Below are 144,179 nucleotides of genomic sequence, written 5' to 3' on the forward strand. Positions count from 1 at the left end.
AGATCTCCTCTAGAGCAGTGATGTTTTGGGGCTGTCGCTGGGCAACATGGACTTTCAACTCCCTCCAAAGATTTTCTATGGGGTTGAGATCTGGAGACTGGCTAGGCCACTCCAGGACCTTGAAATGCTTCTTACGAAGCCACTCCTTCGTTGCCCGGGCGGTGTGTTTGGGATCATTGTCATGCTGAAAGACCCAGCCACGTTTCATCTTCAATGCCCTTGCTGATGGAAGGAGGTTTTCACTCAAAATCTCACGATACATGGCCCCATTCATTCTTTCCTTTACACGGATTAGTCGTCCTGGTCCCGTTGCAGAAAAACAGCCCCAAAGCATGATGTTTCCACCCCCATGCTTCACAGTTGTATGGTGTTCTTTGGATGCAACTCAGCATTCTTTGTCCTCCAAACACGACAAGTTGAGTTTGGTTTCATCTGACCATATGACATTCTCCCAATCCTCTTCTGGATCATCCAAATGCACTCTAGCAAACTTCAGACGGGCCTGGACATGTACTGGCTTAAGCAGGGGGACACGTCTTGCATTGCAGGATTTGAGTCCCTGGCGGCGTAGTGTGTTACTGATGGTAGGCTTTGTTACTTTGGTCCCAGCTCTCTGCAGGTCATTCACTAGGTCCCCCCGTGTGGTTCTGGGATTTTTGCTCACCGTTCTTGTGATCATTTTGACCCCACGGGGTGAGATCTTGCGTGGAGCCCCAGATCGAAGGAGATTATCAGTGGACTTGTATGTCTTCCATTTCCTAATAATTGCTCCCACAGTTGATTTCTTCAAACCAAGCTGCTTACCTATTGCAGATTCAGTCTTCCCAGCCTGGTGCAGGTCTACAATTTTGTTTCTGGTGTCCTTTGACAGCTCTTTGGTCTTGGCCATAGTGGAGTTTGGAGTGTGACTGTTTGAGGTTGTGGACAGGTGTCTTTTATACTGATAACAAGTTCAAACAGGTGCCATTAATACAGGTAACGAGTGGAGGACAGAGGAGCCTCTTAAAGAAGAAGTTACAGGTCTGTGAGAGCCAGAAATCTTGCTTGTTTGTAGGTGACCAAATACTTATTTTCCACCATAATTTGCAAATAAATTCATTAAAAATCCTACAATGTGATTTTCTGGATTTTTTTTCTTCTCAATTTTTCTGTCATAGTTGACGTGTACCTATGATGAAAATTACAGGCCTCTCTCATCTTTTTAAGTGGGAGAACTTGCACAATTGGTGGCTGACTAAATACTTTTTTCCCCCACTGTATATGATATGAAGGGCTGCTCATAGCCTATATATGATATGAAGGGCTGCTCATAGCCTATATATGAAGGGCTGCTTATAGCCTATATATGAAGTGCTGCTCATAGCCCATATATGAAGTGCTGCTCTTAGCCTATATATGAAGGGCTGCTCATAGCCTATATATGAAGGGCTGCTCATAGCCTATATATGAAGGGCTGCTCATAGCCTATATATGAAGGGCTGCTCATAGCCTATATATGAAGGGCTGCTCATAGCCTATATATGAAGGGCTGCTCATAGCCTATATATGAAGGGCTGCTCATAGCCTATATATGAAGGTCTGCTCATAGCCTATATATGAAGGGCTGCTCATAGCCTATATATGAAGGGCCTACATGTATCGACTTCCACAGTGAATGCTTTTTTTTATACGTTATGTGCAAATGAATTGAACATCACCAAATGCATCATAAAAATGTTGCCTATTTAATGCAACCCTTGCTGTTAATGGATCACAAAGCAGCACACAACTGAGCTAAACGTTTGGAACAAGTTCACTTCCTCATCCACAGCCTAAAAACCCATATCAAGTGCAAGTGCACTGTTTAGCTCACATCTGAAGGCTTGGGGGGGCATTTAGGACGTCTTCTACTGCAGCTCGCTAAAATGTCCCAATGATTATGATCACACTTCCTCAATTCAAATATTATGGCGACAGATCCCAAAGATGGTTTAGATTAACTTTGGAACCGATCTCGAGTTATAAGTGTAGCCCTGTTATCGCCTGGACTTGTTGAAATATCTTCACACCTAGAAAAAAAAACTCCAGGCTTCCGTCATAACAGTCCATTTATATTAATAAAAGGAAATTACAGGGGGCAGTTTTGAAAAAAACGTATCCCGTCCGAATCGTCCTCTGGAATAACGGACATTCTGGGGTAATAAATACATACCCAACTAGTCCCGTGGGAATAGGGCCTTAATGAAAACTCCTGCAGAATTAAGACTTTCTTGCAGTAAAATGATGCACCAAATCTAGGCAACATTTGGACTTGGGAACAGGAGTGGAGAAATATGATTTCTTTCTGCATCTTGAGAGAATGAAATGCTCAGTTAGATATGATCTGTAGAGGTGCTGTCTTCATCATAAAAGCATCATAAAAGCTGATAGTATTTCAACCACATAAAATATGTATCGAAGCTGAACTGAAATCTTATCAGAAACACGTTGGGTCGTTTTCACAGCTTTCTTTTTCCTTACAACCCGGTCAAACTGATGTCATTTGGACATTTTACACAGAAAATCATTCCTGTTTTTTTTTGCTTTATTGTATTCCCTAAAGTATTTGCTCTGCGAAAGATGACAGAGAAAACTTTACCGATGTCAACTAATTTAGATGTAAGCATTCATTCTATCAATCTATGACATTACTCTGTTGAGCAAGGGCTTATTTAGTATTCTGGGGCAACATGTAATGACCAGAAGCTACACATATCGAATTGTAGACAAGTTGACTAACCAACATTTCGGAAACAAAATCCTGCACCCCCTGTCAAAAAATTGTTCTGCAGTTTTTGACTGTAGCCTATAGCACATTTTCTATATTTGAGGGTTAGGGTTGGGTCCGGGCCTCAGATTTTCACTTTATCACATATAGTCGGGCAGTTGCGGATGGGTTATTAGCAATTGCAGGCGGGTGCAGGTGAACAAACAGCTGACCCGCGCACCACTACTACAGGCATCTCAACACTGCCCTTTCCAACCTGGACAAAAGGAACACCTACGTGAGAATGCTGTTCGTTGACTACAGCTCAGCGTTCAACACCATAGTTCCCTCAAAGCTCATCACTAAGCTAAGGACCCTGGGACTAAACACCTCCCTCTGCAACTGGATCCTGACGGGCTGCCCTCAGGTGGTAAGGATAGGCAACAACACATCTGCCACGCTGATCCTCAACACTGGCGCCCCTCAGGGGTGCGTGCTTAGTCCCCTCCTGTTTACCCACGACTGCGTGGCCAAGCATGACTCCAACACCATCAATAACTTTGCCGACGACACAACAGTGGTAGGCCTGATCACCGACAATGATGAGACAGCCTATAAGGAGGTGGTCCGAGACCTGGCAGTGTGGTGCCAGGAAAACAACCACTCCCTCAACTTGAGCAAGAAAAAGGAGCTGATCGTGGATTACAGGAAAAGGAGGGCCGAGCAAGCCCCCATTCACATCAACGGGGCTGTAGTGGAGCGGGTCGAGAGCTTCAAGTTCCTTGGCGTCTACATCACTAAGAAACTATCATGGGCCAAACACACCAAGACAGTCATGAAGAGGGCATGACAATGCCTATTCCTCCCCAGGAGACTAAAAATATTTGGCATGGTTCCTCAGATCCTCAAAAAGTTATACAGCTGCACTATCAAGAGCATCCTGACTGGTTGCATCACAGCTTGGTATGGCAACTGCTCGGCATCCAACCGCAAGGCACTACAGAGGGGGTAGTGCGTACAGCCCAGTACATCACTGGGGCCAAGCTTCCTGCCATCCAGGACCTCTATACCAGGCGGTGTCAGAGGAAGGCCCTAAAAATGGTAAAAGACTCTAGCCACCCAAGTCATAGACTGTTCTCTCTGCTACCGCACGGCAAGCGGTACCGGAGCGCCAAGTTTAGGTCCAAAAGGCTCCTTAACAGCTTCTACCCTCAAGCCATAAGACTGTTGAACATTTAATCAAATAGCTTCCCGGACTATTTGCATTAACCCCCTTTTTTACGCTTCTGCTACTCGCTGTTTATTATCTATGTATAGTCACTTTACCCCTACCTACATGTACATATTACCTCAATTACTTCGACTAACCTGGGCCCCCGCACATTGACTCGGTACCCCCTGTATATAGCCTCGTTATTGTTATTTTATTGTGTTACTTTGTATTAATTGTTGGTTAAGGGCTTGTAAGTAAGCATTTCACGTTAAGGTCTACACCTGTTGTATTCGGCGCATGTGACAAATACAATTCGATTTGAAGAGACATACAGTATACAGATAGCAACAGACAGGAGGTACCAGACAGCAACAGACAGGGAGGTACCAGATAGCAACAGACAGGGAGGTACCAGACAGCAACAGACAGGGAGGTACCAGACAGCAACAGACAGGAGGTACCAGACAGCAACAGACAGGGAGGTACCAGACAGCAACAGACAGGGCGGTATTAGACAGCAACAGACAGGGAGGTATTAGACAGCAACAGACAGGGAGGTACCAGACAGCAACAGACAGGGAGGTATTAGACAGCAACAGACAGTAGGTACCAGACAGCAACAGACAGGAGGTACCAGACAGCAACAGACAGGAGGTACCAGACAGCAACAGACAGGAGGTACCAGACAGCAACAGACAGGAGGTACCAGACAGCAACAGACAGGAGGTACCAGACAGCAACAGACAGGGAGGTACCAGACAGCAACAGACAGGAGGTACCAGACAGCAACAGACAGGAGGTACCAGACAGCAACAGACAGGAGGTACCAGACAGCAACAGACAGGAGGTACCAGACAGCAACAGACAGGAGGTACCAGACAGCAACAGACAGGAGGTACCAGACAGCAACAGACAGGGAGGTACCAGACAGCAACAGACAGGAGGTACCAGACAGCAACAGACAGGAGGTACCAGAGAGCAACAGACAGTAGGTACCAGACAGCAACAGACAGGAGGTACCAGACAGCAACAGACAGGAGGTACCAGACAGCAACAGACAGGGAGGTATTAGACAGCAACAGACAGGAGGTACCAGAGAGCAACAGACAGGGAGGTATTAGACAGCAACAGACAGGGAGGTACCAGACAGCAACAGACAGGGAGGTATTAGACAGCAACAGACAGGGAGGTACCAGACAGCAACAGACAGGGAGGTACCAGACAGCAACAGACAGGGAGGTACCAGACAGCAACAGACAGGAGGTACCAGACAGCAACAGACAGGGAGGTATTAGACAGCAACAGACAGGGAGGTACCAGACAGCAACAGACAGGGAGGTACCAGACAGCAACAGACAGGAGGTACCAGACAGCAACAGACAGGGAGGTACCAGACAGCAACCGACAGGGAGGTACCAGACAGCAACAGACAGGGAGGTAACAGAGAGCAACAGACAGGGAGGTACCAGACAGCAACAGACAGGAGGTACCAGAGAGCAACAGACAGGGAGGTATTAGACAGCAACAGACAGGGAGGTACCAGACAGCAACAGACAGGGAGGTATTAGACAGCAACAGACAGGAGGTACCAGACAGCAACAGACAGGAGGTACCAGACAGCAACCGACAGGGAGGTACCAGACAGCAACAGACAGGGAGGTACCAGACAGCAACAGACAGGAGGTACCAGACAGCAACAGACAGGGAGGTACCAGACAGCAACAGACAGGAGGTACCAGACAGCAACAGACAGGAGGTACCAGACAGCAACAGACATGGAGGTACCAGACAGCAACAGACATGGAGGTACCAGACAGCAACAGACAGGAGGTACCAGACAGCAACAGACAGGAGGTACCAGACAGCAACAGACATGGAGGTACCAGACAGCAACAGACAGGAGGTACCAGACAGCAACAGACAGGATGTACCAGACAGCAACAGACAGGAGGTACCAGACAGCAACAGACAGGAGGTACCAGACAGCAACAGACATGGAGGTACCAGACAGCAACAGACAGGAGGTACCAGACAGCAACAGACAGGAGGTACCAGACAGCAACAGACAGGAGGTACCAGACAGCAACAGACATGGAGGTACCAGACAGCAACAGACAGGAGGTACCAGACAGCAACAGACATGGAGGTACCAGACAGCAACAGACAGGAGGTACCAGACAGCAACAGACAGGAGGTACCAGACAGCAACAGACAGGGAGGTACCAGACAGCAACAGACAGGAGGTACCAGACAGCAACAGACAGGAGGTACCAGACAGCAACAGACAGGAGGTACCAGACAGCAACAGACAGGAGGTACCAGACAGCAACAGACAGGAGGTACCAGACAGCAACAGACAGGAGGTACCAGACAGCAACAGACAGGAGGTACCAGACAGCAACAGACAGGAGGTACCAGACAGCAACAGACAGGAGGTACCAGACAGCAACAGACAGGGAGGTATTAGACAGCAACAGACAGTAGGTACCAGAGAGCAACAGACAGGGAGGTACCAGACAGCATCAGACAGGGAGGTACCAGACAGCAACAGACAGGGAGGTATTAGACAGCAACAGACAGGAGGTACCAGACAGTAACAGACAGGAGGCACCAGACAGCAACAGACAGGAGGTACCAGACAGCAACAGACAGGAGGTACCAGACAGCAACAGACAGGGAGGTACCAGACAGCAACAGACAGGGAGGTACCAGACAGCAACAGACAGGAGGTACCAGACAGCAACAGACAGGAGGTACCAGACAGCAACAGGGTTGAATACAAAGGCATGAAAAGACAGAAGCAGACTATACTCTTACAAAAAAGGTCTAGTTACTTTAGACAGAAACAAAGTAGGGAGGTTGGTCAGGGAGGATGGGTGGGCATAATCTGCGACCGTCTAGCAATCCAAAGGTTGCGCGTTCGAGTCACGTAGGGGACAACTGTAGCATTTTAGTTAACCCTTCCCCTAATCCTTATTCTAAACCTAATTCACCTAACCTGCTACGTTTGGTTCCAGGTAGAACCCTTTGGTTGTGAAAAAGGCTAGATATTCTTTTACTTTTTAAAACTACATTATGAGTTAAGACCTCTTCTTTTAAACCCAAAGTTGTAGTTGTAAATTGTAATACTGTTTGTGCTTCATTTAGATAACTCTCACTGCTTTTCTGAAAGTAAAACTCGCGTGGGACATCTAAAAGTTGAGGATATAATTATGAATATTAGATTTGAAATATCAAAATGCATAATTGCACATTCACAGATTTAACAAAACACTCATGAATGAAATTAAATGAATACATTTGTATTTTTGTGTCAAATCGCCAGTTGGCAACCCATCCCTTATGGGATTAATTGACACAAACAAACATGACAATAATTCACTGTGATAATTCAGTGATAATTCTTCTTCCGGTGTTCTCTGCACTGCGCATCATAATTGGTAGGTGTATCCTGCACATTTTAGGAATATTTCAATCCACATCACATATCATATCCCACTTTACTGTTAGCCCAGAGAGATGCAGCCCTATCATTACGAAGGATACCAATCATCTGTCAAAATTCAGCAAACACTAATTGACGTATCAAAATAAATGTTGATGAATGGTCAAAATGCTGTCGTACAGTTACTCTGAGCACCTGAATATCAACTGGATGTGCTGTAAACTGCAGGAGTAATTGGACCCTGTAGTAATTGGACCCTGTAGTAATTGGACCCTGTAGTAATTGGACCCTGTAGTAATTGGTAGTAAATTGGACCCTGTAGTAATTGGACCCTGTAGTAATTGGACCCTGTAGTAATTGGACCCTGTAGTAATTGGTAGTAAATTGGACCCTGTAGTAATTGGACCTTGAAGTAATTGGACCCTGTAGTAATTGGACCCTGTAGTAATTGGTAGTAAATTGGACCCTGTAGTAATTGGACCCATAGATGGAAAATGTTGTTTTTTTACAGCCAGTGGCATAAAACAGGATGATTGACATCTAAAGCACAGCCAGCCTCTGCAATAATCTCACTGTAATAAGAATTCATGAGGCCTGTTCGGTTGATTTCCTCCTCTCTCTCTCCCGCCGTGTGTGTGTATGTGTGTGTGTGTGTGTGTGTGTGTGTGTGTGTGTGTGTGTGTGTGTGTGTGTGTGTGTGTGTGTGTATGTGTGTGTGTATGTGTGTGTGTCTGTGTGATAGAGTGAGAAAGACTGCAGAACCACACAGTCTATCTTATTTACACTCACCACCTAAGAAAGAAATGGAGTGAAAAACGGAAAGGGCCTCTTAACTCATGAGCCCACAGATAGCAGGCCTTGTGTGACGGGGAACTAATGACGCAGATGAGAAACGCTTCTAGCCACTCTCATTAGCTTTACTAATAATGAACTTTGAGACCTTTCACACAGCAATCCACTATCCCTTTAGCTTGGGAGCTAAGGGGCCTTTTTGCTATGCATAATGCTAATTATGGGAGTGCCATCCCTGTAAACATTGTAAGCATTTCACTCTCTGGTGTAAGGAATCCTGGATTATTTGCTATTGCCTTACTAAACCAATACAACCACAGATGCAAGTGTATTGAATAGTGTTGAATAACCCTGCTCACATATTAATATTTTAAAAAGAGTGCCAAATCAATGCAGCTAGCCAATGCATAACACTGCCAGTGCCTGTCTTAATGGTCCCAGCAGGAATGGCTGTGGACTTGGTTATGGGTGAACTGCAGGTCTGACAATAATGTAAAGACTCTCTTTAACAATATATCTCCTCCCCAGAGAGACATAGGGAGGCTTTCTCTCTCAATATTGTCAGATATCCACACTTATTAAACTGACAAATCTCTTTCATTAAACGATGTCTGGGGCAGATAGGATCATGATGTAATCTCCAGCCTCATCCTCCTCCGATGGGGCCGAATACTTTCTTGATCATTCATCTTGCCTGACATCAAAAAGCGGCCGCTCCCTCCCGCCATTGGTCCCGCTTTTATTGTGCCACCGTCTAGGGCTGACAAGGAGATAAACATCAACATTTGCCTTTCTATATTGCAATATCGCAGCTGGATTCGCCTCGTGGCGGGCCTGTTTATTTTCTTGCAACATTATCTTGGCCCATAACGTCTTGTTTTATTTAAATTAAAATCCACAGGAAGAAGAGAGGGAGGTTGGAGAAGGACGGAGGAGCAATTTGTTGGCGGGATAGGAAATGAGGGACTTGAGCCTTCCTGCTTTTTATTGTTCTGCCGGACTGATCACATGACACTGGCTGTGGCATCTTGGGAAGAGGATGTTACAGTTATATCTTTCACATAAACCCTAGCCCTCTGGAAGTTTCATCAGATGGAACTCTCACAAGCACGCACACAAGCATACACACACACACACACACACTTCCAGTTACCGTATCCTCCGGGGAGGCGTCTTGGGAGAATGAAGGTTAGAGCGATCTTCTCTCAGACCGGCCTGAGGCGAACCAGCATATTAAATCTGCACTCACAATCCTTGGAGGGGTTCACCTTTTAATGGACTCACTCACCATTTACATAGGCGCTAGCACCACTCACATGCTACAGCCTGCCTGGGCCTAACACTGCCCACAGCGCTATTGTAGCATACCACACTCAGCCTTGGCAAGGTGGTTATTTGAGGGCACATTGGTTCCAGGAAGACTGACGAGTATTGACCTTTAGTTAGAGATGCTAATAACTGAGTTTCTTGAGATTTCAAAAAAGGCCTTGTGGGTTTGTAAAGAGGAAATGGAGTTGTTGCAACGAGGGCGGTTGTTGTGGCCTCGTCTCACACCGAAATGACACACAGCAGGGAGGGAGAGAAAGGGAAGCTGGGGTTTCGGAGTAGCTTCCAACAATGTTGAGGGTTGAGAGAGAGAGAGAGAGAGAGAGAGAGAGAGAGAGAGAGAGAGAGAGAGAGAGAGAGAGAGAGAGAGAGAGAGAGAGAGAGAGAGAGAGAGAGAGACAGAGAGAGAGACAGAGACAGATAGAGAGACAGACAGAGACAGAGACAGAGACAGAGAGAGAGAGGGGGGTTGGACGAGAGAAGGGGGTTGGATGACAGAAGGCTGCAGCCTGGAGACTAAGATGAAGTTAGTAGAGCTGGGTGTATTGTGGTCAGGGTGAGTCCATAGGAGTGGGTCTCTGACGCTTGGCTGTGGTCAGGTTGTGAAAGACCGATACGCCGGGCCAACAGTCGACACACTCTCACACACACTACTCATGTGAAAGCAAGAGCAGAGGGCACAAGTTTAGCAAGCACACACATTTTTTCAAGTTCCTCTTATTAACTCTCCAAGATAAAAGGGGTTATAATAATAATATTGTCTATAAAGAACTTTTCATACATCTATCTTAAAGCCTTACCCAAAAACAACATTCTGATTTTCTCTGTTGAAATGTAAACCTTGGTTATCGGAAACCAGTGAACCATATCATTACTCGTGTTACACTGTTGCATGAGAGATTGGGTTGAACATCTAAGCCAACTCCATCAATCCAATTTATGCAGCCCGGGTTTACATGTCACATGACAGCCTTTTGTCATGGGGGTTTTCACCCAAAACCTTCAACTATTAGACAGATGTTACACAACATGGTGTTGCTCCCGAGAGAACGCCTTACAGCGGCTAAACCAGCCCGATACTACAGTACAGCTCAACAACTTGACAGCAACACGAAACCCTCCAAACCACATCCAACTTAATTACATCCTTGCTGGTGGGGTGTGATGTTTGCATCTGTGAATTTTAACACATATTTCCGTTTTCCCACCGCAGGGCTGGGGGGGGGTTTTGGAGGGGCCTCGAGCACCCATTCCGAACACTCCTCCCACCCTGTGGAAGTTCCCCCTGAAACAAGGCCCGGAGCCCCCCTACCATGCAGGACCACTTCTGCAGCCTACTATAAATCCTTAATGACAAACTCTATAAACCTCTTTGGGCTTGAATATTTATGGATGCCTGTGGTTCCCCAGAGTACTGTTTTCTGTCTGCGGCTCGACGCTCCGCAAAAACTCCTCTGGAGCAGCTCCAAGGCCTGTTATCTACAGCTCTCATGGTGAAGGGAGTACTTCCATACAGGCCTGGTGGTCTGCTGGGCTGGGCTCTAGTCGGTTCTGGCCTGAAACAAAATGGCCGCCCACGGAAAAGAGAAACATGGCAGAGATGGCGACACAAATACTTAGAAGAACGACATTGTGACCTTGCAGCTGCTCTCTGGTTAGACCAGCATGGACGGTGCCGGACCTAAGCTTTCTCATTCCTACCGGGCTCCAGAATCTTCTTATTCAAAGAATTTTAAACAAATAAAACGTCAACAGAAAATAAAATCCCTTCTGGCCACATCCTCATCATCTGTTCTTAATGGGATGCCCTTAAGGATACAAGAGGCTTTGGATGACTTCCAGAACAATTGCAGGAAGTACAAGTGCCTAGCGGCAGTCAATGTCAAAACCAGGCAATGTGGATACCAGAACTGTATAGCACTCTGTGTAGTGAGTATAAAGGTACATTAACACATCTAGTCCAGCATAGAGAGACATTAATACATCTAGTCCAGTATAGATGGACATTAACACATCTAGTCCAATATAGACAGACATTAATACATCTAGTCCAGTATAGATGGACATTAACACGTCTAGTCCAGTATAGAAGGATATTAACACATCTAGTCCAGTATAGACTGACATTAACACGTCTAGTCCAGTATAGAAGGACATTAACACATCTAGTCCAGTATAGACGGACATTAACACATCTAGTCCAGTATAGACGGACATTAACACATCTAGTCCAGTATAGATGGACATTAACACATCTAGTCCAGTATAGATGGACATTAACACATCGACTGACAGTAGATTAAGTGGTACTAGCAGTGCTACTGTCCAAGACTGGTAGATTGCCGAGCTGTTAAAGAGCTGTGACCCAGATGAAATGCTGGAACATTCAACAGTAGGCCTTTATAAAAGTCTCTCACCGCCTCCCCAGTCTAGTAATTACTCACATTTACCATTTTTAATATCGGCATTTCCCCTTTTTCTGTGATTCATGGGTAAAAGCCCTCTGGGGGAAAACACCAGTCATGGAAGTCTGCCAAAAAGAAAGAGTTGAAGTAATTTCCCCCTGGAGTTTGTAGATGTATTATACTAGTCTGACTAGGCGGGAGCCCTGGGTTTATTTGCTTTGGATTGGAGGAGGGGGGGCGCGATTCCGCCGATGTGATGATCCTATTGGTTTGTTCAAGCTAATCACAGACTGCAGTGTTAGGAATGCCCTGTCAATCTGAAACTGGATACACAAAATTCGTGAAAATATAATCATTTCAGATTCACACCCAATTTCCTCAACTGGATGTTGATATTTCTAACGGCTATATCGAGTCTGACAAATTCGAGGTGAGGAATAGAATCATCTTTTCCATGGAGTCCATTTTGAGGAGTTTGTGGTCAAAGCCGGTTGAGAAAGCACAGATAGCAGAGTGCTGAGTGCATCAACAAGCAGTTTGCTAATAACGGTTGGGCAATTATAAAGAACTGCTTGGCTAAGCATGTGGTTTTTCCACCAATGAATCAATCCACAGCCGCAGAGTTGTGCCATCTTTCAGCTCTTGCCCAAAGTGCCAATTATGCCATCAAAGTTCATAGAGCATGCAGCATTTTATTACCCATCGCAAGCTCTGTGGCACAGCGATCTGGGATCTGGCAGTGCTGAAAATGATCCATGACTCAAATCACAAGTAGCAACAATTTAAAGAAGTAGAGCCGTGACGGTGAGAAATATCAAGCCTTTAGAAAATCCATGAAGCATCCAAGCTAGAAAAAACACCAAGCAAAAATGATCAGGCCTTTGGAAATCTTTGATGCTTCCTAGCGAGAGAATGAAATAAAAGAAAAATTGGGCCTCCCGAGTGGTGCAGCGTTCTAAGGTACTGCATCACAGTGCTAGAGGCGTTACTACAGACCCGGGTTCATTGCCGGGCTGTGCCACAACCGGCCGTGGCCGGGAGTCCCATAGGACGGCACCCAGCGTCGTCCGGGTTAGGGCATGGTTTGGCCGGGGGGTAGGGGGGCATTACTTGGCTCATCGCGCTCTAGCGACTCCTTGTGGCTGGACGGATGCCTGCAGGCTGACCCCGGTCGCCAGTTGAACTGTGTTTCCTCCGACACATTGGTGTGGCTGGCTTCCGGGTTAAGCTGGCGGGTGTTAAGTAGCGCGGTTAGGCGGGTCATGTTTCGGAGGACGCATGACTCCACCTTCGCCTCTCCCGAGCCCGTTGGGGAGTTGCAGCGATGAGACAAGATCGAAATTGGGGAGAAAAAGGGGGGTACATAAAAAAAAAAAAGATGAATAAAACATTTTAAGTAGAAGACAAATCCCAAAAGGAAGTTGCCAATTTCTGAAACTCAAATACTCAGGTCAAACAATGACCCAGGTTGATCCTACACTCGTACATCTGCCATGTCAGGTGGAGACTGGATCTACGAGGCAGCGGGGAACGTAAAGTTCAGCTTATACAATTGTTTCCTTCACATTCATTTGCCTCGGACCTCTGAAGTCTGCGAGTGGCGGCGGTGAGATGAGATGGCTGCCAAGGTTGTTAACCTCGAGGCATTTGTAATGTTGCACCAGGGCTCCTTTATTGCTCGAGTGAAATAATCTCTATCAAAGTGGTTGGGATGACGATGGGCCAGATTTATGATCTCTGTAGAACAGCTAGATTAACAACTGCTCCTGCAACCATCATGAAAAGGAATAAGTTGTGGGTGGGAGAAACGCTGCCAATTGCACTAATTCATGCATATTTGAATCTATGAACAGCTGCCAGCCCTAATAATGTATGTCCTACTTCCAGCAGAAGGGGGGGGTTAAATATATTTTTTCCTCCCATCAAGGGTGAGTCCCTTTTGCCCCCACCCCCACCACAGAACTGTACGCATTAGCTAGTGAAGTAGGCATCTCCTCCACCACAGAACTCTATCCATTAGCTAGTGAAGTAGGCATCTCCTCCACCACAGAACTCTATCCATTAGCTAGTGAAGTAGGCATCTCCTCCACCACAGAACTGTACCCATTAGCTAGTGAAGTAGGCATCTCCTCCACCACATAACTGTACCCATTAGCTAGTGAAGCAGGCATCTCCTCCACCACAGAACTCTATCCATTAGCTAGTGAAGTAGGCATCTCCTCCACCACAGAACTCTATCCATTAGCTGGTGAAGTAGGCATCTCCTCCACCACAGAACTCTATCCATTAGCTAGTGAAGTAGGCATCTCCTCCACCACAGAACTCTATCCATTAGCTAGTGAAGCAGGCATCTCCTCCACCACATAACTGTACCCATTAGCTAGTGAAGTAGGCATCTCCTCCACCACAGAACTCTATCCATTAGCTAGTGAAGTAGGCATCTCCTCCACCACATAACTGTACCCATTAGCTAGTGAAGTAGGCATCTCCTCCACCACATAACTCTATCCATTAGCTAGTGAAGTAGGCATCTCCTCCACCACAGAACTGTACGCATTAGCTAGTGAAGTAGGCATCTCCTCCACCACATAACTGTACCCATTAGCTAGTGAAGTAGGCATCTCCTCCACCACAGAACTCTATCCATTAGCTAGTGAAGTAGGCATCTCCTCCACCACATAACTGTACCCATTAGCTAGTGAAGTAGGCATCTCCTCCACCACATAACTGTACCCATTAGCTAGTGAAGTAGGCATCTCCTCCACCACAGAACTCTATCCATTAGCTGGTGAAGTAGGCATCTCCTCCACCACAGAACTCTATCCATTAGCTAGTGAAGTAGGCATCTCCTCCACCACAGAACTCTATCCATTAGCTAGTGAAGTAGGCATCTCCTCCACCACATAACTGTACCCATTAGCTAGTGAAGTAGGCATTTCCTCCACCACAGAACTCTATCCATTAGCTAGTGAAGTAGGCATCTCCTCCACCACAGAACTCTATCCATTAGCTAGTGAAGTAGGCATCTCCTCCACCACATAATTGTATCCATTAGCTAATGAAGTAGGCATCTCCTCCACCACATAACTGTACCCATTAGCTAGTGAAGTAGGCATCTCCTCCACCACATAACTCTATCCATTAGCTAGTGAAGTAGGCATCTCCTCCACCACAGAATTGTATCCATTAGATAATGAAGTAGGCATCTCCTCCACCACAGACTTGTATCCATTAGCTAGTGAAGTAGGCATCTCCTCCACCACAGAACTCTATCCATTAGCTAGTGAAGTAGGCATCTCCTCCACCACAGAACTCTATCCATTAGCTAGTGAAGTAGGCATCTCCTCCACCACAGAACTCTATCCATTAGCTAGTGAAGTAGGCATCTCCTCCACCACAGAACTCTATCCATTAGCTAGTGAAGTAGGCATCTCCTCCACCACAGAACTGTATCCATTAGCTAGTGAAGTAGGCATCTCCTCCACCACAGAACTCTATCCATTAGCTAGTGAAGTAGGCATCTCCTCCACCACAGAACTCTATCCATTAGCTAGTGAAGCAGGCATCTCCTCCACCACAGAACTCTATCCATTAGCTAGTGAAGCAGGCATCTCATCCGCCACAGAACTCTATCCATTAGCTAGTGAAGTAGGCATCTCCTCCACCACAGAACTCTATCCATTAGCTAGTGAAGCAGGCATCTCCTCCACCACAGAACTCTATCCATTAGCTGGTGAAGTAGGCATCTCCTCCACCACAGACTTGTATCCATTAGCTAGTGAAGTAGGCGTCTCCTCCACCACAGAACTCTATCCATTAGCTGGTGAAGTAGGCATCTCCTCCACCACAGAACTGTACCCGTTGGCAATGAAGCAGATAGGCTTCCTCAACACAGACCACATTACCTGGAAAGTCCCAGAACGCCTCTCCACCAATGTAAACACAAAGGGCTTGATCAATCTGTAGCGAGGAAGATCTCCCACTGGGCACAGACGTCAATCTATTACACGTTGGTTTAATGTAATTTAGTTGAAATGACGTTGAAATGGCGTTGATTCAACCAGTGGGCTGTGGTGTAGCACGATTGACATTTAAAGGCAACGTTACCGCATTTGCAGAGACTGCGTTCACAGTAAACGCTGCATATGTCGGCTCAATCGGAAGTTACCTTTAAAATGTCAACCGCGCTACAATGCAGATCTTCTGCACTACGGATTGAATCGAGCCCTAGCTCGCTCTATTGCCCCAATTTTGACAAAGTCCAAATATGATGACCGCAAATGATATGCCCAACCCAGCCCAAGTCAACCAAGCCTGTCTGTACCATTCACCAACCCAACCCAAGTCAACCAAGCCTGTCTGTACCATTCACCAACCCAGCCCAAGTCAACCAAGCCTGTCTGTACCATACACCAACCCAGCCCAAGTCAACCATGCCTGTCTGTACCATTCACCAACCCAGCCTGTCTAGCTACCATACAGCTCCATTGACCTTCCTTCACTTTCCAAAACTGTGATGTCTGGAGCGCAGGTAAGTTTGTTAGACATTGATAAACAGACATGAAAGGAATGTTATTTGAAACACGTCTCAATCAGCCCTGCTGTTGCAGCACCAAGGTATCAATCAGTCCTGCTGTTGCCGCACCAAGGTATCAATCAGTCCTGCTGTTGCAGCACCAAGGTATCAATCAGTCCTGCTGTTGCAGCAAAAAGGTATCAATCAGTCCTGCTGTTGCAGCACCAAGGTATCAATCAGTCCTGCTGTTGCAGCACCAAGGTATCAATCAGTCCTGCTGTTGCAGCACCAAGGTATCAATCAGTCCTGCTGTTGCAGAACCAAGGTATCAATCAGTCCTGCTGTTGCCGCACCAAGGTATCAATCAGCCCTGCTGTTGCAGCACCAAGGTATCAATCAGTCCTGCTGTTGCAGCACCAAGGTATCAATCAGTCCTGCTGTTGCAGCACCAAGGTATCAATCAGTCCTGCTGTTGCAGCACCAAGGTATCAATCAGTCCTGCTGTTGCAGCAAAAAGGTATCAATCAGTCCTGCTGTTGCAGCACCAAGGTATCAGTCAGTCCTGCTGTTGCAGCACCAAGGTATCAATCAGTCCTGCTGTTGCAGCTCCAAGGTATCAATCAGTCCTACTGTTGCAGCACCAAGGTATCAATCAGTCCTGCTGTTGCCGCACCAAGGTATCAATCAGTCCTGCTGTTGCAGCACCAAGGTATCAATCAGTCCTGCTGTTGCAGCACCAAGGTATCAATCAGTCCTGCTGTTGCCGCACCAATGTATCAATCAGCCCTGCTGTTGCAGCACCAAGGTATCAATCAGTCCTGCTGTTGCAGCACCAAGGTATCAATCAGTCCTGCTGTTGCAGCACCAAGGTATCAATCAGTCCTGCTGTTGCAGCACCAAGGTATCAATCAGTCCTGCTGTTGCAGCAAAAAGGTATCAATCAGTCCTGCTGTTGCAGCACCAAGGTATCAATCAGTCCTTCTGTTGCAGCACCAAGGTATCAATCAGTCCTGCTGTTGCAGCACCAAGGTATCAATCAGCCCTGCTGTTGCAGCACCAAGGTATCAATCAGTCCTGCTGTTGCCGCACCAAGGTATCAATCAGTCCTGCTGTTGCAGCACCAAGGTATCAATCAGTCCTGCTGTTGCAGCACCAAGGTATCAATCAGTCCTGCTGTTGCAGCACCAAGGTATCAATCAGTCCTGCTGTTGCAGCACCAAGGTATCAATCAGTCCTGCTGTTGCAGCACCAAGGTATCAATCAGTCCTGCTGTTGCAGCACCAAGGTATCAATCAGTCCTGCTGTTGCCGCACCAAGGTATCAATCAGTCCTGCTGTTGCAGCACCAAGGTATCAATCAGTCCTGCTGTTGCCGCACCAAGGTATCAATCAGTCCTGCTGTTGCAGCACCAAGGTATCAATCAGTCCTGCTGTTGCAGCACCAAGGTATCAATCAGTCCTGCTGTTGCAGCACCAAGGTATCAATCAGTCCTGCTGTTGCAGCACCAAGGTATCAATCAGTCCTGCTGTTGCAGCACCAAGGTATCAATCAGTCCTGCTGTTGCAGCACCAAGGTATCAATCAGTCCTGCTGTTGCAGCACCAAGGTATCAATCAGTCCTGCTGTTGCCGCACCAAGGTATCAATCAGTCCTGCTGTTGCAGCACCAAGGTATCAATCAGACCTGCTGTTGCCGCACCAAGGTATCAATCAGTCCTGCTGTTGCAGCACCAAGGTATCAATCAGTCCTGCTGTTGCAGCACCAAGGTATCAATCAGTCCTGCTGTTGCAGCACCAAGGTATCAATCAGTCCTGCTGTTGCAGCACCAAGGTATCAATCAGTCCTGCTGTTGCAGCACCAAGGTATCAATCAGTCCCGCTGTTGCCGCACCAAGGTATAAATCAGTCCTGCTGTTGCAGCACCAAGGTATCAATCAGTCCTACTGTTGCAGCACCAAGGTATCAATCAGTCCTGCTGTTGCAGCACCAAGGTATCAATCAGTCCTGCTGTTGCAGCACCAAGGTATCAATCAGTCCTGCTGTTGCAGCACCAAGGTATCAATCAGTCCTGCTGTTGCAGCACCAAGGTATCAATCAGTCCTGCTGTTGCAGCACCAAGGTACAGCAGCAGATATTATTAACATTCACGGCGTCTTCACTAACAGCCCCATGGATAAATCATTTATAGCCTTTACCTCATTACTGAATCACCACGAAGAAGAAAGCCCAGACTAATATTTTCATGGTACTGCAGAAAATAAACTACAGAGAAGAGCTGCCTATAGGCAGGTGGTGAGTTTATGTTGTAACAACACACAGTGCAGGAAGGGAACAAGCTTGTATCCCGTGTCTGTAATTCACAGAGCAGTTGTTTTGCTAGACTGATCCTGTGCCATTATAGTCAGTTATCACACAGGCCATGGTGTGGGGCCTCAACGCAATACGATTCTGAGCTCCGATTGGCTTTCTACCTCTCATCCCCACTCAATTGAGTTTGATTGTTTCCCCCATTTTGTGGCCAAAACATCAGAACTAATTTACAGTCAAAGTAAGGAATTAGCTACATTTAGGTTTTAGATTAAAGTTAGGGCTGGGGAAATACATAAAAATTGCTGATCATTTTGAGGTCTAAAATCACAGCCGGTGTTATGTCTTGTAATATTTTGTGTGTTGGGAGTGATGGCATCTCCGTTCCAAGGGCACCTCCACACAGAACCGCCATAATCACACAAACACTGTTTACTTCCATCATGGCTGACATCTGGGTGCTCAGATCCACCAGGCTCAGTGCCGAGGATTTTCCGCAATCAGCTGAGCAGATGTTGTGAGGCAGGCGGCTGATCAAATATTCCTAAAGGCCCTACTGAGTGATTTTACCACCTTCAATTTTCCTATTGCCTGCGCTGACATCATGCCAGACTGGCCAACCATCAGACACCTGCGAGCCAGGCAGCCAATCAAAGCCGAGCACTAAATCCCGCAAATATTTGATCATATTCCCTTTCTTCAGAGTCAACAGTTGAACGGAGCCAATGTTTTCATGGCTGGGTTTCCAGTAGCTCATCTTGCACTATAGCAACACATGAAGAGGACTAAGTTGGATAATGCCTTTAACTTTTTTCCTATGTCCTTATATAAAAGTATAGGTCCAACCAGTTCAGTGAAGTGCAATGTGATTAACTAACATCAATCCAACTCCAGTCTAGTTATTACAAAGACAGAGTTTTGAGTTTATTGTGCCCCATGAAGAAGTTAAGTAGCTGGGTAGAGGCAGAGAGCAGGAGGGAGGGGGGATTGAGAGACAGCAAGAGAAAGAGATAATTTAATCGCGATGACATTCAATCACTCAATTATTCTCACATATGGGGAAACATTGGCAGAATAATTCCTTAATCATAACACCACCTTTAATTGCTCCCTAAGATGGGAGGCTGACATCTGGCTGAGCCCCTTGTGTGTGTGTGTGTGTGTGAGTGAGTGAGTGAGAGAGAGAGAGAGAGAGAGAGAGAGAGAGAGAGAGAGAGAGAGAGAGAGAGAGAGAGAGACAGAGAGACAGAGACAGAGACAGAGACAGAGACAGACAGAGAGAGACAGAGAGAGAGACAGAGAGAGAGAGAGAGAGAGAGAGAGAGAGAGAGAGACAGAGAGAGAGAGACAGAGAGAGAGACAGAGACAGAGACAGAGACAGAGACAGAGAGACAGAGAGAGAGAGAGACAGAGAGAGAGACAGAGACACAGAGAGAGACAGAGAGAGACAGAGAGACAGAGAGACAGAGAGACAGAGAGAGAGACAGAGAGAGAGAGAGAGAGAGAGAGAGAGACAGAGACAGAGACAAAGACAAAGACAAAGACAAAGACAAATACAAAGACAAAGACAGAGACAGAGACAGAGACAGAGACAGAGACAGAGACAGAGAGAGACAGAGACAGAGACAGAGACAGAGACAGAGAGAGAGAGAGAGAGAGAGAGAGACACACGGTCCAGGTGTTAGGGAGCGTTTGCAACAATAAGCCGGGGAAGACGAGTTAGTTTGATGATGAGTGTGTTCTCACTGAGCCTTGACTCTGTTTACAGGAGTAAAACACCATGCAGAACACATGGAGCTGCAGCATGGTTTATCCATCTAAGCTGCCTCGCACTGTGGAAGAACCATTGGGTAAAAGGAGGTCAACACTTCTCTCTCCCATCTCTCTCATGTGACATGCTTGGCCAAACCCAAGAGGTCACAGGGGTCAGTAAATTAGGTCACTCCTCACTGGTTTAATGCCAAAAACTTCCTCCCTCGTCTCTACCCTTGTTGACTCCTTGACACAGATCTGAAAAGCTTGGATGGGTCTAGCTTACCCTCTGATTTCCCAGTAGAGCTGCTGCCACAATGCTTGACCCTCTCCAGGCCTTTTAGATTTGTGACAGACAGGCAGTCAACAAGGGTAGAGGGAAAGGAGGACTTATTTGGATTGGAATGGAGCCCTGAAGACAAACTGGACTAAAGGGAGCAGCAGCATGCTGTCTCTCCTCCAGACCTTGTTATTGGGCTGCCTAACCACTTCCTCATGCTGAGGTACAGGAGGTCGGAGGTCAGAGGTCAGACAGGCCCACTGACAGCCTGAGCTGGCTGGAACAACAAGGCTAGTGTGAGAGGGAACGCTGCAAAACTGCCGACTCACTCACCTCTATTACTCTCTTTCCTGCTCAAATGGTGAACTCAATACGGGATATTTTTAGGGGTGTATCTGTCCGACAATAAGGCCTGCAGACCGTCTGAAGATAGGCCTGCAGACCGTCTGAAGATAGCCCTGTCAATCATATCATGTGTCATGGTCTTGTGAGGCTGTGTTTGGGCAATATGTACAAAAAAAACAAAGCAGAAATACTTGAAAACATTGTTCATAAAAACAATCAGTGTTGTGGGTTATGCAACAATGACAGAATGAGTGAAAGCCCGGATTCTGGGGCCTAAAGCAGCACTGTCAGACTAGCGCTGTTTCCCCTCGACTTTCACCACCCCCATCACAAAACACTCTCCTCTCTGTGGGGAGTTGTACCAGCACTTTGCCGTCTGTGTTTCTTCAGTGCAGTTGCTTGTCAAACCCAAACCTCCCAGCTACAGAGACTGGCAAGCCATAGGTGATACAAGTCTGCCCTCTGGAGGATGGGGGTGGAACTGCAGCCACACTGCATGAACTATTCCTTTATTTTTATTTTATTTTTTATTTAGCAGGCGCTCTTATCCAGAGCGACTTACAGTTAGTGAGTGCATACATTTTTCATATTCAGAAAAAACTAACGTTTCCCTTCTCTCCCTTCTCTCATGGGGGCATACACACACACAAATAACCTTTAACATATCCAATAGGCAAGTCAGACTAGTTTAGACAGTGTAGCCCCAGGCAGTAATTCAGCGTTGTGTCTGTAGCTGCTTAGAGTTTAGGCCTATACTACTGGCATATCTTAAACACTTAGATTGTAGGCCTTTACTACTGGCATATCTTAAACACTTAGATTGCAAAAGCTAATGAGGCATCACATGGTGAATATGTAATGGGGTGTGCTGCTATGGTAATTACCTTGGGGTGGCTAGGAAGGAAGCAGCAGGGTTAGCGATATTAAGACCTGTGCATTTTAGTCATTTACTGCACTGCTGAAGAGGAACGCTGGGTATAACATCTATAGTGAGTGATGCCATGCTGTCCCAGCCTCACAAAAAAAGGGAAGGAAAATCTGAACCAACCCGATGAAATGAAACACAGTGACAATGAAACTGGAGAGGAATGGCCGGTACTGAACTAAGAAGTTCCTTCCAACTGATTCCATCATAGGGAAACTTGCATTTCAAGTCCTAAATCTTTACATTAAATACCAACTGAGTTAGGAATTATGAATCATGTGAATAATATGGGATTACTGTTAAAAATGTGTTGATGATCTACAATTCAGGAAATGATATTTGAGAGAGCCAGTCATAGCCAAAACCTCCAAAGCAAGATCCAATCCACTGGGAGATGAGGTGCATTTCCACATCAGTCACTAGAGAGTCAATCTACTGGCCCTGACACCCTAGGCCAGATCCAATATTTGTTGTGCAGATGATTTATAAATATTTCCCTTTGGTCTGGCAGATAGCAAGGTATGAAAGGTCTAAACCAGCCCTCTGAAGTGGAGACATGAAAGCCAGAGTCTCTAGCCCAATACACACACACTCTCTTAGAAGCTCTCTCGCACGCGCGCACACACGTCTGCAGCTCATCAAGACAAACCAATTAGATTAGGTGAGCGGGGTTGACTTCCCACGCGAACATTTCCCACAGGATTAGTATTTATTTCTTCCCCCGGCGCGGGAGGCAGTCAGCGGGAAAGCGCTCATCAGAGGAGAATTTACATGGAAATTCAAGACACAAAAGGTGCAATCACAGACCGACAGGCCCGAGATCAGAGCGACGCAAACGCCTGGAAAAGGTGGAGATGAAAGGGGACATTTTGGACAGTTTTAAGGCAACATTAGGTTTTAACGCCGAGCCTTGGCTAATGAGGTAATTTAATTAGGATTCTACACAGGCATCCGAGAGGCCCCTTCTACACATCGAAAGGCACAGCTCTGGATTAAAGCAGGATGCTATTTATTTACAAACCTCAATAGGTGCAATTAGAGAATATCTCACTGCGTTCTAATGCTCACGTTTTAGACACTAATTATAGGACATTAGCTAGACTGACATACCGTATGTTAGCGCCTACTGTGTATGCAGCGATGCATTGTTTCTGATAAGCATAATTTGAGGGAATTTCATATGGTACGTTTAATGATGGGAGGGACAGTGTTAATTGAAGATTAGCTACCTGGCAGAAAGAGTTTCAACCCTTGCCATCATAAAGGTGGCAAGAGTTCCGGCTGGCACAAGCCAACGCTCGCCAAGACTACTTACTTTACAACACGAAGGTGAGTGTCTTGTTTTGTACGCTTTGTACAAAATTATAAAATGCAGGACGACAGGATATTTATAAACGTAGCTCTTTATTAACTAGCTATAACGTGCATGTCCATGTGTCTCTGGCCATGATCATCTTAGAATGACCTCACCACCTGGGTGGTCTTAACCAATCATTGCACAGTATGATGCATCCAATTACAATTCAGTATGGTTACACATATGAATATTACATCCCCCTTCTTTTAAAAAAAAGAAAAAATATGTAGAACAATAAAGCGTTTCTTTTGACTATATGCTCTGCAGTTTGAACTCGAGGTAAGTAACCATTTAAACTGCACCAACTGCATCAACATAACAGACAAACAATGATTCAGCATACTGTTATTTTTAGAACAAATATTTCTCAGCAACTCAGCTTTTCACTGTAGCAATGACATCTCAACATATCAAACAAATACAATACCAAAGCATTTCAAGTTAACTTTCAATAACAAGTTTACAGTCTGGAAACTCTTTTAGGGCAGCGATCCGCCTACACCCTTTGACATTTCACAGGTCTAGGACAGCTCTAGGCTTGACCTCTCTTCCTGACCTTGTGTGATATGAAGCTGAGCATGCTTCTGTGTCAGTCAACAGTTCTTGTGGTGTTGCAGGTAAGTATGGTGTATGTTGTGTTGTGTCTGTGTTTAGTCCATCCCGTTCTCTTTCAGGGGAACAGTTCATCTCGTCAGTGTGTTGTTCTTTTGTGTTCAGTAGGTGACGACGATTGCGGCGGTACACCGCTCCTTCTGCGGTGCGAACGTGATATGAACGTTCAGTGTCAGCTGGTTGGATGACGACTGCTGGCTTCCAGTAGCCATGCTCCTGGATTCTAACTGACTCTCCGTCGTTCAGTGGTGGCAGTGGTCTGGCTGACCTGTCGTAGTATCGCTTTTGCTGTTGCTGTCTCTGTGCACGTTTTGCATGCACTTCCTTGTAGCTGACGACCTCAGGTTGCAGCTGCTGGTTGGTGCTGGGGAGGATTGAGCGAAGTCTGCGGCTCATCAACAGCTGGGCTGGTGATTTGAAGTTGTCAACTGGAGTGTTGCGGTATTCAAGGAGACTGAGGTAGGGGTCTCTCTTGTCTGCTTTTGCTTTGTCCATGAGTGATTTAGCGATCTGCACAGATTTTTCAGCAAGGCCATTACTTTGAGGGTAATGTGGGCTTGTGGTGACGTGTGTGAACTCCCATGCTTTTGTGAAGGATTCAAACTCATTTGATTTGTAACAGGGCCCATTGTCAGATATTAAAGTCTCTACAATGCCATGCCTGGCAAAGGCTGCTTTCAGCTTGTGTATCACAGCTGCAGATGTGGTGCTGTGAAGCTTGTCGAGTTCGAAGTATCTGCTGTAGTAGTCCACTGTTATAATGTAGTCCTCGTTGTTCCACGTGAACAGATCGGTTGCCACGACTTGCCAGGGCCGGTCTGGGATACGGTGAGGTAACATTGGCTCTTTGGTGTTTGAGGGGCGTCGTTCAAGACAGGTGGGGCATTTACCAACCATGTCCTCTATTTGTTTGCACATTCCGGGCCAAAACAAAATGTCCCGTGCTCTCTGTTTGCACTTTTCCATGCCCATGTGTCCAGCATGGATCTTTGTCAAAATCTCTTCTCTGAGACTGGTAGGAATGATGATTTTCTCTCCTTTGAAAATGATTCCGTTGATCTGTGATAGTTCGTCACGATGGTTCCAGAACTCTGAGACGCTCTGAGGGCATTTTCTCCTCTCCTCAGGCCATCCTGACTGTATGACTTTCCTCAGCTGTGTGAGTTGTGTGTCTTTTTCTGTTTCTGCTCGGATCTCCTTCAGTTTTGTGTCACTAACTGGTAAGTTGCTGTACACAGTGTGCACCTGCATGTCCATGCCTTCACTGAGGCTGCTGTCCTTGTAGGTAAGAAACTTCCTGGAGAGTGTGTCTGCGACAGGGATGTCTTTGCCTGGACGGTGAGTGATTGTGAAGTCGTATTTTTGTAGTTGAAGGATCATTCTCTGTAGCCTTGGCGGGGCTGCGGCTAACGGTTTCCTCATGATTGACTCGAGGGGCTTGTGGTCTGATTCCACAATGACTTGTCGTCCATAGACATACTGATGGAAACGCTTACATCCGAACAGAATGGCGTACAGCTCCTTTTCGATTTGAGCGTAGTTGATTTCACAGTCTGTGAGAGATTTGGAAGCGTAGCCGATGGGTTTTCCTTCTTGCAGTAGCACTGCCCCTAGTCCATACTTCGACGCGTCCACCTGGAGTCTGAGCTCTTTGTTGGGGTCGTAGTAGGCAAGGATTGGTCCTGGTTCTCTCGTGATCAAGTCTTTCACTTTCTGGAAAGCGATGTCGTGTTGGTTGTCCCAGAGGAACTCACTGGACTGCTTTAGCAGCTGACCGCAGGGGTGCATTAGCATTGGAGAGGCTGGGTGCGAACTTGGCTAAGTAGTTGACCATGCCAAGCACTGTTTCCAGCTCTGCGCGGTTCTTTGGTGGCTCCATTTCCTTTATGGCTGAGATCTTCGGCGGATCTGGCTTGATTCCATTCGCTGTGAGAAGATGCCCGAAGTAGCTGACCTCTGTAGCGCCGACTGTGCTCTTCTCGGGGTTGAGCCGGACTCCTCTCTCGCGGGACCTTTGCAGCATCGCGTTGAGGTTTCTGTCGTGTTCCTCTTTGGTTCGACCATAGACAAGGATGTCGTCCCACATTGCCACGACTCCGTCGAGGCCTTCGTACACCTCGTCGATCTTTCGCTGAAACTCGTCTTGGGCTGAGATAATCCCGAAAGGCAGGCGACGGAACCTGTAGCGTCCAAACGGTGTGTTGAACGTTGTGAGCTTAGATGACTCTTCTGTGAGCTTGATAGCCCAGTAGCCTGATCTGGCGTCCATGACACTGAAGTAGCGTGCGCCCGCTAGCTTGTGTGTGATGCCATCTAGCGTCGGTAAAGGGGTAATGGGGGCGTTTGATAGCCTTGTTCAAGTCTCTTGGGTCGAGACATACTCTGAGCTTGCCTGTGCGTGGTTTCTCCACCACCACTAACGCGTTGACCCAATCCGTCGGTTCTGTAACCTTGGTGACGATGTCAGATTGCTCCATGCTCTCCAACTCTTTCTTCAGACGGGCGCGGAGAGCAAGTGGAATCTTTCTCGGTGGGTAGACCACAGGGGTTGCGTCTGGGTCAAGGTGAATGGTACATTCTCCTGGGAATAGTCCTATTCCTGTAAAAACATCAGCAAACTCCTCCATGACATTCTCTATCTCTACTGGTGCTGTCACTGATAAAACTAGCTTGATAAGGTCCATGTCTAAACATGCTTTAAGACCTAGCACTGCAGGTGCTCGAGTGTCAACAACGTAAAAGTCCAACATCATGTCCCTTTCCTTGTATTTGCATTTGAGAGTGCATGTGCCTTTTACTGGGAGCTGTTCACCACCATAACCAGTCAGTCTGCGCGTGGTGGGCTGTAGCTCACACTCAGATGTCAAGCTTCTGTACTTACTCAGAGGAATAATGTTTACTTGTGCACCAGTGTCTAGTTTGAATTTTAGCTCTGTGCCTTGTCTTCCTATCTCAATGTCAGCAAAGGCTTGCTCTGTCTCTGATATCTGACTTTTCTGTGTCACTGAATCAATAAACAGTTCATCAGCATTTGACTCTTTGATTGACATTTCATCTTCACTCACTGTATGTACTGTTTTTCCACGGTAAACTCTGCACACTTTTGCAAAGTGATTCCATTTTCCACATTTAGTACACTGTTTGCCTTTAGCTGGGCAATTCCCCTGTTCGCCATGCACTTTGTATCCACAATATCCACATGTTTTGGGGGCGTTTGGAGTCTGTGTCGCTCTGTTTTGGAGTTCTGTCTGTCTCCGTTCTGAAACATGCTCTCTGGGCACTGGAGGTGTGCTTTGATGTCTGCCTGACTGCGTGCACTGCTTGTTCACGTGATGCGCTCGTGCTGCCGCCTGAAATGGTTTTCATCTGAACCTGTGCTAGCTCGTGAGATCTGGTTATGTCGATAGCTTTGTCCAGTGTTAACTCTGATCCAACATTCAAAAGTTTCTCTCTCACTCGCGGTGATTGTATTCCAAATACAATACGGTCCCTGACCATCTCATCCTTGTTTGCATAATCACAGTCTTTCACAAGCAGACGCAGCTCAGTGACAAACTGTTCAAACGATTCACTAGCGCCTTGTACTTTCTCATGGAATTTGTACCTAGCGAAAATTGTATTGGTCTTTGGCAAAACATATGCTTCAAAACGATCGTAGTATGTTTTCAGTACCTTTGATTCAGCCTCGGTAAGTGTCCATGTGTTGTAAATGTCTCTCCCTTTTTCACCGATCCAGAGGAGCAGGTAGCTGCACTTTTCCTCTTCTCCTCTTTCCTTCAGAGGACCCGTGAACATCAGCTCCACATGCTGTTTGAACTTACGCCATGCATCGGGTAGATTTGTAGACCCCCAATCCATTCGAGGTGAAGGAACTCCAGCAAAATCCATCTTTTAGTCCTTTTACTCTGACACCATGTCTTGTTTTGTACGCTTTGTACAAAATTATAAAATGCAGGACGACAGGATATTTATAAACGTAGCTCTTTATTAACTAGCTATAACGTGCATGTCCATGTGTCTCTGGCCATGATCATCTTAGAATGACCTCACCACCTGGGTGGTCTTAACCAATCATTGCACAGTATGATGCATCCAATTACAATTCAGTATGGTTACACATATGAATATTACAGTGAGCAACGAAGATCTTTATGATAACGCATATCAGGCAAAATATCAGTTAATCCAAGAGTAATTTTCCACTGAAAGCGGACAGCATAATTGTTCCAACTTGCATGATAAGCCTACACCGTATGTAACACGATAGGATGAGAAGAGTAAGTGTGCATGCTTATTGGGGAGGGAGGGAAATCAAGTTACGTAAACCAAAACTCAATCTCGTTTTAAATAGGGAGGCAATTTGTTTTCAGCACTTCTTTATTGCCATGACTGGTCAAAACAAATGTTCTCATGTCTCTCTGCAGCAGATGTATGGGGCGCAATATGTTTGGAACATCGAATCACAATACAATCAGTATCGAATTGCAATACGAATCGCAATACATATCATATTGGCACGTAAGTATTGTGAAAACATCGTATGATGAGGTCCCTGGCAATTCCCAGGCCTAATGCTTAGGCTAACACGTCACATTCATGTACATGCGAACAGAAAGCGTCACATGCAACACACAGAGCATTTTGTCATCCCAAAACGACTCCTTTCCAACATTGAAAGCAGATGGGTAGAGCATTCATGTTGCGCTTTTTTCCCTAAAGTGCTCTTGATTATTTGAAGGTGTTAGCTAAAGCTTACCAAATGTGGCTGTCTTTCAAGGTAGAGAAACGAACACAGATGTAGTTTTCCATTTTACAGCCTGTTTATGTCTTCCTGCCCAAGAGGAGAGTTTGCTTTCATGTGTTTAATTGGATTGTGTGACTACAGCCTTGTATAACAAATGTATTTTTTCCAATACTAATAGCCAACAGTCCCTTTTTAAAGTGGTAAGGAGTCGTCTACCTGTCCAGAAGCGACTTCACCATTCCGGTTCACTCAAACATTGTTTTAAGCTTTGTTTTACTATTGGCAGTTGCAGCTGATTTCGGGATTGTATATCGATTTCGCTCTCCTTAAATATAAGTAATCTGATTTATTCGTTTCAGTCTCTGGATTGTTTAATCAAACTTTTCACCGCCAGCTCCTGATATCAGGGCATAAAAACTACAATCTGTGTCCTGAATTAGCCTAGTGCACCCAGCTATATCGTGTCCTGATGAACTATGCTAGTTTTCCTGATTGCCAAACTTCATACATACTGCACCCTCAACTTCAAAACTTGTTTGCTAACTATACAAACATGTAGCTAAGAGAAATTATTTGTGTTGAATAGTCATGACTCGTTCAAGCTATCTGTAGTGTCTAGGGTTCGCAAAATTCCAGGAACTTTCAATAAATTCCCTGCTTTTCCAGACGTCCTTGTTGGAGGATTCCACTTTTCCTGTTTATGCCCTCCTGATTGCGGGAATCCTCCAACCTGGATATTGGGAAAACCTGGGAATTTACTGAAATGTTCTCGGAATTTTGCAACCTTAGTTGTGCCGTAAGACAACGGTGGCAAAGGATGTTATTGCTACTTAACACAGATCCAAATTCAGTTTTGAGATCCACCGGCGTCATTGGTATAGGGTTAGCTGGATGTTTCTGACTGGAACTTGGCTCCATGATATATGTAGTGATTTTGCCAACACAGCCAGAAATGTACACAGTCTTGCACCCTTAACTTTTTTAAACTGACTACCGTCTTTGTTGATTAAATCAGACCTTATTAGTATGAGTAATCCAGGAATGTCACAAGTTAAATGACACGAGAACGCAAGAAAATACCAACTCTACAGATCGCAATCGACTACAATGAATGGCTAAATGACTTCTGGACACGAAGGGTCCACGGAGCTGCTCTGCCTCACCACTCTATGCTCTGAGTGGACCTTGGAACCTAGGCTGAACGCCAACTGGACAATAAGTCAAGCACACTACCCTCCAATTTACTCCAAAGGGGAATGGGTCCAGGGGTTTGACCTCTTGTTCACTCCAATGTGAAGTCCAGATGGCTCCTCAGAGAAATCATTAGCAGGAAGTGGACAGAGCGCAAAAAGGTTCTCATCATATATCTGACCAATAGCGGAGAGTCCTCTTGTTCATCTTTGTTCTGCCCAGCAACAGATTGCTTGTTAACGCAAATGACAGACTTGGGGTAGATTTGAGGACACCACTAAGGAACAGGCAGGCAGGCATGCACACGCACTAGGTAATTCAAGGTTCATAACATGTCCCTTGAGAAATTGCATACTGCATGGTAAACTGTGTAGCATGTCAACTTCAATGCTGAGCTAAAACATTGATAACACTAAGTGCAAACAAGGTAGAGAGAAGTGAGGTTATGGAGAAGCAAGGCTACAAGCAAACACAGAGAGAGTAGTAAAAGCTATTTCTTTTTATTACACAACTCATTATAGGTTATTTACAAAACAAGCCATTTCATTGTGCCATGTAATTTCTCGAGTGCCTGCCAGAGTTGAAATGTTTGTTGTCCTGATGTGAACTGTGTGTGACTAATTAGCCCCTAATTAGGGTTTATGAGGAGCATAATAATCACACCATATGGTGCAACTTTCCTGCGTCAGCAACAATAGTAATGAACTTGCATAGAAACACATTGAATATCGTTCATACGTGGCAAAACAGATAGTCCAAAAATAAATCAAAAGGAAGTGTCTGTCCTATTTCTGAGAGGTATTAGAATGTTTGTTGTTTTTTTTACCCATATTTGGGGCACAAAACTATTTCCATACCTCCATTAATTTTAACAGGTGCCGGGTTACCGTTAGACGAGTCTTGTAAAGCTTGTGGGCAGTCAGAGCAAAACCATATTGTTTTTGTCTCAGCTTTCCATAGTATTATATTACACTGAACAAAAAATATAAACACAACATGTAAAGTGTTGGTTTCATGCGCTGAATTAAAAGATCCCAGAAATCTTCCATACGCACAAAAAGCTTCTTTCGTTTGTTTCCATCCCTGTCAGTGAGCATTTCTCCTTTGCCAAGATAATCCATCCACCTGAAAGGTGTGGCATATCAAGAAGCTGTTTAAACAGCATGATCATTACACAGGTGCACCTTGTGCTGGGGACATTAAAAGGCCATTCTAAAATGTGCAGTTTTGTCACACAACACAATGCCACAGATGTCTCAAGTTTTGAGGGAGCATGCGATTGGCATGCTGACTGAGGAATGTCCACCAGAGCTGTTGCCAGAAAATTGAATGTACATTTCTCTACCATAAACACTTGTAGTTTTAGAGAATTTGTCAGTATGTCCAACCGGCCTCACAACCACAGACCACGTGTAACCACACCAGCCCAGGACCTCCACATCCGGCTTCGTCACCTGCAGGATCGTCTGAGACCAGCCACCCAATGAAACTGTGGGTTCTCACAACCGAAGGATCTCTGCACAAACTGTCAGAAACCGGCTCAGGGAAGCTCATCTGCGTGCTCGTCATCCTCACCAGGGTCTTGACCTGACTGCAATTCAGCATCGTAACTGACTTCAGTGGGCAAATGCTCACCTTCGATGGCCACTGGCACGCTGGAGAAATTGATGATTTCAGACAGCGTGTATGGTGTCGTGTGGGCGAGCGGTTTGCTGATGTCAACGTTGTGAACAGAGTGCCCCATGGTGGAGGTGGGGTTATGGTATGGGCAGGCATAAGCTACGGACAACGAACAATTGCATTTTATCGATGGCAATTTGAATGCACAGATATACTGGGATGAGATCCTGAGGCCCATTGTCGTTCCATTCATCCGTTGCCATCACCTCATGCTTCAGCATGATAATGCACAGCCCCATGTCGCAAGGATCTGTACACAATTCCTGGAAGCTGAAAATGTCCCAGTTCTTCCATAGCCTGCGTACTCACCAGACATGTCATCTATTGAGCATGTTTGGGATGCTCTGGATAGACGTGTACAACAGCGTGTTCCAGTTCCCTCCAATATCCAGCAACTTTGCACAGCCATAGAAGAGGAGTGGGACAACATTCAACAGGCCACAATCAACAGCCTGATCATTTCAATGAGAAGGAGATGTCACGCTGCATGAGGCAAATGGTCACACCAGATACTGACTGGCCTTTTCCAACCACGTTAACAAGCCTATGGTGACGGACTCCCCCCCTCCCCTCCCCTCAGCCCCAAGCCTATAGCCCCATGTCTTTTAGGACTGTGAAGAAAGCCCAGCCTATTTCCCCATGTCTTTTAGGACTGTGAAGAAAGCCCAGCCTATTTCCCCATGTCTTTTAGGACTGTGAAGAAAGCCCAGCCTATATCCCCATGTCTTTTAGGACTGTGAAGAAAGCCCAGCGCTACTCTTAGCCTCTCAGCCATGTTTCCAAACACCAGCCCAAGCGGCCAACCAACCAGCCAGCCAGCTAGCCAGCATCGGTCTTATCCCTGTTAAACCACATACACAGCCTCATGTGTCGAGGGCCCGAGCAGACGTGAAAATGGGGCCGATTTTCTGTTTGAGAGCCGGGATTATTAAGTCGTCGGTTAGAAGAGTGGCGGGGAGGGAAGTGAAGGGAGGGCAGGGTTCATCTGTTTCTGAGTAAGGTTCTGAGGGGGAAAAAGTGGAGTGGATACACCAAGCATTAGCTAGCGGTTAACCAAGAGCTAATGAGGGAAAAAACAAAAAAAACATTGAGCTCAGATGAAACTGTTTAGCATACGGACGTATACTGTGTCCTCATTGAGTTTCAAGGAAAGATGACTATGGCTTGTGTTAACCCCCATGTGTAATTACCAAAGGGGGGGTGGTGGTGGGGGGGGGCTGTTTCTGATCAGTGTGTGTGTGCGTGAGTGCGTACGTTTCTGCCTTTGTAAATGGACTCCACTTTAAAAGTGAGGCCTGGATGTCTGTTCTTAAGCATGTATTCGCAACATGCCCATCCACACCTTTGATGCAGCACATTTTTCTGGGACACTCAATTGAACCCAGCCTTTAGTTTTAGTTTTGGCACGTAAATAAAAATGTATCCTCCTGCCAAGGTTTGGGGCTGGGACTCCTCTGATCCCCTCCATCCCTCTCCCACCCCCTCTATCCCTCCCCCAGCATACCTACCCGCTCCCCCGCCCCAGCCCTGGTGTAAATCCTGTGAAATGAGAGGCCTCCTGTCCCCTCTCTGGTGCACACTCCCTGGTGTGTAAATCCTGGGTCAACACAGGATCAGAGTCGTACCGCAGGAAGAGAGAGAACGTAAGAATTAAGAAAGGGAGAGAGTGGGAACGAGGGCCGTGGCGAAGCGCCTTCCAAGTCAAATCAGCACCATGTGTCCCTCCAGAGCCATATTATCCCAGAAATGGACTTTATTGAGGCAACAAAGTGTTTTGGAACTCTGCAAAAACATTAGAGGGCTTGGCGGAGGGCTGGGAGGAGGGGAGTGCAGGGGCCTCTCGGGGGATCAATGAGAAGAGGGGGGGGCAGGGGCCCCTGGGTCTGTGTACAGTGGCCCCCACTGCAGCCTGGCAGGCTAATGGCCTATTACTGACAGAGATGTGGTCGGCAATCCCAGAGAGGAAGCAGAGATGGCAGCAGCAACCTCTAGACTGACCTGACCACAGGGGTTAGGGAGGGTAGGAGGGAGGAAGAGGGGAGGGGAGGGTAGGAGAGAGGAAGAAGGGAATAAGGAGGGTGGGAGATGGAGTGATAGGTAGATTGATAGAGAGAGGTGGAGGTTGGATGAGAGAGAGAGGAAGAGAGAGACCAGGGCAGAGGGAGTGGAGCGAAAGCGATGGAGAGTGAGTGGAAGGGGCAGACGGTGGGTGTAATAGTAGAGTGGAGGTGAATGGTGGGAGAAGGGAGGGAGAGTTAGTGGGGTGGCAACTACTGAGTGAGGTAACAAACCACAGGAAAGCCCAATGGAGGGGGTGTATGCATGTCAGACTCCCTTTACAAGTGTTCAGTTTGAACAAGGGACAGGCGGGGAGGAGAAGGGGAAGGGGTGGAGGTGAAGGGGGGGTTAAACGACATCACAGCACTGTGATCCTTATGGGATGATGAATGTTTGAAGGGGGAAAGGAGGGTGTGTTTGGGGGGCAGCTGGTTCTGGTTAGGACCCTGGAAATGAGATTAAAGGGAAATCTCCAAACAGATTGAATTGTATTTGCCATAATTGCTGAGAACAGCTCATTCAGAGCAGACCGCAAATAATAGAGCAATAAAACCATGGGGAAAAGGTCTGCCATGTGAAACCAGTCTGTCTCCTGCAGCAATCAAGCCTCAAGTCTTGTATCAGTTAAAAGGTGCGTGTGAGTGGGGTGGGGTAAGGATGCATCTACTCTACATTCTAACACATTCTACAGTGTGTACTGTACTGCTAGAAGACCATCTCCTACTGAAGCCGTTTGATCTCATTATATTCAGACGTACCATTTCTAAACCACCTCAACCATATTGTACTGGACGAACCTGAGGCTTACAATCAGAACCCCAGATAACCTAGACTTCCAACCATAACCTGTACATCATTCCAAATAGGAATGTTACCCTCTAGGGAGATGTTCTGGATCTCTTTGCAACTCCCAACTTTAGAGCTTTGAAGAAAAACGAAACGTTGGAAAGAAGAGAACAAATCCGTCCAGGGCTACAAGATAAAAGTGAGCGCTGTATGAGGCTCTCTCCCTCTCATTCCAGGGTTGATTGTGTTTAAATTGAAACCACATGAACTGTACTGCTCCCCACAGAGAGAGAGAGAGAGAGAGAGAGAGAGAGAGAGAGAGAGAGAGAGAGAGAGAGAGAGAGAGAGAGAGAGAGAGAGAGAGAGAGAGAGAGAGAGAGAGAGAGAGAGAGAGAGAGAGAGAGAGAGAGAGAGACTTGCAGTACCAGAGGAAACCAGGCAGACAGGACAGCATTACCATACTGGCTATAACATGGTGAAACTCAACACTCATCTGTTACCCAAACCGTACTGAGCTGGTTGATTCCCACTATAGGGCCGACCCCAACCGTACTGTGCTGGTTGATTCCCACTATAGGGCCGACCCCAACCTTAATGTGCTGGTTGATTCCCACTATAGGGCCGACCCCAACCGTAATGTGCTGGCTGATTCCCACTATAGGGCCGACCCAAACCGTACTGTGCTGGTTGATTCCCACTATAGGGCCGACCCCAACCACACAGCTGGCTGATTCCCACTATAGGACCGACCCCAACCACACAGCTGGCTGATTCCCACTATAGGACCGACCCCAACCACACAGCTGGCTGATTCCCACTATAGGACCGACCCCAACCACACAGCTGGCTGATTCCCACTATAGGCCGACCCCAACCCGACATAGCTGGCTGATTCCCACTATAGGCCGACCCCAACCGCAAGCTGGCTGATTCCCACTATAGGGCCGACCCCAAACCGCACGAGCTGGCTGATTCCCACTATAGGGCCGACCCCAACCGCAAGGCTGGCTGATTCCCACTATAGGGCCGACCCCAACCACTGTGCTGGTTGATTCCCACTATAGGGCCGACCCAAACCACGTGCTGGTTGATTCCCACTATAGGTCGACCCCAACCGTAAGTGCTGGCTGATTCCCACTATAGGGCCGACCCCAACCGTACTGAGCTGGCTGATTCCCACTATAGGGCCGACCCCAACCACACATCTGGCTGATTCCCACTATAGGGCCGACCCCAACCGTAATGTGCTGGCTGATTCCCACTATAGGGCCGACCCCAACCACACAGCTGGCTGATTCCCACTATAGGGCCGACCCCAACCGTAATGTGCTGGCTGATTCCCACTATAGGGCCGACCCCAACCGGAATGTGCTGGTTGATTCCCACTATAGGACCGACCCCAACCACACAGCTGGCTGATTCCCACTATAGAGCCGACCCCAACCACACATCTGGCTGATTCCCACTATAGGGCCGACCCCAACCGTAATGTGCTGGCTGATTCCCACTATAGGGCCGACCCCAAACCGTAATGTGCTGGTTGATTCCCACTATAGGGCCGACCCCAACCGTAATGTGCTGGCTGATTCCCACTATAGGGCCGACCCCAACCGGAATGTGCTGGCTCGAAATCATTACATTACCATCACCAGGTATATTGAAGCATCGTATTCTCAGTCTTCATTTTGTGTGGAGTAAGGAAATCAACAACACAGTTCTCTAAGTTAAGCACTTTTATTTACGTTTTTTAACACTAATTCACAAACAAAAATACATCCTTGCAAGAAAAAAATAAAACAACCCATTTCAACAGATTGGTCTAGATTTTAAATAACTGGATTTAACTTGTAAATTCTATTATTGGAGAGAGATATTTATTTCATGATCCTCAAATAAAAAATCAAATTTCCAATGAATCTGTTTATGTTAATTTCAAAATGAAATTTCAGAAATCACATTTTAGTAACTTGATCATTGTTGTATAGCAGTAGTATATAGAGGATTTAGTATGAAACGGCTGAATTATACATTTCAATATGCTTGGCAAAGCATGTTAGGCAAAAGACAAAAAGCATCACTGAGCTTCTTCATACTGTTCCGCTAAGCCTTGTGTGTCCGAAACCGCACCCTTTTCCCTACAACTTAGTGCACTACTGTAGACCTCCTGGTCAAAACAGTACACTGTGTAGTGAATAGTGTGCCATTTCAGACGCAACCTTAGACTTCTCAATCCATATAAATAGAGGGATTCATAGTATCCCTACAAAATGGCATCCTAACTGTTACCCTAAAGAAGGGCGTTTCTACCTTTCTACTCCAGACCTGCTGAATTTCATTGTTACACCTACGTTGTTTATTAATCAAAGTAGTACAAAGCCATGAAAAAATATTATCAGTGTAAAGGCACAGGAGACTTGCTTGACTCTCACGGACACCACTCAAAATGAACCACGACAAGTCCCAAAAAAATAGCTAGTCAAATGAATACATCAGCCAACTTGGCCTGCCAAGTCTTGCCACTAGAGGGCACTCTTGCTCCAGCAACAGGAGATGCTGCACTGCAAACACTAGGACACACAGCCAAGGCCCGGTCTAGAACCCGTCCACAACTCCCAGCTTCTACCCCTCTGTGTTTTTGCAGATCTGAACGGGGACTGGATAGGTGTAAAACAATATGCATATTGCTCCAAGTCATCTACGTGTAGGCTGCCCTGATAGTCACTGTCTTACACCTATCCTGTTCCTTCAGATCTGTGACCACCATAATGATAGGGGCTAAGGTTCGTCTTAGGATTGGGCTACAGTGTTGTTCGCAAACAGTCCTTGACTCAAATCCAGCATTGCCCCTTGCAGAGCCCCACATACACCTTGCTGTGTGGGGTCTATGACTTAAAGAGAGACTGCTTGAGGAGTGTACAATTCAGTGAAAAGCATCAAGACGTTAGTTTGGACCTTTAGGGAAACAGTCGCTGTGCCCAATGCCCCAAGATGGGGGAGTCCAGCTCCCAAACTGAATGAATGGGTAACTTTAGGGGTTTCTGGTTTGAAATGACCAGGGCGTGGTTCTAGAATTCACCACAGAACCTGAAAAGATGAAGACGAAAGACGTGAGGGAGTCGATCGCCACGGGGGAATGTGAGTTAACAGCGGTCTTTTGCTGCTTGTGTTTTCAGATCCATTTCACTGCTGCGACGTCAGGAGGATAATCTAACCGGTGGCCCGATCACCCCACCACAACTCCCACATAACACCCTATATTATGCTAAACTCATATAGTCCGAGAGGAGATTTGCATTCATTCCATATAAGAAGAGTTTTCTTACTGAGACTTGCCAGCTAGGCATTGAATATCCTGTTTCATGGAGCCTTAAAGTAGAGTCGGGAAGAGACAGGCCTGCATAGGTAGTTCATCATGCTAATGTTTTCAAAGGACATTAGTACATTCTACTGGTCAGCAGCTACAGTATCCCACCATGAATCAAAGAGCTTAAGCCAGATACTGAGTTATCACCTATGCTGAGGTTTATCCACCTAGCTAAAGGACAACACAGCATCTACCCTTACCCTCCATCTACTGTATATCTACCCTTACCCTCCATCTACTGTATATCTACCCTCCATCTACTGTATATCTACCCTTACCCTCCATCTACTGTATATCTCCCCTTACCCTCCATCTACTGTATATCTCCCCTTACCCTCCATCTACTGTATATCTACCCTTACCCTCCATCTACTGTATATCTACCCTTACCCTCCATCTACTGTATATCTACCCTCCATCTACTGTATATCTACCCTTACCCTCCATCTACTGTATATCTCCCCTTACCCTCCATCTACTGTATATCTACCCTTACCCTCCATCTACTGTATATCTACCCTTACCCTCCATCTACTGTATATCTACCCTTACCCTCCATCTACTGTATATCTACCCTCCATCTACTGTATATCTACCCTCCATCTACTGTATATCTACCCTTACCCTCCATCTACTGTATATCTACCCTTACCCTCCATCTACTGTATATCTACCCTTACCCTCCATCTACTGTATATCTATGTCCACCCACAACACTTGGTCTTAGTTCTGTTGAAACACACAAAACAAATCTAGGCATATAGGGAGGATTATGTATGAATACTAAGATGGATCTCTTCCCACACCCAACACACACAATCTGAACACACACGGGCACACACTCGCCAGGCGCCCACAGGGGCCACAGCGGGGGTGCTCCGTAGCTAGGGCTGTGTGAATGGTGGATTTGAGTCAGCGGATAGTGTTTTGTTGTTGCTGAATGGACTTTTAGCAGACAAACTCCTGTCTCATGCGGATGATCTGCAGCAGGGCGGCCTGGACGTCCTCATCCATGTGACCCTGGGAGAAACAACAATAACAATGGGCTTGAGATGATCCACTTGTCCCGTATTTCACAGTTATGGCAGCAGTGTGGGCTAAGGGCCAGTCCAGTCTTACTGCTGTCGTCAGCAGTGTGGGCTATGGGCCAGTCTTACTGGTGTCGTCAGCAGTGTGGGCTATGGGCCAGTCTTACTGGTGTCGTCAGCAGTGTGGGCTATGGGCCAGTCTTACTGGTGTCGTCAGCAGTGTGGGCTATGGGCCAGTCTTACTGGTGTCGTCAGCAGTGTGGGCTATGGGCCAGATGTCAGCAGTGTGGGCTATGGGCCAGTCTTACTGGTGTCGTCAGCAGTGTGGGCTATGGGCCAGTCTTACTGGTGTCGTCAGCAGTGTGGGCTATGGGCCAGTCTTACTGGTGTCGTCAGCAGTGTGGGCTATGGGCCAGTCTTACTGGTGTCGTCAGCAGTGTGGGCTATGGGCCAGTCTTACTGGTGTCGTCAGCAGTGTGGGCTATGGGCCAGTCTTACTGGTGTCGTCAGCCTCAGCCATTTAGGACACTATCGTATCAACAATCACATTTATTTTCATATATAAACACACACACACACACACATACATATATATATATGCACATATATACATATATATATACACATATATACATATATATATATATATATATATATATATATATATATATATATATATATATATTTTTTTTTTGTCTTCAGGAAGTTCCTGGGCAACAAAAGTGCAAGAGATGCCAGGGGGGCCTGTGTGTTATATTTTACTTTAACTAGAAAGAAATCACACACACTGACATATCCACACAAACTGACCTATACACATATATATATATATATATATATATACACACACTGACATATCCACACAAACGGACCTGTGCTGCACTGAGGAGATGAGTTCTATAGATTGAAACCACCTCTCTGTGTTGACTCTCAGCATCCTGTGAGAAGAGAGGGAAAGAGAGAGAGACGTGATGAGTACAGGCCCACTTTGTGCTGACCTGGCTCCACCTTATCACGCACCTCAGAAATACGCCCGTTTCTTACAGCAAAATAGATGGCATCCATATTTTCCTGAAGTTTTGCCAACCTCGAACGAAAGAGCCAAGAGCGCGAGCTCCAAATCAACATGTGGACCTGGCCGTGGGTTCCATTCAGAGCATGAGTAATGACGTTTTCAGGATTCTAAGATGCGTCTCGGCCTCTGGATCTCATTTTCTTTTCGTCTGGGTTCTGGCTAGCCGCTACACCAGTTCATTCTCTGCCTCCATCATTTTAAAAGGCTCAAAGTGAAGACAGAGAAGAAGACGGATGCCGTCGTTGAAAATCAGGTGCACAGACGTTTGTTTTGTTCAGCCTCGCATAGTTTCCAGCTCAGGGGCAAATCGGCTGTAATACCACACCGAGAGTGTTACTGTAATTATACGACTGACTAATAGTATTTTGTATGCACTGTAAGAGCGTTGACACAGATGTTCTGACGTACTGATATAGCCACAGGGAATGGGTTCATTTCCAATAATGTGGGAGGAGGATCAATCATGTCTGGACCAAACCTCTATGTTATCAAGGTAATTAACAAATGATGATGACATCCCATAATCGGTAACTAACGGTGGACTGAAAAAAGCTTTCGTCCCTACTAAAGAGACCCATTATGTTTAGATGCAGAGAGTACTGAGTGAATGATTATGGCGTTAGGGCAGCATATTGACATGACACCATGAGTATAAATGGCAATACAATTAAGTATGAATGTCACTATGTAGGCAAGTAAACTGTTACAGCTTCCCACACTAAGGGACCACAACAGAAATAAGTCATTGACTTTGTGTCGTCCCTGACGAGTTTTCAAATGTACAGGTATGTTCTGTGTGTATGTATTTTTTAAACTGTCAAATAAAGGGCAATGTCACAGAAACGCTAGGTTAGCTCCAACTGGCTACCAACCACTACATCTGCAGTGTGTGTGTGTGTACAGTGAGGGGAACAAAGTATTTGATCCCCTGCTGATTTTGTACGTTTGCCCACTGACAAAGAAATGATCAGTCTATAATTTTAATGGTAGGTTTATTTGAACAGTGAGAGACAGAATAACAACAAAAAAAATCCGGAAAACGCATGTCAAAAATGTTATAAATTGATTTGCATTTTAATGAGGGAAATAAGTATTTGACCCCTCTGCAAAACATGACTTAGTACTTGGTGGCAAAACCCTTGTTGGCAATGACAGAGGTCAGACGTTTCTTGTAGTTGGCCACCAGGTTTTCACACATCTCAGGAGGGATTTTGTCCCACTCCTCTTTGCAGATCTTCTCCAAGTCATTAAGGTTTCGAGCCAGACGTTTGGCAACTCGAACCTTCAGCCCCCTCCACAGATATTCTATGGGATGAAGGTCTGGAGACTGGCTAGGCCACTCCAGGACCTTAATGTGATTCTTCTTGAGCCACTCCTTTGTTGCCTTAGCCGTGTGTTTTGGGTCATTGTCATGCACAACTAATTTTCAATGCCCTGGCTGAGGGAAGGAGGTTCTCACCCAAGATTTGACGGTACATGGCCCCGTCCATCGTCCCTTTGATGCGGTGAAGTTGTCATGTCCCCTTAGCAGAAAAACACCCCCAAAGCATAATGTTTCCACCTCCATGTTTGACGGTGGGGATGGTGTTCTTGGGGTCATAGGCAGCATTCCTCCTCCTCCAAACACGGCGAGTTGAGTTGATACCAAAGAGCTCGATTTTGGTCTCATCTGACCACAACACTTTCACCCAGTTCTCCTCTGAATCATTCAGATGTTCATTGGCAAACTTCAGACGGGCCTGTATATGTGCTTTCTTGAGCAGGGGGACCTTGCGAGCGCTGCAAGATTTCAGTCTTTCACGGCATAGTGTGTTACTAATTATTTTCTTGGTGACTATGGACCCAGCTGCCTTGAGATCATTGACAAGATCCTCCCGTGTAGTTCTGGGCTGATTCCTCACCGTTCTCATGATCATTGCAACTCTTGCAAGATCTTGCATGGAGCCCCAGGCCGAGGGAGATTGACAGTTATTTTGTGTTTCTTCCATTTGCGAATAAACGCACCAACTGTTGTCACCTTCTCACCAAGCTGCTTGGCGATGGTCTTGTAGCCCATTCCAGCCTTGTGTAGGTCTACAATCTTGTCCCTGACATCCTTGGAGAGCTCTTTGGTCTTGGCCATGGTGGACAGTTTGGAATCTGATTGATTGATTGCTTCTGTGGACAGGTGTCTTTTATACAGGTAACAAGCTGAGATTAGGAGCACTCCCTTTAAGAGTGTGCTCCTAATCTCAGCTCGTTACCTGTATAAAAGACACCTGGGAGCCAGAAATCTTTTGATTGATTGAGAGGGGGTCAAATACTTATTTCCCTCATTAAAATGCAAATCAATTTATAACATTTCTGACATGCGTTTTTCTGGATTTTTCTGTTGTTATTCTGTCTCTCACTGTTCAAATAAAACTACCATTAAAATTATAGACTGATCATTTCTTTGTCAGTGGGCAAACATACAAAATCAGCAGGGGATCAAATACTTTTTTCCCTCACTGTATATGTGTGTGTGTGTGAGAGAGAGTGAGTGTGTACACTCACAGCCAGCTGCTGCTGCAGGCTCTTGATCTGGGCCTGGAGTGTGTCGACGTGCTGCATCTGTCTCTTATTGGGCGCGGCGTTGCTGGCGTATGCCAGCTGGGACAGACCATTCAGGGCCTGCTTCAGTCTCTCCACGTCCGTCAACAGCTCGGTGATCTGAAACACACACAAAGCTGTTAGCACCAGAATATACATAACCATCTACATATTTAGAAAACCTCATATCAAAGTACCAAAGTATTGCCAGAAAAACTAAAAACGGAGAAATTGAGATCTTACCAAATGTAATTACTACCGTACTTTTACCACATACATTTAGGTTGATTTTATTTATATTAAATGGCCAACAATTCAATGCTGAATATTTCTCCTACCTTCTTGTCTTTGACCTCAGTCTGCTCCGCCGACATCTGGATCCTCCTCTGGAACTCCCCGATGGTGCTGAGCGACTCCTCATACCTCTCCTTCAGCTCCCGGATCTCCCTATCCATGGCGTCGCTCTTCTCCTGCAGGGCCTCAGTTTCCACCCTGGCCCCGGCCTTGTCCTCCCTGGCCTGGGCCACCTCACGGTGGAGCACCTCGCACTGCTCCGCCAGCGCAGATAACCTCTCGCCCAGCGCCACCGTCTCTTCCTCCAGACGTTGCTTCTCGGCATTCAGCTGGCTCAACTGGTCCTCTCTTCCTCCGAGTTCCTCCAGGGCCTGGGTGGCCTGGAGCAGTTCCAACTGCAGGGCTGCCACGTTCTTGGCCCTCTGGGCGCTGGTCTCCTGCTCCTGGCGAAGGGAAGCGAGTAGCTGCGCCACCTGCCCCTCCAGGGCCTCCTTGGCCTGGGCATGCTGCTGCAGGAGGACGGCCTGGTCCCCGGAGCATCCCTGGAGCTCCTTCTCCAAGGCGCAGGCCCTCTGGGCCTCTCCACGCTGGGCCTCCCTGGCTTTCTGGCACTGGTCCTGGGCTTGGTGGATGGTGCCCCTCAGGGCTCGGTGCTCGGCCTCGTAGTGTTCCAGCCGGGCCGACTCGGATTCCAGGCGCTGCTGCAGGCTCTGGATGTCAGTGTTACACAGGGCGTTCTGCTCCTCTAGTTCTGCCCTCTGCACAGTCACATCTTTGTACTGCTGCTCCAGGTCCACCAACCTCAGACTCAGCTCCTCCATTTTACCCCTATATTCATCTTCCACCTCCTTGTGCTTTTCACTGGCGACAAAGCCGGTCTCCATTCTCTGCTGCACAGACTCCATCTGCACTTTCAGTTTCTCTTTCTCCTGCTTGTGACGTTCCCCCTCAGACTTCTCCTGGTTGTACTTCTCTTGCATCTCCGAGAGCTTTCCTGTCAAGTCTTTTAGCTTGGTGTTGTAGGAGTTCTCTCTCTCCTCTATGGCGGTCAACGGGACAAACTTGGACTGGATAGCTTCCTGGATGGTGTCTAGTTCTTTCTTCTGCGCCTCCATTTCTTGGTGAAGCTTTACTGTCTCATCTTGGGCAGACTGGTAGCTTGCCAACGCCTCTTTTGCCCGACACTCCACCTCAACAACAGCATTGCTCAACTTAACCCTTATAGCTTCATGGTCTATAAGGCACACATAGTCATTTTCTATCATCACCTGAACATTCTCCAGCTTCTCTTTCAACTCTGCACTGCCCTCTTTCACCTTCTGCAACTCTTCCTCACTTTCTCTGCCCTCCTTCTCCAGTTTGGAGAGCTCAGCCTTGGCCTTCTCCAAAGCATTACTCAGCTCCGTATTCACTTGCTCGTGTTTCTCTCTGGACACATACTCTCCATTTAGGCTCTGTTTCAGAGACTGGTTCTTGGCGGTGACCTGGCCCAGCTCCTTCTCTCGCTCTTCAAACCTCTTCTGGAGCACTTCCAGTTCCTTCACCAGTTCAGCGTTGCGAGCATTCAGGGCTCCCACTTCGCTCTGGAACTTCTCGGAGGGCACGGTAGCGCTCTGCAGGCTGGTGACGCTCTCACACAGGGTGACCCTCTCCGTTTGCAGCCTCTGGATCTGCACCTCGGCCTGGCCGTTCCTCTCTGCGGCCTCCACCAGCCTCTCCTCCAGTTCCTCCACAGCTCTCTCCAGGGCGCTCTTGGCCTCTTCGTGGTCCTTGAGGGGGATGAAGTTGGCCTCCACCCTGCTGTTGAGCTCCTCCAGCTGCTCCTGGAGCGTCTCCCGCTCCTCCTCGCTCTCCTCTACCTGGCGGATCAGCGCCTGGCTCTTGGCAGTTACGTCCGCCAGCCTCCTCTTCAGGGAGGAACTCTGTTCCTCCAGGGTCGTCCTCATCCTCTCATGCTCCTGCAGGGGGATCGCTCCTGTCCCGGCCTGGGCTGGCTGGTTGTCCATTTCCCTGTGTAGCTCAGCCACCTCCTCCAGCACGCGGTCGTAGTCCTCCCGCAGCTCTGCCAGCTGACGCTCCTTCTCATCCACTGCATTGCTCAGCAGATTCTTCATGTTGTCGAACTTCTCTGCCGGCACAACCTTCTGTGCCTGGGTCTCCTTGATGAGGGCCTCCATGTCCAGCAGAGCCCCTGCCAGCTCGTCCCTCTCCTCCCGCAGGGCTTTCAGCTCCTGGCCCAGCCGCTCTGCTTCCACTGCCAGCTGGCCCTCGCTGCTCTTGTACTCCTCCAGGGCCTTCTCACTCTGCTTCAGGTGGTTACGCACGCGCCCCACCTCGGCCGAGGCGCCCTCGTACTTGGCCTTGACATCGTGGAGCTGGGCGCGGAGCTCGTCGGCCGCCTGGCCTCCTAGGTGCTCCTTGACCGCCACCACGTGGGCCTGGAGCTGCTTGACCTTGGCTTCAGAGTCCAGCATCCTCTTCTGAACGTCCCCCAGGGCCTCCTCCAGCTCCTGGACCTGCCGGTCCGCCTGCCGCTGGATAGTCTCCCGGCTCTGGGCCAGCTCTTGGCACTCCTGGCTCTTGCGTGCCAGCGCCGCCTGCAGGCGGAGGGCCTCCTCCTCGGCAGTCTGCTGCCGCCTCCTCACAGTCTCCAACTCGCGCCGCAGGGCCTCCACCTCCTCGACTGGGTCCCAGGTCACGCCAGGACGCCCCGCAAGCTCCAGGGGACGGGACAGTGAGTGCGACAGACCGGACTGCAGCACCTACAGCAGGAAGAAAAGTTTCACGTGTGTGGAATGATTTGTTCAATTTACACACACACACACACACACACACACACTTCACACACCCATTTCTCACAGCAGTGTCAGTTCAATATTGGTTTTGCAGTCAGAGCTGACTTGAAAAAAAGTCAGTTCCACTATAGCGACACGAGAGAGAATACTGAGAGGATGTGAAGGCTACAATATGAGAAAAAAATATCAATTTCAAAGTTGAGCCCAAACTGTAAAAAAAAAAGACCTGCAGCGGTTTAAGAGAATAAATCATAGATCTTTCATTTGCTGAGGGGCAGACAGCTGACCGTACGAAATGAGAATTAAATCGCTTATTTGGCTGTCAGAGCGCTGATAAGCTCATGGTGGCTGACTGGACTAGAATATACAGCAGATATGGTCTGTGAGTTTAATACTGTATGACGGTTTTCTTGTCATTGCGGACCATAATGCTCCAGAAAAAAACGAGGAAGTCTGGTTTACCTGCGCTGAATCCAGGCTGTGAGATTGTTTGACGAGGAAGTTGTCTTTTCCTGCCAGAACAAATAGAGATGATTCAGAAGATGTCTTTTTTATTTCCAAGTCCTCCAATTGTATGTCCTGTTCTTTGATATCTCAAAATTAAAGAGAGCTCACTCACCTTTGATAACCGACTGGCCAGAGTAGTCCCCCTGAAAACACATAACATACGGTATGTTCACATAACCTTAGACAACCTAAGAGGAACTCTTATTATTATTATTATGATGATGATGTAAAACCCCATGATGAGTTCATATGCTGTAACAGGGTTGGCATTTGGCAGTGGTCCCTCACCATGTGGCTCCTGAGCTGAACCTTGACAGTCTCCGGGGCCCGAGCCCCCTCCTCCCGGTCTTTGGCACTCAGTAAGAGCTTCAGCTGTTCCCTCTGACGCAGCACAAACACAACGTGGCGCTTTAGAGCAGATCAACAGCTTTGCAACTTTAGTTGCATTTGAGGACAATAACTTTGCAGATGAATAGAGCCATGGCACGGTATCCAATCGACTAGTTCGACATTCACACTGCACTCAAAACACCCACAAACAAACAGGCATGCTAATTCATCTCTCTATATCTATAGGTGAAACCTTCCATCTTTTCTTCCCACCCCAAGCAATGGAGTTCTGGCTGTCCTTACCTCTTTATGGATGCTTTCCACAGTATGCTTTTCCTGCGGGGGAGATATAGAGAATTACAAAGTTAGGTATCAGAGAGTTTGATAAACAACTCATTACCATATAGAGTACCTGTCACCGGCCAAGTCCTTATGTTTTTCTTGAAGCACAAACTGTTTGATTCCCTTCTCAGTGACCTTCCGTGTTAGTCTAGAAGTTGTCTACACTACTTTCTCTCTGTGTGTGTGAGTGTGTGTGTGTGTGTGTGTGTGTGTGTGTGTGTGTGTGTGTGTGTGTGTGTGTGTGTGTGTGTGTGTGTGTGTGTGTGTGTGTGTGTGTGGTACCTGACTGAGCTGCTGCTGCAGTAGGTTAACCTTGTCCATCAGAGCCCTCTGCTCCAGGTGAAACTTCCTCAGAGTCTCCTGCTGGCTCTCATTCTGTCTCTCCAGGTCCTGACAAACGTCACACCATTAGAAGTCACAATCCAGTCAAATCACACAAATCTAAGTAAGCCTTCTCCGAGCCAGAACAGCCCATAGGGCAGGATCCTACCAAATGTTTCTGTAGCATGAGGTAGCTTGAAGTACAAGTATACCCCCTGGGCAGGATGCTAGTCTGTCCCATGGTCTTAAGGCGTGAGCATGCTTCAGTTCGGCCGAACTCGGCTACCCGAACCGAACGAGTGTGCTCGGACACTCCCTTAAAAAAGACCTTCGGTGGCCTCCCGAGTAGTGCAGCGGTCTAAGGCACTGCATCGGGATGTCCATGTCCAATCGCGCTCTAGCGACTCCTTGTGGCAGGCCGGGCGCCTGCAAGCTGACTTTGGTCGCCAGTTGTACTGTGTTTCCTCCGACACATTGGTGCGGCTGGCTTCCGGGTTAAGCGAGCAGTGTGTCAAGAAGCAGTGCGGCTTGGCAGGTTTGTGTTTCGGAGGACGCATGACTCTCGAACTTCACCTCTCCAGAGTCCATACAGGAGTTGCAGCGATGGGACAAGACTGTAACTACCAATTGGATATCACGAGATTGGGGAGAAAAATTGGTAAAAGTACAAAAAATAAAATACCTTTACATCGAACTAAGATGTTTGGTGCAGTATTTCAGTATTTCTCAATGAAAACGAGTCGTCTCTCGTTGAATGACAAAAACTTTATTGAAGAATCCCTACTGTTGACCAATCACCGACGAAGGAGCGTAGATTTAGTCTCCGAACTTCGGCTTGCCTCTAGAAAACAATTAGTGTGCCCGAACAGTTGGAAAAACCCTTACCGAATTTCAAAACTAACAAACGTCATAAAATGTCATCATAATATATGCACAAACTCTTCCGAACTGGGAAGCATGCGGACGCCTTTACCCCAATCCATCTCCTTAATGTTGAGTGCCAAGCAGAGCGGCATCATGTCCCATTTTTAGAGTCTTTGGTATGACTTGACCGGGGATCGAACCCCCAACCTTCCAATCTCAGGTGGACAGTAACCGCTGAGTTGGAAACACACATCTATAGATCTGTTTAAATAGATCCAACATAAATTCACTAGTACCTTCACTTATCCTGGACATTGTAGAATCATGTCACGCTGATGCTCAGCCCAGCCTATAGATTCCCCTACATACTGCTGGGTATATCTCGCTTTAATAATTATAATAATATGCCATTTAGCAGACGCTTTTATCCAAAGCGACTTACAGTCATGTGCGAATCATTTTTTTAAACGTATGTATCCTCACATTCAGACCAGGTAATTACATCCCTGTCCATCACAAAGCACTATGAGGTCAAACTCAATGTAGAAAATAGCACTCACCCTCATGTTGGCTTCAGCCTGTTCAGTCATCTCTACTGAGTGCTGTGGAGACACAGGTTATCATTTAGCCATGACTGACCAGGGGGGGGGGGGGGTGTTACTTGATGGCTAGTGGTAGCAGAGAGGAAGAGGTGTCCTTATATGCAGTTTCTCTGGCGGTAGTGACATTATGAAATGAACTGCGATTATCCATCGTCACTAGGTGGCAGTAATGTCCAACTGAATGTCGGAGCGTGAGTCACTTGGCCTCCATAGGAAACAGTGCAAAACATGACAACTCACTGTTTACCGTATGATAACACCCAATTAAGCAAACACCTTCAACACAACAGTGATTTTGATCTCTATTCAATATTAAATCAATGGAGTGGCGAATGTGGTCAGATTCAATAGAGCAGAAACTGAACTTTAGTGACATTTTGGTATCGGCTCGTTCAGAAGTCACAGATGCCCTCTATCGCTCCATGTTTACAGAACACATGACCCAGGAAGTGCCTTGATGGGGAAGTGTTAACAGAATCAATAAAAAAAAAAACATCCTATTTGCTTGATGGAGGTCACGTCAAACCTTTGGTAAGCCTATCAGGTAAGCCTATGAGCCGGCTCACCTTTTCAACAATGGATTCACCCAGAGGAAATAAGAGTTGAAATGTCAAGCCATTACCATGCATCTGATGGTCTTAACCCCCGCTCAATAACAACTACAGGCTAATCAACAGCTCAAACAGGGAGGCATTACCCTAGGAGATCTTTTCTTTGGAGATATGTGTGGTTTATATTGGATAGTTAATATCCGTGCACAAAAATCAGTATGAAGGTTGGCAATTAAAGTGAGTGCTGCGTTGTTACCTGTCGCTTTTTCTGCTCCATCTTGGCAGCTTCTTTTGCTGTAGATACAATGAGAGAAACGACTACAGGGTCAGTTTACACACGTCAGAGCAGCACGTCACTCATATCGTTTTGGATTTCATCTATACAGTATGCGTTCTCATAACCAAGTCATTCAGGAGACTGAGTCAGTCTAAGGCACTGCATCGCAGTGCTAGCTGTGCCACTAGAGATCCTGGTTCGAATCCAAGCTCTGTCGTAGCCGGCCGCGACCGGGAGACCCATGGGGCGGCGCATAATTGGCCCTGCGTCGTCCAGTGTAGGGGAGGGAATGGCCGGCAGGGATGTAGCTCAGTTGGTAGAGCATGGCGTTTGCAACGCCAGGGTTGTGGGTTCAATTCCCACGGGGGGCCAGTATGAAAAATAAAATAATGTATTCACTCACTAACTGTAAGTCGCTCTGGATAAGAGCGTCTGCTAAATGATGTAAATGTAAATGTAAGTGATACAAGGACAGTACTTTCACACTCAGGCACAAAGATTTTATGAAGAAAAAAAAAAGAAAAAATTATACCACAGTAATGATGATTTAAAGGCTTGATGAGAAACCAATCTCAAATCAGCACTGAGCATGAAAACAAACAGGTGTTGGTGGGAGAATTCCGAAGAAGCCATCTAAAGCCGCTTCCCAGAAACCAAGGACATCAATTTGCCACAACAAGATAATTGTTAAGAAGGGTACAAATGGGTGATAGTGCACCAGATACTAGGAGAACAGACAATTCTAGTTTCTGAGAAATGTAGACTAAAGTACTATAGAATGGAATTTGATTAGGTGCAATTTACCTAGTGTTCTAGTTTAGTGGGCCCTTTACCTAGTGTTCTAGTTTAGTGGGCCCTTTACCTAGTGTTCTAGTTTAGTGGGCCCTTTACCTAGTGTTCTAGTTTAGTGGGCCCTTTACCTAGTGTTCTAGTTTAGTGGGCCCTTTACCTAGTGTTCTAGTTTAGTGGGCCCTTTGATAAAAGCATGGCTCTATACACAAAGTACATTTGAAGGAGATGTGTTGGGACATTTTATTCGCTCTATTTCACATAGCCTTGATAAAAACCCACATTAAAACACTGCCATCACGCTGCAAAGCCGCACTCCACGCTGAATGAACAACCTTACTTTCCCTCTACAAGAAGAAAGCTGACACACTTGAACTCAGGTTACCTTCCCTAAAAGCACAATCCTACATTTAGCCTTTGCTGCACATTTTTCCCAGTCCATTTCATTCTGTGTATAACTGTACTTTCTCTACGGCATGACTTTTTAACCCGGTGCTTTTCAATAGACATGTTATTTTTTTACTTATTCCTTGCTCTCTTTTTGATCTTCTGGTTGAATGGGTGTTTTTCGGCAGTCTCCTGTGGTTTCTGTATTTCCGAGGCACCGGCTGGGATACAGCCTACACAGCAGATAGAAACATCTCAGAACCTCTTCATTCTGGGCAAGCTGTTCCTGTCTCCCCCCTAGTGAGGCTAAGAAAACATCATTTGAAGGATAGAGAAAAACACGAAAGCCATCTCTCCCTACCTGGCATGGGACGGTGATTATAGTATTTGAAGTCGATTAACAGCGTTTCACAGTTTTGAACATTGCTGACAGTTAAATGTGGCCTCAGTTGTCCACAGGGCAGCCCTCACAGTGGGCGACAAGCATCTATTACTCATAATACTTGCAGCGTTTTTTTTTATTCCGAATTTCTAAATTTGTACAATGTACATTGCTGAAGAAAGTGGGGCCGGGTATTAATGGCTTAAAAAATGTGCTGAAATTCAAATCTCTCTATAACCTTCCTAACCCCTACTCCACTGAGCCATCAGAAGGCAAGTTGAAGCAATTACCATACTGCTTAAATCAGCCCGACCCTTTCAGATCTACAGGAGTGCCTAGGGCAAAGGTCCTAGGGGTCTATTCGGGACACAGCCATGCTCTGACCTTTGGTGACGTTGTCGAGGTATGTCTTGACAAGGCTGACCAACTCCTGGTTCTTGCTGTGGCGGGCGTAGTGGAAGCTGTCGTGACCAAAGCCGTCCACGGCTGTCACGTCAGCGCCGCTCTTCAGAAGGACCTCCACCGCGTCCTTACACGCATACTCACAGCCCAGGATCACAGCAGTCCTGGACACACACCACACCACAACACACACACACAGAGAGAGACAGACATGAATAATTGAATTGCATCCATAATGAAATGTATTGAAGAGTAGGCTACAAGGCACAGGAAGTGTACGGAGGCCAGACAGATGCATCACTGACACATCAATACATACTGTAACTGAATAACAAGTGAAGCTTTGAATACATTTAATTTAGTAGCTAGGTGTGATGCTTTGTGGACCGGCTTACTTGTTCTGTTTGTCACGGATGGCGATGTCGGCCCCTCGCTCCAGCAGCAGCTGGCAGATGTGTGGATGGCACATCTGGGTTGCCAGCACCAGAGGAGTCCGCCCATCCTGCAGTGTGTACACACACACACACACACACACACACACACACACACACACACACACACACACAGAACAGAGCTAGTGATTCACGGCTCTGATGATTAGCTCATTGCTACAGTAGTCTGGTAAGGATAAACGTGCTGCAGCAGCTGCAACCTATATGTGATTAATAATTACAATGTATTGGAGTTGTTGTTGTTGTAAAGCGTTACAAAGGACAGAATGTATGTGTGACTGCATGTTCATATTTGCTCACCACAATGGTATTCTCCTCACAAAACCCAACACTCGCATTGAACGTTTATTTTTATCCCAATCAAGACAGTGAGAGATTTTCTGTTGAATTACTGCGCAATTCATTTTACTAAATAAAATGTAGACCTGTCTACAGCATCGACATATAGGTGGGAATGAATTGGACGTCAATACTCACAAAATCACTTGCGTTTACAGAGGCCCCGCTGTCACACAGTAGTTTGACGCTAGAGGAGCAGCCTGCCATCACTGGGACACACAAAGATAAAACATCATTATTTCACACCATCAAGCAGACGGACAGCCTGAAGAATTCCAGGTCCTTGCCATCAAAATGATGAGCATAGAGCTCAGTATCAGACTGGTATATAGTAATGAGCATAGAGCTCAGTATCAGACTGGTATAGTAATGAGCATAGAGCTCAGTATCAGACTGGTATAGTAATGAGCATAGAGCTCAGTATCAGACTGGTATACTAATGAGCATAGAGCTCAGTATCAGACTGGTATACTAATGAGCATAGAGCTCAGTATCAGACTGGTATACTAATGAGCATAGAGCTCAGTATCAGACTGGTATATAGTAATGAGCATAGAGCTCAGTATCAGACTGGTATACTAATGAGCATAGAGCTCAGTATCAGACTGGTATAGTAATGAGCATAGAGCTCAGTATCAGACTGGTATAGTAATGAGCATAGAGCTCAGTATCAGACTGGTATATAGTAATGAGCATAGAGCTCAGTATCAGACTGGTATAGTAATGAGCATAGAGCTCAGTATCAGACTGGTATAGTAATGAGCATAGAGCTCAGTTTCAGACTGGTATAGTAATGAGCATAGAGCTCAGTATCAGACTGGTATACTAATGAGCATAGAGCTCAGTTTCAGACTGGTATAGTAATGAGCATAGAGCTCAGTATCAGACTGGTATACTAATGAGCATAGAGCTCAGTATCAGACTGGTATAGTAATGAGCATAGAGCTCAGTATCAGACTGGTATAGTAATGAGCATAGAGCTCAGTATCAGACTGGTATAGTAATGAGCATAGAGCTCAGTTTCAGACTGGTATAGTAATGAGCATAGAGCTCAGTATCAGACTGGTATACTAATGAGCATAGAGCTCAGTATCAGACTGGTATAGTAATGAGCATAGAGCTCAGTATCAGACTGGTATACTAATGAGCATAGAGCTCAGTATCAGACTGGTATAGTAATGAGCATAGAGCTCAGTATCAGACTGGTATACTAATGAGCATAGAGCTCAGTATCAGACTGGTATACTAATGAGCATAGAGCTCAGTATCAGACTGGTATACTAATGAGCATAGAGCTCAGTATCAGACTGGTATACTAATGAGCATAGAGCTCAGTATCAGACTGGTATACTAATGAGCATAGAGCTCAGTATCAGACTGGTATACTAATGAGCATAGAGCTCAGTATCAGACTGGTATACTAATGAGCATAGAGCTCAGTATCAGACTGGTATAGTAATGAGCATAGAGCTCAGTATCAGACTGGTATACTAATGAGCATAGAGCTCAGTATCAGACTGGTATAGTAATGAGCATAGAGCTCAGTATCAGACTGGTATAGTAATGAGCATAGAGCTCAGTATCAGACTGGTATAGTAATGAGCATAGAGCTCAGTATCAGACTGGTATAGTAATGAGCATAGAGCTCAGTATCAGACTGGTATAGTAATGAGCATAGAGCTCAGTATCAGACTGGTATAGTAATGAGCATAGAGCTCAGTATCAGACTGGTATAGTAATGAGCATAGAGCTCAGTATCAGACTGGTATAGTAATGAGCATAGAGCTCAGTATCAGACTGGTATAGTAATGAGAAATCGATCCTGTGCAGCACGCGTTCACCCCGGCACGTTTACATCTCACTTGCAGAGCTACGGTAAGGACAAACGTGTGTGCAACAGATGAATCTATATGTGATCACACTGTATTGGAGTTGTTGTTGTTGTAGTAAAGCACTACAAAGACAGATAATGTGGTGATGTGCGTGTTCATATTTGCCTTTGCTCACTCCGTATTGGGCTCATGTAGTATTGATAGGCCACTTCTATCATAGATTACATCATCTCTTCAAGCATAGTAAGTGGAGCACATTCAGGAAAATAAAATGGTATTCCTCAGTAGCAGACGTGTCTTAAAAGGGGGACATACTGTAGATCAGCATTAATTAGCGTTTTAGGCTATTAAATGTTCTGCGCCTCAACCAAGCCCCCCGATGGAAATGTTTGTGCGAGTGAAAATCAACCTTGGCACAACCTATGCTGTCAAATTCCACTGTCCATTACATGTTCCTATCAATCTATCAGGAACCCATCATGTTCCTATCAACAACCTATCATGTTCCTATCAATCTATCAGGATCCCATCATGTTCCTATTATATTCCTATCAGGAACCTATCATGTTCCTATCAGGCACCTATCATGTTCCTATCAAGAACCTATCATGGTCCTATCAATCTATCAGGAACCCATCAGGAACCTATCATGTTCCTATCAATCGATCATGTTCCTATCAATCTATCAGGAACCCATCATGTTCCTATCAGAAACCTATCATGTTCCTATCAATATATCAGAAACCTATCATGTTCCTATCAATATATCAGAAACCTATCATGTTCCTATCAATATATCAGAAACCTATCATGTTCCTATCAATATATCAGAAACCTATCATGTTCCTATCAATATATCAGAAACCTATCATGTTCCTATCAATATATCAGAAACATATCATGTTCCTATCAATATATCAGAAACCTATCATGTTCCTATCAATATATCAGAAACCTATCATGTTCCTATCAATATATCAGAAACCTATCATGTTCCTATCAATATATCAGAAACCTATCATGTTCCTATCAATATATCAGAAACCTATCATGTTCCTATGTGAAGTAAGTGTCATACAGTGTAACACTGCATTGGGTCGTCAATCGTCTATTCAAAGCACATCTCTGTACTGACTCTGGTGTGTACATCTGTCTGCCAGTGTTCATTAGGATCTCTTGGGTAGCTCATTACACCAAATTAGAGAAAGCAGAAAAGTAAAAGGCATCTACTGTAATGACAGAGGAGAGGAGATGAGATGAGGGTAGGGGAGAAATTCAAACTGTTTCTCACCAGCGTCATGTAGAGCTGTCCTCCCCTGCAAGTCCACATTCCCCACAGGACAGTTGTGCTGCAAAACCACACAAATCATCTTTAAAATGTCATACGCCTCTTAAAAACCTATGAACCACTCACCCTGACAAAACTCTTCTTACATTTCCACCTGCATTCCTCAAAATAACTCTCTGGGGGCACAATCACTTCGGTCTATTTCTATACAACGGGATGGCAGCATTCAGGGGAGAAATGATTTGGTATAGCTTAGCTATACAACGAGACGGAAGCATCGTCCTTTCACAATGTGGCACTTGTTTCAATCCCGTCTGAGGCCTGACTTTGAGGATGCGTCAAAGTGACAGAATCTTCCCGGCGTCTGCGTCTCCAATCGGAGAAGTCTCTGAATCTTCCCGGCGTCTGCGTCTCCAATCGGAGAAGTCTCTGAATCTTCCCGGCGTCTGCGTCTCCAATCGGAGAAGTCTCTGAATCTTCCCGGCGTCTGCGTCTCCAATCGGAGAAGTCTCTGAATCTTCCCGGCGTCTCGCGTCTCCAATCGGAGAAGTCTCTGAATCTTCCCGGCGTCTCGTCTCCAATCGGAGAAGTCTCTGAATCTTCCCGAGCGTCTGCGTCTCCAATCGGAGAAGTCTCAGAATCTTCCCGGCGGCGCTCGTCTCCAATCGGAGAAGTCTCTGAATCTTCCCGGCGTCTGCGTCTCCAATCGGAGAAGTCTCTGAATCTTCCCGGCGTCTGCGTCTCCAATCGGAGAAGTCTCTGAATCTTCCCGGCGTCTGCGTCTCCAATCGGAGAAGTCTCTGAATCTTCCCGGCGTCTGCGTCTCCAATCGGAGAAGTCTCAGAATCTTCCCGGCGTCTGCGTCTCCAATCGGAGAAGTCTCTGAATCTTCCCGGCGTCTGCGTCTCCAATCGGAGAAGTCTCTGAATCTTCCCGGCGTCTGCGTCTCCAATCGGAGAAGTCTCTGCAGCAGAGACACGTAAAGCTATCAACGTAGTGTTCACTGTGATATCATCTCACACAGACAGAGACAGTCAGTCAGTCAGTCGCTGACAATACTGCTGTAGCATTGATAGCTATGAGAGCTGTTTTCAAGGCTCAATGCCAACAGCAGGCCTTTAAGGTCTACTAGCTCAGACCTTCTCAGGGGCCAATAGAAAAACCCTGCTCTCTCTAGCAACAAGGTCCCAAAACGAGTAGCCAGGTCAGATAACAGCTAAGGAGGGGTTGGGGGGCAGGGAATCCTATACCTCTAGTGGGGGTCAGGAGCCAAGTAGGATTTTCCCCTCGGCCCGGGCGTTGGGTTGCTATGTCGAGCGCGATGACGGCAGAAAAAAATGGACGGCATGGTTTGCGAGAGGGCAGCCTTGTCAACACGACCAACACCCCCGCTGGTAAGCTGCCATTCCTTTCAGGGGGGCTACACGCTAGCGGCACTTCATGTGGCCGGTGGCTGGTTTGAACACAGGGCCTTATTGTAAAAACACAGAAATTAATTTGGGCCATTGCAACTCAACAGGCTGCTACGGTTGCCTTATCAGGGGCTACTGTTTGGTGTTTTAAGAGAGGCAGATTAAAAATAAGCGGGTAGTGCGATGCCAAACAAAAACCGCGTTCTCAAACAACCATACACCCTACAATGGCACAATGTAGTCTTACTGTAAACAGATGAAATATATTTCAAACACGTTTCAATATCACTGCAGCTGTTGTCTGGCGAGTAAAGCAACAAAATGTAATTCCTCAAAGAACTGAGAGAAAAGTATTGGTAATACACCTTGAACATTATGGACCGGTTTCCAAGACATGTACACTACATGGCCAAAAGTATGTGGACGCCTGCTTGTCAAACATCTCACTCCAAAATCATGGGCATTAATATGGAGTTGGTCCCTCCTTTGCTGCTATAACAGCCTCCACTCTTCTGGGAAGGCTTTCCACTAGATGTTGGAACATTGCTGTGGGCACTTGCTTCCATTCAGCCACAAGAACATTAGTGAGGTCGGGCACTGAAAGTTGGCATCCTATGACGGTGCCACATTGAATGTCACCGAGCTCTTCAGTACGGGAAATTCTACTGCCAATGTTTGTCTATGGAGATTGCATGGCTGTGCGCTCTATTTTATACACCTGTCAGCAACGGGTGTGGCTGAAATTGCTGAATCCACTAATTTGGAAGGGTGTCCACATACTTTTAGTCATGTAGTGTATCGTAATTAATCGTAACAGATCTTAACTTCCAATGGTGAATGTCCATTGTGTATGCTTTTTAGTCCAGGACTAGGCTTAATCTGTGTCCCCAAAACCACCTCTGACACCTGGCAACTAAGCCTCGAAGTACATGTTGCAGCACATTTAGTTCAGATATACATTTCATAATGCACAGATCACGCAGGTAAGTTAATGCGAACGGAGGCAGTTGTTTTAAGGGACTGTACCTGCAATAGCTTCTGCACACAAAGCGACTGGCCATTTCTGGAAGCTAGATGAAGGGCATTTTTACCTGTAAGAAAAAGTCTCAAGAGGTCAGAGGTCAGCTCATGCACAAACTCAATATCTTCCATAATATACACTGAACAAAAATATAAAAGTGGCTAAATTGCAGCATGTTAAAGGGATACTTTGGGATTTTGGCATTTATCTACTTCCCCAGAGTCAGATGAACTATTGGATACAATGTTTACGTCTGTGTCCATTATGAAGGATGTTAAGAGGTAGTTTTGCAAGACTCCTAACTAGCGTTAGCGCAATGCTGACAGAGAAATAAACATGGTATCCACAAGTTCATCTGACTCTGGGTAAGTACACTGAACTAAAATATAAACGCAACATGTAAAGTGTTGGTCCCATGTTTCATGAGCTGAAATAAAAAGATCCCAGAAATGTTCCATACACACAAAAAGCTTATTTCTGTCAATTTTGGGGTACAAATGTGTTTACATCCCTGTTAGTGAGCATTTATCCTTTGCCAAAATAATCCATCCACCTGACAGGTATGACATATCAAGAAGCTGATTAAAGAGCATGATCATTACACAGGTGCACCTTGTGCTGGGAACAGTAAAAGGCCACTAAAATGTACAGTTTTGTCACATAACACAGATGTCTGAAGTTGAGGGAGCGTGCAATTGGCACGCTGACTGCAGGAATGTCCACCAGAGCTGTTGCCAGAGAACTTAATGTTAATTTTCTCTAAGCCGCTTCCAACATCATTTTAGAGAAATTGGCAGTACGTTCTACCGGTCTCACAACCACAGACCACGCATATGGCGTTGTGTGGGCGAGCAGTTTGCAGATGTCAATGTTGTGAACAGAGTGCCCCATGGTGGCGGTGGAGTTATGGTATGGGCAGGCATAAGTTACAGGCAACGGACACAACTGCATTTTATCGATGGCAATTTGAATGCACAAAAATACAGTGACGAGATCCTGAGGCCCATTTTTTAAGGTATCGGTGACCAACAGATGCATATCTGTATTCTCAGTCATGTGAAATCCAACGATTAGGGCCTAATATACTAATTTCGATTGACTGATTTCCTCATATGAACTGTAACTCAGTAAAAATCAATGAAATTGTTTGAAACTTTCATATCCCACAGGATGCTTGCATAATGTGGTTCTTTTAAAAACATCCAACACATATTTTTTTTAAAAATTAAATCCTACAAAAAAAAGTATATAATCTATTCAACATGTCCATGGTTAATTCAGTTCACTCTAGTTCATTATTCACAGCTAATAGGAGGCTGTTGCTGCATGCGTCATCCAATTATCCTTTCCATAATTAATAAATGCATCTCCTTCAGTGAAATGATTAAGAACAATTCTCTGTATTTCATATGGTGAGACTTCCTCTCCACCTCACCCTAGCATTGGTCCTAGCAGTGTGGACCAATACTAAAACCATCCCTTAGAAAGATTTCACCAAAGATGGGCTTGGTGGAAACAATCAGGCTATTGATTTAATGCTCTCCTATGGACTGTTCTGTACCACACCATGCATAGGTGCTTGCAACACCAGGGTTGTGGGTTCGATTCCTACGGGGGATCAGCACGAAAATGTGTGCACTCACTACTGCAAGTGGCTCTGGATAAGAGCGTCTGCTAAAATGACTAACATGTAAATGTTATAACCATGAACCACATCTGACTTTCTCTCACCGGTGGCATCGGTGGCTGTGAGGTCAACGCTGTGGCCCAGGATGAGATTGAGACAGTCCAGGTGGCCCCTGGTCGCGGAGAGGTGGAACCTGCGGTGAGAGATGACGAGAGCGTGAGAAGGGAGGGAAAGCCAAGTAGGTCGGAGTACGAGCAGGTTTGGAGAGGCTTTGAGAAGGGCGAAGTGAAAGAGTGATAGGGTAAGGGGAGGTGAAATATGGAGCCAGAGAAAATAACTCTGTAAATTGATGCTGGCTAACCCTATCAGTTAGATCAGCATTCTGGGGGCAGAAACCTTAGCCACCCGTAACAACCCTGAGGCAGCAGGACTACAAGCTCTTCAACAGCATTTTCACATTAGACACAAGATGGGATCCAACGACCCATAAGGGCTGTTAATGCAGCAAAGCTATCAAACACCAGTCATGATAATCATGAGAAATATATCTACACTACTGCAAACATGACCAACACTACCATTTAACCCTCTTTCTCCCGTTTACCCCCCCTTCCTTTAGTTTACTGTCTCTTAATTCTTCAACAAATATGTCCCTTAACGAACATCCCTGGGTTTGTTTAAACAACCTAAACCCTGGATTAGTTGGCCACTTGATAGCCACAACTCCCCTAGCTGTAAAACATTCATATACATTACTCTAACACTTATTTGACATTGTCCCTGTTCCTGACCCACATCTGGCAGCGTTCCTGGCCATGCCCCGGCCCCTCACATACGGGCAAAACGTCTGTTTGTAAACCAATAAGGATCACGGCCCGCAACTTGTTTATGCATTAACCCTGAAAGATCTTCCAAGGATACAGGAAGCCTGACACCTGGTTTCAGGCGCTGTTATTAAAAGCTGTGTTGATGGTGCTTGAGAAGCTCAGAGTCTGCAGCCGGAGACCTTGACCCCGGGGAATGTTGACCATATGACTGCAGAACTGTGGATAACCGGTGACACGCCAACTAAGTACAACATTAGTCTTGATGGACAAAGGGATTCAGGAATCCGTTTCAAGAACTAAACTGTTGCCATGTTACAACAATGCTATTGGGATCTAGAAGTGATGATTTGGGAGGGCGGTGTTTTGGTCTTTGAGAATCAGAGGTGTCAGTATGTACTGTATGGTGAGAAGAGGTTTCAGTATGTACTGTACAGTGAGAATCAGAGATTTCAGTATGTACTGTACGGTGAGAATCAGAGGTTTCAGTATGTACTGTACGGTGAGAATCAGAGGTTTCAGTATGTACTGTACGGTGAGAATCAGAGGTTTCAGTATGTACTGTACGGTGAGAATCAGAGGTTTCAGTATGTACTGTACGGTGAGAATCAGAGGTTTCAGTATGTACTGTATGGTGAGAATCAGATGTTTCAGTATGTATTGTACGGTGAGAATCAAAGGTTTCAGTATGTACTGTACGGTGAGAATCAGAGGTTTCAGTATGTACTGTATGGTGGTTTTGCATTAGGTGGACGTGATGATAAATGATGCCAAAAATAACTTTATACGTTTAAACTAGCAAAAGTAGATCATATAATGGCTATGTAACACAGTTCCACATGGGCATAGCCTCTATTGCCTACTGTATACACTTTATGCATGATCACTGTTTGTGTAACTGGCCTTCTAGAACTCTCCTCTGAGTGTTGCTCAATTGTATCAATCCTCCTCACATTAAGCAGTGTGCATAATTACAGTGCCTTGCAAAAGTATTCATCCCCCTTGGCATTTTTCCTATTTTGTTGCATTACAACCTGTAATTTAAATGGATTTTTATTTGGATTTCATATAATGGACATACACAAAATAGTCAAAATTGGTGAAGTGAAATTTAAAAAATAACTTGTTTAAAAAAATAACGGAAAAGTGGTGCGTGCATATGTATTCAACCCCCTTTGGTATGAAGCCCCTAAATAAGATCTGGTGCAACCAATTACCTTCAGAAGTCACATAATTAGTTAAATAAAGTACACCTGTGTGCAATCTTGTGTCACATGATCTGTCACATGATCTCAGTATATATATATATATACACACACCTGTTCTGAAAGGCCCCAGAGTCTGCAACACCACTAAGCAAGGGGCACCACCACCAAGCAAGCGGCACCATGAAGACCAATGAGCTCTCCAAACAGGTCAGGGACAAAATTGTGGAGAAGTACAGATCAGGATTGAGTTTTTTAAAAAATATCCCAAACTTTGAACATCCCACGGAGCACCATTAAATCCATTATTAAAAAATGGAAAGAATATGGCACCACAACAAACCTGCCAAGAGAGGGCCGCCCACCAAAACTCATGGACCAGGCAAGGAGGGCATTAATCAGAGAGGCAACAAAGAGACCAAAGATAACCCTGAAGGAGCTGCAAAGCTCCACAGCGGAGATTGGAGTATCTGTCCATAGGATCACTTTAAGCCGTACACTCCACAGAGCTGGGCATTACAGAAGAGTGGCCAGAAAAAAGCCATTGCTTAAAGAAAAAAATAAGCAAACACGTTTGGTGTTCGCCAAAAGCCATGTGGGAGACTCCCCAAACATATGGAAGAAGGTATTCTGTTCAGATGAGACTAAAATTGAGCTTTTTGGTCATCAAGGAAAACGCTATGTCTGGCGCAAACCCAACACCTCTCATCACCCCGAGAACACCATCCCCACAGTGAAGCATGGTGGTGGCAGCATCATGCTGTGGGGATGTTTTTCCATCGGCAGGGACTGGGAAACTGGTCAGAATTGAAGGAATGATGGATGGCGCTAAATACAGGGAAATTCTTAAGGGAAACCTGTTTCAGTCTTCCAGAGATTTGAGACCGGGACGAAGGTTCACCTTCCAGCAGGACAATGACCCTAAACATACTGCTAAAGCAACACTCAAGTGGTTTAAGGGGAAACATTTAAATGTCTTGGAATGGCCTAGTCAAAGCCCAGACTTCAATTAAATCGAGAATCTGTGGTATGACTTAAAGATTATTGTACACCAGCGGAACCCATCGAACTTGAAGGAGCTGGAGCAGTTTTGCCTTGAAGATTGGGCATAAATCCCAGTGGCTAGATGTGCCAAGCTTATAGAGACATACCCCAAGTGATTTGCAGCTGTAATTGCTGCAAAAGGTGTCTCTACAAAGTATTGACTTTGGGGGGGTGAATAGTTATGCACGCTCAAGTTCTGTTTTTTGTCTTATTTCTTGTTTGTTTCACAAGTAAAAAATATTTTGCATCTTCAAAGTGGTAGGCATGTTGTGTAAATCAAATAATACAAACCCCCAAAACAATCCATTTTAATTCCAGGTTGTGAGGCAACAAAATAGGAAAAATGCCAAGGGGGGTGAATATTTTCGCAAGTCACTGTACCTATTCAAACCCATCCGTGATTCTGTGATTGGTCAGAATATAACTGACAGGCTGACATCTTCTGTAATTATGTGGACTGGAGAATGAAGGTGAAGGGGGTCAACATAACTGCAGACTTAACAAACATAATGACATGAAAGGTGCCAAGTGTCAAACCAGTCTAACGGGAGAAATGGCACCGGAAGTCAAATAATAGAACCTCACAAATGCGCAGAAGAAGAAGGTGTAATTCTAAGGGAGGCTCACCTTTAATTTGACCTGCAGTGGAAATGTGACTGCTTTTTGTTTAGATTGATATAATGATAGGTCTCGCTCTTTTCCTACGTCTCCTTGTTGCTCTCTGTCCCTCCCTCTCTCTCTTTCTTTGTCCAGCGTAATTACATGGATTTAGATTTGATCGAGAGAAAACGTCTCGTCTGTGTGTGTGTGTGGCCAGGGGGGACATTAACTGAGTGCGAGACACTAGACACTGGGTCATTAACGAGAGCACAGACATGTCATTTAACCTTGGCACCAGACAGCTCCTTGAGTGGCTTTCAGCTCTGCCCGTCCAGCCTACACAGGATACGGAGGCTATATTTAGAGTAGAGAGAGTAGAGGATCATGTTGGGGTGGTATAGGAGCTGTTTCTCAATCCATTCCTGCACATTTTGGTTTTAGCCCAGCTGATTCATTGAGGCCTAATGAAGGTCTTGGTGATTAGGTGACTAGTGGAATCAGGTGTGTTAGTGCTGGGCTAGAATAAACATGCACACCATGAGCCCCTCCAGGAATGGATTGAGAAACACTGCCCAATGGTATATACAGTTGAAGTCGGAAGTTTACATACACTTAGGTTGTAAACGTCTGACCCCGCTGGGAATGTGATGAAAGAAATAAAAAGCTTAAATAAATCACTCTCTACTATTATTCTGACATGTCACATTCTTAAAATAAAGTGGTGATCCTAACTGACCTAAAACTAGGATTAAATGTTAGGAATTGTGAAAAACTGAGTTTAAATGTATTTGGCTAAGGTGTATGTAAACTTCCGACTTCAACTGTAAAACTACGTGAATCAATATCCCACCTCCATACAATCAAGGAACCACAGAACTCCAGCTGGAGTTGATGCACTTTCCGGTGCGCCAATACTTAAATCAGCTATCTCAAGTGCAAATGAGCGGGGGCAGTAGTTAAGGCAAGCCCGCCTCATCAGCGTGTGCAATGTGGAGATACAGCCACACTGTTTGTTCAGCTGGGGATCTCTGCACACTCGTTAGAGGTGATATCATTACATCAACACTGGGGAGCTTAATCCAGGAAACTAAATTACACATCAGGGATTATAAAAACACACTAAATTAAAGATTAGGGATTATACCTAGTAATTAAACCTCCCCATAGGGCCGAACAGGCAGAACATGATTACTACTACTAATAATAATAATAATATGCCATTTAGCAGACACTTTTATCCAAAGCGACTTACAGTCATGTGTGCATACATTTTTACGTATGGGTGGTCCCAGGGATCGAACCCACTACCCTGGCGTTACAATCGCTGTGCTCTACCAGCTGAGCTACAGAGGACCACAACTACTGTCCATCATCGTCCTCCAGTGGGTTTTCGGTCACACGAGGATGGTATGTTATGTGTGGCCCAGGTTATATATTAGGATGTTATTAGGGTTAAGAGCATTGGGCCAGTAACCGAAAGGTTGCTGGTTTGAACCCCCGAGCCGACTAGGTGAAAAATCAAGGCACTTAACCCTAACTGCTCCTGTAAATTGCTATGGATAAGAGTGTCTGCTAAATGACTCAAATGTAAAATGTTATGTATGGCCCAGGTTATATATTAGGATGTTATGTATGGCCCAGGTGCACAACTGAGCAAGAGAACAAACACATTAGAGTGTCTAGTTTGAGAAACAGACGCCTCACAGGTCCTCAACTGGAAGCTTCATTAAATAGTACCCGCAAAACACCAGTCTCAACGTCAACAGTGAAGAGGCGACTCCGGTAAGCTGACCTTCTAGGCAGAGTTGCAAAGAAAAAGCCATATCTCAGACTGGCCAATAAAAAGAAAAAAGATTAAGATGGGCAAAAGAACATAGACACTGAACTTTTTCTTTGCAACTCTGCCTAGAAGGTCAGCTTACCGGAGTCGCCTCTTCACTGTTGACGTTGAGACTGGTGTTTTGCGGGTACTATTTAATGAAGCTGCCAGTTGAGGAACTGTGAGGCGTCTACTCCTCAAACTAAACACTAATGTATTTGTTCTCTTGCTCAGTTGTGCACCGGGGCCTCCCACTCCTCTTTCTATTCTGGTTAGAGCCAGTTTGCACTGTTCTGTGAAGGGAGTAGTGCACAGCGCTGTACGAGATCTTCAGTTTCTTGGCAATTTCTCGCATGCAATAGCCTTCATTTCTCAGAACAAGAATAGACTGATGAGTTTTTCAGAAGAAAGATCTTTGTTTCTGGCCATTTTGAGCCTGTAATTGAACCCACAATTGCTGATGCTCCAGATACTCAACTAGTCTCAAGAAGGCCAGTTTTATTGCTTCTTTAAATCAGCACAACAGTTTTCAGCTGTGCTAACATAATTGCAAAAGGGTTTTCTAATGATCAATTAGCCTTTTAAAATGATAAACTTGGATTAGCAAACACAACGTGCCATTGGAACACAGGACTGATGGTTGCTGATAATGGGCCTCTGTACGCCTATGTAGATATTCCATTTTAAAAAATCAGCCGTTTCCAGCTACAATAGCAATTTTCCACATTAACAATGTCTCCACTGTATTTCTGATCAATTAGATGTTATTTTAATGGACAAAGAAATTGCTTTTCTTTCGAAAACAAGGACATTTCTAAGTGACCCCAAACTTTTGAACGGCAGTGTATATTAGGATGTTATGTATGGCCCAGGTTATATATTAGGATGTTATGTCTGGCCCAGGTTATATATTAGGATGTTATGTATGGCCCAGGTTATATATTAGGATGTTATAATAATAATAATAATAATAATAATAATATGCCATTTAGCAGACGCTTTTATCCAAAGCGACTTACAGTCATGCGTGCATACATTGTTTTTGGTGTATGGGTGGTCCCGGGGATCGAACCCACTACCTTGGCGTTACAAGCGCCGTGCTCTACCAGCTGAGCTACAGGTTATATATTAGGATGTTATGTATGGCCCAGGTTATATATTAGGATGTTATGTATGGCCCAGGTTATATATTAGGATGTTATGTATGGCCCAGGTTATATATTAGGATGTTATGTATGGCCCAGGTTATATATTAGGATGTTATGTATGGCCCAGGTTATATATTAGGATGTTATGTATGGCCCAGGTTATATATTAGGATGTTATGTATGGCCCAGGTTATATATTAGAACTAAAGCTGAATCAACAGATGATGGTTGTGACCTTCTGCTCCAGTTTACGTGATGGACGCAGTTTGACACAGAACTGGTTCTGTTCTCGCCGCGGTTGTCTTGAAGCCAACAACACTGAAGGTGTAGGCCTCCTGTGTGGCTCAGTTGGTAGAGCAAGGCACTTGCAACGCCAGGGTTGTGGGTTCGATTCCCACGGGGGGCCAGTATGAAAAATGTATGCACTCACTAACTGTAAGTCGCTCTGGATAAGAGCGTCTGCTAAATGACTAAAATGTAAAAACGTAAGGTGACCAGTGAGCATCGTGTGTCAGGACAGTGCTTAGTACAACAAGATCCAGTTCCTCGCTGTAACGCAGGGTGGCGTCTTCCACGGCAGCCAGACGCACTTGATTTAGCCCTGAGAAATTCCGGCACCTTATTATGAGACAAGTCCTTCTCTCCTTGGGGGTGTGTGTGTGTGTGTGTGTATATATATATATATAGTGTGTGTGTGTGCAGGTGAGTGTGTGTGTGTGTGTGTGTGAGAGTGTGTGCAAGTTTGTGCAAGTGTGTCACAGACACTGTTGTGGGAGAATTTCATACACTGCTGAAAATACTCAGCCCCACAGCTCCTGGAATCTCCTGTTCTCTCCATCGAGGTTGCAACAAAGCCAGGAGGTCAAAATTAACCTGAAGCATGGATCAGAGACAGGCGACTACTTCACATAGCTGGAATTAAGCCTAGGGGGACTAGCTACCTAAAACACTAGCGTTGGAATCTGGTTACATTTACGTCAGGCAGGAAAACAAGTCTGACTTAACAACTTTTCTATAGGCCTTCCAGTGGTGGATGGGTGACATTCTTGGAGGATACATAACGTATCCAATAAGTGGTGAGCCATCCAAAGACAACAATCCTAAAAAAAGCCCAAACTGTTTTAAATCCTAAAATACCGGCCATCCCGAGTTCATCCGCCCAACATTCTAGATAAAATACTAGTTTACTCTTGACAACCTGACCCTTGAATTACAGCATGTTCCCCAACTGTCATTTTATATCATAAACATCAACTGTGGCTCAAATCTGTTTGCTCTGAGCCACTTCCTGGCTAGAGTGACAGCCGCTCCAGGCCACTATGATCAAGCAGTTTACCACAGAGTTACTGCCATACTCATCTCTGTCCTGGCACAGCCGAGCGTGTGTGGCCGTGTGTAGCTAGCTATACAGAGGGGGGACTTTGTGTTTGAATGTGGGTTCACAAGCCTCCCCAACATGGGGACTGGCATGCAGGATAACTTACATCTATGATCTCATAACAGGGTGGGAGAGAGAGAGGTGAGGAGAGAGGAGCAAGGTCAGAGAGTAGAGGAGAGAGGAGAGGAGAAAGAGAGGAGAAAGGAGAGGAGAGAGGTCAGAGGAGAGAGGTCAGAGAGGAGAGAAATCAGAGAGGAGAGAGATCAGAGAGGAGAGAGATCAGAGAGGAGAGAGATCAGAGAGGAGAGAGATCAGAGAGGAGAGGGGAGAAGAGAAAGGTCAGAGGAGAGAGGAGAGAGGGGAGAGGAAAGAGGAGAGAGGTCAGCATCTGATCATATGTTGAATAACATTATCTTGTACTACAACAATTCTCAGCTCTGTTTTCAACTGATAGAACTAGATAATTGAACCAGACAAGTATGTTGGAATTCCTGGCAGTTTGAAAGTGACTAGTACTATTGACTACGCTTGGAATGAGAGACAGTTTGCATTGCCAGACTTTTCATGCTATTGGTTGAGAAATAATTGTGCGGGATAGTGTAGTGCTTACTGCTCAATATGTTCTTGTGGGAGTGGGACTGTGTGTGTGTCTCTGTGTGTCTGTAGAGTTCTGTATACCACGTGTATGGATGTGTTCATGTCTGTGGGCACACGTTACTCACGCGGATCGTCCCTCCACATCCAGCTTTGTGGGGATGATGCCCTTCTTGCTGAGCACGGCCGCCACCTTGTCCACCTCACCCCGCTCCACCGCCTTCATCAGCCGGTCGTCATACTTGTTCCAGTCTGTGTTCTGGGAGAGAGGGAACAACGTCAACACACACACACAGATACCTCACCTTCACAACATACGGCTCAGGGAAACATTCCCACCAGTCATCACTTTGTTATCATTCAAGGAGTCTGGACAGATCATCAACATTTCAAACATAACTTTTTTCTCAGGAGGGACTATAGATTGGATTGAGGTTAGCCTCAATGATTTATGCCAAGATATGCGGTTTCAATCTGAAGCAAAGCATTTCTGGGAGTGCCTGGACACAAAGCATGGGAACAGCAAGTTATTCTGCGAGAAAGGACCTCTCTTGGAAAGAACACTGGAGTAAAGCTCTGGCTATAGCCTGCATAGAGACGGAGAAAGGACAATTATCTGCCTGTTCCTGGATACAACACGTAAACACACGTCACAACGGAATTTGTGAAAATAATAATATATATATATTCCACATTGATGACAGGCCTATTTTGCATGCAGTTTGTCTCCCTCCAACACTATGCCTCAACATGTACCTAATACACATTAGTATTATCAGAATGCAAGTTCAAAACTGACAAAATGTAAAGAATCGAACATGATAACGAGTTAAAACAGGCAACTGCCTCTAGGGACAATCAGTTGGTGAAGGAATTCTCCTGGGGAATGCAGGGCAGATTCACAGAGTTCCTTCAGGTTAGTGAGGGAAGAAGAAGCTGTAAGTCACAACTCACTCCTTCCTGCTGTTTCTACCTCCAACACCATGATTAAATCAGTATTCAGGAACCACAGTAGCTAGCTCCTAACCCTAACCCAACCACAGTAGCTAGGTCCTAACCCTAACCCAACCACAGTAGCTAGTTCCTAACCCTAACCCAACCACAGTAGTTAGTTCCTAACCCAACCACAGTAGTTAGTTCCTAACCCAACCACAGTAGTTAGTTCCTAACCCAACCACAGTAGCTAGTTCCTAACCCTAACCCAACCACAGTAGCTAGTTCCTAACCCTAACCCAACCACAGTAGCTAGGTCCTAACCCTAACCCAACCACAGTAGCTAGTTCCTAACCCTAACCCAACCACAGTAGCTAGTTCCTAACCCTAACCCAACCACAGTAGCTAGGTCCTAACCCTAACCCAACCGCAGTAGCTAGTTCCTAACCCAACCACAGTAGTTAGTTCCTAACCCTAACCCAACCACAGTAGCTAGTTCCTAACCCTAACCCAACCACAGTAGCTAGTTCCTAACCCTAACCCAACCACAGTAGCTAGGTCCTAACCCTAACCCAACCACAGTAGCTAGTTCCTAACCCAACCAGAGTAGTTAGTTCCTAACCCTAACCCAACCACAGTAGCTAGTTCCTAACCCCTAACCCAACCACAGTAGCTAGTTCCTATCCCTAACCCAACCACAGTAGCTAGGTCCTAACCCTAACCCAACCACAGTAGCTAGGTCCTAACCCAACCACAGTAGCTAGTTCCTAACCCTAACCCAACCACAGTAGCTAGTTCCTAACCCTAACCCAACCACAGTAGCTAGGTCCTAACCCTAACCCAACCACAGTAGTTAGTTCCTAACCCAACCACAGTAGTTAGTTCCTAACCCTAACCCAACCACAGTAGCTAGGTCCTAACCCAACCACAGTAGCTAGTTCCTAACCCTAACCCAACCACAGTAGCTAGTTCCTAACCCTAACCCAACCACAGTAGCTAGTTCCTAACCCTAACCCAACCACAGTAGCTAGGTCCTAACCCTAACCCAACCACAGTAGCTAGTTCCTAACCCTAACCCAACCACAGTAGCTAGGTCCTAACCCAACCACAGTAGCTAGTTCCTAACCCTAACCCAACCACAGTAGCTAGGTCCTAACCCTAACCCAACCACAGTAGCTAGGTCCTACCCTAACCCAACCACAGTAGCTAGTTCCTAACCCTAACCCAACCACAGTAGCTAGTTCCTAACCCTAACCCAACCACAGTAGCTAGGTCCTAACCCTAACCCAACCACAGTAGCTAGTTCCTAACCCTAACCCAACCACAGTAGCTAGTTCCTAACCCTAACCCAACCACAGTAGCTAGTTCCTAACCCTAACCCAACCACAGTAGCTAGGTCCTAACCCTAACCCAACCACAGTAGCTAGTTCCTAACCCTAACCCAACCACAGTAGCTAGGTCCTAACCCTAACCCAACCACAGTAGTTAGTTCCTAACCCAACCACAGTAGTTAGTTCCTAACCCTAACCCAACCACAGTAGTTAGTTCCTAACCCAACCACAGTAGCTAGTTCCTAACCCAACCACAGTAGTTAGTTCCTAACCCAACCACAGTAGCTAGGTCCTAACCCTAACCCAACCACAGTAGCTAGGTCCTAACCCTAACCCAACCACAGTAGCTAGGTCCTAACCCTAACCCAACCACAGTAGTTAGTTCCTAACCCTAACCCAACCACAGTAGCTAGTTCCTAACCCAACCACAGTAGCTAGGTCCTAACCCTAACCCAACCACAGTAGCTAGGTCCAAACCCTAACCCAACCACAGTAGCTAGTTCCTAACCCTAACCCAACCACAGTAGCTAGTTCCTAACCCTAACCCAACCACAGTAGTTAGTTCCTAACCCAACCACAGTAGCTAGGTCCTAACCCAACCACAGTAGTTAGTTCCTAACCCAACCACAGTAGCTAGGTCCTAACCCAACCAAAGTAGTTAGTTCCTAACCCAACCACAGTAGCTAGGTCCTAACCCAACCACAGTAGTTAGTTCCTAACCCAACCACAGTAGCTAGGTCCTAACCCAACCACAGTAGCTAGTTCCTAACCCTAACCCAACCACAGTAGCTAGTTCCTAACCCTAACCCAACCACAGTAGCTAGTTCCTAACCCTAACCCAACCACAGTAGCTAGGTCCTAACCCTAACCCAACCACAGTAGCTAGGTCCTAACCCTAACCCAACCACAGTAGCTAGTTCCTAACCCTAACCCAACCACAGTAGCTAGGTCCTAACCCAACCACAGTAGTTAGTTCCTAACCCAACCACAGTAGTTAGTTCCTAACCCTAACCCAACCACAGTAGCTAGGTCCTAACCCTAACCCAACCACATTAGCTAGGTCCTAACCCTAACCCAACCACAGTAGCTAGTTCCTAACCCTAACCCAACCACAGTAGCTAGGTCCTAACCCTAACCCAACCACAGTAGCTAGTTCCTAACCCTAACCCAACCACAGTAGCTAGTTCCTAACCCTAACCCAACCACAGTAGCTAGTTCCTAACCCTAACCCAACCACAGTAGCTAGTTCCTAACCCTAACCCAACCACAGTAGCTAGTTCCTAACCCTAACCCAACCACAGTAGCTAGGTCCTAACCCTAACCCAACCACAGTAGCTAGTTCCTAACCCTAACCCAACCACAGTAGCTAGTTCCTAACCCTAACCCAACCACAGTAGCTAGTTCCTAACCCTAACCCAACCACAGTAGTTAGTTCCTAACCCTAACCCAACCACAGTAGTTAGTTCCTAACCCTACCCCAACCACAGTAGTTAGTTCCTAACCCAACCACAGTAGTTAGTTCCTAACCCAACCACAGTAGTTAGTTTCCAATGACCTCTGGATACTTTTAACAAGTGTTGTTAGAAATGTCTTAGTTCTCTCTAAGAACAAGCAGAATACCTACAAAGTACATGGAGGTGCATTTCAGCCAGCGACTCATGTTGAGAGAGGGGGACTGGTCCTTGCAGAGTGCCGCTGCGAACGCCGCCACTGTTCCGGTAGAACGACAAACAAAAACAAAAGTTTTCCCCTTCTGGGAAGTGTTGTTAAGGCACTCTGCCAGCGAGTGGGAGTTGAGTGAGCGGACAGACCGAGCGTCCCGTTGCAGTTTGGTGGGTCGTCTTTCAGAGCGCTCCAGCGACGTTGCCTGCTGGTGCTGCCTGAACCTGTCGGTCTCTGAGCATTGTGGAGAAGTTCCCAAAGGGTTTGCTCAGCGATCTCAGGCTCACAGGCTCTGTCTGTGAGTTCATCACCCCACTGTGCACAGCACAGGGTAGGAGGAGGGTAAGAAATAGAAAAAGGAGGTGGGGATTGAGGAGGTGGTGTGGAGGAGCAGTAGGACCAGCCCTGCCAGCCCTGGGACCAGCCCCGGCCAGCTACTGCAGCTCCTCCTCTGGGGAAGAGCCTCTCGGCTACAGCCTGGCTCTCTTTCGCTCTCTCTGTTTTACTCCTCCTCTCTCCTCTCCTTCACTTTGTATTCTGCTCCGCTCTCTTAGTTGTTCTTCTTGTCTCCAGTCCAGTCCACTCTCCAATCCAGTCTCCTCTCCTCTCAAAGCCAGTCTCCTCTCCTCTCCAAGCCAGTCTCCTCTCCTCTCCAAGCCAGTCACCTCTCCTCTCCAAGCCAGTCTCCTCTCCAAGCCAGTCTCCTCTCCAAGCCAGTCTCCTCTCCTCTCCTATCCAGTCTCCTCTCTTCTCCAAGCCAGTCTCCTCTCCTCTCCAAGCCAGTCTCCTCTCCTCTCCAAGCCAGTCTCCTCTCCTCTCCAAGCCAGTCTCCTCTCCTCTCCAAGCCAGTCTCCTCTCCTCTCCAAGCCAGTCTCCTCTCCTCTTCAAGCCAGTCTCCTCTCCTCTCCAAGCCAGTCTCCTCTCCTCTCCAAGCCAGTCTCCTCTCCTCTCCAAGCCAGTCTCCTCTCCTCTCCAAGCCAGTCTCCTCTCCTCTCCAAGCCAGTCTCCTCTCCTCTCCAAGCCAGTCTCCTCTCCTCTCCTACCCAGTCTCCTCTCCTCTCCAAGCCAGTCTCCTCTCCAAGCCAGTCTCCTCTTCTCAGCAGACTGTCAGCTAGTTTCTGTGCAGTTCCTCTCTTGGTGTCTCTTTCAGTCTGGGGTGTCCAGCGTCTTCTACCCAGCCGAATGGCAAGGTCGGCCAGCCCTGGAGGCGTAAATATGAGAGCGCTCTCTCTCTCCCTCCCTCCCAGGTTCTAAAAGTATCCCCGGCTCCCGAGGTAAACAGCAGCTAGTGCAGACAGCACCAGCAGACAGGTTACCTCTTTATTTTTTGACCCTCCAACCTTTCTCCAATGACTGATAGGAAGACAGGGGCTAAGAATACATTCTGAGCATGCCTGCTCTGTGAGTAATAGCATCGGTGTCCTGTCCATCCAACACAGCAGCACCCCGACTGAAACAAGGCCAGCCAAGGAGGAGCCTTGCTGCTAGCGTCACCGCCGTTACCCCAAATATTAACCTATGAGGTGGAGAAGGGGATTATTGTTGCACATTTGAGCAGGCCCTGGCATGAACCCGAGGTGCCCCGGCGTTCAGGGACCTTGTTAAACAGTCTATATACTCAGTGTGTGTGTGTGTGTGTGTGTGCGCAGAGGTGCTGATCCCACCACACGGTAGCAGGATTAGGTGTTGCAGTCTTTTACAATCAGCTGTCTGGGATTGCAGGCCCCCCTTAAACCCTCCACCCACTACTGTCTTTACTACCTTGGTGGTAAACATTGCACTGGGACGTCTATTAACAACGGAATACGTCAACTTGTTTTATTTACGAGGTGAAAAAAGAACGAGTGGTCTGAAGAGAGAGCGAGGAGGGGGGGATTCGTTTAATTTACACACACTGCATCAGCTCGGCGGGGGCTCGGGTTACGACCCGCTGCCAGACTGGCGTTAGCAGAGTGGCCGTGATATTCCGCAAACATGCGAAAAGGCCCGTCCGCATGACACGTCATATGAAGGACTGGGTGTCTTCTTACTAAAACTGCTGGGGCCTGCATGGAGACAAAGGCACCAAAATGGAACCTGGTTTGACAAGCTGTGTGTGGTGTCGCCCTCACACGTAAATATCTATATGGGTGTGTCTGTGTTGTTTTGTTTGGACAGGATTCATGAGTCGGGTTTAGAACACCACGGATAGTGTTATAACTTATTCATGGGGTAGACAATACATCTTCTCCATATAGGACTGGTAAGACAAGAGCTGGAGAATAATGTACATGCTTTAGGGAGTGAATTGTACACAATTTACATTTCTTACAAGAATGTGTAAAATATCAATGCAATTTAAGTAAAATGAATCTTCTTGATTGATGGATTTAATTGGATTTCAATTAAAATGGATGTGTTAATTTTAAATAATCAAGAACATGCACCCACTTAGTGTGACACTATTGGGCACTGTGCAGGCTACGAAGGAGCCGGTCAACTTTCTAGTCCACTGTGCATCTCCATCACATCTTCACCAGGTCACAAGTCCCTGACTGTCCGTATCGACAGGCCGTAGCTCATCTCAACACCCTCATTGTATCCATGTTCCTCTTAGCTAATGGCCGGTAATGTCTTGACAGATTAAATGACCAACAGTAAATACCCTCTCTCTCTCTCCCCCCTCCTCTCCCTCTCCCTCTCTCCCCCCTCTCTCCCTCTCCCTCTTTCCCTCTCTCCCTCTCTCTCCCCCCTCTCTCTCTCCCCCCTCTCCCTCTTTCCCTCTCTCCCTCTTTCCCTCTCTCCCTCTTTCCCTCTCTCCCTCCCTCACCATGTATGAGTGAGAAGAGCCAAAAGAAGGAGGTCAGGGCGTCAGGCAGTGAAGTAGAGCCAGGCCTTTCCTGCTGGGTGTCCTCAGGCCAAGCCACAGGCAGGTTGACCACACTAAGGGCAGTGATGGGATAAGAGACATCCTTAATGAGACAGGAGGGAGGTGGAGAGAGAGAGAGAGGAGACAGAGAAACAGAGAGACAAATCCAGGGAGACGGAGCGTAAGAGGGAGAAAGGGGGAGAGCGAAAGAGAGAGTGAAAGTGAAATGGAGAGAGATCCAAGGTCCTGACACCTAGTACCGACCAATATCCCTCCTCAACACAGATATGAAAGCAGCACCTGGAGGCAGCGTGGTAACAGGCCCAGACACAGCCCCGTTATCTCCCAGAGTTCCCATCTTCCCTTCATCATTGCAGACACAACCAGAGCATACATGCCATCTGAATATCTCACCAGGGCTGATTTAGTCAGGCAGTATTCACTGAAAGAAGAAGCCCCAGACTACGGCTAGGAGCGGTGGTGATAGTCCTAACTAGCAGTTAGAGCTTGTAGCTCCGGTGCGATCCAGGCATAGAGACTGTGGTGTGGTGACTCATGATGTAGTGGGGGAGTGAAATGGGGACTCAGGGAGGAAACTAAGACTAACAACACTGAACAAAACTAAGCGCCAGCCACTTTGCCAACCAGACTGTTTACCCAGGTCGTGAGGTGCCCAAGAAAACAATCACAGTCCCAGCTAGCGGAGGAGGGATATCCTGTTAATGAGTCCACATTAAAAAGCATTCTGCTCGGTCACATAGCTCTGGAAGAAAACACAAACACTCAGGTCAGAACTGTGTCAATTAAAATTGGCTGCCATAAACTGACTGACAAGCACTGATTGAAAAACTGCTGTTGTTGATTCAAGGAGAGACATTGTTGCGTTCTTGGAAAGTGCACACGCACACACACACACACACACACGGTTAAGCCAGGGGCCTGAGGGAGAGAAACGTAGAGCCTCTGTTAGCAGTATCAGCTATGGCCTCTTAACCCTCCTCACCATTGTGGGGTCATCAGTGTTAGCCATCAATACGGTGAACCGCCATTATATTTTAGAGACACAGGGCAACAGACCAACTGGTGATTAAGGGGGCACTGGGCGATGGTGTAATGGTCAGAGTATTTACAGGCTGACTGACACCATGGGGAGGGAGGGAGGGAGGGAGGGAGGGAGGGAGGGAGAGGGCAGACGGGAATATTAGGTGTCTGTCGTTATGGCGGCGGCAAATTGATGCTTTAATTAGCAGGACCCTCCGAGGGGGTGACGGACCACTGACGACCTCAGCTAAGTAGGGTTGTGAACGTTAAAACTTTCAACGAAATTGAACCATTAAAAAAAATATATATAATTACGTAGATGCATAAAGTAACAACTAAGAGCATTGAAGTGCGAGGCTCAACCGATCTGCTGTTTCGGTGCTCTGGCTACCACGTTGTTAACAGCGTGACGTGAACCTGTGCACATGCGCAGATACTGTGTGTGACTGTGAGAGCGAAGTGTTGCATCTCGCTCATCTTAATATCCTAGCTTATTCACTGATAGGTCCTGCTTTACTGAAGTTGTGAGACATTGCACGCCAAGAAATTGCGATGCACAGCATTCCATTGTAAGATTAGATAGGCGTAGTGCACTGTTCCGACTGTCCGCCTGGTGGCCGACCTGCCTATACTGTGCCCCTCCCCTCTCTCTCCGGCCCTCACTAGCTCGCTATGAAAGATGCGAGTGTTTGTGTTCTCGGAAGTACGGCAACTAAATCAGTCTCCTCCGTTCCAAAAATACTGAATCTTAGGAGTTGAATCTTGACACTCAGAAATGGGAGTCGACGTGCAAGGAGTCGAGGAATCAATTCTTTTGGAGTCGACTCTCCACCACTACGTCATCGTCATTAACTGTTGGACAAATGGCAGAGAAAGACAAGCAACGGGAGCGAAGTCCTGAATGGCAATACGTTGAGAAGAGGGCGAGGGGGAGAGAGAGAGAGACTGTGTGTTGGTATACCAGTGCTGCTGCCTGCTTTAGCAGCTAAATAAAGGGCCACTCTCGCTGGGCAGAGAGGTGACCGGCTCCAGGGACCGGCTCAGACAGACAGGACCCAACCCTCCCCCATTCTGCCCCACTCTCACCCCGTAACCTAGGAGACAGGGAGAGGGGGTCAGATGTACAGTGTATCCTCTTCACTATCACTAAAACAAAATACATGTTACTTAGGTCATAGTTATGGTTGGGATGTTGCAGGATGACACAATCCAACACTGTGTGGTTTTGCAAGCAGTTTAACCCCTTCAACAACCAGAGATGAAACTACATCCAAGCAGTGTAACCCCTTCAACAACCAGAGATGAAACTACATCCAAGCAGTTTAACCCCTTCAACAACCAGAGATGAAACTACATTCAAGCAGTTTAACCCCTTCAACAACCAGAGATGAAACTACATTCAAGCAGTTTAACCCCTTCAACAACCAGAGATGAAACTACATCCAAGCAGTTTAACCCCTTCAACAACCAGAGATTAGCCTAGATCCAAGCAGTTTAACCCCTTTAACAACCAGAGATGAAACTACATTCAAGCAGTTTAACCCCTTCAACAACCAGAGATGAAACTACATCCAAGCAGTTTAACCCCTTTAACAACCAGAGATGAAACTACATTCAAGCAGTTTAACCCCTTCAACAACCAGAGATTAGCCTAGATCCAAGCAGTTTAACCCCTTCAACAACCAGAGATTAGCCTAGATCCAAATCTTCCCATCTTTCAGGTTCCAAGTGGACCACTACTGTCTTTCTTCTGTAAAGCTACCAAGGGAAAATACCAAGGGAATAGAAGGGTCATTCTTTGTCACACAAGTCACAGTTTCAAAGTTATAACTGCAGCTAGTCTGTACAAAACAAATACCTCGCCAGATGGCCGATGACCTAATATAGGCGTGTCTTGACTTTGGCGATATTGAAGAGGGGCTGGAGAGCCCATTAGTGACGGAGTGTTACGGGGTCCCAGAGGTAAAAGAGGAGATGCCTCAGTTCCCTGTTGGCCACTGAAACCTCTTCCCCTCTACGGAGCCCAAATGGAGCTCCGTCTGGACAGCTGCTGGGTTGGGTCACAGTGCTGGATGTGACCTGGCCAGCTGCCACCAAATTTCCATTAAATAGTGAAAACTATAATTTACAGAAATGGTTAAGGAAGGAGGTGATGTAGAATCAATCTATAACTTGAAGCGATGACATGAGATTCAAAGACACAGGAAGGGGGGAATGTATGTATGCTAACAGTGCTATAAGAAGACCTGGGTATGTTACAGCAAAGGGTTTTTCAACTCTTTAAATGAGCTGTGATACAATTCTAAGATTAACTTCAACAGACTGTACATTTAGCACAACCCTTCCAATGTTAGAGTTCCTAACACATCTCCAAGCACTTGTACTGATACTGGGGACTGATGGATGATGACAGTTGATAAGATGGGGAAAATTATACCAATAAAATACGATAAAGCTCCGTTGCTTCATCGAACTGCAATAACTCAGTTTAATTTAACACAGATATATGACTGGTTGCAATTTAGTAAGATAACAGTAAGTGGAAAGTCAAATACCAATGAATTTCAGACAGAATAAAAAGAAAGGAAGTGGTGGGTCATAACAGAGACAAGGACATGGAACTATCACTGTCCTCCAACCCTTTGTACGGTCACTGCTCCCCGAGACATTGGTCAATCTGTTTGCAAGACAGTAAAGGCAAACGGCGGTATCTGGACAACAGAGGCTAAACTCTCCCGTTACTCCCAAATCTATAACCGGCAGACAAAGGTGGGCAGAAAGTAGTGCCAAATAAAATCTCCCATTTCAAAACAATTCCGGGTTGTCGAAATTCCTGGGATGTTTGAGAAAACGTTGCGGTGACCTCGGCTTGCCCTCTTTGTCCTGAAAGGGGAGGAAGAAATACCAGCAGAGCCTGACAGCGACCTCACTCACACCTTGTAATTCTATTGGCTGCAATAACAGGGTCCCTGGCGGAGGTATTAAAAAACAACTGTCTGGCTTATTGGTATTGTCTGGCGTGGGGCCCGTGGGGCTGTGTTGTCCGAGCTGGGCCTGATGACATGGAGATAGAGAGGGAGTTTAGACTGGCTCTGCGGCCCGTGGGGCTGTATTGTCCGAGCTGGGCCTGATGACATGGAGATAGAGAGGGAGTTTAGACTGGCTCTGCGGCCCGTGGGGCTGTGTTGTCCGAGCTGGGCCTGATGACATGGAGATAGAGAGGGAGTTTAGACTGGCTCTGCGGCCCGTGGGGCTGTGTTGTCCGAGCTGGGCCTGATGACATGGAGATAGAGAGGGAGTTTAGACTGGCTCTGCGGCCCGTGGGGCTGTATTGTCCGAGCTGGGCCTGATGACATGGAGATAGAGAGGGAGTTTAGACTGGCTCTGCGGCCCGTGGGGCTGTGTTGTCCGAGCTGGGCCTGATGACATGGAGATAGAGAGGGAGTTTAGACTGGCTCTGCGGCCCGTGGGGCTGTGTTGTCCGAGCTGGGCCTGATGACATGGAGATAGAGAGGGAGTTTAGACTGGCTCTGCGGCCCGTGGGGCTGTATTGTCCGAGCTGGGCCTGATGACATGGAGATAGAGAGGGAGTTTAGACTGGCTCTGCTGCTGTCTGCTGCTGGCTGGTTGCTGATTCGGCTGCTATAGCGGGGAACAGTGGTCACTGACTCACCGGATATTATTTTAATTACTATTATGTGTACTCGATTGACATTTTAGTGTATTGTTAGGCCCTAGAAACATAAGCAGTTTGCTGCACATCTGCTACACTTTTATTTGATTTATGAGGCTGAACGCAAAACGACGCCACACCCACTGGAGGGAGGCAGGGACAGTTTGGTTATATCACTGATGAAATACACAACTAAATGAATGGTGGTATATTGAAACTAACCAAATTAACCAAAATTGTCCTTTTGAACAATGGTCACTGGTCATATGAGGCTGAGCGCAGCGTGACACCACACCCACTGGAGGGATCAGTTCATATGAGGCTGAGCGCAGCGTGACACCACACCCACTGGAGGGATCAGTCTAGTTAGTCAGAGTGATGAAATAAATGCACAACAAAATGAATAGTGGTGAACTGAAACGAAACTACAGCAGTGACTCCCTGAAAGTAATCTGGTGGTGATGTAGCTACAAGTCACAGCACAGACCACACACACACACACACACACACACACACAAACACACACACAGTATACAGAGGGGGCAAGGCATGAGGCTCAATAGAAGAATCTGGAAGAAAACGGCATCACTTATTTGACATTGCGACACAGAATACTATGTTTTTAAAGCCCCTTTGTATTCTTTCAAGACAGTTGCTTAAAGACATATGATATACAATTAAAAGTTGATATAGAGTGATATCTCATCTTACAGTGCTAACAGAAGCAGCAATTTAGTGGAATGAATTATGCAATACATTGGATAATTCATTTTTGAGAAATATGGAGTCCTACTGTTCACATAAACATTACTGTAAGGGACCATTGTTGATAAGAGTCCCATAAAAACCCAGCCATTATGGTAACTGTCACAGCTAGATAAGCTTCTGTAGTGGACAGTAGTCTAAGTGAGGTAAATGCCAGTTTTGGCATAGCAACATTCCAATCTGGAAAGATGCTCAGCGTGCGGGTCTGGACTTGTCTGTAGTCAGCGTTCCACCCTTTCTTTCCCAGTTATATGACCAGTTCGGAGTCAATAGGCCCCACTAGGAAAACCTCTCAACACTCCAAACTATGTTTTCTGTGAACCCACCGGCCCTCAGAACTGTTAGTTTCAGAGATCACTTGTTTATTTAGCGGGGGCATAATGACATTAAGATGAAGTTAGGATAAAACCGGGTTTTTTTAGTTGTGAAGTGTTCCTCTAGTTTGAGTAACATAGGGCTAATGTACATGGTTTCAACCAATGACAATTCAACACTCCACAGCTCCAAACCTGTTCCTCATCTGACCAACAGAGGGCAACATTGTGTGAATTTGCAAGCATATCAACACCACCAAAATGGTTTCCCACATGATGAAACTGCAGGAACACAATAATCCAGTTAGAGTTTTAAATACATGCTGGAGTGAAACCTCCCTTAACTAGGCAGTAGAGTGAACGTTTCTCTTTCTCCCCACCAGACTCCACTGTCGCGTCTGTCTGGGTCCTCTCCACAGCGTCTGTCTGGGTCCTCTCCACAGCGTCTGTCTGGGTCCTCTCCACAGCGTCTGTCTGGGTCCTCTCCACAGCGTCTGTCTGGGTCCTCTCCACAGCGTCTGTCTGGGTCCTCTCCACAGCGTCTGTCTGGGTCCTCTCCACAGCGTCTGTCTGGGTCCTCTCCACAGCGTCTGTCTGGGTCCTCTCCACAGCGTCTGTCTGGGTCCTCTCCACAGCGTCTGTCTGGGTCCTCTCCACAGCGTCTGTCTGGGTCCTCTCCACAGCGTCTGTCTGGGTCCTCTCCACAGCGTCTGTCTGGGACCTCTCCACAGCGTCTGTCTGGGTCCTCTCCACAGCGTCTGTCTGGGTCCTCTCCACAGCGTCTGTCTGGGTCCTCTCCACAGCGTCTGTCTGGGTCCTCTCCACAGCGTCTGTCTGGGTCCTCTCCACAGCGTCTGTCTGGGTCCTCTCCACAGCGTCTGTCTGGGTCCTCTCCATAGCGTCTGTCTGGGTCCTCTCCACAGCGTCTGTCTGGGTCCTCTCCATAGCGTCTGTCTGGGTCGTCTCCACAGCATCTGTCTGGGTCCTCTCCAAATTGTTTGTGTCTCATCAGCAGAATAGGGTTTGTGTTCCTGTGGCTCAGCCGGTGTGTGTTGATTTGTTTAACACTTTTTTGGTTATTACATGATTCCATATGTGTTATTTCATAGTTTTGAGGTCTTCACGATTATTCTACAATGTAGAAAATAGTAATAATAAAGAACCCCCCTGGTGGGTCCAACCCTTTGCCTGGTAGTGTAGGGGACAAAGCCCTGTATCCTACTGGGGACTCAAGTTAAGCGTAACAGATAAAACAAACGTCTACCGATTTTTAACTGGCCATGTTTGCTTTCGACATCACAGTTCATATAAATAAAACATGTTCTCTTCTTCTCTGCTTATTTAAATTCTAGACCGTATGTATCTAAAGAGGGGCAACGTTTAGCTGACAGAATATTTCATCATGATAAAACCTCCATACAACTGCCTGAGCCTGCCTGTAAGTTCCATAATAAGGTTGCGTTGGGGGCCGGGCGGAAGCCTTGATATATAATCAACGAGGAAGCATTTCATTTCCTCTGTATTGAGCCGAGTCTTAACACATAGCTTCACAGACGCCATGAAACACGCTCCGAACATCGCTTTTCCGAATTAAACTATATTGTGAAATCTTTCACATGCGTAAGGCAACTCTCCAAAGGGTTTCTTACCACCACAAAATAAAATCCCCCGGCAATTTGTTTAATTTAGTTTCCGGGAGCTTTGGGTCTTCTCCTTCCCATTCGCCTGTCCCTTTTTAAAACAGGCAATACACCAATCAAAAGTAACAATATTAAAAACGCTGCGTTCATGAGCCCAAATGCACGTAGCCTAGCAACAGTTGGGCTACAGTAATAAAATATAACTATGATTTATGACACAAGTGGCAACCTCTGTAAAGCATGGAATCATTCCATGATCAAATTCTCATGGTGTCCATTACTAGATAAAATCATACCATTCCTTAGTCATCAGAATGCAAAACATGTGACCTACAACTGGGCCTAACTTAGACTTTTACCGTACACCTAATGGACCAACAGGCAGAGCACGGTTGGACTGGACTGGAACAGGACTGGACTGTCCCAAACCATTGTTTTTTTTATATATCAAATATATTTTATGGATGCATTTTATGTGAAATATAAACAATTGGAAAATAATTGTTTATGCATTTTGAAATGTATTTTAAATGTGTGACATACATTTGTAAATGTATTTGTAATGCATACATTTGTATGGAAATATATTATTTGGCAAATTTAGTATGTTTCACATGTATTTTTCAGAGGCCACCTTGGCACGGCGCCCTGTGGCGCCCTCCGTTTTGGAATTGCCCTGGCTTCTCCCCCTTTTGTCTTTCCTCATGAAACGACAAGGAAACTACTGTATTAATCCAGGAACTCTTTCCAGCGTGGAACCAGTCCTACTCAAGACTGCAGATTGCCTCGCAACAGATGTGTCATGTTTTAGAAATGCTTTCAGGAGTGAATCAATACTTTGTTTGCCCAAAAAGAGTGAGAGAGGCTTTGTCCTCCCCCAGAGAAGGGATAAGAGGCTTCGTCCTCCACCAGAGAAGGGATAAGAGGCTTTGTCCTCCCCCAGAGAAGGGATAAGAGGCTTCGTCCTCCACCAGAGAAGGGATAAGAGGCTTTGTCCTCCCCCAGAGAAGGGATAAGAGGCTTTGTCCTCCCCCAGAGAAGGGCTGAGAGGCTTCGTCCTCCCCCAGAGAAGGGCTGAGAGGCTTCGTCCTCCACCAGAGAAGGGATAAGAGGCTTCGTCCTCCACCAGAGAAGGGATAAGAGGCTTCGTCCTCCACCAGAGAAGGGCTGAGAGGCTTTGTCCTCCCCCAGAGAAGGGATAAGAGGCTTCGTCCTCCACCAGAGAAGGGATAAGAGGCTTTGTCCTCCACCAGAGAAGGGCTGAGAGGCTTTGTCCTCCCCCAGAGAAGGGCTGAGAGGCTTTGTCCTCCACCAGAGAAGGGATAAGAGGCTTTGTCCTCCACCAGAGAAGGGATAAGAGGCTTCGTCCTCCACCAGAGAAGGGATAAGAGGCTTCGTCCTCCACCAGAGAAGGGATAAGAGGCTTCGTCCTCCACCAGAGAAGGGCTGAGAGGCTTCGTCCTCCACCAGAGAAGGGCTGAGAGGCTTCGTCCTCCACCAGAGAAGGGCTGAGAGGCTTCGTCCTCCACCAGAGAAGGGCTGAGAGGCTTCGTCCTCCACCAGAGAAGGGCTGAGAGGCTTCGTCCTCCACCAGAGAAGGGCTTAGAAGCTAATAGAGAAAAGTCTCAGCAAAGGAATGCCAACTACAATAAAATGGGGCTATGGAAGGGAAAGAAACTTGTTTTTGAAAAGTTCAACAAAAGCACTGAGCTTTGTGAACTTTGCGGTTCAAAGGCTGAATCATATTTTATTATGTACCGTTATTGGTGTTTTTAATAGTGAAGAGAACAAAGAGATCTCTTCTGAGTCAGATCACAGAGCCGATAACATTTGGAAAACATTGGAGAATTATGATGGGACTGTTTATCTGAAACTTGACCCCATTTGACCACAGAGAGAATCATTTTTTTACAAAGCCTACTGACTGTTTGGTTTGAACGGAAGGCCAATAAGCCTGTTCTCATCAAATGTAATGAACACGTCAGATGTAGAATAGATTGAGGGCTATTCAGAAATTATACAAAACGTGGATATCAAACTAAGGTATCAGAACACTTATTTGCAAAACTCTGAGTTGGTTTACAAGAGCCTCTTCAAATGGCTTTTTTGACTCTCTCTTCACATCCATATTGGTCTTAAAACACTTGAGATGTGGTTATAGGTTGTGTGTTAGTTTCCCTTAGATCAGTGGTCACCAACCTTTTCTGAGTCAAGATCACTTAAGTCAAAATGCAACCCGAGATCTACCGCTCAGATTTGTATTTTAATTACTTAAAAAACGTATGTTGGTAGAGCATGGCGTTTGCAACGCCAGGGTTGTGGGTTCGATTCCCACGGGGGGCCAGTATGAAAAAATATGATGTATGCACTCTAGATAAGAGTGTCTGCTAAATGACTAAAATGTAAAATGTACGCCTATGCAACATTAACTAATTAAAAAGTGATGTGGCAATAAGGTTTGTGCTGTAGGCTATAGGCCCAATACATTATCACTGTATATTGAATTGCCCTGACAATGTTGTTCTTCTCACACCATTTTGAAATGATGTAAAAAAATAAAATTGGTATATGATCACACTGGTAATAAATCATTTGTTGTATTACTTGTGAGGCACAGCTGAGTGAGCATAATAATTCACTTTTTTTTTTACTAGACTGACGGCCTGCATCTGATGGCCAGTCTGAGTCCCATTTTCTCCCTCTGCTTAGAAAAGGGGACTCAGTCTTCCAGCTGATGGCAAAACTCAAGTCACACCGCATTATTTCTGCCTCATGCACCAATTCATGTTGTTACTCCTATGAACAGAGAAAGTGAAATATTCCTCGATATTAAAAAAGACACGAGCCGCTAATAATAACAACGCAAGCTTATCGGAACACTTTGCTGTACTCATTCAGGGGAAAACACACATTTTATGGCTTATAAAAAAAGTGTTGAAGGTATTGATAGTGCTGAATAACAATTTAAACATGAACTTTCTCATAAAAACAGCAGCTCTTTCCTGTATTAGTTGAGTCTCTAATCATGGAGCCTTCTTTTTACAGTCTATGGTGCGAGGAAACTGTGATCGGAGCTATCTGATTGGCCAGCGGTAGGCCTATTAGTGCACTTGATTTGCTCTCTGGGCCTGCTGGGTAGGCGGAGTTCTACCTTCTGACACATGAAATGGTTGAAATGGGAACACTTTGCATTCCGCTAGGGCTGCTGAATCAAGTGCACCTACCACCAACAGGTCGAAACAAATAAAAACTATTGGAACGCAAGGTTTTATCGTTGTTTTTTTTACAGAAATGTTTGGTGATTGACTAGGAATGCCTTGGAGATCGATCGCGATCGACCGGTTGGTGACCACTAACTTAGATTGTTTCTTAGGAAATGACCATATGATAGTAAGGGAAACCAGTAGGAAGCAGGTAGACTACATGATAGTAAGGGAAACCAGTAGGAAGCAGGTAGACCACATGATAGTAAGGGAAACCAGTAGGAAGCAGGTAGACCACATGATAGTAAGGGAAACCAGTAGGAAGCAGGTAGACCACATGATAGTAAGGAAAACCAGTAGGAAGCAGGTAGACTACATGATAGTAAGGGAAACCAGTAGGAAGCAGGTAGACTACATGATAGTAAGGGAAACCAGTAGGAAGCAGGTAGACCACATGATAGTAAGGGAAACCAGTAGGAAGCAGGTAGACCACATGATAGTAAGGGAAACCAGTAGGAAGCAGGTAGACCACATGATAGTAAGGGAAACCAAAGCCTCTCAGTCCTTCTCTGGTGGAGGACGAAGCCTCTCAGCCCTTCTCTGGTGGAGGACGAAGCCTCTCAGCCCTTCTCTGGGGGAGGACGAAGCCTCTCAGCTCTTCTCTGGTGGAGGACGAAGCCTCTCAGCCCTTCTCTGGTGGAGGACGAAGCCTCTCAGCCCTTCTCTGGTGGAGGACAAAGCCTCTCAGCCCTTCTCTGGTGGAGGACAAAGCCTCTCAGCCCTTCTCTGGGGGAGGACAAAGCCTCTCAGCCCTTCTCTGGTGGAGGACGAAGCCTCTCAGCCCTTCTCTGGTGGAGGACGAAGCCTCTCAGCCCTTCTCTGGTGGAGGACAAAGCCTCTTATCCCTTCTCTGGTGGAGGACAAAGCCTCTCAGCCCTTCTCTGGGGGAGGACGAAGCCTCTCAGCCCTTCTCTGGTGGAGGACGAAGCCTCTCAGCCCTTCTCTGGTGGAGGACGAAGCCTCTCAGCCCTTCTCTGGGGGAGGACAAAGCCTCTCAGCCCTTCTCTGGTGGAGGACAAAGCCTCTCAGCCCTTCTCTGGTGGAGGACAAAGCCTCTCAGCCCTTCTCTGGTGGAGGACAAAGCCTCTTATCCCTTCTCTGGTGGAGGACGAAGCCTCTCAGCCCTTCTCTGGGGGAGGACAAAGCCTCTCAGCCCTTCTCTGGTGGAGGACGAAGCCTCTCAGCCCTTCTCTGGGGGAGGACAAAGCCTCTCAGCCCTTCTCTGGTGGAGGACAAAGCCTCTCAGCCCTTCTCTGGGGGAGGACAAAGCCTCTCAGCCCTTCTCTGGGGGAGGACAAAGCCTCTCAGCCCTTCTCTGGGGGAGGACAAAGCCTCTCAGCCCTTCTCTGGGGGAGGACAAAGCCTCTCTCACTCTTTTTGGGCAAACAAAGTATTGATTCACTCCTAAAAGCATTTCTAAAACATGACATCTGTTGCGAGGCAATCTTGAGAAGGACTGGTTCCACGCTGGCACAGTGAAAGACAGAGTTCCCGGATTAATACAGTAGTTTCCTTGTCGTTTCATGAGGAAAGACAAAAGGGGGAGAAGCCAGGGCAATTCCAAAATGGAGGGCGCAACAGGGCGCCGTGCCAAGGTGGCCTCTGATGTGAACAGAGGCTCTCCTCGCTCTTTGGACGAGCCCCTGAGTGGGAGTGTATTCAGCCTCTCTTGCGTTCGCTCACACACACACAGCCATAAGTGGGGTTGTATTCAAGTCTATTTTTTTTTTCACACGCACACACATAATAACCCCTTGGTGACAGTGCTTTCAGGCCCTGAGCACCCAGCCATAAGGAAGTCTTCCGCAGCACTCCAGGTCTCTTTTCTTTGATTCCAGAGGGAATGGAGACAGAGAATCTGGGCAGAGGGGAGGAGGAGAATGAGAGGGGAAGTGGAGTGAGCCAGACACTGCTGTGCTTGTGAGGTTACACCATGTGTGCCAATCAAAAAATGTGGACAGGTCATTGGGGAGACGGCCGGACGGTCCTGAAGCCAGATAAACCTATTCGGAGTAATTCCACAGTATTATGTCTGCTGTTATAATGAGTCCATGCTGGCACACTTCAGCCAAAACTTTCCACTGCACATATAAACATGTCCAGGAGAGCAGCAAATTTCCTTTAGCGGCTCATGACCTAAATATTGAAGTTGACCAAATGCTTGTAAAATCAAATTTCCTCAACCTGCAATCTATTTGATCATACCTTTAGGGTAAGAGTTTTTCTTTGAATGAGGACAAACTGTTTTGGTTCATTAAGTGGTAGGTACCCTGCATTAAGTCCAGATGTTACAGAGTCTCTCTCTTTTCACATGTATTGCCGTGCTCATGACTCTCCCTGTTGTTCCTTCCAAACAAAGCACTACCGATTCCTGCTCCCCTACCACCACCCCAAACCCACCATCCTACCCATCCCACCATCCCACCCATCCCACCATCCCAAACCCACCATCCTACCCACCCCACCATCCTACCCATCGCACCATCCCAAACCCACCATCCTACCCCTATCCACCCCACCATCCTACCCCTACCCACCCCACACCCACCATCCTACCCCTACCACCACCCCAAACCCACCATCCTACCCCTACCCCTCCACCCCAAACCCACCATCCTACCCCTACCCCTCCACCACCACCACCACAAACCCACCATCCTCACTTTCTGATTTGTTAGAATGCTTTATCACGAGTTCAAATAGTTCTGTTTTTCAGAGCAACCATTACTATCATTAAATAAGATGCAGGCTGTAGTTCAAGGCTTGGAATTAGTCTGATTGCTCTCTTGTTCATCTCTTTAATATGCCATGGCTAATTTCATAACTAAGTGCCCTGCATACAGTGGGGGGAAAAAGTATTTAGTCAGCCACCAAGTGTGCATGTTCTCCCACTTAACAAGATGAGAGAGGCCTGTAATTTTCATCATAGGTACACGTCAACTATGACAGACAAAATGAGATTTTTTTTCTCCAGAAAATCACATTGTAGGATATTTAATGAATTTATTTGCAAATTATGGTGGAAAATAAGTATTTGGTCAATAACAAAAGTTTCTCAATACTTTGTTATATACCCTTTGATGGCAATGACACAGGTCAAACATTTTCTGTAAGTCTTCACAAGGTTTTCACACACTGTTGCTGGTATTTTGGCCCATTCCTCCATGCAGATCTCCTCTAGAGCAGTGATGTTTTGGGGCTGTCGCTGGGCAACACGGACTTTCAACTCCCTCCAAAGATTTTCTATGGGGTTGAGATCTGGAGACTGACTAGGCCACTCCAGGACCTTGAAATGCTTCTTACGAAGCCACTCCTTCGTTGCCCGGGCAGTGTGTTTGGGATCATTGTCATGCTGAAAGACCCAGCCACGTTTCATCTTCAATGCCCTTGCTGATGGAAGGAGGTTTTCACACAAAATCTCACGATACATGGCCCCATTCATTCTTTCCTTCACACGGATCAGTCGTCCTGGTCCCTTTGCAGAAAAACAGCCCCAAAGCATGATGTTTCCACCCCCATGCTTCACAGTAGGTATGGTGTTCTTTGGATGCAACTCAGCATTCTTTGTCCTCCAAACACGCGAGTTGAGTTTTTACCAAAAAGTTCTATTTTGGTTTCATCTGACCATATGACATTCTCCCAATCCTCTTCTGGATCATCCAAATGCACTCTAGCAAACTTCAGACGGGCCTGGACATGTACTGGCATAAGCAGGGGGACACGTCTGGCACTGTAGGACTTGAGTCCCTGGCGACGTAGTGTGTTACTGATGGTAGGCTTTGTTACTTTGGTCCCAGCTCTCTGCAGGTCATTCACTAGGTCCCCCCGTGTGGTTCTGGGATTTTTGCTCACTGTTCTTGTGATCATTTTGACCCCACGGGGTGAGATCTTGCATGGAGCCCCAGATCGAGGGAGATTATCAGTGGTCTTGTATGTCATCCATTTCCTAATAATTGCTCCCACAGTTGATTTCTTCAAACCAAGCTGCTTACCTATTGCAGATTCAGTCTTCCCAGCCTGGTGCAGGTCTACAATTTTGTTTCTGGTGTCCTTTGACAGCTCTTTGGTCTTGGCCATTGTGGAGTTTGGAGTGTGACTGTTTGAGGTTGTGGACAGGTGTCTTTTATACTGATGACAAGTTCAAACAGGTGCCATTAATACAGGTAACGAGTGGAGGACAGAGGAGCCTCTTAAAGAAGAAGTTACAGGTCTGTGAGAGCCAGAAATCTTGTTTGTTTGTTTGTAGGTGACCAAATACTTATTTTCCACCATCATTTGCAAATAAATTCATAAAAAATCCTACAATGTGATTTTCTGGATTTTTTTTCTCAATTTGTCTGTCATAGTTGACGTGTACCTATGATGAAAATTACAGGCCTCTCTCATCTTTTTAAGTGGGAGAACCTACACAATTGGTGGCTGACTAAATATTTTTTTTCCCCACTGTACATTTGTAAGATGTATTATTCAAATGCTAGAGCCCACAGATTAAAAATGAATTCATTATTACTAATAAAAAGATTAGAAACATAATGTTCTATATTTTATGTTGATGTTCTCTGTAGGCTAGATGTAGCCTGGAATTCACTGAACATCACTATGTTTCACTTCACTGATTCAGTCCGGACCTACTCCAATTGAGAGGCACTTGGACCAGCTAATTAGTATCCAGTCCAATCAGCATCTTCTGAGAGACTATGGGCGGGTTTAAATCACATATGGTGCTTTGGTTTACGTCAAAACATTTTGTCTCCTGATTGTTGGAAGGTGATCCAATTGCTGACAAATTCATTTAGCATAACATGCCTCATTACAGGCACAAACGGTTCATTGAGGGCTTTCTTCAGGCTACTATAAATGGTTCATACATACGGATTCCCACACATACAGTGTCCTAGTCTAAGCTAGACCGTTGCCAACTAGTTGGAATTCATAGAATAACTTAGTGCTATGTTCACAGCAACAAGATTAGACCTGTTTCAGATGTCTTCACTTTTCATTGACCATAAACATGTCATAGCAGGGTTTTCAGGGAGAAGGAGGGCGACTGTTAATCAACTACAGAGGGTAGTGCGTGCGGCCCAGTACATCACTGGGGCCAAGCTTCCTGCCATCCAGGACCTCTATACCAGGCGGTGTCAGAGGAAGGCCCTCAAAATTGTCAAAGACTCCAGCAACCCTAGTCATAGACTGTTCTCTCTGCTACCGCACGGCAAGCGGTACCGGAGTGCCAAGTCTAGGTCCAAAAGACTTCTCAACAGCTTCTACCCCCAAGCCATAAGACTCCTGAACAGCTAATCATGGCTACCCGGACTATTTGCACTATTGCCAATGTTATCTGATGATGTATGACTTAATGGCAACATCGAATGTACACCGAGTGACTATATCTTGGCGCATGAAAAATATGACGTTGCCTGCTTAGGCATCCATTACACAGGGGATTGGTTACTATGGCACCTTGACAGTCTTGTAGCCAATGAGATAAGCTTTCCAGGGATATGCAGTTGACCTGGGTGGGACAAAGCAAGGCCTAGAACCTTTTATGTGTAATGCGAACTATTGCTACCTGGCTCAGAGACGAGACGCACCGAGCAGCTACATTACATTGTAAACAGATTTCGTCGCTTTAATTTCATCACTTTAGAACAAAATATGTCTTCTCAAGGGGGGGAAAAAAAGGTAAAAACTAAGAATATGGAACAGCAAGCTAAAAAGAAAACAGCTATGAATAAGTATACCGACATAGAAGCTTTGAATAAAATACAGGTCGGACTCGGATCAGGGGAGCGATTTGGACAACGAGTATTTCGACTCGGCCGACGAAGATTGCTTTCTAGAAGGATTGGATCCACTTTTAGATCTGTAAGTAAATTATGTTCATGACTTTATAGAGCTAATTTACTATGTGTATTTCATTTTTATAAGTTGTCAGTGTTTTGTGCTTTAGATTTAGTTTACATAGGCCTATGTAACAAGTCATTTCAATGTTGTATAATTCCAAAGTAGTTATTGTCTATGTTTCATATTAGTTCACTGTTTGCTGTTCTAATCCTTGTAACTTTGGAGAGGCCACTAAACTCTCATGGCCGTTGTTTATTTGTGGTTCTCACCTCTGTATTTGTCTCCAAACTTTTACTGTTTGCATTGTGTGTGCTTCACACCTTCTATGGGAATCACTGTACAGATAAAGTTTAGGATTGGTGTTTTTACTTGACAGTAATGTCGCTTTGTAAATTTAGTCAACTAATTCTGTGTGTCTTACACCAATATATCCCTTTATTTTATTCACCACAGAGTGGAGGATGCAGAGGATTTGCACTCAGACTCCTGAGTGGCGCAGTGGTCTAAGGCACTGCATCGCAGTGCTAACTGTGCCACTAGAGATCCTGGTTCGAATCCAGGCTCTGTCGCAGCCAGCCGCGACCGGGAGACTCATGGGCGGCGCACAATTGGCCCAGCGTCGTCCAGGGTAGGGGAGGGAATGGCCGGCAGGGATGTAGCTCAGTTGATAGAGCATGGCGTTTGCAACGCCAGGGTTGTGGGTTTGATTCCCACGGGGGGCCAGTATAAAAAAATAAAAATAAAAAATGTATTCACTAACTGTAAGTCGCTCTGGATAAGAGCGTCTGCTAAATGACTAAAATGTAAATGTAAAATTTGGATGATGACATTTGGGAGCCACCCCTCCCCAGCAAGCCCCCCCCCCCCGCAGGTCAAGGTCTTCACCCCCCACTGCTATGTCAATCAACCTGTCTGATGGTTCTACATTCACCATTTGTCCTAACAGAATGGGTTTCCCCAAGACCAAGGTAAACCACAGAGACAGCGGAGAGGGGCTTGTCGTCCTAACAGAATGGGTTTCCCCAAGACCAAGGTAAACCGCGGAGAGGGGAACCATACGTTGGATCAGGACTAACAAGCTACTTGTTGTGAAATGGAAAGACACTAGGGAAGTAACCATGCTCACCGCACAGCATAAGGCATTCAATAACAACCATGTCTCAAGGAGGGTGAAAAAGGAAGAATGTCCCCATTCCTGTTTCTGTGAAGGACTACAATGCCAGCATGGGGGGGGGGTATAATACTTTTTTTTACCACTTTGTGGACATTGCTACAGTAAATGCTTTCATTCTCCACAAGCAGATGGCCAAAGCAGAAGGTCAAACCCCTCTCTCCCAGTTGGCCTTCCGAGAGCTGGTGTTGGAAATGGCTTAATTGGAGGCCCAAAGACACCTCACAACCATCACAAGACCCCCCACATTGGATATGCCTAGGCCAAACGTTCAGGCACTTTGGGGAGGTTGAAAAAACACTTGGATATCCCCTGTATGTCCCCCGACACCACCACAATGTTTGAGAGAGGTTGGTGTTGTAGAGATTTAGATTTTATAGTGAACAATAACGTTTAGGGACATCCAGTGTGGGAAAACAGTGCAATTACCACATTCAGACACTTTGGAGAGGTTGAAAGGACACTTGAATGTACCCTGGATACCCCATAACACCACCACAATGTTTGAGTGAGGTTGATATGGTAGAAATTGTGTTTTTATACTGAACAAATAGCATTTAGGGATTGCAAATATGTAATAGCACTGGAATTATCTAATTTATAGACATACAGTGGGGAGAACAAGTATTTGATACACTGCCAATTTTGCAGGTTTTCCTACTTACAAAGCATGTAGAGGTCTGTAATTTTTATCATAGGTACACTTCAACTGTGAAAGACGGAATCTAAAACAAAAATCCAGAAAATCACATTGTATGATTTAAGTAATTAATTTGCATTTTATTGCATGACATAAGTATTTGATACATCAGAATAGCAGAACTTAATATTTGGTACAGAAACCTTTGTTTGCAATTACAGAGATCATACGTTTCCTGTAGGTCTTGACCAGGTTTGCACACACTGCAGCAGGGATTTTGGCCCACTCCTCCATACAGACCTTCTCCAGATCCTTCAGGTTTCGGGGCTGTCGCTGGGCAATACGGACTTTCAGCTCCCTCCAAAGATTTTCTATTGGGTTCAGGTCTGGAGACTGGCTAGGCCACTCCAGGACCTTGAGATGCTTCTTACGGAGCCACTCCTTAGTTGCCCTGGCTGTGTGTTTTGGGTCGTTGTCATGCTGGAAGACCCAGCCACGACCCATCTTCAATGCTCTTACTGAGGGAAGGAGGTTGTTGGCCAAGATCTCGCGATACATGGCCCCATCCATCCTTACTTCAATACGGTGCAGTCGTCCTGTCCCCTTTGCAGAAAGCATCCCCAAAGAATGATGTTTCCACCTCCATGCTTGACGGTTGGGATGGTGTTCTTGGGGTTGTACTCATCCTTCTTCTTCCTCCAAACACGGCGAGTGGAGTTTAGACCAAAAAGCTCTATTTTTGTCTCATCAGACCACATGACCTTCTCCCATTCCTCCTCTGGATCATCCAGATGGTCATTGGCAAACTTCAGACGGGCCTGGACATGCGCTGGCTTGAGCAGGGGGACCTTGCATGCGCTGCAGGATTTTAATCCATGACGGCGTAGTGTGTTACTAATGGTATCCATGATGGGACTGTGGTCCCAGCTCTCTTCAGGTCATTGACCAGGTCCTGCCGTGTAGTTCTGGGCTGATCCCTCACCTTCCTCATGATCATTGATGCCCCACGAGGTGAGATCTTGCATGGAGCCCCAGACCGAGGGTGATTGACCGTCATCTTAAACTTCTTCCATTTTCTAATAAATGCGCCAACAGTTGTTGCCTTCTCACCAAGCTGCTTGCCTATTGTCCTGTAGCCCATCCCAGCCTTGTGCAGGTCTACAATTTTATCCCTGAAGTCCTTACACAGCTCTCTGGTCTTGGCCATTGTGGAGAGGTTGGAGTCTGTTTGATTGAGTGTGTGGACAGGAGTCTTTTATACAGGTAACGAGTTCAAACAGGTGCAGTTAATACAGGTAATAAGTGGAGAAAAGGAGGACTTCTTAAAGAAAAACTAACAGGTCTGTGAGAGCCGGAATTCTTACTGGTTGGTAGGTGATCAAATACTTATGTCATACAATAAAATGCAAATGAATTATTTAAAAATCATACAATGTGATTTTCTGGATTTTTGTTTTAGATTCCGTCTCTCACAGTTGAAGTGTACCTATGATAAAAATTACAGACCTCTACATGCTTTGTAAGTAGGAAAACCTGCAAAATCGGCAGTGTATCAAATACTTGTTCTCCCCACTGTATGCCACTTTGGAGAGGTTTAGGGACACTTGGAAACGTCCCGTGACCACACCTGACACCACTTACTAAAACATCTGCCCATTTCTAGTTGTTAGGTCTATCAATCCCATTTTGTTGTGGAAGCCATCTGATGTGTTTCCAGCTCTGGGAATGAATAATTCACTTATAGCTTGTCAATGAAAAATGACTTTCAAGATAAAAAAAACGGTTATTCTGTGTGTGCTTGATCTTGTGTATTCTGAACTATGTAACTCATATCGATCTTCTCATCCATTCCTTATAATCTTCTAGATGTCTTCTTTCCAAATATACCAAGTAAGTTTTGGCAAGTCAGAATCACGTAATTACACATGAATAGCAGTTACTTTTGGGTATGTCTTTTCAAGCGGAAATCTACATTTTGCCATTACATTTAAGAGGTTTTAAGCATGCTGTTTGATTAAATAATTAAGACACACAAATGACTCAAGAGGGAGCCAGATATCAAGATAGCCTAACCAGAAGAGAAAAACAGTTTCCGACCCTCCTCCTCCCACTGCTGCTGGCCTTTGCAGATTCTTCCTTTACGCTCCTGAAGTTGCCGGTAATCGGCTACACCAGCGGTCGGCAAACCTTTTCCCATTTGGAGTGCCAATTGATCTTATCATTTCTACCGATCTGCGTGCCAGTTATGATTTTCATATTCACATTTTCGTGGAAAAGTTTCCTTTAATTTAGTATCTCAAAATCATTGTCATGTGGTTAATCTAAAATCTAAATCTAAATGAAACAAATCTGAAAGTAACTTCTATTGCCATTGCCAACTATGTAAAAATAGCCTACATAAAACGAACAAATAACATTGCAGCCTGCAGGTAGAAAATACAAATAAATATCCTATAAATCACCTTGGCTACACATGGCCTGTCTGCAACGAATTTGAAACACTGAATCAACTATTAACTTGGGTCCAGCCTGAAGCTCCTTGCTAGCAAACTTGCAACACTGTATACAATATTCTGGGGCCTCAGAGTTTCCCACGCCAGTGAGCTCTGGACAGACACAGCTGTAGGCTATTTGCGCCAAGGTATAAGAAGTAATCAGGTATTTTATGACGCTCCCACTGGATCAGAGCATTACATTTTTCCCTTTAACGCTGAGTGGTTATGGCAGTGTTTCCCACACTCTGTCCTCGGGAACCCAAGGGGTGCACATTTCGTTTTTTGCCCTAACAGTACACAGCTGATTCAAATAATCAAAGCTTGATGATTAGTTGAATCAGCTGAGTAGTGCTAGGGTAAAAACCAAAATGTGCACCCCTTGGGGTTCCGAGGACCAAGTTTGGGAAACCCTGGAATATGGAAAAGGAGAGAGTTGGAAATATTTTCCAAATACATTGAGGAACTATTGTCATTGTCAATGGATGTTAAAACAGACTTTGTTTGCTTGCTGTTTGAGGTGAAGAAAACATTACTTTAAGAAGCTCCACAGCTCATTAGTGGTGGTGCATTAAGCCAATCAGAAATACTATCAGATCCCCAAATGGGAACATGTATAGGCCTACATTTGCGCACAGGCCAGGTAGCCTAGGCCTACTTCTTTGCGTAATCAGCTGCACGTCCTTACTCAACATTGACAGGAGCGCTCCAAACAAAAGACAATAAATAAATAGACAAAACTCGTAAATGGAATGGAATGAAATGAATGAAAACCAAAACGTGTTTCTCACAATTGTAGCATTGGTTGTGAGCTCTGCAAACAATGTGTCCATTCCAACAATGAGAACAGTAAACGACTGTAATAATAATATATTGACAGAAATTACCGTAACCAAACAAACATTGTAGGCTACTACTGGTGATATACGTGATGGGGAATTGATAGACACTAACAATCAAAGGGCAAACAAATCACACAATGACGTTATGAAACAATGAATGAGCACGAAATGGAGGGAGAGAGAGCGCATTCTGGAGAGAGACGTGCCTTGTGCATCTTAACCACACTCCCCTTCTTCTTGGACTGTGGGATCCCCTCCTCAATGGATTAGTCCACTGAGACAGGAGCGAATCAGACAGGTGTCTTGTGTGCCATGAGAAAAAATATATATATATTTGCAACTGCTCAACTAAAATAAATCTTGGTCAACCAACAGCCTATCAACCAAACAATCTACCAGTCGACTAAATGGGGTCAGCCCTACTTTCAATGGAACAATTGAAGGCTTTATCGAGCACCAGTCCAGTACTATGCTACTAATCCACATGGTACAATACATTACTTTCCTTCTGCTTTAGCTTCAGCTATTTGGACAGTAATGCTTGATCGATATTTGCCTGAGAACGCCTTAGAAATAACTTAGCCAGCCATAAGTGGATCTTAGATGGAGTGACAAAGGGAACATTTCAAGAGAGGAGAATGTACAGTAATTGATTTAAAAGATGCATTATGCAGATCCTGGTTGTTAAAATTCTAATATCTCGCCTAATTTCGGTTTATGTGCCAAAACAAGCAATGTATAGTGCTGAGAATCACTGTACCATCTGAACCACTGTGAAATATATTTTCAATAACCAAAAATATTGTTTTTTCAGCTGTTTGAAGCTGGTGTACAAAACCGAAAGTAAAAGACGCAAAAACGAAACTTAAGAACAGGAAGCATAGAAATAGAACACATAGAACAGATCTACCTCTTATTAGACTTGCTTTCAATGAGAATGACAGATCTATAACACACATTTCTGTGTGAATTTGATCACGTCGCCCAAAAAGGTACATATTGCAGCTTTAAAAGGGGCCATATTTTACTTTAATTTCCAGGCATTGATAAACCACTATGAATCAATGTATTGTCTGAGCACTACAGGCATCCAGCGACAGCGTTGTCTGACTGACTGACCACACTGCTCTAACCACCCCGCACTGCAGCGGAGACCAGAGGTCAGAGAGCTTTTCATGCTGCTAAGCACATTCCCTCTTTCCCCTGTAATCCTGGGGCTTTTACTCATGCTAGAATAAACTTCAATCCACATTGTCTGCTTCCCCCCTCCACCACCACCACCCAGCAGCACTCTGGGACCTACACACACACACACAGTGTTTTCAGTAAAAACATCCCATCTCCCATGGGGTGAGGCCAGCCCAGCTCCATGCTTCCACCGGAACCCATCAATCGATGGCAGGAATGGGGCTATTCTCTGAAAATATGTCTAGACTCTCTTCCACACTTCAAAAGAACCATATCTCTATAGTTTGTGCTCTTTACGTCAGTTCTCTGTTGAAATGACAGTCTGTCAGTAGCCCACTAGGGTTGTCATGGTGCTGGTTGTGTGAGTCATTCGGAGGACAGGCTTTTGATGAATAACAAGGAAATGTTGATATGATATGGATGTAACAGCGACTCATCAAATAAAATAACATTTTATTGGTCACATACACATATTTAGCAGCTGTTATTTTGTGTGTAGCAAAATGCTTGTGTTCCTAGCTCCAACAGTGCAGTAGTTTCTAACAAAGTAAAATAATGGAATTAAGAAATATAAATATTAGGACGAGCAATGTAGGACTGGCATTGACTAAAATACAGTAGAATCGAATACAGTATATTCATATGAGATGAGTAAAGTCTCCCGAGTGGCGCAGTGGTCTAAGGCACTGCATCGCAGTGCTAGCTGTGCCACTACAGATCCTGTTTCGAATCCAGACTCTGTCGTAGCCGGCCGCGACCGGGAGACCCATGGGGCGGCGCACAATTAGCCCAGCGTCGTCCAGGGTAGGGGAGGGCATGGCCGGCAGGGATGTAGCTCAGTTGGTAGAGCATGGCGTTTGCAACGCCAGGGTTGTGGGTTTGATTCCCACAGGGGGTCAGTATGAAAATGTATGCACTCACTTAACTGTAAGTCGCTCTGGATAAGAGCGTCTGCTAAATGACTAAAATGTAAAAATGTAAAATGTAAAGCAGTATGTAAACATTATTAAAGTGACCAGTGATTCCATGTCTATGAAAATAGGGCAGCAGCCCCTCTAAGGTGCATGGTTGAGTAACCGGGTGGTAGCCGGCTAGTGATGGCAAATTTAACAGTCTGATGGCCTTGAGATAGAAGCTGTTTTTCAGTCTCTTGGTCCAAGCTTTGATGCACCTGTACTGACCTCACCTTCTGGATGATAGCAGGGTGAACAGGCCATGGCTCGGGTGGTTGATGTCCTTGATGATCTTTTTGGCCTTCCTGTGACATCGGGTGATGTAGGTGTCCTGGAGGGCGGGCAGTGTGCCCGCAGTGATGCCTTGGGCAGACCGCACCACCCTCTAGGGTGCCCTGCGGTTGCGGGCTGTGCAATTGCCGTACCAGGTGGTGACACAGCCCGACAGGATGCTCTCAATTGTGCATCTGTAAAAGTTTGTGAGGGTCTTAGGGGCCAAGCCGAATTTCTTCAGCCTCCTGAGGTTGAAGAGGCTCTGTTGTGCCTTCTTCACCACACTGTCTGTGTGGGTGGACCATTTCAGTTTGTCAGTGATGTGTCCGCCGAGGAACTTGAAGCTTTTCACCTGCTCCACTGCGGTCCCGTCGAAGTGGACAGGGGCGTGCTCCCTCTGCTGTTTCCTGAAGTCCACGATCAGCTCCTTTGTTTTGTTGATGTTGAGGGAGAGGTTATTTTCCTGGCACCACTCCGCCAGGGCCCTCACCTCCTCCCTGTAGGCTGTCTCGTCATTGTTGGTAATCAGGCCTACTACTGTTGTATCGTCTGCAAACTTGATGATTGAGTTGGAGGCGTGTGGCCACGCAGTCATGGGTGAACTGGGAGTACAGGAGGGGGTTGTGCACGCACCCTTGTGGGGCCCCAGTGTTGAGGATCAGTGAAGTGGAGGTGTTGTTTCCTACCTTCACCACCTGGGGGCGGCCCGTCAGGAAGTCCAGGACCCAGTTGCACAGGGCGGGGTTCAGACCCAGGGCCGCGAGCTTAATGATGAGCTTTGAGGGTACTATGGTGTTGAAGGCTGAGCTATAGTCAATGAACAGCATTCTTACATAGGTATTCCTCTTGTCCAGATGGGATAGGGCAGTGTGATGGCGATTGCATCGTCTGTGGATCTATTGGGGCGGTATGCAAATTGAAGTGGGTCTAGGGTGTCAGGTAAGGTAGAGGTGATATGATCCTTAACTAGCCTCTCAAAGCACTTCATGATGACAGAAGTGAGTGCTATGGGGCGATAGTCATTTAGTTCAGTTACATTTGCTTTCTTGGGTACAGGAACAATGGTGGACATCTTGAAGCAAGTGGGGACAGCAGACTGGGATTGGGAGAGCTTGAATATGCCCGTAAACACTCCAACCAGCTGGTCTGCGCATGCTCTGAGGAAGCGGGCTAGGCATGCCATCTGGGCCGGCAGCCTTGCGAGGGTTAACACGCTTAAATGTCTTACTCACATCGGGCCACAGAGAACGAGAGCCCACAGTCCTTGGGAGCGGGCCGCATCGGTAGCACTGTGTTATCCTCAAAGCGGGCGAAGAAGGTGTTTACCTTGTCCGGGAGCAAGAGGTCGGTGTCCGCGACATGACTGGTTTTCCCTTTGTAATCCGTGATTGTCTGTAGACCCTGCCACATACAGTACCAGTCAAAAGTTTGGACACACCTATTCATTCAAGGGTCTTTATTTATTTTGACTATTTTCCACATTGTAGAATAATAGTGAAGACATCAACTCTATGAAATAACACATATGGAATCGTGAGTAGGTGAACGGATGATCTCCGCATGTGTGGTTCCCACCGTGAAGCATGGAGGAGGAGTTGTGACGGTGTGGGGGTGTTTGCTGGTGACACTGTCGTGATTTATTTAGAATTCAAGGCACACTTAACCAGCATGGCTACCGCAGCATTCTGCAGCAATATGCATTCCCATCTGGTTTGGGCTTAGTGGGACTATCATTTGTTTTTCAACAGGACAATGGCCCAAAGAACACCTCCAGACTGTGTAAGGGCTATTTTACCAAGAAGGAGAGTGATGGAGTGCTGCATCAGATGACCTGGCCTCCACAATCCCCCAACCTACATTTACATTTACATTTTAGTCATTTAGCAGACGCTCTTATCCAGAGCGACTTACAGTTAGTGATTACATATTTTTTTTATACTGGCCCCCCGTGGGAATCGAACCCACAACCCTGGCGTTGCAAACGCCATGCTCTATCAACTGAGCTACATCCCTGCCGGCCATTCCCTCTCCTACCCTAGACGACGCTGGGCCAATTGTGCGCCGCCCATGAGTCTCCCGGTCGCGGCCGGCTGCGACAGAGCCTGGATAACTCAACCCAATTGAGATGGTTGGGGATGAGTCGGACAGCAGAGTGAAGGAAAAGCAGCCAACAAGTGCTCAGCATATGTGGGAACTCTTTCAAGACTGTTGGAAAAGCATTCCAGGTGAAGCTGGTTGAGAGAATGCCAAGAGTGTGCAAAGCTGTCATCAAGGCAAAGGGTGGCTACTTTGAAGAATCTCAAATATAAAATATATTTTGATTTGTTTAACCTTTTTTTCTTACTACATGATTCCATATGTGTTATTTCATAGTTTTGAGGTCTTCATTATTATTCTACAATGTAGAAAATAGTAAAAAATTAAGAAAAACCCTGGAATGAGTAGGTGTGTCCAAACTTTTGACTGGTACTGTATATATGGAAAAATGCATGTTTAAACATTTCGACCAGACGACATTCGGTCGACCAAGATTTTTTATTTATTTTTAGCCGGGGACTGCCCTATGCCAGCTACATTTCCTAATGTTTAGCTTAAAGTTAAATCTAGCATTTTACGGGAGAAAAGTAGGCTGGCTACACATCCGTCAGAGCGCTGTCTGTTTATAGAATGCCTGTTTGTGAGTTGTCATCCTAGTGGAGAAGTGCAACTGAAGGAGAAAATGAGTCTGATACCGAGCAGAAATTACAATAAGAAGCATTTTAGATCTGCGTTTACGAAACGCAGCTAAATATTTATTATGCGTTTTATATTTTTTTAACGCATAATTCTGTGTTAACGCAACCCCCAGGTTTAACTTGCTAGTTATCTAAGTAAGTTGCTGAATTAATAAGGTGACAGGGCATCATATTGTGTTAGCTTTCTGCCGTGTTAGAGAAGTCAAACCCTTTGGATGAGTTATCTGTACAGCTGCCACTGATATCTCGATTTTCTTGTGTTTATTTATCCTCTCTGTTCTTGGTCTACTCCTCCCCATCTTCTCTGAGCAGAGCAGGCAGGCCTGTTGCCCCTAGCGTGTACACATGCTGTTCCAGAGCCAATACTGTTCTTCCTTCTGTTACACTGTTGCACCCCTATACCCCGGCCAAGTTACCGCAGCAGGGGGAAGATTTCGCCAGCAATTTGACATTGAAGCTTACTTGTGGGGTCAGTGCCAAAGGTAGTTTTAGACCTGTCCTAATGATTAAACACCAGCATGTCTAAGGTGTGGTATTGAACGCCCCCCCCTTCATTTAGTAATTTGTAAACACTGGCCTGTCACATCACTCAACCGAAAGAACAGAACACCAACAGCTGTTAATAACCTCAGACCTGTCACAGTTATTCTCAGTGATTTGTGAAGAGTTGTGGACAAACTGTAATTCGCCAGGCCTCCACGTCTGCATGCGTTGATGAGATTTGACAGACCCAAACGCAGTGGAACAGAAGAGCAGGCACCAGAACATTCACAAAGCCCAAATCAATAGGAGTGAATCGAAACGAGCGAACAACTTGTTCTCATTCGAGAGAAACAACGCTGCTAAAAGGCCTCGGAGGGATGGACAGTCAAAACGTTCTAAAAATAAATAAATAAAGTGTCAAACTTTACCAGAGCCGAAAATGTTAGGTAAGCAAATAGGCCTATCGTTTTTTTGAAAAACTTGCTCCTCGTTTCAAATGTTTTCTGAGCCTGAAGAGAAACGGTGACCTACCTCAGCTTACTACCTCAACCTCAAAAGGGCCAAGGTATAGAATGTGGATGGCCAGCATAATCAAAACAAACACCCAGATCTGGTACAGTATTCTAATGACAGAACTAGGGCCTAGGTTTACAGTCCAATGTCAGGAGGAGAGTTGAGTGCAGATTGTTGACAGTAAGTAGCTTTCTGTAGGTTGCGTTGGATATGGGGAAAATGAGAGTCTGGCAGCCTCAACAGAAGTTATAGTCCAGCACTCAGACGCAATCTCTCTTAATACAAGAGCATTTCTGTCAAATGGAGTGTAAAAAAAAGAGCTTATGGTTATTGGCTACCTTTGCCCTTTGACCTGAAACGAATCCCCGGGATCTTATTCTGAAGGTAGAAAAAAAAAAAAAAGGAATGTGTAGAAAAATACATTGCACAATTTAGTGGAAGATTTCCACAAGTGCCTGTGGTCTGGATCAGATTGAGCTATTGTTCCCATTCCAAAAGGCCTCGTGCTGACTCACTCTCACACAGCTGTTGGACCACCTGAAGCGTTTCACCGCTTCAGCACCATCGTCCTCATTGCTTGTGGAGTAAGCAGCCGTTACAAGCACAACCGTATAAAGGTGTGTAGGCTCTGCTGGGCTGTAGGGTGTGCTTCTTTTTGTGTTCTGTAGTCAACTACTGCAGTTCTCATAATAACAGTGCGATATGATGAGGGTGTGGGAAGAGCTCCCTGTCACACCCACGGAGAAGATGTCTCACGTGACTAAATGCTGTCAGTTCAGCAGGGACATGAGAGTCCATTTAAGGTTACAGGCAGTACCACCTCATGCTTTCACGCAGACCTAGAGTTCACAACCAGTTTTCTTTTGGTATCTTTTCTGTATGACATCATATAAATATCAATCAATTCCAAATCGACCTCTAGCCCCTCTCGCACCCATGCACGTGTGTAGGTCTCAAATGATTGATTAAGGGTCACTATGACGTTAAAGTAATCAATCAGGCAGCTTCCAATCTTCTCAGGTCTACATGAGGGGTCTGGAAGTAGGTCCTTGGAATTGGACAGATAACAGTGATCGGCAATGAGTAAATACTTATAATCTCTTTGCAGACCTCAATTTCTTGGGGCACATGATGTAATTCCAGGCATTTGCACAGGTTCATCCTGCAACGTGCTACCATCCCTCATCTCAATTCTAGGTCACTTCATCCCCTGCACAAACAACGGTATGCAACAAATTATCAGTCAAATGTCAATCGTGTTTTCTAGAAACGATGGGTGGCCGTCTGCGCAATTTGAAGGTTCTTTATATCAAATAGTGTCTGTTACAGGTGTGGAGGTTTCAAAATAAAAATACCAGAAATCCTGTTTTCTAGACATAACTGCCTGCAGCCTTTTAATCAAGTGTACACCTCCATCTCCCACAGGGGAAATGAACGCGTTTCTCAAGTTACGTTAATTATTTTCGTTTTTACTAGGCTAAACGTTGGCCTGCAGCTCATCACCATGACCTGTGCGTTTCTCGCCTCTGCGAAAAATGTGTGAGACACGTCCACTACGATTTAAATTGAATGGAATTCCTTTTCTCGGGACTGTGCCACAAACTTGGACAAGAAACAGCTCTTGGCTTCGTGCCTTTCTCATGTTAATTAGCCTACGGTGGGGAGAAAGGGGCTGTCGCTGCCAAACATCCACACAACTCCTGCTGAACTGAGTAGAATCATAATACTACAACCCCCCCCTCATTACAGGCTGTATAGACTATAGGAGGTGTAGAATAAGGGATAGTTCCCTCACCATTAACATAACATACAGGTCACTTCCAGCAATACATAGTGGTTCTACTGGCCTAACCGGTACAGCAACAACTAAATATTATTGGTATTGAGACAACATTAGGCTACTATATATATATATATTAGAGTGTATTTTATTAAAATACACAATTCACTTTGAAAGGCACAACACCCATAGGCATATGACATAACATCCGTCTGGAATTGTGTGGGCCTAGAACATGTCAACGCATGACACAGTCCCCTGACAGATATTGTAATGTAGCCTATGAAAGGTTATCGTACAGTCGGTGCCATCTGCATCTTGCAGTTGTCTCAACTTGCCTGTCTATAATAGGCGCCTACAAGCCAATTACAAAACATGCAGCAATAAAACAATAAATGCGGTTATAGAGAGGACATTGATCGATATTGCTGAGGCTCGGTGGCTCTGAAGTGCGGTCTGATAGAGATTCTAAACAACGCAAACTTTGTTGTACAGATTTACACACCACACGATGCCCTCCATAGGGCGAGCAATGGCACTATTGGGGGCTCACGGTTCTGGGCGCATGTTCCTACATCCTTTCTCAACTCCCCACTCCCCTACCCACGAACACAGTTGGATAAACGAGCATGCTTCAATTGACAACTTTTGCCTTAAGCATTTGTCAATAAGACACTGATTAACAACATGAATATGACAAACGGGCTTGATGTAGCCAAACCCTGATAGCTTGGGTTGGTAGGCTTTTGTTTGGGAATCTCGCAACTTTGTAACAAGAAAACGTGGTTGATATCATTTGAGCGATATAATTTGAAAGCGATATATCAGGCTACACTGTACTTTACTAAAAATGAATGTGCAATCCTCAAAAAGTTCTGATTCAACTTACTGTGAGCGTAACTTCATGCTTTTTCAGTCGGTACTTGAGACTCTTCATTGCTGCTGTTTACCTGGTGATGTTGAAGAGCTAGTTGTAAAACGTACTAGTCAATATTTATAATTTAACAAGTTCACAAACGTTTCATTTCTAAACGAAACAACTTTTTCTCGGCTGAGCACTGGACCACTTTCACCTGACGCAAACCAACTAACAACCGCTAAATTGACAATCAAATAGCCCAATGAGAATACAATGTGCCCCGCACCCTTTGGGTTGTAACCAATCAGTTGTAACTGAAGGAGGGACTTCCTTGTTAGCTGGGGCAGCCGTACTTTGGAGCTGTTGGGAAAACCCACAGGACAACCTGAGAATATGTGGTGAGGTGACGTCAGGTTTACCTGGTTGAAAGAGGGGAATGGCGGGACATACAGTACAGGCCAAGCTTTGCCTTTCCAAACCTGGCTTGCCCGCAGCTATTCATAAGTCGTTTTTATGATTCACACTAGAGCTCATATATCCCACACGCATATTACTTCCCAAATACATACCTAGTTCTACTTCTTCTTGTAATACTGGAATGTTACAAATATGAAAATGGCAAAATGATGAATAGGGGCTCTGTTTTAATACATGACTGAATGCACGACTGAATGCACGACTGAATGCATGACTGAATGCATGACTGCTGCTCTTTTAATTATTATTATTATTATTTTATTTTTTTAGGTATTCTTTCTTAAAACTGCATTGTTGGTTAAGGGCTTGTAAGTAATCGTTTCACTGTAAGGTCTACCCCTGTTGTATTCGGCGCATGTGACAAATAAAATGTGATTTGATTTGAATGCATGACTGAATGCATACCGGAAAGCATACCAAACAAGTGTTGTGATCATGGAACTGCATTAGACACCATGAGAAACTATGAGCTCATTTATACATTTACTATAAATAATATAATGCATTCAGTTGTCCAACTGACTAGGTATCTCCCTTTGCTTGTTTTTCTTAATATTGTAGAGACCTCAAGCCAACACCTAGCAACCTGGTCAAGAGGTTCGGACCTCTTGGAGTAAGGGGTTAAAGTGTTGGCTTGACAGTCGCTGGACCTGGGTTTGAATCCTACACTGGTGTCAGAAGTATGAAGTATGATGGCACCTGTGAGGCCATTGAATAGGTGAAGGACTTAGTATAGAGAAGCGTGGGGACATGCTCTCTCTCATGAAGGAAGGGGGTGATGTAGCGACCTTAACCCAACACCTAGCGACCATGTCAAGGGGTTCCGACCTCTCGTTATTGTTAAGGTGTTGACTTGACAGTCGCTGGACCGGGGTTTCAGTACCGGTCGGGGCTACAATATAAATTAACATTACTCATGGATTATACACTGAGTGTACAAAACCTTAGGAACACCTGCTCTTTCCATGACATAGACTGACCAGGTGAAATATATGGTCACTTGTTAAATCCACTTCAATCAGTGTAGATTAAGGGGAGGAGACAGATTAAAGAAGGATACATTTACATTTTAGTCATTTAGCAGACGCTCTTATCCAGAGCGATTTACAGTTAAGCCTTGAGACAATTGAGCATGGATTGTGTATGTGTGCCATTCAGAGGGTGAATGGGCAAGACAAAATATTTAAGTGCCTTTGAACAGGGTATAGTAGTAGGTGCCAGGTGCACCGGTTTGTGTCAAGAACTGCAACACTGTTGGGTTTTTCACGCTCAACAGTTTCCCGTGTATCAAAAATGGTCAACCATCCAAAGGACATATAGCCAACCTGACACAACTGTGGGAAGCATTGGAGTCAACATGGGCCAGCATCCATGTGGAACACTTTCAACACCTTGTAGAGTCCCATGCCCGACGAATTGAGGCTGTTTTGAGTGCAAAAGGGGTGCAACTCAATATTAGGAAGGTTTTCCTAACGTTTGGTATACTCAGTGTAAATAGGCTAATGCATATTTTCAAGGTTTATGTACGTTTATGTTAGGAGAGGAATTTACTAAACAGTTCTAGATTTGAAAACTGAACTAGTTGGGCAGGAGGGGGCACAATAGTACACAAAGTCTCATCAAAATGGTTATAATAAAATATATTGGAATGTTGCCTAGTAATGTACGCTATCAATGTTGAATCAATTAAGCAGACAGTTATTTTCTGTGGGATGGCTCAACTCAACCAAGTCTAAAAAGAGAAAGATTGCCCCCTTCTGGGCAATTATTTTCCCAATATAAAATAATTACTTGGTTATTGATAACAACATCAGAAAACCCAACTGTTCAATACACATCTGGTAAATTCCCTTTTGGAAACAACCGGTTATTGCATGTGTTATGGTCCTTTTCAATTTAAAGGCTATTGCACTCTTGATTGCCAGTTTGTTTCTCCTTGAAACAGCAAATATGTCTTTTTAAAACATGATTATAGAATTCAAATCTGCACTGTAATTGAAACTGTAGGCATCAGCACACTTTGCTTGTTTACTTTTGACTCAAGAATAGGAAATAGTTACATGTTTCATGGAAACAAGAAAAAGCGCATACTTTATGAATCATTTTCAGAGTGAGATGTATATTTTTTTGTTGGAATAATAAACAAACCTTTTAAAGGCCTAGCTCCTCCTATCTTGAACTACCTCCCAAAGAATGTCTAGCTCCGACATGTCAATACACTGAACATAAAGTGCACAGTTCTGTCTTATACAAAGGCTTTATATGCTGTCTTTCATGCAAGTGACATTGTAATTCTACAGGTTGGAGTGTATGCATGTTGCAGTGGAAGCTGACAGCTCATAATAATGGCTTGAACAGAGCGAATGGAATGGCATCAAACACATGGAAACCATGTGTTTGATGTATTTTATAACATTACACTTATTCCACTCCAACCATTACCACGAGCCCGTCCTCCCCAATTAAGGTGCCACCAACCTCCTGTGGTATGTCGACTGGGATGTTTGTTTTTACTATAGCACTCAAAGTCTCCATAGCAACAGCGTTGCCATGGATTTCTAATAGTACTGCATTGCTGTCAACGCTGTGTCCTGCACCTGTGTGATTGAAGCCAGAGAAAACTCATCTTCCTTGTATTGTCGAGATGTTATACTATACATAGCTTATGAAACAGCATGATCATTACACAGGTGCACCTTGTGCTGGGGACAATAAAAGGCCACTCTAAAATGTGCAGTTTTGTCACACAACACAATGCCATAGATGTCTCAAGTTTTGAGGGAGCGTGCAATAGGCATGCTGACTGCAGGAATGTCCACCAGAGCTGTTGCCAGATAATTAAATGTTAATTTATCTACCATAAACCGCATCCAACGTTGTTTTAGAGAATTTGGCAGTACGTCCAACCGGCCTCACAACCGCAGACCATGTGTAACCATGCCAGCCCAGGACCTCCACATAAGGCTTCTTCACCTGCAGGATCGTCAGAGATCAGCCATCCGGACAGTTGATGAAACTGTGGGTTTGCACAACCAAAGAAGTTCTGCACAAACTGTCAGAAACCGTCTCAGGGAAGCTCATCTGCGTGCTCGTCATCCTCACCAGGATCTTGACCTGACTGCAGTTTGGCGTCGTAACCGACTTCAGTGGACAAATGCTCACCTTCGATGGCCACTGGCACGCTGGAGAAGTGTGCTCTTCACGGATGAATCCCGATTTCAACTGTACCGGGCAGATGGCAGACAGCGTGTATGGCGTCATGTGGGCGAGCGGTTTGCTGATGTCAACGTTGTGAACAGAGTGCCCCATGGTGGCAGTGGGGTAATTGTATGTGCAGGCATAAGCTATGGACAACAAACACAATTGCATTTTATCGATGGCAATTTGAATGCACAGAGATACCGTGACGAGATCCTGAGGCCCATTGTCGTTCCATTCATCCGCTGCCATCACCTCATGCTTCAGCATGATAATGCATGGCCCCATGTCACAAGGATCTGTACACAATTCCTGGAAGCTGAAAATGTCCCAGTTCTTCCATGGCCTGCATACTCACCAGACATGTCACCCATTGAGCATGTTTGGAATGCTCTGGATCGACGTGTACGACAGCGTGTTCCAGTTCCCGCCAATATCCAACAACTTCGCACAGCCATTGAAAAGGAGTGGGACAACATTCCACAATCAACAGCCTGATCAACTCTATGGGAAGGAGATGTGTCGCGCTGCATGAGGTAAATGATGGTCACACATGATACTGACTGGTTTTCTGATCCACGCCCCTACTTAAAAAAAAAAAAAAAAGTATCTGTGACCAACAGATGCATATCTGTATTCCCATTCATGTGAAATCCATTAGGGCCTAATGACTGTATTTCAATTGACTGATTTCCTTATATGAACTGTAACTCAGTAAAATCTTCGAAATTGTTACATGTTGCGTTTAGATTTTTGTTCAGTATAAATTATTTGGCTGCTCTGTCGTTCATTACATACTCTATCTTTATTTATCTGAGACTGCCATCATTGAAGTAGTTTGTGGTGACGAGGGCAGGAGGGGCGTTATACAAAACAAAGTAATCAAGCGATTGGATTGTCTCTAACCAGTCAGAATATTAAAGCCAATGACACATTTTTAAACCGCTGCTTTACCAATGTGTGTTCTAGTTCTGGCTCAAACCATCGGTTTCTGGACCAATCAGATGGCCCCGAATTTGTTCACGTTTGGTGAATGGTCGAAATCCTGGCTCACTGCAGAAAACAAACCAACGTCCGTGGGCGTGGTGTAGCATTTGGCCAGAGCAAGGAATGTGGGTAGCCAGGCGATTCTTTTGTGCTAGTCATTTAGTGTCTACAATATATTGTATTTCGAGGGGGGGGGGGCTAAGGCTTTAATATTCCTCCAGAAATTCTGCCTCCTAGTCTGAAGAGTAAGAGAACCATCTTGTAATTTATTGTTTTTATTAATTGAGCTCATTATATCCTCTGATCAGTTTGGGTCTAGCTTTTAACTTAAATTTCATAGTTTTTTTTTACACATAATTAAATATTCAAGCCTTTATGACGCCAACATATACAGCTACTCAAATTATAGCAATTTAAGCTTGCTCACATGTGCTAATGCAGTTATTCATAAGTAAATGTCTGACGTAAACGAGGTCAGCCGAAACCACGCCCCGTTTACCCTAGGGGCATATTCCAGCATCATAAATCCGAGTCATTGGTCAACAGCATGAGAGCGGTGATTGGATAGATTCAGAGCGCCTCAGCTAGGCTGTTGCTAACAAACCCATCATCAGGCTTGTCAGCTGAGCGCGGGCGGACACAGAGCGCGCGAGCGAGCAGAGCATCTTCCAAGCGCGAGCTCTCTCACGTCATCTGAGCCTGTTACCAATAGCGCTACAGCTAGTCATTCACACATAAAATAGCTGAAATATGAGTTTTTATGTGTGTTAAATGCTGTATTATGATTGTTACTTTCAGTCATAATTTTCATCTTGCTGGTCTCAGAGTTTCAGAGCAAGTCCCATTGACGTGCCAATGTGAGAGAAAACAGTGTCGATTTTAGCATGTAAATCTTGGTGGGGCAAACAAAAAAAATATGTTGGGGATGCATGCCACCAAAGCCACTACACAACAAAACACAACACTAAACAATACATTAATTGCACTATAACGGTGACAAACGGTGCCCACAAACTGTTAGGGCCAACATAAAGCTGTCCCAACACCTTACCACTGCTACACCTGGCTATCAGCGGAGCCTTGTCTGGCAGCGAAACAGTTCATTCAGCCTCATTTACTGCCTTTTAAACAAACATAGCTGATATGGCTGACTTGCTTAAACAAATGTGGTTTCTACTGACTAATTTAGATAATAATAATATGCCACTTCGCAGACACTTTTATCCAAAGAGACTTACAGTCATGCGTGCATAAATTTTTGTGTATGGGTGGTCCCGGGGATCGAACCCACTACCCTGGCGTTACAAGCGCCGTGCTCTACCAGCTGAGCTACAGAGGACCACAAGACATTAATGAGTGAGCTAGGACAGACGTAGTCGATATAACTATTTGTTCAGCACTTTTGAAATTAACAGCGACAGGATTCAGAACATGGGCCGTTCTTACAGTATTCTCCTTGTACACCAAGTCAGAACCATAGGATAAATAAAGGGGGCATATAAGCAGACAATGAAAGCTCTTACAATATTCGATGATTACATTTCTCTAAAACAGGTTATAGGCTACATGTGCACCACCAAGTCAGAACAGTTGGCGAAATTAAGAGGGGAAAATAGACCAAATTATTAGGGTGAGGCACATGGGCTACTAACAGCTTACTACACAACATACACTTAGTATTACTTTCTTAGCTACAGTATAGATATCTCCCTGGCATATCACATCATTTATGCAGCAGCGTACAATGCATTTCTGGACTCACCTTGTTGTGCTGTGCCCACTTGAACAGGAAGGTGTCGCGGTAGTCCTTCGTGGGCAAAGTTTGTCATCAAACTTTGTCATCAAAGTCTGGCATTCTCTGGATTTATGATGCTTTCAAGACAACTGGGAACTTGGAAAAAAAACAAGGTCGAATCATAATGACGTCAGTGATCTTCAGGTCATAGCTCTAGAAAGAGGCCCGAGTTCCCGACTCACAATTCCGAGTTGGGTGACAGTTCAAAACGTATTTTCCCAGTCGGAGCTCGTTTTTTTACCGAATTCCCAGTTGACTTGAACTCATTTAAATCAGATTTCCCAGTTCTGAGTTTTGAGCGCGACAGAAATCATGCTGGATTGACAGCATGGCCAATGTTGAATGTTTATCATTTTAAACTTGGAAAAGAGACCCTTAAACCCAGATTAGGACCACACACCCACTGAATAGCAGGCGAGTGAGTGCTTTGCAATGCTTGCAGTTAGCCACTGATTCCTTCCAAACCACTCATTGTTGAATTTGCGATTTCCAACTTGTTTTGTCATGTTTATGTCCAATAGCAGATGAGCACCAATACATTTTATCTATAATTTCTCTTCATTATTTCTCTTCATATGACAAGGATTAAAAAGGATTTGCCAGTAGATTGTCGACTTGATTCATGATGATGACTGCTAGCTAAGATTTTCAAAGTATGATGTTGACCTGATCAGTCCAATCAAAGCTACTGTAGATATAACGTGATTTGATGTAATTTTATCTGTGGCCAATGACCTTGAGCCTTCTTGGATGGGCACTTCTAATGTAAATCTATGGTAGCGCACAAGGGGCTTGAATTTTCGAGCTCTACCCTTAGATTTGGCAGTGAGGTAGTGTCCCCATGAGTGACAGAACACTGAGCCAATAACGGTGCAACTAGAGAACATTACCAACCCCTACGCTCCTTATTTTCCTCTGGCTGCCCTACCACCACAGAAAGCACTGAGCTTGGCTGAAACACCTTCATTTTGGAGCTGCCTTACTCAAGAAGCAAAAAAGAGACCATGTTTGTATGCGGCTTTATTAACTCAATTATTATTATTATTATTTTTTATTTTTTTTGCAAACTGATAAATGACATATATTAATGCCAAAATAACATGCAAAACAGGCAACCCCACTGACGCTCAGAATTTTTTTTGTGTGACCTATGTAGTTATGTCAGTCAATATCTGTTGACTGTTGACTACATTTCTTTTTAAATTCATAAAGTTGGTTAACTCCTGGGTACAAGTACCATTTGTGTTCCTAGGAGGAGAGGCACGCAGTAATGGACCACTGTGGGTTTGAGGCATCCTTTCCAATGGCCATCGAAGGAGTACGTCGATTTGAAGAGTGGCTACAGAAAATATACAAGAGTCAGGAGTCACTTGGAGGGTCGCTGTCACCAAACCAAGTAAAGGCCAAATCAGCAACACTGTCATGCCACACACGGTCTCTCTCTCTCTCTCTCTCTCTCTCTCTCTCTCTCTCTCTCTCTCTCTCTCTCTCTCTCTCTCTCTCTCTCTCTCTCTCTCTCTCTCTCTCTCTCTCTCTCTCTCACACACTCACACACTCACACATTTCTTGATTGTTTTGTCTCTTGTTATTTATGGTCTCCTACCCTAAACCAGTAAATCATTTAGCTGTTTAGTAGAAATGAGACAAATAAACTCCATGTATTTTGTTCAGGCACGTTATAGGTGTCAACACAATGTGGCCGTCAGATCCCAAACAGCCAATGACAGAAGACTGTTCAAGAACACCTGCTCCGAGGCAAAGATGACCTGTACCCCGCTGACATCTGCCGAGAAGACCGTAAGATTGAGCAGGTGTGTCAGCGATTCTGTCTTATAAGCCTGTTTGTTAATCCAGTTATCCTCTCTTTATTCTCTGACTCAATTTGACACTATTCTGTGTGTTGTTGATCCCAGGAGCAAAGACCCTCATCTTCCGGAATATTGTTTGTGGCAGACGCCCTCAGGCACAGGGATGTGGGGGCCAAAGCCATAGAGACACTGACCCAGCTCTTGAAATCGGGCACCTCCCCCTCATCTGCACTGACGGTCCTGAAGAACGACCAGCAGATGGAGTACGGAGAGGACTACATCTTCACCTCGACAAACAGATCCCTCTGTCCAGACCTCCAGTTCCGTTACCGGTAAGTTAATATTTTTTAAAGAAGGTGCCTAAGAAACTGGGTGATATTTTTTAGAATTCAGGACAGTCTTGTGTTATGATGATTAGGATAATTTCCTTTTGTATTGTGGTAAGTGTTATAGTATTAGTAGTGAACAGATGTAGGAAGTTGTGGATACATCTTTTACCTTTTGCACAGATTGTACCACAGTGTGTTCAGGAAGGAGTATGGGGAACAGAATGGGCCTGAGATGCTCTCAGCCCTAGAGAGGCAGGTTGAGGAGTATAATCTTAGGTGCGGCGAGATGTACAGTGGGGAAAAAAAGTATTTAGTCAGCCACCAATTGTGCAAGTTCTCCCACTTAAAAAGATGAGAGAGGCCTGTAATTTTCATCATAGGTACACGTCAACTATGACAGACAAATTGAGAAAAAAAAATCCAGAAAATCACATTGTAGGATTTGTTATGAATTTATTTGCAAATTATGGTGGAAAATAAGTATTTGGTCACCTACAAACAAGCAAGATTTCTGGCTCTCACAGACCTGTAACTTTTTCTTTAAGAGGCTCCTCTGTCCTCCACTCGTTACCTGTATTAATGGCACCTGTTTGAACTTGTTATCAGTATAAAAGACACCTGTCCACAACTTCAAACAGTCACACTCCAAACTCCACTATGGCCAAGACCAAAGAGCTGTCAAAAGACACCAGAAACAAAATTGTAGACCTGCACCAGGCTGGGAAGACTGAATCTGCAATAGGTAAGCAGCTTGGTTTGAAGAAATCAACTGTGGGAGCAATTATTAGGAAATGGAAGACATACAAGACCACTGATAATCTCCCTCGATCTGGGGCTCCACGCAAGATCTCACCCCGTGGGGTCAAAATGATCACAAGAACAGTGAGCAAAAATCCCAGAACCACACGGGGGGACCTAGTGAATGACCTGCAGAGAGCTGGGACCAAAGTAACAAAGCCTACCATCAGTAACACACTACGCCGCCAGGGACTCAAATCCTGCAGTGACAGACGTGTCCCCCTGCTTAAGCCAGTACATGTCCAGGCCCGTCTGAAGTTTGCGAGTGTGCATTTGGATGATCCAGAAGAGGATTGGGAGAATGTCATATGGTCAGATGAAACCAAAATATAACTTTTTGGTAAAAACTCAACTCGTCGTGTTTGGAGGACAAAGAATGCTGAGTTGCATCCAAAGAACACCATACCTACTGTGAAGCATGGGGGTGGAAACATCATGCTTTGGGGCTGTTTTTCTGCAAAGGGACCAGGACGACTGATCCGTGTAAAGGAAAGAATGAATGGGGCCATGTATCGTGAGATTTTGAGTGAAAACCTCCTTCCATCAGCAAGGGCATTGAAGATGAAACGTGGCTGGGTCTTTCAGCATGACAATGATCCCAAACACACCGCCCGGGCAACGAAGGAGTGGCTTCGTAAGAAGCATTTCAAGGTCCTGGAGTGGCCTAGCCAGTCTCCAGATCTCAACCCCATAGAAAATCTTTGGAGGGAGTTGAAAATCCGTGTTGCCCAGCGACAGCCCCAATACATCACTGCTCTAGAGGAGATCTGCATGGAGGAATGGGCCAAAATACCAGCAACAGTGTGTGAAAACCTTGTGAAGACTTACAGAAAATGTTTGACCTGTGTCATTGCCAACAAAGGGTATATAACAAAGTATTGAGAAACTTTTGTTATTGAACAAATACTTATTTTCCACCATAATTTGCAAATAAATTCATTAAAAATCCTACAATGTGATTTTCTGGATTGTTTTTTCTCATTTTGTCTGTCATAGTTGACGTGTACCTATGGTGAAAATTACAGGCCTCTCTCATCTTTTTAAGTGGGAGAACTTGCACAATTGGTGGCTGACTAAATACTTTTTTTCCCCACTGTACGCCAAGATTGAGAAATCTTCTGAAGGAACCCCTCTCGTGGCTATCTGCTCCCCACTGATGAAGCGTGTCCATCAGACCAGACACAGTGGGGAGCTCTGCTTCATTGATTCCTCTGGGAACATGGACAGAGTGAACTGCAGTTTTTTCTTCTCCTTACCCACAGCTGTGCTGGCGGTCTCCCCCTTGGGGTTATTATCCTGTCTCCGTCTGAGGATGAGGCCACAATCCTTGAAGGCCTTCAACTGTTGAAGGACATGCTGAGGGAGGACACCTTTGCAGAGATAGGTCAGGCTGGTCCTCGCCTCATCATTACAGATGGCTGCAAGGCAGAGAGGGGAGCATTAGGGAGGGCATTTCCAGGGGCCAAACTGAGCCTCTGCACCTTCCACTTACTCCAGGCAGTGTGGAGGTGGCTGTGGAGCAAGGAGAGTGGAGTAGACCTGAGAGACAGGCAGACCCTCTTTGCTGTCATCAGACATCATGTATGCCAGGGAAGAGATGGTTGAGCCCCTCTGTCAGACATCATGTATTTTTTTATTTTTTTATTTCACCTTTATTTAACCAGGTAAGCCAGTTGAGAACAAGTTCTCATTTACAACTGCCAGGGAAGAGATGGTTGAGTCCCTCTATCAGCAGGTAAAACAAAACCCAGTTGTAGCCAGGTTAGTTTAGTACAACAGTATAATGAGGTGCAATCATTAAATGCTTTATTCTCAGTAACTTTTTTATGATAAAACCAGAACTTGCTGATCAGTTTTAGTATTTTCTAATTCGCCCAGTCCTTCTTTGGGATATATTTTCCTGTATATTTTGTCACCAATATTATTATCTATTTATTTTTTGTCATTTAGCTGACGCTCTTATCCAGAGCAATTAGGGTTAAGTGCCTTGCTCAAGGGCACATCGACAGATTTTTCACCTAGTCGGCTCGGGGATTAGAACCAGCGACCTTTCGGTTACTGGCACTACGCTCTTAACCGCTAAGCTACCTGCCGCCCTAAATATGTGATGGTACAATAAATTATTCAATTACATACAGTGGGGAAAAAAAGTATTTAGTCAGCCACCAATTGTGCAAGTTCTCCCACTTAAAAATATGAGAGAGGCCTGTAATTTTCATCATAGGTACACGTCAACTATGACAGACAAAATGAGAAAAAACAATCCAGAAAATCACATTGTAGGATTTTTAATGAATTTATTTGCAAATTATGGTGGAAAATAAGTATTTGTTCAATAACAAAAGTTTCTCAATACTTTGTTATATACCCTTTGTTGGCAATGACACAGGTCAAACATTTTCTGTAAGTCTTCACAAGGTTTTCACACACTGTTGCTGGTATTTTGGCCCATTCCTCCATGCAGATCTCCTCTAGAGCAGTGATGTATTGGGGCTGTCGCTGGGCAACACGGATTTTCAACTCCCTCCAAAGATTTTCTATGGGGTTGAGATCTGGAGACTGGCTAGGCCACTCCAGGACCTTGAAATGCTTCTTACGAAGCCACTCCTTCGTTGCCCGGGCGGTGTGTTTGGGATCATTGTCATGCTGAAAGACCCAGCCACGTTTCATCTTCAATGCCCTTGCTGATGGAAGGAGGTTTTCACTCAAAATCTCACGATACATGGCCCCATTCATTCTTTCCTTTACACGGATCAGTCGTCCTGGTCAATTTGCAGAAAAACAGCCCCAAAGCATGATGTTTCCACCCCCATGCTTCACAGTAGGTATGGTGTTCTTTGGATGCAACTCAGCATTCTTTGTACTCCAAACACGACTAGTTGAGTTTTTACCAAAAAGTTCTATTTTGGTTTCATCTGACCATATGACATTCTCCCAATCCTCTTCTGGATCATCCAAATGCACTCTAGCAAACTTCAGACGGGCCTGGACATGTACTGGCTTAAGCAGGGGGACACAGCAGGATTTGAGTCCCTGGCGGCGTAGTGTGTTACTGATGGTAGGCTTTGTTACTTTGGTCCCAGCTCTCTGCAGGTCATTCACTAGGTCCCCCTGTGTGGTTCTGGGATTTTTGCTCACCGTTCTTGTGATCATTTTGACCCCACGGGGTGAGATCTTGCGTGGAGTCCCAGATCGAGGGAGATTATCAGTGGTGTTGTATGTCTTCCATTTCCTAATAATTGCTCCCACAGTTGATTTCTTCAAACCAAGCTGCTTACCTATTGCAGATTCAGTCTTCGCAGCCTGGTGCAGGTCTACAATTTTGTTTCTGGTGTCCTTTGACAGCTCTTTGGTCTTGGTCATAGTGGAGTTTGGAGTGTGACTGTTTGAGGTTGTGGACAGGTGTATTTTATACTGATAACAAGTTCAAACAGGTGCCATTAATACAGGTAACGAGGGGAGGACAGAGGAGCCTCTTAAAGAAGAAGTTACAGGTCTGTGAGAGCCAGAAATCTTGCTTGTTTGCAGGTGACCAAATACTTATTTTCCACCATAATTTGCAAATAAATTCATTAAAAATCCTACAATGTGATTTTCTGGATTTTTTTTCCTCAATTTGTCTGTCATAGTTGACGTGTACCTATGATGAAAATTACAGGCATCTCTCATCTTTTTAAGTGGGAGAACTTGCACAATAGGTGGCTGACTAAATACTTTTTTTCCCCACTGTAGTTTACCCTAAATACAGGTACAATAAATTCACGGGCCTACTTCGATCGACTGTTCAGTCGTCGAGAGTGTTGGGCACTCAGCTATTGGGAGGAGCTGCCAGTCATAATTAAATCAAATTGTTAGATGCTACCTCCCCTCCAAATCATAACCAAGCATTGTTGTTCACTAGTTTACTCCAATTAGGGAAGGGGTGGTGGGGTTGGAAAGTAATAAAGGGAAATATATATATTTTTTAAGGATATGTATATATATGTATGTATATGTATTTATATGTATGTATGTGTATATGTATGTATGTATGTATGTATGTATGTATGTATGTATGTATATGTTTTATATATATATACACTGCTCAAAAAAATTAAGGGAACACTTAAACAACACATCCTAGATCTGAATGAATTAAATCATCTTATTAAATACTTTTTTCTTTACATAGTTGAATGTGCTGACAACAAAATCACACAAAAATTATCAATGGAAATCAAATGTATCAACCCATGGAGGTCTGGATTTGGAGTCACCCTCAAAATTAAAGTGGAAAACCACACTACAGGCTGATCCAACTTTGATGTAATGTCCTTAAAACAAGTCAAAATGAGGCTCAGTAGTGTGTGTGGCCTCCACGTGCCTGTATGACCTCCCCACAATGCCTGGGCATGCTCCTGATGAGGTGGCGGATGGTCTCCTGAGGGATCTCCTCCCAGACCTGGACTAAAGCATCCGCCAACTCCTGGACAGTCTGTGGTGCAACGTGGCGTTGGTGGATGTTACATTGTGTTGTTTAAGTGTTCCCTTTATTTTTTTGAGCAGTGTATATAGGCGAGAGAAAAAAAACATATGGGGGATCGGAAGTGATGCAGACAATTACATTGATGGAAGTTACAATCTATCTGCAATATTAAAGCTGATCTACCCCCTAAAAAAACTAAAAAAACACTGATGTCTATGTTTGCGCACGCACACACTTCATTCTTCTTCCTGGGGTGGGAAAAGGTCATCAGACCAGGGTGTCCTCAGTACAGGTTGTCCTTAGACCAGGAGTCATCAGACCAGGGTGTCCTCAGTCCAGAGTGTCATCAGACCAGGAGTCATCAGACTAGGAGTCATCAGAGCAGGGTGTCCTCAAACCAGGGTGTCCTCAGACCAGGAGTCATCAGAGCACATTTACCAGTCCACATTTAGCAGTCTACATTTAGCAGTCCACATTTAGAAGTCCACATTTTGCAGTCTACATTTAGCAGTCTACATTTAGCAGTCCACATTTAGCAGTCCACATTTAGAAGTCTACATTTAGCAGTCCACATTTAGCAGTCTACATGTAGCAGTCCACATTTAGCAGTCCACATTTAGCAGTCCACATTTAGCCGTCTACATTTAGCAGTCCACATTTAGCAGTCCACATTTAGCAGTCTACATTTAGCCGTCTACATTTAGCAGTCCACATTTAGCAGTCTACATTTAGCAGTCTACATTTAGCAGTCTACATTTAGCAGTCCACATTTAGCAGTCCACATTTAGCAGTCTACATTTAGCAGTCTACATTTAGCAGTCCACATTTAGCAGTCTACATTTAGCAGTCCACATTTAGCAGTCTACATTTAGAAGTCTACATTTAGCAGTCCACATTTAGCAGTCTACATTTAGCAGTCTACATTTAGCAGTCCACATTTAGCAGTCTACATTTAGCAGTCCACATTTAGAAGTCTACATTTAGCAGTCCACATTTAGTTAGTTTGTCACTCACCGGTTACTGACTGACTCGGTTGGAGTTGCAGCTTGCATTTGTTGGTGGAAGCTGTTAGAAAGACACCATAACAGCCTTGTATTCGCAGGAAAGAAAAACAGTCAATTAAAATCATGATTTTGGTACCTTATTGATTCAAGTCCTTTCCCTTTATTTTTTGCAAAGGCCTATCTCCACAGATCTTGGAGTAGGTTAGCTACAAAATGTCTAAAATCAATGAGAAAATACTTGAATTTGTTTTTATTACTTCATGGAGCAAAACATTTACGCATATAGAAGGTAGATGGTATAGAGCACCACTGTACAGGAAGTAGATTATCTAGGTCACCACTGTACAGGAAGTAGATGATCTAGGAAACCACTGTACAGGAAGTAGATTATCTAGGAGACCACTGTACAGGAAGTAGATGATCTAGGACACCACTGTACAGGAAGTAGATGATCTAGGGCACCACTGTACAGGAAGTAGATGATCTAGGGCACCACTGTACAGGAAGTACATGATCTAGGACACCACTGTACAGGAAGTAGATGATATAGGACACCACTGTACAGGAAGTAGATGATCTAGGGCACCACTGTACAGGAAGTACATGATCTAGGACACCACTGTACAGGAAGTAGATGATATAGGACACCACTGTACAGGAAGTAGATGATATAGGACACCCCTGTACAGGAAGTAGATGATATAGGACACCACTGTACAGGAAGTAGATGATATAGGACACCACTGTACAGGAAGTAGATGATATAGGACACCCCTGTACAGGAAGTAGATTACATAGCACACTGTAAAAAAAAAAAAATTCTCTCCTCTGTTTTGTTTTTAGTCCAAGCCTTTAATATTTCTCCAGGAATTCTTCCTCCTGATCTGAAGACTATTAATCCTCAATTGAGGCCATCCTCTTATCAGCTTAAATGGGTCCAGGTTTCAGCTTCTAAACTCTCTAGCAATTATTCTTACACAAAGAAATACGCAAGCTCCATAAAAATTCAGCAAAAGCTCCAGAGGAAATTGAACTGCAGCTATCTTTCAAATTGTCTTTCTTGGTTGGGACGAAAAATTGCGAAAGTCTCCAGCCACCCGAGACATGCATCAAGGCTCAGACCAACAGACTCCTAAACATCTTCTATCCCCTGGCCATAAGACTGTTAAATTGCTAACAGCTACTGCTCTCCCTCTCCCACAGGTCTCTACTCACTCAGACACACACACACACACCTTCACTGTCACTCTTACTCACACACACACTCACATACACCCACACACCACCTCACACCTACGCTGCTAAGAAAATTATTGATTTGATTTATTACTACCATTACACTGCTGTTCGTTGATTACCATTAACTCTATAAATAGATAGTATATATTTATCCTGATACTGGTCACTATTACTCCTGTTTACGTGCATAAATGTACATTACCATTAACTCTATAAATAGATAGTATCTTCAAATCAAATGTTATTTGTCACATGCGCCGAATACAACAGGTGTAGACCTTACAGTGAAATGCTTACTTACAAGCCCTTAACCAACAATGCAGTTTTAAGAAAAATAAGTGTTAAGAAAGTATTTACTGAATTAAACTGAAGTAAAAAAAGATGTACGTGTAGGTGGAGTAGCAGCAGTGTAATGATGGGGGTGGGGGGGTCAATGCAAATAGTCTGGGTAGCCATTTGATTAGCTGTTCAGGAGTCTTATGGCTTGGGGGTAGAAGCTGTTAAGGAGCCTTTTGGACCAAGACTTGGTGCTACAGTACTGCTTGCCGTGCGGTAGCAGAGAGAACAGCTCCCGAGTGGTGCAGCGGTCTAAGGCACTGCATTTCAGTGCTTGAGGCGTCACTACAGACCCCCTGGTTCGATTCCAGGCTGTATCACAACCGGCCGTGATTGGGAGTCCCACAGGGCAGCGCACAATTGGTCCAGCATCGTCCGGGTTTGGCCGGTGTAGGCCGTCATTGTAAATAAGAATTTGTTCTTAACTGACTTGCCTAGTTAAATAAATAAAAACAATTTAAAAAACAGTCTATGACTAGGGTGGCTGGAGTCTTTGGCAATTTTTAGGGCCTTGCTCTGACACCACCTGGTATAGAGGTCCTGGGTGGCAGGAAGCTTGGCCCCAGTGATGTACTGGGCCGTACGCACTACCCTCTGTAGTGCCTTGCGGTCGGAGGCCGAGCAGTTGCCATACCAGGCGGTGAAGCAACCAGTCAGGATGCTCTCGATGGTGCAGCTGTATAACCTTTTGAGGATCTGAGGACCCATGCCAAATCTTTTCAGTCTCCTGAGGGGGAATAGGCATTGTCGTGCCCTCTTCACGACTGTCTTGGTGTGTTTGGACCATGATAGTTTGTTGGTGATGTGGACACCAAGGAACTTGAAGCTCTCAACCTGCTCCACTACAGCCCCGTCGATGAGAATGGGGGCGTGCTCGGCCCCCCTTTTCCTGTAGTCCACGATCAGCTCCTTTGTCTTGATCACGTTGAGGGAGAGGTTGTTATCCTGGCACCACACGGCCAGGTCTCGGACCTCCTCCCTATAGGCTGTCTCATCGTTGTCGGTGATCAGGCCTACCACTGTTGTGTCGTCGGCAAACTTAATGATGGTGTTGGAGTCGTGCTTGGCCATGCAGTCAAGGGTGAACAGGGAGTACAGGAGGGGACTGAGCACGCACACCTGAGGGGCCCCGTGTTGAGGATCAGCGTGGCAGATGTGTTGTTACCTACCCTTACCACCTGGGGGCGGCCCATCAGGAAGTCCAGGATCCAGTTGCAGAGCGAGGAGTTTAGTCCCAGGGTCCTTAGCTTAGTCATGAGTTTTGAGGGCACTATGGTGTTGAACGATGAGCTATAGTCAATGAATAGCATTCTCACGTAGGTGTTCCATTTGTCCAGGTGGGAAAGGGCAGTGTGGAGTGCGATAGAGATTGCGTCATCTGTGGATCTGTTGGGGCGGTATGCAAATTGGAGTGGGTATAGGGTTTCTGGGATAATGGTGTTGATGTGAGCTATGACCAGCCTTTCAAAGCACTTCATGGCTACAGACGTGAGTGCAACGGGTCGGTAGTCATTTAGGCAGGTTACCTTGGTGTTCTTGGGCACAGGGACTATGGTGGTCTGCTTGAAACATGTAGGTATTACAGACTCGGTCAGGGACAGGTTGAAAATGTCAGTGAAGACACTTGCCAGTTGGTCAGCGCATGCTCGGAGTACACTTCCTGGTAATCCGTGAATGTTGCCCTGTTTAAAGGTCTTGCTCACATCGGCTACGGAGCGCGTGATCCCACAGTCGTCCGTAACAGCATGCTTCAGTGTTGCTTGCCTCGAAGCGCGCATAGAAGTCATTTAGCTTGTCTGGTAGGCTCGTGTCACTGGGCAGCTTGCGGCTGTGCTTCCCTTTGTAGTCCGTAATAGTTTGCAAGCCCTGCCACATCCGACGAGTGTCGGAGCCGGTGTCACGATATCACTCCTGTTTACATGTATACATGTATATTACCATAATTATTTATATATTCTGGTTACCAGTAAATTTTCATGCCTGTTTACATGTGTACAAAACATTAAGGACACCTGCTCTTTCCATGACAAGAATGACCAGGTGAAAACGATGATCCCATATTGATGTCACCTGTTAAATCCACTTCAATCAGTGTAGATAAAGGGGAGGAGACAGGTTAAATAAGGATTTTTAAGTCTTTGAGACAGATTGTGTATGTGTGCCATTCAGAGGGTGAATGGGCAAGACAAAATATTTAAGCGCCTTTGAACGGGGTATGGTAGTAGGTGCCAGGCGCACCGGTTTGTGTCAAGAACTGCAACACTGCTGGGTTTGTCACGCTCAAGTTTCCCGTGTGTATCAAGAATGGTCCACCACCCAAAGGACATCCAGCCAACTTGACACAACTGTGGGAGACATTTGAGTCAACATTCCTGTGGACCGCTTTCAACACCTCGTTTGAGTCCATGCACTGACAGATTGAGGCTGTTCAGAGGGCAAAAGGCGGGGGTGCAACTTAATATTAGTAAGTTGTTCTTCATGTTTTGTACACAATGTATAGTCCCACCTATCACACCTACACTGACAGTGTTGCACAAACACGCATCACTTATGCTGCTGTCATACTGTTTAGTATTATTCATCCCGCTACCAGTCACTTTCTCCTAACCCCTGCCTACATGTACGTATCTACCTCAACTACTCCAGTATCCCTGCATACATGTACATATCTACCTCAACTACTCCAGTATCCCTGCATACATGTACATATCTACCTCAACTACTCCAGTATCCCTGCATACATGTACATATCTACCTCAACTACTCCAGTATCCCTGCATACATGTACATATCTACCTCAACTACTCCAGTATCCCTGCATGCATGTACGTATCTACCTCAACTACTCCAGTATCCCTGCATGCATGTACATATCTACCTCAACTACTCCAGTATCCCTGCATGCATGTACATATCTACCTCAACTACTCCAGTATCCCTGCATGCATGTACATATATACCTCAACTACTCCAGTATCCCTACACATTTGGTACTGGCACTGACCATGTTTAGACTTTACATTCTCCAGTAGTTTTTTTGTTAATACTATTTTGATATTGAATACTGCACTGTTGGGAAGGGCTTGCAAGTCAAGCATTTCACTGTGATTGTGCATGTGACAAAACTTGAGTGAGAACCATCTAATGGGAATTCAAATGGCCATTGTTCGATCTCAAAATAGTTTCACGAATGTCAAATTAATGAGAAGATTATTTCTGTATTGTAGAGTACAGGTTGGCAGGGCGAATTAAGGATATTTACCATACAGAACTTGTGTAGAAACATCTTTATTACAAAATGATAGCCAACCATTACACAGCTAATGTATCCACCAAAGACATTTGAATTCGATTGCTTTGCACAAATTGTGGTTAGCATCGAATCGCATATGTAATTTATGCTAACAAATACCCATAAATCAACACATGCAAAGCCATTTGAAGTGAAAACAGACAAAAACAGAAACAGAGCTGCTCATGGAAAAAAGTCCCCGATATTGGGAGAAAAACATGCCTGTCTCATTTGTTTTACGTAGGAGGGAAAGAAAGAAAAACACTTTCTATCTTAAAAGCTCTGCTCCAAAGACAACAGACTCCAGGGAACCTCCAGAAAGAGTTCAAGTGAAAGAATTGAGTCCAGCTTTCCACTCAAGAGGTTTAGATGGTCACGTGTAGTCTGGAAGAGGCTTGGTGTTCCCGAAAGGGGTCGATCGTCCCCAACTGCACTTTCCTCTCAGACTGCTTTCCTATGGTATTCTGGGGGCGCCACCTCGTAGTCGCTGGCACTGAAGAGGGAGGAGTTCTTCACTAGATACCTACGACAGACAGACAGGAGGACAAGCGATCGGATGTCAATTACCAGCCATATAAAATTGACAACATGGCATCTGTATTCATAAAAGGTGATAGGCCTCTATGAAGTCTATACATATTACAGGCTGTGGAAGAATGAGGAGCGTGTCAGCTCATCGTAACAAATTATAACCAAGCCTCCATTTGGACATTTAACGGAGTTTATCCAAATAATCATCTGCAGCAATTAGGATAAGGCCACATTGTTCACAGGAAATAGGATAGGATAGGATCATGGCCTCTTTCACAGATAGTCTCTAGGGTATACACACAGACAGCACCATGCATATACATGGCGAGACATTTAGGCCGACTGCAATGGAAAACATTGATGACAGAGCAACAGTGAACAAAGGAACTGTAATTGCTTCATCAGGATGACTGAAATAAGCTGTATGATTAGGTCTACTCTGGAATCCAATGGTCTTGATAACTTCTTGTGAGAGTGGTATCAGAAAGTTGGGGACTTCCAATTTCAGAATTTCTGTCAGTGTCAAGATTGTGTTGCCCAGCTTAGGCTGAGCCGAGGTGCAAGATTAGATAGCAGCATTTCGTGGTCAGTGGGCTACAACGGTGAACACCTTCTGATGACAACATAAATATGATAGGCCAGCCAGGTTAGGGAATGCTCTGCCAAGGGGAGGCTTCTTACTTGAGGAAATCCTGCAGATAGTTGAGTAGCAGAGCCAGGCTCTTCTCATCCAGGGGAGTGTAGGCCAGCATAGCTCCAATTCTCACTGCACAACACAAAGAACAGCACTGTCAGGAACCAGATTCAACCATATGTACACAGACATTCATCTATATTAGCATTAGATATTTATTTGAATAAATGCTCTCAATGCAGGTATGGATAGATAATTATTAGCTGATAAAACCTCACACCCATGGAAACTGCTATATATTTTTTAAAATTTAAAATCTGTAAAGTGTGTTGTGACTTTGTTAAACGCACTCCTAAATAATTTCAGCAGTTTTTGTTTGCAGAGAGCACAGCCAATTGACGCCTGGCGTTCAACCTTCAAGTGTTTGACACAGCCATTGATTACACTAACCTCAGTTCAACCTGGCTCTTAACGAGATGCTTTCAAATGTCCCTGGCATTTACTCCGGTTGATAATCACACCGGTTTGAGATCAGAACCCAATTGCCGGTGGTTAAAGATCTGCTCAAAGTCACCGCTTTCATTCATTAACTAACAAAATGGGATTCTGGATGCAATTTGTGGCAGCAGCAGACACTTGGACTTTCTGGCCTTCCCCGGGTATTGCACGTTACACTTTCTCTTACACCCCATTGACTCCAAAAGCCTCGGGAGGAGAAAGTAAACTCTCATCCCCGCTGTGAAAATGGCCGACACAGAAATCTATTAAAGTCTCCTTCATTAGCAGTACGGCTGGAGATGAGAGCTTTCGTGGGTGATGTCACAGTGCACCAATGACAGGTGGTAGGAGAAGAGTAGAAAAACGGTACTAAACTTTCCTACGGCTCTCTAATAACTAAAAAGAGAGAACTATTTCCCATCGGTCTTCACCTCTCCTAAAGAGCTCCATCACCACAACCTTGGTCTCCTGAGATTCAAACTGAAATATTAGTTCAAAGTTACAGTCCAGAGGACACTTCAGATGCTCCTCATTCAGACCGACCATTATATATGCACTTTATATACGCACCCCCCCCCCACCCCTGGTGGCTACGTACCAAAGAGCCGGAGCAGGTGCGGGGCCCCGTAGACCTGGGACATGGGTGTGTCGGGGTGATCCGCCAGTATCTCTGCGTACTGGGGCCTCTCAAACTTATAGAGCAACTGAGTGCCCAGCATGACGTTGAAGTACTCCCTGATCCCTGCCACCACCTCGTTCACAGCATACTCCCTGAGGGGAACCAGGACAGGAGATAAGTGAACACGCAGTGCTGGTGTGTTCACAGCTGGGGCTAAAGAATGTGTGATACCCAGGTTGAACTTCACCAAGCAAGATAATTACAGCTAGCGAACTTTGATAAACAACCAGATATAGGCCTACTTTCTAATTGCCTGGTTTCTATTCAGATGACCTTTTTAATTGTAACTTCACTCCTACTGCAGCGTCGAGAGGGGTGTGGTTTTGCTTACTTGCTCTCTGAAGTTCCTCTTGATTTCTTATAGCTTGCATAGTCCTCCAAGACAGTATCCACATTCTTTTTCGCGGGCAAGTGAAAAAGCTAAAAAAAAAAAATATATATAGAAAAATATAATGTATACATATTTGGCAAGAACCTCATAAATACGCTTAAACAAACAAAATCCTGTAAAGAATTAACTTGTAGAGAAAGACTGTCTTGCCATTAAATTGTTGTTGCCATCTTCTGACCATGGTAGACAGCAGGGTTGGGTTCAATTTGAAGTGAAGGCAGTCAATTCAGGAACTGAAATTCCAATTCAATAATTTCAGAGAAAAAAAGCCATCTATTTTAAATGAGTTTTTCAATTTTTGAAGTTTAAAATTCAAATTCCTGAATTTACCATCTTCAATTGGAATTGAGCCCAACCCTGGTAGACAGCTGTCTAGACCCCCACCTGCTTCTGTCTGGTAATAAGGTCCCAGTCATCCACCAGCCATGGCTTCAGCTCCTCAGGAATCTTCACCTTGACCTCCACACGGTTGATGAACGTCTCCTCCTGATTACATTAAAACCAAATGTAACAGTCACACTCATTTACAATAAGAGAGATGTGAAAATGAGGAAAAAGAAAGCTATGGGTTTTGTTTAAAAACTACAAATCCCATCTGTGTTTGACTGACTGCTGTACGACATCTTAAGGAACTGGAGCCATTGTTGCAGAGTATGAGAGGCTTCAATTGGTGAACAGAACAGGCCTGCTGTATGTGAGGGACAACACACAGCATCCATAGGTGGACATACACTCTCCACAGTTGGGTCGACACGGGCCCTCTTCTTCCGCGGTGGCTGTGGCATCTCCCCTGTGCTGGTGCCTTCTCCAGCCCCTGGTGCTGCACAAAGACAAATGGAACAGACACACAATCAAACTCTAGCCATAAAGGAATGTTAAAGGGTTAATTTAACTAGTATCAGAAACTAGTGGGACTAACATTTTTACTTACTCTTTAGTTTTGTCTTTTTCGCTTTCCTGAAGAAGAAAAAAAGACTGCATTAAAAAGGAGTTGTTCAATTCTTTTTGTGAAAGCTTGAAAGTAGGTCAAACTTTGAAAGAAAAAAGAACAAACTTACAGATCAACATTTTTCTGCTGCACAGCAGCAATCTTCTTGCTCGGTGCTACACCCCTCATCTTTCCCTCAACATCATAATGCCTGCAAGAGAAAGGAACAACGCCAAGAAACCAGGCCATGAACTACAATAACCTTCAAAAATACTTGTTTTAACATCTTGTCTTCTCATGTAAACTGATCATTTTATGTATCGTTCTTTTAACCAGTATGTTTTATGTTCAACTTGTGCTTACAAGTAAAAGCACTGTGGGCTGCAAGTATTGTATCATAGGTGCTATATACATAAAGATTACTATTGTGGTTCATTATTAAAATAAGTGGAATCACTTTTTATGTTCTCCCATCTTCGAGTCATCGTCGGCATTTCTGGGGAGACATTGATTGACATATAGAATCTCATTCTTGTATTTCGTTCAATGGCAGGTTGCATACAATGTTGACACAGTAGGTACATTCCATACATTAAAACACTTCCCCCACCCCACACAAAATCTGTCTGTAAATGATAGATGAACTCACTGATTAGCCTTTTGAAGCTCTTTTTGTTTCTGCAGGTTGCTGTCCACATATTTGAGAACTCTGCTTTCAGGAACCCATTCATCCCAGCTAAAACAGAAAGAAATCAACCACATTCAGATTGCTGTCAGTTTAGATTTATTGAAACAATACATGAATGTTAGGTCTGTGGCTGAGGTAAACATTAATAAAAAGATGGGCCATAGCGACAACAGTACTGTCTACATTGAGACAGTACATGTCCTTTAGCTCAGATGTTAGAGAAGCGTTTCACAAAGGGTGCATGTTTTGGTTTTTGCCCTAGCACTACACAGCTGATTCAAATAATCAAAGTTGGTTATTTGAATCAGCTGTGTAGTGTTAGGGCAAAAACCAAAACGTGCACCCCTTGGGGTCCCCAAGAGTTTGGAAAACGCTGTGTTGGACCATGTACTTGCAACGCCAGGGTAGTGGATTAAATTCCTGTATCTAAAGTGACTGTAAGTCACTTTAGATACACATGTCTTATTAATGGCATATATTATATTATTATTTGAAAAGCCAACAATGCAAAAATGACTCACTTTTTGTTCCATCCACTGTAATGAATGAAGTACTTAATTTGCTTCTCCTTGATATTGGTTTTCACCGCCTGAAATACAACAGTCATTAAGAATTTTTAATAAATATGATGGTATAGGCTACTGTAAATGGTTTATTGTTTAGTGAGCACGAGTTGACTGCCATTTAGATTGGTGGAATTAATCTAAACCCACCTTTGCTTCGTAAAGCAATGGCCCATGAAAACACAGAACTCTTTCACCTGAAAACAGAAAAAATACATGCTGGATGGTTATATTAACAAACCTTGAATACCAGTGGCTTGCTAAGGTGTAGCTAAATGTATTTTGTTTGTGGCCAAATTATAAAGCAAATGCAATAGTAACACAATTACATAGTAAGCTAGCTAGCTACATTAGCTATTCAAGCCAAGGCCCTTGGCAAGGGATTGTTTACACGTTAGCAATTAGCTAGCTAGCTTATTGTTTCAACACAGCCAGTTAGCGCAAACAGTCTAGCTAGCTGGCTGAATGAATACGAAAGTAAAGTGTATTATTACACTACTTATGGTATATGACACTTACATTTCTCAATACATTATTCAGGCCATTTTCATATTGATGATATCTAGCAGCTTAGCATCGCAGCAGGGCAGACTGTTCTAGCTAGCTGGCTAACGTGCTCTGCGCGAGAAGCGCCATAGCGAATAGAGGCGTCGATGCCTTTTCACACACGAGACAACAGGGTGTTGCTACGTTTTTACTTTTACAGTTCATCATTCGGTGCACATTACCTTCTTGAAATTTAGGTTTAGGGTCCTGTTTTGGCGCCATTCACAGACTCAACTGTTCGGATCTCTGAATGATCAAATTCGTGCATTGCCAGCTTCCATTTCTTCCTGACACAACACGGTAAAGGGCGCGCCACTCTTCTCGCGACGCGCACAGCCTGGCAGCGCGGTCAGGTGACCACGGTATCGCATTGCGCTGGGGCGGCCCATGCGGATCACACAGGGCATTAGACATTTTTTGTGAAGGGAGCCATGTAGGGTACTTGGCTGTTTAGAATATTCATACAATCATACAATGAATTGATTATTTCAGCCACTAACTAATAAATTAGCTCTTGATCTTGTGTCTTGGGCCCCGTGTAAGTCAGTTGGTAGAGCATGGCGCTTGCAACGCCAGGGTTGTGGGTTCGATTCCCACGGGGGGCCAGTATGAAGAAAAAAAAATGTATGCACTCACTAACTGTAAGTCGCTCTGGATAAGAGCGTCTGCTAAATGACTAAAATGTAAAATGTCTCATGTGTTGGTACACAGATGGCTGGTCAAGAGGTTTGAGGATCATGAATAGGTCTATTCATTAGTCTGAAGAGTATAACAAAAATAACAATAATTGTGTCCTGAAAATAGGATAATAGGCCAATATAAAACTGAGATTAATTATTTTATTGGTATGTGATTCATAAGTGTAGCCTATCGGTAGGCCTGTTAGGCAATACATGCATAGGCCTACCGGTAAAAGCTGTCAAACTGTCAAGTTTTACTCATAACACTGGTTGTGGGCTTCAGAGGGAAATTGACCATTTCCAGTAATCGGTGTCAAGACTGTCATGTTTTTCGTTTTCCATTTTGACATGAAACACAATAATGCAATCATTAAGGCAACGGGGTGAGATTAAATATGGGTGTTTATTTGAAACAAAAACATTATTTTTGCATGAACACATTTTAGGCAATATGGTCGTTTTCAATCTATGAAGTTCACATTCATCTTTTACTATAGGCATAACATTTACACTTCCCTCCCATTGCATGTAATTTGTGAATTTGTGACAAATGCCATTGCGCACAATGAAGACTTGACGTGCAGCTGTGATGGATGACATTTGATCATGGGTACGTTTCTCTCCACTAGGCTACAATAATGATGGAATGATAGATGGTATCTAGTCTGCCTCGGTTTCTCTATAGTTTAATGATGACTGTCTGGGCGGTTTCTCTATCGTTTAATGATGACTATCCGTGCGGTTTCTCTATCGTTTAATGATGACTATCCGGGCGGTTTCTCTGTCGTTTAATGATGACTGTCCGGCGGTTTCTCTATCGTTTAATGATGACTGTCCGGGCGGTTTCTCTATCGTTTAATGATGACTATCCGGGCGGTTTCTCTGTCGTTTAATGATGACTATCCGGGCGGTTTCTCTATCGTTTAATGATGACTATCCGGGAATACAACAGCACATGGATAGGAGGAACCATAACAGGCAGAATTGCCTCATGCACAATTTGGGTAGCCATTGGATACTGTATCATTGTTCCCTTTTGCGTTAGTGCTTGCCCATGCCTATTTTGTGATTTTTTTCTCCATCAGAACATACTGCTTTAGCCTATTATAGTAGACCCTTGTCGTGCGCCCTATAGGATATACTATGCAACAGGGAGCGCGTGCGTAATGGCAACGGTAACCGAATCTTCCACTGCGTAAAGTGACTATCCGCGATATAACAAATCTTTCAGTTTCTTTCTGAACTCTTCTCTCATTAGGCAATAAATGACAGGGTTTAGACAGCTATTGGCGTGCGCAAGGCAGACAGTCACAGGGAATACGTAAGTGTGAACTATGTAGTAAGATTTATCCCAATGCACAACATTCAATTTCACAAGGACGCCCCAGAATGTGATGGCGTGATTTGGCATCCAGCAAAGAAAGAAGGACAGGACCACGATGGTGACAGATTTGGTGACTTGTGATCTTCGTTTGGTGTTGTTTGTTTTCATACTGCGGTTGCGGATGAATCGCAAAAGCATGATGTAACTGACTGAAACAATGGCCATGGGTAAAACAAATGCAAATATTATTTTCTGAAGGTGATAAACTGCTAACCAATATTGTCCATCAGGGAACTTAAGCAAACAGAGTTTTTCCCCCGCTACATTGGTCACCGTTGAGAATATGGATGTTGGTGCCGTCGCAGCTGTTGCGGAAACCCAAAGAACCACGCAAATCCATTTGGCAGAGCAGGACTTTTGCCTAGTTCGATCCTTTAGAGAGGAGGCGACGGACCAGTATCGGGTGACGCTCATTGCAGTCAGAAAGAACACGCTCGCGTACATGTTCATAACGGTGACGGAGCTGATGATTTTGCACATGGCGTCTCCAAACGGCCAGCTGAAGTCCAGTGCGGTGTCCACTGCCCAGAACGGCAGAGTCAACACAAACTGGAAGTCCGTCACTGCCAAGTTAAGTACAAAGAAATTGATTCTGGATTTTTTCCTCTCTTGTTTCACTCTGATAAAGAAGAGTACCAGTAAGTTGCCCACCAAGCCCACAGCGCACACCACCGAGTAAACGATGCAGATGAAGACCCTCAAAATCGGAGTCCCGTCCGCTGTCACGTCGATGTCCTCTAGGCTACTGAACCGGTCCAGGTCCGACAAGGACCAATTCAGTAGGCCTACACTACTGTGGTTTCCTTCAGTCATTGTTTCTGTTATTAAATTCGAGTGTTTAATGTAGGCTATCCAGCTTCAAATCATGGTTGTAGTCGCTCACTCTGCTTCCAATACATCCTCAGGTTAGTTTGAAAGAAGAGCGCAACGATTGCTATGCGCCATTCCCATCATCGCATAATCACACACTTTGACAATGTAGATGTCTTGGTGGGGTAGCTCAGAGCGTCTTGACAATTGCAGTTCTTACAGGATTTATATTGTGACCGCCCTACCCTCAACGCACAATGATTGGTGCCAATGTTTGATTGACATTAGGTTATAGCCTATATTCCCTATTTGCGTCACTTTCTTGATATTGACTAATAGGCTACGCTGCGTGTAATGGTTTTTATAAGGAATAAAATGTGCTTTTCTGTGCAATAGTGATTAGGCTACTCAGCCCAGAAATACAGTATTGGTAGGCTTAAACCTAATAAACACTATTGTATTGATTGGAAACATTATTTAGATCTTTCTTCGACCATCCCATGTAGAGATTGAGTAAAGATAATACACAAATAAAAGCTTCACCAAAATAGACATTGGGTAGAAATGTTATGACCAACAGAACCACACAGGCGTACCTGCGCGGGCACATACCACGCTTTTACGCATTGTCTCTGAGTGCAGAAACATTAAGGTGTTAAGACGTTAACTTATCCTACTGGATATTCCATAATCATTGACAATTGATTGAGGACTTTATCTCCACACGTGAGGAGTGTGTGTAAATAATTAGCATTTCATTAGAATTCCAAATACTACGTAATAGAATCATGTAATCTTCATCTCCCTCCCTGGAGCTGATCAGCCGTCTTCCCACAGTGCCCCCGACATGTCCGACCCACAGGGCTATACCAAGGCCATGAGTTCAGGTGAGACATTTCTAATTGTAATTCTAATTTTAGTTTTAAAAGTCAAAACTTCAACTCAAGATAAAAAAATAAGAATATAATTTGTTTTATGGAAGAAAAATGTAGGTTATCTCCATTTCCTTGGAGCTGGTGAATAGTCAAGTCCAAGTCCATAGATGTTGACAACACCATCGCCAAAGCCTCCATTCAACCCCAGGTACATGTGGGTGATGTTTCAACCCAAAGTAGCAAGGCCATGGTCCATGTAGTTGATACCCTCTATCAGTGGCGGCTCCTGAAAAAATTCTCAGGAGGGGCAATTTTTCTGATGATTTAGGTGACCTACACACATTTTAAAAAAGATATGTCCAGCAACAACATGAAGACAGGGGCAGCATATAAGTCAATACCAGAAGCATTTATTGACTGATCTGGGGAGATGGATTCCAGTTTCTGTGACAGATTATAAATAATCTCTGATGCCTTTGTTATATTAGCTTTTGGTTGAATGTACTGTCGTAGTAAATATATAATGTTATAGCTTGGTCTGACTAAAATCTTGTGCATGACCCATTTTGTGTTGGGCGTTTGTTTTCAATCAATGCTGTTCCTATCCTATAACAATGGACAAAAGAGTCCTATCTTGTCAGCCTTGTCAGCAGGTGGCCAAGGACAACACCCACGCCATAGGTCTCTCAGTTCTTCCAACTCACGAGTTCTTGCTCTGAGGACACACACACACACACACACACACACATCATCACTGATAACACACACACACACACACATCATCACTGTTAAACACACACACACACACACAAAAATCCCCTCTCTTTAGGCTGAACATTTGAAGACAGAGAACCCGACTCAGAGCCAATGCAACAGTGGAGGGGACCTCGCCCAACTCATCAGGACCAATCAGAAGATCAGAACTACTAGATTCAACCTACATCATTTATTGTATAAAATGTCTGCACACAATGTTTTCGGGGCTCTCTTCAGATAGCTCCCTAAGAGTTTGACGAACGAGTCCGTGCACGCGATTCCAGATATCTTTACCTCTGAATAAACTGCCTTTATTATACCATATCCACCCTGTCCAAAGTCTCTACTTGGTCTCAGTTCTCCAGTAAACTTGTGATTATCAACAGTACACAACGGTAACAAACAATTGGGGGAACTCACGGGGCAGATAGTAAGGTCGCAGTGACACAGAAAGCAGTTCAATGTCGGGGGTACAGAGTCGCTCTCTTACCAGGATCGATTTTCCCTGTGACTGTCTCTGTCATCCAGCCAAGTCTCCCAGCTGTATTGGATTCCGCTGCCAGCAGCGTTTTCATTATTTAGTCCGTTCGTAGCGGGTATGTACACGATCAACAAGATCAGTCCAAAACCCACCACTGGAAATCCATGGTTGGCAGAATGTTTGTAAACTAAGTGTACAAATTAAAAACATAAAATAATGCCACTAAGTGTACAAATTAAAAACATAAGATAACGCCACACTGCAGGTCGCAACAGAGACGCTGCTAGCCGCTATTTTCTTAGTTACGTTCATGGTTACGTCACGTATGACGAAAGCGCGTAAGTGCAAGCCCTCAGAAACACATAGAGATTGTATTGAAAGCTTTGAAATTTGAAAAAAATAGATTTTACATCAGAGTCTATGACAGACTTCTGGGCGATTTTCAACTTGACTGAAATCGCCCCAAAAACGGGCGGGGCCATTTGAAGCACGACTTTAGCCTGATTTGACATTTAGTGGCAGTCAGATCAGATTAGAACACTGATAACTACTGTTGCCGTGATATAATTGATTAGAAAAAAAATCCCTTCCTTTTCCCGTTTGGCAGTGCGTCGCCCATATCGCCCTATTGAACAGGCCGCCCCTGCCCTCTATACCAGTGATGGCTCAACATTGCATCTGTAGCCAAGCAGAGGAAGAAGGGAAGTGGCTGCTTCTCATCACTCTGGAGAGCGGTCTTTCCTCTTCACTCCAACTCAATCTACCCCCCAAACCCTTTACCCCACCCCAATCCCTTTCCCTCACCCCAATCCCCATAATTTCACCTTCAGAAAACTTTTCGTCATTGCATTTGAATGCCTTTTGTTTTTCATTGGAACCACGACACATCTCAAATGAGGGGAATTTTCATAGTCACTTTACAGATAAATACATTGATTTATCATCAGAGATCATAGGACTCACCACAAATGCAAGTATTTAGTAGTTCAACTACTTGTCAATCAATAACTGAGTAACTTTAATTAAACTGTGAGGCAACTGAGCTAGAGAAGCAAGCAGGAGGGCAACGACGACCTTCAGAAACTTTCAACAATAAAGAAAAGATAGCCAATGCAGTTCCATTATCTCCATGTTTGGATGACAAGCCTTCCCACACATGGCTCCTCCTAGATGGAGTAGTATGCGTAGTTATGAGGTTTCCCCGCATGCTGCTATAAGCTGTTGGATTCCATAACGAATATGATCCTTTTAAATCTGTTCAATAATATATGGTGAAGTATTTCCATCTCATAACGTAACTTCTAGAATGGTGAGATTGTCATAGTGCCAGAGTGTTGGGTACTGTTGGAGCTAGGAACACAAGCATTTCGCTACACCCGCAATAAACATCTGCTAAATATGTTTATGTGACCAATAAAATGTGATTTGATTTAGACGCTGCCTCATCCAACGCAGACTGCAAAACGAGTGTCTACCGCCACCCAGTGTATGGTTGTGGTAATAACACACAATATTGTATATTAACGTATTTTGTACGCCACTTAGGGGTCATGGGAAATGAAACATGTTGCCATTCCACATTAGTATTTAATACTGTATGTATATGTTCCTGATAAAGAGGTTGAAAATGCCACAGATTAGATTAGATTTTGACAAGCTAATATATGGTACACATAAAATGGTGACTAGAGACAAGGAACAAAATATGAATGATCCCATACCTTGAATCTATTTGTTTGTGAACTAAAATGAAGATAAAACCCATAGTTAACAAAATGCTTTTTATTACATCTAAACTCCTATACATAAACAGACAACATTCAATAAGTAAACAATTTCTTCCAATGCAAGTAATAAATATTCTGTTTTCACCTAGTACTTTCTACAAACTGACATCGGTCTACTGTACAACGTTTCATCTTCCTTGAAAAGCCTTTTTATTCTCTGGTTGGAAATATGAAAGCAGAATCTGGGGGTTAAGGCAGTGAGTGCAGATGTCAACTTATCCGTCTTTAAATTAATTTAGTAAATCTGACCTTTTTAGGTTAAGGTCCACTTTATTGTACAGCTTTTTCTATCTAAAAATATATAAATGAATTTCATCTCATGTTTTTGGATGACGCAAAAACACAAACTAACACTGGAGGAACTAACACTGTTGAAACACATGGGATTGGGGGGAGGGTGATACGGACGTCATAATATTACCAATGGGGGGAGTGGGGAAGGACTTCACAATAAGGCCATCCCATGCCCACGCTAGGCTACACGTAGCATTTGAAATGGGAACACATTCTAAGACGTCTGCTCTCACTTTGTCTTTAAACCCACAAGAGATATCTCCGAGATCTAGAGCAATGACATCAATAACAAATCAGAAGAAGAAAAAAAAAATATATCAATCATCCAAATAAATAATGATATTTGTGATTGGGTCACCTCCTAACCTCTAACCCCAAATCTTTGTCTCACTTTGTTGGTCTACCCTAAAACAGGGTACCCTAAACCAGCGTTTCCCAAACTCTGTCCTCACACACACACACATCCATGGAAATCAAACAAGTGTAAAAATAGATCAGATATATATATATATATATATAGATTACAAAATAAATAAAATACTGCACAACATTGTTTATACAGAGAGGTCTGATGCTATCAAAAAGCCAATGGTTTAAGAGCAGGAGAGAGAGAGGGGGGAGACAGGAAGGGCTCCATATCGACTGGCTGCAAAGTTGACCTGTTATTTGCTCTGGTTCAGGATACTAGCTGGAGAGTGATTGGGGAAGCTGTCGCAAGCGATTATCTACCTCAAGAGGGGAAAGTTAATTAGGCTTGAAGTGAAGAGCCGTGGAAGAGAAGAGGACAAACACCTTGAGAGAATGATACTGCAGAAAAGCCTGACTGGCTACAAAGAAACCCAGCAGTGTCTGGGATACGGACAGACAAGGAAATGTCAATGACTTCAACAACAGTCTCTCTCTCTCTCTCTCTCTCTAAAACAAAGAAAAAAAAAGCATCTGCTTTTGACTGTAGGTGACGGTGATTATTGTGACTATCCCTAAAGCAGGGATGTAGGAAAGTTTTAAAAGTCAGTACAGTAGCCTGAACAAACCCTGTATTTTATTTTCATATTGTCTATGCTGGCAGAAAACTGATTCAGCAGGAAAAAGTCACAAACATGGCTGTCATTGCTTCGATTCCTGACACAGACTTTCTTCAACATCTTCTGAAAGAGCTTACGTGGCAGTTGTTGAGTTCCAGTGGATAGAGTCTCCTGTGTATTTAACCAGCAGTGACTGTCTGGTCTGAGCCTAGTCCTATACCTTTACATCCTCACTGGAAATTCACTCATGCTATTATAGTTCTATGTTCACTATCTATTTAGTATATAATGGATGGAAACTTTGTGTAAATTCCTCTGTCTCTATGTTGTCTATCACTAGCAGCACCATTTCACCTGGTCACATTCTGACTGTGTAAATGTAGTTGGTGAATAAAGGTGATTCTGATTCTCTTTCATGACACAGTGCCAAAGGCCATCCAGCTTCCTGTTTATAAAATAAATAAATGTCCCCATCACCTAGACTACACAAGTAGTTCCATCCTCATCCAGCTCGGCCGATTCCATTTGACCTCAAAGTTGAGGTGGATGGAAACTGTCTCTCATATTAGTGATATTCCCATAGACATAACTACTGTGTTGTAAATACTGTCTTTATCTCTATGGGTACTCCTCTCTGTCTCTATGGGTTCTCCTCTCTGTCTCTATGGGTTCTCCTCTCTGTCTCTATGGGTTCTCCTCTCTGTCTCTATGGGTTCTCCTCTCTGTCTCTATGGGTTCTCCTCTCTGTCTCTATGGGTTCTCCTCTCTGTCTCTATGGGTTCTCCTCTCTGTCTCTATGGGTTCTCCTCTCTGTCTCTATGGGTTCTCCTCTCTGTCTCTATGGGTTCTCCTCTCTGTCTCTATGGGTTCTCCTCTCTGTCTCTATGGGTACTTCTCTCTGTCTCTATCGGTTCTCCTCTCTGCTATGAGTTCAGCTGCAGTGTCTCACAAACTACCAGGTGAAAACAGAGAGGAAGAGTGTGTGATAGGGAAGGATACTTGACTGAAAGCAATGTAGTGCCCAGATACACCTGCACTCTGTCTGTGTGGGTTGTGTTCATTTTTGGCATTGTGCAAAAGGTGACAACAGTGGTTGAATAAGCAAAACCAAAGCAAAACCAGAATAAAACGAGGTTTCAAATAAAAGCGTAAAATTGCCGTGGAGTATCATTTTTGGGTTACATGAAGTACCTTACTGTAATAGATTTCCATACAAATGGGCAAAAATTGCTTTTTAGGGAATAAAACTTTCTCAAGCAAGAATGTTGCTAAGACTGTCTGGGAGTGGTCTGAGTGGGAAGGGTGAAAACTGAAAACTAGCTGTTATTGGCAGAGAAGTTTGGAAGTCTCTTTGTTATTGGTCTATTAACCAATTTACCGCATGGTAATGTCACCATGGAAAGCCGAAATTCCCGCCCATGCAAACCTGCTGATTAGAAGGTCCTGTGTAGATTGCATTTTCAACCAGCAACTATCGGGAAATAACACTGATCACATTTTTTCACACTTTTACAGTGTTAGTTTCATCAGCTGTTGTACAATATGATACAAAACACAGGAAAAACAGAATTCTGACTGCACTGGGCCTTTAAAGAGGTGAAAAGCAGAAAAGTCTAATATTACCCAGCTAGCTATGCACTCCCCACAGCATCAACCTGAAGTCCTTAGGGAAAGCATATTTACATTTACATCATTTAGCAGACACACTTATCCAGAGACTTATTCATATATCTTACATATATAACTTAAATGCATAATACAAAACTAAATTGTACGGTAACAAACAGTCAACCAAGGGAAAATATATTGTCCTGGAGAAGAAATTCAACTGTGACTTCAAATGAAGAGTTGAGAGAGATTGATAAGTTGAAAATGTCAAGAGGTAATGCCATGGATGTGTGAGGAGAATCCCCATCAGATCAAATACGATAAGAACAAAATAAAAGTAATGAGATATTAAAGTTGCAATTATTAAGGGGTAACGTATGTATAGCTGTGTGGATGGGGACATCTTCAGTCTCCACTTCAAAATAGCAACAGAAGTTACTTACGGACAGGAAAAGTATTCAATTAATTAATATACAAAAGTAAAAGAGAAAATATACTTTTTGTTCTCTGTACACAGCGTTGCTCTTTTCATACTAAAAAAGCCTTCCTCCGTTTTTGCACGGCTAGCGTTTCTGGTAGGTACCAGCAGGGAGCTGATTTAGGTTCAGTCTAGTCCGGCGACTTCAGAGATGAAGCCCAAAGACCTCTCTGATATCTCACTGTTCTGGAGTCAGTCTAGTGGAATGACGTCAGGGAGCCAGCTACGAACCAATAACTGTTCTGGAGTCAGTCTAGCAACACTAAGGTGCCAATCCCATCCATCTGTGGGGTGTGACTTTATAACGGTTCCTGGGTCAGCCCAGTCAAACGACACCCCGGGACCGGCTCCGCCACAGACAGCTACTCCACTGTTCTGGAGTCAGCCTTAACGACACAACTCAAAACCAGAGCTGTAGAACTGGGTGGGACCGTTACAGACTGTTTCTGGGTCAGTTTAGTCACGACTGCATCCTCCATTAAACAACCAACAAACCCTCTGTTTTCGGAGTCAGTCGCTAGTCGCCCGAACAAAATCGTCAGTCTAGTGAGATCACGTCGGGGACGGAGCCGTAGAGGGCTGCGGCTGCCACCACTTCACTACTAGATCTACCTCCTACGCCGGGGTGCGGCTGCGAGGGCGTGGAGTGCGGCTGCGAGGGCGTGGAGTGCGGCTGCGAGGGCGTGGAGTGCGGCTGCGAGGGCGTGGAGTGCGGCTGCGAGTGCGTGGAGTGCGGCTGCGAGTGCGTGGAGTGCGGCTGCGAGTGCGTGGAGTGCGGCTGCGAGGGCGTGGAGTGCGGCTGCGAGGGCGTGGAGTGCGGCTGCGAGTGCGTGGAGTGCGGCTGCGAGGGCGTGGAGTGCGGCTGCGAGGGCGTGGAGTGCGGCTGCGAGTGCGTGGAGTGCGTGCTGTGAGTGTCTCTCAGGCTGCTAGAGGATACTAGGCTACTGCTGCTGCCACCGCTGCTGTTCCCTCCACCACCACCACCGTTGACGGGCGCCAGCGAGCCGGAGGAGGGCGCCCCAGACTGGTCCAGGAACAGCTGGGAGGAGGACGAGGAGGTGGTGTAGGGACGGAAGTGGTTGAGCAGGAGTTCGTGGTCGTCTGAGGCCGAGGCAGCAGCGGCGGCTGCCATCACCATGTTGTAATGCTACAGAGGAGGACAAACAGGTATATTCAGTTATATTCATCTTGTGATCAAACCCAAGTTCTGGGGAAGTCTTTAGACGTTATAGTGTTGCCTTTAAACGAGGCCTATAGGGGGTGTTCCACATTAAACATACCTGATGATTGTCCCCTTGGAGAAAGGAGAAGAAATTCAGATCTGTGAATAAAACACGGATGAAACACAACATTCAGTCATTCATTTCATTCACAATGGACCATGATCAGTACAAGTTCAACTGACTCAACCAGACACGTTACTGTTTACTGTATACAGGGACATTCTGGTCTCCACAGACCCATAAGAGGCTCCTGAAGAAATGTGTCCAGGTAGTGTGTAGTAGTAGAAGGTTGGCGTGTGTGTGGTTGTGTAAGTGTGTGTGTGTGTGTGTGTGGTAGTGTATGTGTGTGGTAGTGTGTGTGTAGTTGTGTAAGTGCGTGTGTAGTTGTGTGTGTGTGGTTGTGTGTGTGTGTGTGTGTGTGTGTGGTAGTGTATGTGTGAGTGTGTGTGTGTGTGTGTGTGGTAGTGTGTGTGTGTAGTTGTGTGTGTGCAGTTGTGTGCGTGTGTGGTAGTGTATGTGTGTTTGTGGTAGTGTATGTGTGAGTGTGTGTGTGTGGTAGTGTGTGTGTAGTTGTGTGTGTGTGTGGTAGTGCATGTGTGTTTGTGGTAGTGTATGTGTGTGTAGTTGTGGTAGTGTGTGTGTAGTTGTGTGTGTTACCTGTGAGGTCGTTGGGGGTGTGGTAGTATGGACGGTAGTCCTGGATGAGGGGAGGTACAGGGGGGATGTAGCTGGTGTCCACAGACGGCATTCTGGGGGTCCGGCTCACTGGGGACACCTGGTGGTGCAGGTTCAACACTCTGCAAACAAACACAGGGGACAGACAGAATATTAACACACACACACACACACAGCACAGAGATAGAGAGAAGTAAAGAAACAAACAAAAAACCTAAATATTAGAAGAAAATGAAAGGAGAGAGGAGAGAGGGGAGAGGAGAGAGGAGAAAGGGGAGAGGGGAGAGGGGAGAGGAGAGAGGGGAGAGGGGGAGAGGGGGAGAGGGGAGAGGAGAGAGGAGAGAGGAGAGAGGAGAGAGGGGAGAGGGGAGAGGAGAGAGGAGAGAGGAGAGAGGAGAGAGGGAGAGAGGAGAGAGGGGGAGAGAGAGAGAGGGGAGAGGGAGAGAGGAGAGAGGAGAGAGGGGAGAGGGAGAGGGGAGAGGGGAGAGGGAGAGAGGGGAGAGGGGAGAGAGAGAGAGGGGAGAGGAGAGAGGAGAGAGGAGAGAGGAGAGAGGAGAGGGGAGAGGGGAGAGAGAGAGAGGGGAGAGGGGAGAGAGAGAGGAGAGAGGGAGGTGAGAGGAGAGAGGGGAGGGAGGTGAGAGGAGAGAGGAGAGGGGAGAGGGAGGTGAGAGGAGAGAGGAGAGGGGAGAGAGAGAGGAGAGAGGAGAGTGGAGAGAGAGGTGAGCGAGGAGAGAGAGTTGAGAGAGTTGAGAGAGGTGTGAGGTGAGAGGTGAGAGAGTGTGAGGTGAGAGGTGTGAGGTGAGAGAGGTGTGAGGTGAGAGAGGTGAGAGGGGGGAGAGGTGTGAGGTGAGAGGGGTGAGAGGTGAGAGGGGGGAGAGGTGTGAGGTGAGAGGGGTGAGAGGTGAGAGGGGGGAGAGGTGTGAGGTGAGACATGTATTGGAGGATGTGGGCCTCACCCCTTGTTGACGATAGGAGGCGAGGTGGGGGACAAGGAGGCGCAGGGCCTCTTGAGGGGCGGTTGGTCATCATCGTCATCCTCTGAGGAGCTGTCCAGGGTTAGGTCGATCACCTCCACCTTCATCCTACTGCTGCCCCCGTTGTGGGACGACGAGCTCCTCTGCTCCCCTGCCGCTGACCGATGCAAGCCTGGGGGAGAGAGACACGGGAAACATGGCTTCAATCAATCAATCAATCAATTGTATTTATATTGCAAAGATTTTTGCTACACAGTGATTTCCACACCAGCCTAGAGCGAGTGGCAGTACAGTGGCATAGTCATGAGACGTAATAATGATTTGTAATGATATGAGAACAAGCTAGGAGAATATCAACTAACACAACCCAGAGATACTGGGTTTGTAATGATATGAGAACAAGCCAGGAGAATATCAACTAACACAACCCAGAGATACTGGGTTTGTAATGATATGAGAACAAGCCAGGAGAATATCAACTAACACAACCCAGAGATACTGGGTTTGCAGTCTTTTGTTCCAGCTCTGTTCTAACACACATTCTTCTACAAATCAATATCCAATGAGCAGAGTAGTGGAATCAGGTATGTTAAAAGCTGCAGGGCTGGACCAAAAGCCTGCCCTTACACACCGCCTCGCTCACCTTCCACTCCGTTGTTGTAGGAGGCTGACGAGACCTCCTGTACTTCCTTCTTTGTCCTCATGGGGGCCCAGTAGCCATCCTCCTTAAACTGGATCTCATCACAGTCTACACAGCTGTTCAGGATCTCCATGAACAA

The 144,179-nt window shown here is 45.2% G+C and overlaps 4 protein-coding genes across 6 annotated transcripts in view; all 4 read right to left on the reverse strand.

Annotated features, from left to right (window-relative positions):
• Window positions 1–38,671: 38,671 nt before the first annotated feature.
• uacab (uveal autoantigen with coiled-coil domains and ankyrin repeats b) lies at window positions 38,672–105,387 on the reverse strand. Its single transcript, XM_041882888.2, has 19 exons — window positions 105,195–105,387; window positions 68,050–68,180; window positions 59,414–59,502; window positions 57,688–57,752; window positions 55,253–55,310; window positions 52,268–52,338; window positions 51,734–51,840; window positions 51,321–51,502; window positions 49,358–49,395; window positions 48,509–48,550; window positions 47,046–47,153; window positions 46,725–46,757; window positions 46,380–46,472; window positions 46,204–46,234; window positions 46,047–46,096; window positions 42,834–45,551; window positions 42,460–42,615; window positions 39,722–39,787; window positions 38,672–38,841 (listed from the first exon to the last, which is right to left on the reverse strand). The coding sequence occupies exons 1-19, from the start codon at window positions 105,240–105,242 to the stop codon at window positions 38,770–38,772; spliced, it is 4,158 nt and encodes a 1,385-aa protein (XP_041738822.1). The 5' UTR covers window positions 105,243–105,387; the 3' UTR covers window positions 38,672–38,769.
• Window positions 105,388–124,872: 19,485 nt separating this feature from the next.
• morf4l1 (mortality factor 4 like 1) lies at window positions 124,873–130,695 on the reverse strand. 2 transcript variants are annotated; one of them, XM_041882886.2, is made up of 13 exons: window positions 130,533–130,694; window positions 129,955–130,001; window positions 129,763–129,830; window positions 129,203–129,289; window positions 129,011–129,049; window positions 128,684–128,764; window positions 128,557–128,582; window positions 128,357–128,445; window positions 128,010–128,111; window positions 127,566–127,654; window positions 127,154–127,326; window positions 126,105–126,189; window positions 124,873–125,415 (listed from the first exon to the last, which is right to left on the reverse strand). In XM_041882886.2, exons 1-13 carry the CDS (start codon window positions 130,570–130,572, stop codon window positions 125,334–125,336), a joined length of 1,008 nt encoding a protein of 335 aa, XP_041738820.1. In that variant the 5' UTR covers window positions 130,573–130,694; the 3' UTR covers window positions 124,873–125,333. The 2 variants fall into 2 exon arrangements, with proteins under 2 accessions (XP_041738820.1, XP_041738821.1); XM_041882887.2 differs by lacking the exon at window positions 129,011–129,049 and having other exon boundaries at window positions 130,533–130,695.
• A 1,019-nt stretch (window positions 130,696–131,714) lies between these two features.
• On the reverse strand, window positions 131,715–133,555 carry rxfp3.3a1 (relaxin family peptide receptor 3.3a1). The gene has a single exon (XM_041884799.2). It carries the CDS (start codon window positions 133,225–133,227, stop codon window positions 132,235–132,237), a length of 993 nt encoding a protein of 330 aa, XP_041740733.1. The 5' UTR covers window positions 133,228–133,555; the 3' UTR covers window positions 131,715–132,234.
• A 6,405-nt stretch (window positions 133,556–139,960) lies between these two features.
• LOC121571434 (E3 SUMO-protein ligase PIAS1) overlaps window positions 139,961–144,179 on the reverse strand; it is a 65,948-nt gene continuing 61,729 nt past the window's right edge. For both annotated transcript variants that reach the window (XM_045225266.1, XM_045225265.1), the window contains exons 10-14: window positions 144,044–144,179; window positions 143,383–143,572; window positions 142,409–142,548; window positions 141,809–141,849; window positions 139,961–141,675 (exon numbers count right to left, since the gene is read on the reverse strand). The exon at window positions 144,044–144,179 is cut by the window's right edge and continues 1 nt beyond it. In XM_045225266.1, the coding sequence (XP_045081201.1) occupies window positions 141,067–141,675; window positions 141,809–141,849; window positions 142,409–142,548; window positions 143,383–143,572; window positions 144,044–144,179 (1,116 nt within the window). In that variant the 3' untranslated portion in view covers window positions 139,961–141,066. The remainder of the gene's footprint in view (window positions 141,676–141,808; window positions 141,850–142,408; window positions 142,549–143,382; window positions 143,573–144,043) is intronic.

Source organism: Coregonus clupeaformis, chromosome 15 (assembly GCF_020615455.1).
Source record: "Coregonus clupeaformis isolate EN_2021a chromosome 15, ASM2061545v1, whole genome shotgun sequence".
NCBI lineage: Eukaryota > Metazoa > Chordata > Actinopteri > Salmoniformes > Salmonidae > Coregonus > Coregonus clupeaformis.

What these genes read in the sequence shown, in the direction of transcription:
- uacab (XM_041882888.2), bottom strand. Translation starts at nt 105,242, where the DNA reads ATGAAGAGTCTCAAGTACCGACTGAAAAAGCATGAAGTTACGCTCACA. An exon ending in GATGTGGAGGGACGATCCGC is followed by an intron (nt 59,503 to 68,049) that starts GTGAGTAACGTG and finishes CTCTCACCGCAG; the next exon opens with GTTCCACCTCTCCGCGACCA. An exon ending in TGGCCAGTCGGTTATCAAAG is followed by an intron (nt 46,097 to 46,203) that starts GTGAGTGAGCTC and finishes TTGTTCTGGCAG; the next exon opens with GAAAAGACAACTTCCTCGTC.
- morf4l1 (XM_041882886.2), bottom strand. Translation starts at nt 130,572, where the DNA reads ATGGCGCCAAAACAGGACCCTAAACCTAAATTTCAAGAAG. An exon ending in TAAACCTAAATTTCAAGAAG is followed by an intron (nt 130,002 to 130,532) that starts GTAATGTGCACC and finishes TTCTGTTTTCAG; the next exon opens with GTGAAAGAGTTCTGTGTTTT. An exon ending in TATCTGCAGGATTTCCTCAA is followed by an intron (nt 125,416 to 126,104) that starts GTAAGAAGCCTC and finishes TGTCTGTCGTAG; the next exon opens with GTATCTAGTGAAGAACTCCT.
- rxfp3.3a1 (XM_041884799.2), bottom strand. Translation starts at nt 133,227, where the DNA reads ATGACTGAAGGAAACCACAGTAGTGTAGGCCTACTGAATTGGTCCTTG.